General features: G+C 43.0%; 1 protein-coding gene across 2 annotated transcripts; it reads left to right on the top strand.

The window, feature by feature from the left end:
• Nucleotides 1–42,478: 42,478 nt before the first annotated feature.
• Nucleotides 42,479–124,045, top strand: CD44 (CD44 molecule (IN blood group); the record flags this gene model as incomplete). Of its 2 annotated transcripts, XM_084246210.1 has the most annotated exons (9): nucleotides 42,479–42,548; nucleotides 78,039–78,204; nucleotides 81,671–81,804; nucleotides 86,040–86,111; nucleotides 88,523–88,756; nucleotides 112,164–112,229; nucleotides 115,177–115,248; nucleotides 117,874–117,952; nucleotides 123,841–124,045. In XM_084246210.1, the coding sequence occupies 9 exons, from the start codon at nucleotides 42,479–42,481 to the stop codon at nucleotides 124,043–124,045; spliced, it is 1,098 nt and encodes a 365-aa protein (XP_084102336.1). The 2 variants fall into 2 exon arrangements, with proteins under 2 accessions (XP_084102336.1, XP_084102337.1); XM_084246211.1 differs by lacking the exon at nucleotides 112,164–112,229.
• Between the last annotated feature and the right edge of the window lie 20,134 nt (nucleotides 124,046–144,179).

Below are 144,179 nucleotides of genomic sequence, written 5' to 3'. Positions count from 1 at the left end.
GAAGGAGACTGGATAGGGAAGCAGGAGGACATCCTCTCGCTCTTGCTCTCTGGGCTTCAGCTTCCTTTATTTTTGTATAATGAATTATTTATATATATTTTACATCACTGTTCCTTTTTTTTTTTTTTTTTTACGATGCTTGCTTTCTTTTCTCAGTGTAGTCCCCATAGAATTTCCACCACCAATTCCCCTGTGTACCATCACCACGGTCCCTTGTGCTCCTCCCTCCCTCATATTGATCCCTGTCCCTCCCCCTCCCTTGCAGAATGTCTCTGATTTATAGTTGTTTGTTTATTTTTGTTTTGTTGTGTTGTTTTTTTTTTTAATTATTTTTTTCCTGATCCCTTATTTGGTTTCCCTACATTCCTCCTATAAGAGAGACATGGATGGGGCCTCCCTGGTGGCGCAGCGGTTGAGCGCTGGGTTGCAAAGCTGCCCGCGGTCTCTGCGGTGCCGGTTCGATCCCCGGCTGCTCCCCGGCCACCGGAGGAGGGTCCCACATGGCGCGCAGACCTCTCCTGCCGCCCGCTGCTCCCCTCAGCAGTGTACTTCGGTCCTTCTGCCTGCTCTGCTCCCCGCTCTGGCTCTGGTGAATTCTCTCACCCTCCCACGCTTCTGACTGTACCCAGTACATGTATAAACAAATAAACAAACAAATAAATAAACAAATAAATAAAAATACGTGCCTCTTTAAAAAAAATTAAAAAAAAAAGAGACATGGATGGAGCTAGAAGGGATTATGCTCAGTGAAATAAGTCAGAAGGAAAAAGAAAAATATCAGTTTCCTTTACCTCTCAGAAAACAAGAAAACAGAACATCTGTCCTTCATGTGATGGAGCAGGAAAGCAGAGGGTTTGATGGAGCCGCCAGCCTCTGCTGCCTTCCACCTGTGTATTCTTGGGGAGGCCCATATTTTTTCTGTGCAGCCTCAAATTCCACATCTGTAAAATGGGGCCCATCATCAGGTATGCTTTCTTTTTTTTTTTTTTATTTTTTTTTTTTATTTTTTTTTTTTATTTTTTTTTTTATTTTTTTTTTTTTATAGAGGCATGCTTTATTTATTTGTTTGCTGGTTTGTTTGTTTGTTTTGTTTATACATGCACTGGGTACAGTCAGAAGCGCGGGAGGGTGAGAGAATTCACCAGAGCCAGAGCGGGGAGCAGAGCAGGCAGAAGGACCGAAGTACACTGCTGAGGGGAGCAGCGGGTGGCAGGAGAGGTCTGCGTGCCATGTGGGACCCTCCTCCGGTGGCCGGGGAGCAGCCGGGGATCGAACCGGCCACGGGCAGCTTCGCAACCCAGCGCTCAACCGCTGCGCCACCGGGGAGGCCCAGTCTCAGCTTTCTTAAGATGGGCAATCATGTGTGCAAATATGTATTTTGCTTAGTGTTTCTTTCTCTGCACCTTCTTTTTTCTTTGTCCCGCCTCCTTCCTAGCTCGATTTTCTCCCCCTTTTCCCCCTGCCTATACTTTAGGCCAAAGATTTTCAAATGCTTCCACCAAAATGCACCCAAACTAAATAGAATAGAAAGGATCTTACCTAAAGTGTTCAATACAGTGTGCAGTTTATTTGGCATCTCAAGTTTATTTCTGAGATTCCTATGACTCTCACATTTGGTTCCAGAATATCTCACGGGCATCAGTTACAGTTCATGGTTCCTGTTGAAAACAACAGAACTCGGGCAGAACAGGAATTTAGTGCAACTGTGGATTTTTGTAGGACAGCCAGAGTCAAGAATCCACATAACAGGAAACACCCCTGAGTCACCCCTTCAGATCTGCCCCTTCAGATCTGCCCCTATAGATCCTTAGCCTTGAACACGAGCATCACAGCTTGCCCCAGATGGCCTTGGGGACTGGCTACAGACACCCCGCACTGCCCCATATGGAAAGCAGAGCCTCTTCTACAGTGATGCCCAAACTTGGATTCCTCAAGGCAAGACCCCCTTGCTGGTGTGGCTCCCTGCCAAGCTGAAGTCTCTTGCATGAGCATGTCTGCGTGGTACAGCCTAACACATAGCTACAGCCTAGGGGACCCCCATTCAAAGGAAAATGGAAGAGGGGATCCGGCAGGACTCACAATGTACTCCTTTGCCCCAGTGAAGGAGAGACTTTCAGTCTATACTAAGTGGTCATCAACAGACTTCATCTGTACATTACATACTTCAACATTATTATTATTTTTTTAACTATCATCCTGCATGTTCTCAAAATGTGCGCTCTGGTTTTGTTGCCCAAGTTGGCCTTTCATAGTCTGTGTAATCCCCAGAGGACATGACTCCAGTTGGAAAAGTCAGAGCCTTAAGCTCCCCTCCCACGCCAGAGGCATTCCCAGCCTCTTGTGGTATCCCTAAGGCTAAAGAGGTAGGCCGTCACCCTCAGAAATAAAGTACATTTTCTTCTCCTAGAAGCGGAAGCACATTCGAGATGCCAGTTATGTCATGTCATATTGGGTCAATGGAGCCAACACCCATAAACGGTGCAAGAGTTACCAGTCCCGCTGTGAGAATCATCAACTCAGGTTTCCATGGAGGTTGCTTCCCACGGCTTCCTTCCACCCTTCCCCATGCAGGCTTGGAATCTATGCAGCGAGGGTACCCCAAGCCCCCTCAGCAAGCCTCACGTTCACAGTAAAGCATCAAGTCCCTCCCAAGATGGTTCCCGATTCCTCGTGGGGAAGGGCCAGCACTCTTGCAACTTTGGCTTTTCTTACGTGTCCTGATGTTTCATCTTCGGTAGCAGAAGTCCCCAAGGCCATAGTTGAATCTTTGAGAGAAACAAAGCATGATTCAAATTTCCCAGTGGCTAAAGGTGGCAGGGGTGGCGTCAGGGAGGTTAAGATCACTGCAAAGTGCAGGCTGACTCTGTCCTCATGGCATGACCCTGTCATCGTTTGGAACCATTTTCTCTCACAAGCCCTCTCTGGGAATGCTGGTCTCTCTGACACCACTGGCCAGCATTCAAACATGTATATGCAGAATGAGAGATATTTTTCCAGTGGCCGCTAGAAATAGAACCCAGGCAAGAGATCTAAAATTGGAAAGTACAATTCATAGTGGTTTCCCCCCCTAAAAATAGAAAGAGAACTTTGCGAGAGGCAGGATGTAGGGCCCTATCCCAGAGGAAGAGGGAGGCTGTCCCAGCAGGGGCAACAACAGGGACATAATCTCCTGAGACCCTGCCACCCTGCTTGGGGAGGACCTGCCTTCTGCGATGTGATTTCAGGACACTGAGCCTTGGCTTCCTGCTGTTCAGCCCTTCCACATGGAAGGTGTGCACCGTCCACTCTCCTTGTCCTGCCCCAACCAGAGTGCCAGGTTGCCCAAGTTGGCCTTGGGGCACAGGTGTGGAGTCATTCATACGAAGCGTCCTCACTTCAAGAACTAATGCCTTGGGAGAGGAAGTGGACAGAGGCTGACAGAGGCGTGGGTGTCCTTACTGAACGGACAAGCATGTGGGCGTGCACACTCTCATAGGGATTTGAAATGTGACACCGGCTTCCTTAAAGCTCAACAGGCAAGGTGGCAAAAATGTGATGCAGTTGACAGTGATCAATCATGCTTCACTGGTCTCACCTGCTCTTTGATACTTCAACTCTTCTCAGAATGTACTTAAGGATGTCTGAACTTTCTTGGGAGTATATCAAGAGCCTTATCATTTCCATTTGGCGTCTGCACTGCCCTCTTATCCACCGCCTGTGGAGTTCTTTGTCCGTGGTTCCTCAGCCAATGGCCATGAGAGAACATTAAGGCCCGAAGAGGCCAAAGTGAGCTGAGAAACACCTGGAAACTTTGCTGCTTGGGTTCTTCTCATAGCTTGTCTCTCCCCAGAACTCTTCCGGGGTCTCCTGTGGTGATGTCACCCTCTTGGAACCAGAATCATCCTGCCCTTCCCACAACAGTGCGTTGTTGTCAGGCTGAGCTTCTCTGTTGACATCCTCTCCTCAACTCCTCAGGGTCCCAGCCCCAGCACTGCTGTGAACTTGTGGAATGATCTTGGGCTAAGTGTTTGCAAGGATTTATCTGTAAAATATGGGCGAGACGCTAGCGGGTCTCAGATGGCCTCTTCTCTCCCAGGATGGCATAACCATTGGTGACACAGTGCCTTATCAGTCAGGAGATATTAAGCACCTCCGTGTGCCAAGCGCTAGCCAGGTGGTCTGTAAACAAAGACATGCTATTGTTTTTTCTCTCGCTGACAAAAACCAGGCTCTCTGGTTATCACTCAGTTTAAAGCCCTCCAGTGGCTTTCCATCACACTTAGAAAAAGTCCAGACTTGGCATCCCACCTCGGTGACATCACCTCATGCTCCTCACACTCATGTTTAATACACTCCAGATGCTCCAGCCTTCGTTCTGTGCCTGGAATATGCTGTGCTCCTTCAACCAGGGCCTTTTCTTATTGTCCTACCTGGAGTGCTCTTCTCCCAGACCATCCATAACTGGCCCTTCCTCATCATCAGGTTCCCTTTCTGAATTCCCTCCTTACTCCCCACAGTGTGTCCTATCCCTGGCTTGGAAGACTATGGCCCACAAGTCAAATGTGTTTATACCTACTTATTTACACATCGCCTGTGGCAGCAGAAGTTAATACTGTGTATGAGTAGTAGCAACAAGAGTCTGTATAGCCCACAAGTCTGAAAATGTATACCCTCTATATTTGCCAAATTCTGCCTGTCCCATAGCATCTTTTGTTCATTTCACCTATCAGGGAATTGATGAACAAATCTGCTTCCTTGTTCTTTGTTTTTCTCCTTCCATTAGAATGATGTGGCCATGCAAGTTGAGGAATTCTTCTGCCTTGATCTGGATGCTTTCACTAGTTCTTAACATAGTGTCTGTCATAGAACCAATAAATGATAGTAGCCTAATGGAATACTACTCAATCATAAAAAAGAATGAAAACTTACCTTTTGTGACAACATGGATAGACCTTGAGGATATTATGCAAGGTGAAATAAAAAACACAGAGGGAAATACACTGTATCTCTACATGTGGAATCTAAAACTAAACTAAACTAAAGTAGCCTAAAACGATAGAGACAGAAACCATTTTAGTGTTTATCAGAGTGATAGAGGGTTGGGAAATCGACAAAATGGGCGAAGGGGCTAGAGAGGTAAAAACTGCCAGCTACTAAATAATTCAGTCAAGGAGATGTAATGTGCACCATGGGGAGGATAATCATCAGTATGGTATGCAAACTGAAAAGCTTCCAAGAATAAGTGGTAAAAAGACTTAATATGATGATCATTTTGCCGTGGACACAAGTATTGAATCGTTGTTACACAGCTGAAACTAAAGTGATGTTTTGTGTCAATTAAAAAAAAATAAGAATAGTAATGTCTATTTCCTTTTGCTCTGCTGCAGCAACAACAGAGTTTGGCACAAATCCTAACATAAACCCCATCACTTCCATGGTCACTATCACATCCTCGTGACCAACCATCAGGCTTTTCTGTTTCTGCCCCCTTCATTTTGTCTTCTTGTGATTCTCTGACACTCCTAGCTGCCTGTGGCTTTCACCCTGCATAATTTTTAAGATTTTGTTCTTAGTCCTGCCTAGTTAAAGAAGAAAAAGCAGTGAAAGACCAAGTGTATTGATGAGTTCACATGGTATCCTGACACCAATGAGAAGTGAATGGCTACTACTTATAGGCTACTACCTATAGGGGTGACCTTAAAATATAGTGGTGCTAAGAAATATTCTGAGTGGGTAGAATTTTGACAGCTCAAGGACTTGAAAGAGCAGGATTGGAAGATTCATGAGAAGGGTATCTGGGGACATGCATGTGGATTGATCTCTAGGAATGGGTATAAAGTGGTGAAGATACTGCTTTCCTATGTTTATACTCACCAAGTCCACTTACTGTAAATGATGTTCCAATGAATCAGACGCATAAGATAATCTGTCTGAAGGATGTTAACTTTTCTTCTAGATGACCCAGTGCTTGTTCCATGTAAAAAGTGGTCATGACACAGGGGGAGGTAGCATACATGTCTGTCTCCTTACTAAGCTGATCCAGCTGTCACATTTCTAAGATCATTCTGCCAAGAAAATAAGTCACTATAAGCCCTATATGTGGCACAATTTCCCCAAGGGACCAGTCAGTCACTTGGTAGCAAGCTGATCAACTTGAATCCCCTTTATTAAGGAGAAGATAAGGTTTTGTCTTCATAGGAAAAGATGCCCATTTCATTAATAGAATTTGACTTATTTATCCTCAGTGTCTTTGCCAGTACTATCTTTTGGGGATGTAAAGATCTTTCTTTATTACAATGGTGTTCTATATAACATGGGTTCCAAACAAGGAAATAATTAGATAACAACATAAGTATATAGGCATGGAGTGCAGAACTACAGAAGTCACTGATGTTTCCATATGACCTATATCCAGAAGGAGCTGGCTGGATATATTAACAATCTATTTTTGCAAGAAAAATTATCCCCTAACTTACCATCTTAGGACAGCACATCTTATCTCCCAGTTTTGATAGGGCAGGATTATGGGCAAGACTTCATTGGGTAACTCCAACGTAGGGTCTCTTGCAAAACTATAAGCAAGATATTGGCCAGAACTGTAGTTACCTCTAGAATAGACTAGGGGAGGATTGGCTCACTCACATGGCTGTTGGCAGGTTTCAGGTCTTGACTGGCTTATTGACTGGAGATATTAATTTCTTGCCATCTGGTCCTCCCCAGAGAACACCTCACGACAGAGCAGCTGGATTACATCAAAGGAAGCAAACAAGAAAGCAAGATAGAAGCCAGAATCTTTCTGTAACCTAATCATATAGTGGCATGCCGTCAATTTTGCTTTATTCTATTCATTAGAAGCAAGTCACTAGGTCCAGGCCACATTCAGGGGAGGGGAATGCATATGAGCATGAATCCCTGGAAACAGAGGTCATTAGCAGCCATCTCAGAAACCACCAGTCATGCTGGAAGAAGAGTAAGATAGCCAGCTGAAGCCTCAGTTATGGTTCTACCTGGCAGGAAACATCCTTGAGGTTAGTGTGGTGTCCCATAGTTTGTAGGATATGAGTAACAGCCAATGTGTGGTGCCATTTCCCCATCTGGAGAATGCACAGTTCTGGACTACTAGGGATTGAGTTAGAAGTGTCCTGTGACTGTCACAAGAAATAACCTACTTGGAAGAATTTTACCTGCTTTCCCTGTAACCTTGACTTAATAGGTATGGAGATCCTAGCATGCAATAATAGAATGCTTCTCCCCAGGACTGCAGTTATGGTTCCAATTAATTGTAAGTTGAATCTGCTGTTGGCCATTATGAGGGCCTCATATAGCTGAACTGAAAGAGGAGACAGTTGCCATATTAGTAAGAGAAAATTGGGGTGCTGCTACTCAGTGGGGGTGAGAAGAACTATAACTGGAACTTGGGTGAATCCAAATATCAAAGACCAAGACCTTTTAGTACACTTCACCCTTTAGCCCTAATCATTGGCTTCCAAATAAGGAGAGTAATACCCAGGGCTCAGATCTTACCGCAATGAAGGTTTGGATCACAACAGGTAAAGAACCCCATCTAATGAAAGTGCTGGCAGAGGACGTGGGAAGCATAGAAAGGCGTGTAGAAGAAGGAAACTGGTTATCACCTTGGGTCTATGTTTATGTATATTATTGGAGTTTGTAGATGCTATATTTTATGATAATTTTGGCTTTGCCTCTGGGTCCCCCCACTGCATAGTAAGAAAAGCTCTGGCAGTGATTAAAGTTTTAGATTTCAGGTGACAGTGGGACAGAAATCATCACCCTGAAATGGGACAATAGTTGAAGGGCTTTGAAGATGCTGAGGAACAGAAGGGATGGACTGAGAGGTGCAGTTCCTATTCCTCTCCTAATCTACTCTCTCCTTTCTCCAAGATACCTTTTTCTTTCCCTGAGGCCAATTTTTAGACAGTACATCAACCATATTTTCTCTCTTTTGTTTCCCAAGAGGCCCTGTAAGGCCATTGCAGAGTGAAAGAAGACAAGTGCAGAGATTTATCCCTGTAGTCACCTCCATGTCAAGTTGCAGATTGGCAGTGCTTGTATTTTTTGTGAAAAGTTGGCTTTCTGGGTCTTAGTTTGAGTTTACTTGAAAGCAGCACCTGAGAAAAGAAACTCTGTGTTGATAGTTCACAAGGAAGTTGATCCCAGGAATCAAATCAGTCCTAAAGAATGTTCATCAATAATCTGATTATTGTCATGGGCAACCAGGGATCATTCTCTTTTGATGATTTCCATGGAGACTGATGAGTTTGGTCATTTATCCATTGACTCCTATTTACTAACAATTGAAGTTGCCCCTGGAAACACCAACTCCATGAATTTCTGCATTTCACCTATGCTGTCAAAGTGGCCTTTAGGCTTTGGAGAAAATGCCTAAAGCAGAGAAATTCCGTGTGTAATCCTCCTGTGCCCTTGCTGTGGGACTCTGGCAAAATGCTTGCAACTATTCATTACATGATGCTAAAATCAGACAGATTGAGGGATTATCGTGGGCAATGTCACCAGCACCTTCTCACTCTCTTATAACTAAACAACCCCATATCTGCTTTATTCCCTTTCCCCTTCAGACCTAGTCAGCATAACAACTTCCTGCCCTTGCTAGTCCCAGGATGCTTCATTATCCTGTGTTTGTTTCCACTAAGGAGGCTTACACTTTTCTAAATAACCCCTCCGTAAACCCTTTTCAATCATCCTTTTGAGTAGCCATTAATATTTGTGCCAAACTGTAACAGATAAAATGAATGAATCTCCAGAAGGGAACATATAAAGAGCTAAAATCCAGACAGCTAGTCTAGACAAGGCTCATGTTTCTGTAGTCACCCATCATGCACGAATTAGCTCCCTGCTGAAATATTCAGAGCCACAGAATCAATTTCTGATTCTTCAAAATCTAGAGACTTTAAGAAAACACTTTTTCATGCCAAGGAAACACAAGCTTTATTTCAGAGCTAGCATGAATATTTTATTATTTCAAAAATTTTCTGTATGACAAGAGCAGAATTTTTAAAGGAAATTTAATTGTCCAATGTTCAATTTCCTGAAAGTAGCAAAATGGACAGCTATCATTCTGCTGGACTGCCCAGCAGCTAGACCATTTTGTTGTTTGGGGAATTTCTTACTTTGGTGAAAGAAAGAGACTGTTTCCTGGGCTCTTTGCTACAGGTGCATTTGTATGTGACCTAGTTTCCACCAATCAGACATGTCCATACCAGGCAGTCCCCAGAGAGGGCTAGCGAGGCAGAGAGACAGACAGACGTCCTCATAGCAAAGATGGCGTCAGCAGGAGTTGCTTCATCCATTTCCTCAGTGCAGCATTGGAGGTCGAAGCCACATATGTGATGCCCTGGGACATGATTCATGAATCATCCTTGACTGGATAGATTTACAGTCCTGGTTTGTTGGCAGTTTTATGAGCTAATCAATGCCTCCATCATTAGATGTCTTTTGATAAATATCCCCCATCCATTCTTTTTGCTATAACGACTGAATTAGCTTCTGTGTCTTTTAAAATAAGTACTCTTACGTAAGAAAGAAGTTTTCATGATAGCCTTTTAAGGGTATATAGTATTATTAAAATTAATTTTTAAAATTAGTATTGGAACTAAGAAGAGTCAAATAAATATTAGGAGCTGTGCCAAATGCAAAGTTGTCAGATGTGCTACATTTAAAAAGATTTATTGCTCTGTGAGGCATTCATATCATATGTCTATGTATGTTTACATGTGTGTAGTATATATATGTCAGTATATCAAATATATTTCAAATATCAGTATGAAATTATGGGTTAGTGATATTTGTGTGAAAGAATACTGTAGACTATGGGAGATGTTCCACTGAGCACTAAATTGTGAGATTTTCCCAGTGTTGGGGAGAAAGAAGAGCTCCAGGTGATAAGGAGTCAAGAAGATGGTAATGGTTGGGTTGTGAACTTCCCTACTTCATCATTTATTTTGTCCCTTCTTGTGATGCCAAATCTGATTGTTCTACTTTCCTTAAAAATCCAGTGTGTGGGTGTTGATATTTTAGGTCATTCCTCTACTAAGACACTCCTACTCCATCTTACTGAGCTGTGCTGCTCCTAATCACAGATATCTGAAAGTCCTTCTCACTTCTGGAAATATCTCTTTACTAAAGGGCAAAAATAGGGAGAGGTCTTCATGGCCATATCCATTCAAGGTACTCAATAAATATTTGCTTCAATGTGCCAGTTCAAACTCAAGTATGAAATTCTTCCTTGGTCAAATATTCTTGCCTCCTCCTGTTTCTATAGAGTGTCTTGGTTGGATTGCATAACTAAGCAAACACAATCTGAAGCCACTGAAAATCAGAGTAAGAAGAATTATTTATTGTGTATAAACACCTGTGTATTTTCATTTCCAATTCAATTATACTTTTAATTATTGAGTAACTAGCATTCTCTGAGTATGATGCTGGCGATTGTTAATGAGAATTTTAGGACAGGACCAGTGGTTTGCAAAGTGTGAACCAATAGCATCAGTTTCATTAGGGCATTTATTAGAAATGAAATATCTCTGACTGTACCCCAGACCCACCAAATCAAAAACTCTGGTGGTGAAGTCGGGATATCCATGTTGAAACATGTGCCTCATGTGTTCTCATGTACGACAAGTGTGTGAATCCTTGCTTGAAACAACGGGTCTTAATTCTGGATGCCTGTTAGAATTGCTTGGGACACTGGAAATAGCAAAGACTGGATCCCCCACCAACCAATTGAATCACAGCTTTTGGGGTGAGGTCCAAGCACTGGAATATATCAAAGTTCCCAGTTACTTTTGTTGAGCAGCCAAGGTTGAGAACCATTGATCTAAACACTTAGATTCATGAATAGTATGGGGTAGTCATGAATGTAAACAGCGCTAATACAAAGTATTTTAGAATAGAGATGCTAAAAAAAGTGCTATGAATTAGTAATGCCAGCTGCTATAACAGAAAAATGTCCAAAGCTCTGGTTTGGGACCACAAAATTCACTGCCTGTTCTTGTAACTGCCCAGTGCAGATCTACAGGTTTGTGCAACCTGAGGCCATTCAAGAAGGCCAAGCTCCTTCCATCTTGTGACTCTGTCCACACTAAAGTTCCTGGAGTCCTCTCCATTCAGCTGGTGGGTGAGAAAAGATAGGCCCTCAGGTCATGTGATTCTGTCAAACGTCACAGTGTAAGGTGTGAATCCAGAAAAAAAAGGAGTAAAGGTTTTAGTATGTAGTCCTGCTATATTATGTATGATTTTCTACAAGTGATTATTAACAAACATCTTTAACAAATGAACTCCAAGTTCATTGGAAATAGATGAATTTTGCATTCTCATTTCTAACAAATGGGCTTCCCATGCTTTGCTAAATGAAGGCAAATAAATTATATATTTGGATATTCAAGTTGGTAGAGGAAAAGTATGAAAATTTTAGGGACATAGTGAAAACAGGAAAGAGGAGGAGATGTAATCTTCTGGAAGTCATGGAGAAAGTAATTTTTACAAGTCAAAATAAATAGCTGAGATGTTCAAGATAGGAAAACTGCCTGTGTCCACCACATGTCTGTGAATGTTTCCATTTATATATATATATATATATATATATATACTTCTGTGTATTCAGTCAAGATTTCTGTGTGCTATGGGATGTGCAAGAGGTATGATAATACTTGACTTCAGCATATGCTAGAGGGTTTGCATGAGTTGCTTTCTGGGCCATGCACTAGGAAGTTGAGGGCAGCCATGATGGACTATGAGTGGTTAAGAAAAGGCAGCAGTTCTATGGGAGGCTGGAGGAATTATTTTCCAAGCTCATGCACCATGAGTACATGAGTACATAAGACAAATGTACATAAGGTTTTGAGTACATAAGACAAATCATTTGAAGAGCTGAGTTTTTCAAAGATTTGACAACAGAAGTTTCAGAATTGATCAGAGATGATGGTCACTAGATCTAAGATGGACTTATTGTGTCTCCTACAACCGAAATGCAAAGGGTTTTTTAATTCATTGATTCAGTGAAAGCCTGTAGAGAAGCTAATGTTTGCCAGAAACATTCATACTCTGGGGATACAGTATCTATCAACACAGAATGTGCAGGTTATTCCTTCCCTGAGCTTGCAGCCTGGTGGGGACTGTGTATGTGTAACTGACTCTTACAGTTACACATAAGTCCTTTGTAGGGTTTCAGTGGATATTCAAGATGGCACTGACCTGGTACCTGGAGAAAAGAGTGTATTGGTTATAATTGTGTTTTTCTACAAATAGCAGACTCCAAATCCCACCTTAACCATTGGCAGGCATAGGGGTTAAGGGAATGGTAATATTAACCACTCAAAATTTCATATTCCCAAAAGTCGGTGGTCTAGCATTATCAGCAGCTCAAGGACACCATCAAGGCCTTTGTTCAGTCATTCTTAGCATATGGATTTTCCCCTCATGGTTGCAAAATGGCTCTTAAAGTTCCTGGCATCAATTCTGCATTCCAGGCACTGAGAACAGGAAGAGCTGATGACAAAAGGCCAGATGTACCTCTCGGAGGTTTTCCAGAATCTTAATCCGACACCTTATCTTTTTGACGCAAACTGTATCCATGGTTACATCCAAAGCAGGGGTGGTAAAAATATAGCTATAGGCTCTAAATTTTACCAATTGACACTAAATTGGACTTCTGTTCATCAGGAAGATGCCAAAATGGCTACTGGGGAGGTCATTACAACTCCTGTCCCAGGGTCGGGGTGAATGGAGTTGTGAATACTGCATTTCTGGGCACCTTGTTTTTGCCCCAGTCCTGCCTCCAAGTTCTTGACCAAGCCTCACTCCAACATTGCAGGTGATCACAAAGCTGGGGCACCTAAGAGCAACCAAAAGACACCTGAAAATCCTTCCCTTCACTCCCACCGTTATAGGTAGAATCACCTTCAATCATACTAGGGAAGTGTGCTTGATGTTTGGGGCGCAACAATGAGCCAGTTACACAGACATCACCATTAGCGAAACAGTCACATAACACAACCATTTCCTGTTAAAGCAGTTTTTCAGCTCCTGCTAATGCCTCCCAGTAAACAGTAAGGGAAAGTAGCCTCTGATCTCATTACATAGATAAGGGAACAGAAGTCCAGATGGTTGAAATCTGCCCAGGACCACATTGCTGGTTAAGGGCAAAGACTATTCTAGGATGCAGGGCTTCTGCTTCAAACCAGTGCTCTCTCCTCCCCAGACCCATGTCCTGCCCCCACTGTGGGTACTGTTGGTTGACTGTGCTGGCAGGACTGAGCTGAGAGCCTCCCAAGAAAGAAGACAGCTGGGCTGGCAGGCTCTGGCGCAGCCAGAGCTCTTATCCATAGCAGAGCTGACAAGTCCCTGTTGCCCTGTTCTCACTCAAGACTTGAAGAGGAAACAGGGCTGGTTTTCCCCAGTCAGAAGCTTCAGGAAGGAGCTCCTGCCTTGGCCTGCAAGGTTAACACCTCCCTGGACAGTTCTCTTTCTTCCCCCATCAGGCTCCACTGCAGCACAATGATTTGGCTCAAGGTGGAGCCCCTCTGAACCACCCTTGGGAAGGAGAGATCCTGGCCTCACACCCCACCCCCAGCACTTTCACTTTACCTTCATTCCTCCAGACTGTGGCTTTCCCAGGGTTTCCCCTTCCTGCCCAGTCTGGCAGCCATGGCCTTAGTGTTAGATGCCAAGAGGAATTTTCATGCTTCCCCCAAGGGCCAATGACTAAGCATCAAGCCAGTTCTGCATGGAGGCTCATAAAGGGGACATGTGACAAGTATGCAGTGCTCTTCGCACTCCTGCCAAACCTAGTACTCAGGTCATCTTCCCTCCCTTGGCCTCCTCCACTGCCACATACATGCTACACTTGGAGGAGCTCTCCCCAAGGCCCAGGTCTCAAAGTGGTCAGCCCCTTTGAGTGTGTATGTACACATACCCATTTACATGCCTTCCTCCTCATTCCTCTTAACTATGAGAACCTTGCATTCAACATCCTAAACTAGTATCTGGCACTTAGTAGGCCCTCACCACATATTGGGTAAATCATGGTACAGTACATTATCAAAGCATGTGGGAAAAGTTTTGTAATATTCTTGAGGTAACTTAAGTTGAGGTAGTAGCTGAGAGGAAGAGAAATAATAATGGTCCATGTGTGTTGCACACTTTATACATGCCAGGCACTGTAATAGGCTCTTGACATATATTATCTCATTGAATCCTCACAACAACCCTACAAAGCATAGGTACCGAAAGGTTAAATAACTTGCTTGAGGTCCCATAGCTAAGAAGTAGTGGAGGAATTTCAATTGCAGAATTCACACTGTTAACTTTACCACATATGCTGCATCTTTAGTGCCGGCTCCCCGCCCTTCCTGCCACACAGGAAGGAGCATGCGCAAAACATCCTCACATGGGTTGATTAGACAAAAAGGCAAGACACTGCCTGCCCCGACTCTTAACACTCAACCCTTGCCCAAATGCAAATGTGGAGTGAGAGGTGGAAAGAAGCTCTGAAGATTGGCGAGAAGCAGGGCTGGGAAAGACATCTCTAGAAAAGGTGCCCCGTCCTCCAGCTGGGAGGATCCAGAAGAGTGGGCCCACACCCTTGGCTGAGGAACGTGCGCTGCTTCTTGTGGATATGCCCAAGTTGGGGTGAGGAGCAGGAGCTGGGCAGAGACCCAAAGCCCAGGTGGGGAATTTGCCTCCAGCTTCCCGACCACCTGAGGAGAATGGTGACTCCTATTTATCAGTCAGGGGTTGCCTGAGAACAGGGCCCGATAAGATGGTGCTATGGAAGCCAGCTGGGTTCTCTGTTGGTTCTCTTCCACTCTGAGAACAGAGAGATAGAAATCATCCAGGTAGAGCTTGTCATCAGCCCCAGAGGTTTCCTTTTCATTCAGGGGCTGCTATAGCCTTCAAAAGGCCACCATTCATGAGAGATCTGGAAATGTCCTCCTCTTCTCTTCGTTCAAGGCAAAGAGGTCACATACTGCAGGACTTGACAGGTCGCTGAAAGAATCTGGATTCCTTATTTCAGCTGGATCTCGCACTCTGTCTGTGAGGAGTGCAGGACCAAGAAGGCAGCTATGGAACACCCAAGTGATAGGGCCGTTGGAAGCCCATTTCTCATGGCCACAGAACCTTGGCCAACACCCTGTTGTTGCGTCTGTCTTTGCCTTGAGAGTGGTGATGATGATAACTACCTTATAGGACTGCGGCGATTAAATAAGAGATAGATATGATTGGAACAGTGGCATGTGGCGAGTCGTACATAAACATTAGCTCTACCATTGTCCCTTTCTATAGGTGAGGGAAACTGAGGCTCTCTGAGAGGTGTAGTGACTTTCTCCAGGTCACACAACCAGTTGGTGGCTGAACGAAGATCCAGTCAGTTTCTGTCACTTGATTTCCCTACATTGGACCTGATGATCCACAAACAGCGATTCTCCTTGTTTCCCCCACCTCCCAACTTTCCTCTGGACAGGACAGAAAGGCATCTGGTGGAGAGGATCAAAAAGAAGCTGATAAGAAGGTTGAGTAATGTCAGTTACCAGCCTGCCATTCACAACATGGATGAGCTGGAAGGGGTCATGCTAAGTGGAATAAGTCAGAAAGAAAAAGAAAATTATCTGATGGTCTCATTATGCGGGAATATAGGGAAACTGAACAAAGGGTCAGGAGGAGGAAAAACCATAAATCTGAGGCATACAGCAGGGGTGGGGGAGGGAGAGGAGTAAAAATTAGGGAGAAAAGAACGCAAGGGACTATGGTGACAGTTCGTGGATGATGTGGTGGGATAATTATGGGGACTACATTGAGCGGGGAAATCCAATACTGTACAAAAGTGAACAACGATGTAGAAAATTTAAAAAAAATAAATAAAAACCCATTCTAACATTCAGGTCAGGGATCAGCAGACTTTATTCTGTTGAGGGCCAGATAGTAACTATTTTAATCTTATGGTCCGTCGTTTTGTTGCAACTACTCAACTCTGACCTTGTAGCACAGAAGCAGCCATAGGGGATATGTAAATAAACGGGCATGGGTGTTTCCAGTGAAACTTTATATATGGACACTGACATTTGAATTCCGTATGATTTTCATGCATTGTGAAATTCTTTCTAGAATTCCTCAAACATTTAAAAATGTGAAAGTCATTCTTAGCTCAAGGGCGCTCCATAAAAAAGCAACACACCATGTATCTGAGGGCGGTAGCTAGCTGTGAATCCTCTCTGCTCCTTGGAAAGTTATTTTGTACTTGGGGAAACGGAAGCAGGGACGGAGAGGTTGGGAGGCTCCCATAATCCATTCTGGAACACAGAGGGTAGGAAATCATAGGCTGTTGGTCCCTCTGCTCTGCACTTCTGCCTCATGACGCCCTAAAACCTGGCTGCCCAGGCTCCTTTTGCACTGTCACCATTGAAGATGTTCCAACCTTAGGTGGAACTGTCCTCATGGAGGTGCCTCTTCTTCAAAGAGGAGTGGCATTTCTTGTCTTGCCCTTTGGGGAAGCAGCACCAATCAGTGGACGTTCAGTGCACGAGCCTCCAGGAAGTTCTCAGCCTGGTCACCGGGCAACCCCTAGTCCTGACTTGGCTTGTGACATGGGGTAACATTTCAGTCCACACAAACCCTGTCTGAGCTCTCTGCCCAAGCCCCCCATTTCACAGACTGTAGTCAGCAGGAAGGTTGGGAGTTCCACCTGACAGGTAGCACTCCTGAGATATTCCAGAAAGGTGGATGTCCCAGCATCATATTTGGCAAGTGGCAGTAAAATGTGGATGAGACGATCATGTCTGAAAGATGAAACCACAAGTTTTCCTGGAGGGTGTGGCCCAGGAGTGGGGGACTTCCCAAGAGGGTGATTGGGCCTTTCTCCCACTCTTCCTGCCTCTTCCCACATCAGCCCTCTGCTGGCATCTGCCTCAGACTGCTTGACACATGCTCAGCTGAGCGGGCTGTGAGGCTGGGGTCTGGCCCTTCTTCCCTGGGGCACACAGAGACCCAGGAGTGCCCCCACTGCTGTTCCCAGGCTGGGCAGAGCCCAGCGGGGGCCGCCTGGCCTCCAGTCTGAGCTTGTTCAGGCTTCCCCCAGAGGAAAACACCTGCCTTGTGCAATGGGTATTTCTGTTCTGGGAGCTTTGGCAGGCCAAGTCCAATGAGAGCAGGTGACAGGGACGCTGGTGCTTGTCTATCTATTCTGTATCCTTTTAAAATGGTTGTTATAAAAATAAGGCTCCTCCAATTTAGAAAATTGGAGGAAAATTTAGAAAATATGGATAAGACAAAAAAGGAAACAAATAAAACCACCTATAATCCTGTCTCCCAGAAGCTTGTTATATTTTTCCCTTTCCTTCCATCTTCTCTCTCTCTCTCTTTCTCTCTCTCTATCTCTCTCTGTGTGTGTGTGTGTGTGTGTGTGCATGTGTGACATCCTTGCTAAATTCTGCTTGGGGAATCTATTTCTTCTCCATTTCGCACAGTAGGGTCAGCACATACATTTTTGCCATCTTATTTTTGGAAAGTCCTCTTTCAAAGGTGCATGACCGTGAGTTTTCATCCTAACTGAATCCCTGGCTCCAACCCTCTTTCAGGTAAGAGTGCCGGGCAGGTGGCTGTGTGGTTCTGAGTGTGGAAAGGCCCCAGCCTGGCTATATCAGCAAGAACTTCCCAACCCCTCCCTGAAGCCTGGGGCCTTCTTACACTAGTCACTTCATCCCCCTGGGCCTCAGTTTCTTTATCTATGAAACAGGATGGTTGGATTAAGGGCTTCGCCAGCTCTGATGTTCCATGACTAAACACTTGTCAACTCTTTGGATTCCAGCAGCCTCTGGGAAATGTTTGCTGCTGAGGGGAAGTTGCTTCTCCACAGTGAGTAAGCTGGGGTGTGGCTTACGAGTGACAGAACTGGGGGGCTGCTCTGGAAGATCTGAAATCCCCTCTGGGGTCAAAAGTGCTCTGTGCTTGGGTCCCAGGCTACCCCAGGGGCACTGGGTTCTCTCCACCTTCCTGCTCCCCACCAGGGCGGAGAAGGAAGCAGCTGGGCCTGTGCCAGTGCTGAGCTCACCACTCCTCGGCTTCTTGGTATTAATTGCAGGAGCCAGAAGCCAACAGCTGCTGGTTACACTCTGAAGTGCAAACCACGTGAAAGTGTGGCCTGGGCCAGAGTTGGAGCCAGAGCTAGGACCTCACTGCAGCAGCACTGCTGGGTCTGGGGAAGGCCGAGGGGCAGCTTTCCTGGGTGGGCAGGCCTTGTCCACCTCTGTCCTCTCCCTGTCTACAGCAGCAGCTGCCTTCTATTGATCTAGTTTGAAGAGACCCTGTTGTGAAAGTTGGAGGCCAAGATAGCTGCTATGTGGAAGCTTGGAGGGGCCAGGAAGAGCATGAAATGGAAGCAGCAGTATTCCTCTCCCTGAGGCTGGGACTGTTTACCTTCCACATTCTGCTGTAGAAATAATAATATAACAGCAATGATCCTGGTAACATGGTTACCAAGTAATAAGTGTTTGCTGTATGCTAGGCAATGAGCCAAACGTTGTACTTGCTTCATCGTCTTCAGGCCTCATTAGACAACTCCCGAGAGTAGGTCCAGCTATTATTATCCCCATTTTACAGATGAGGACATTGAAGTTCAGAGGTTAAGCAATTTGCCCCGGGCGTCTCAGTTAACGACTTGCAGGGCTGCAGTTAGAGTCAGGGCTGTCTGACCCTGAGCTCGTTCTCTTAACCACCCTGCCCTTCACCTCCTGGTTGGTCAGGATGCTCCTACTGAGACAGCAGTTTTGTTTTTTTTTTTTCCCATAAACTGGGATTCCCAGAGATTATCAATTCCAGGCACCTATGTGCCAGGTCTCGTACACAACTGCAAGACTTCACTTCAACCTAGACGTTGATGATTTTATCGATGAGATGGGGATATCCGGTGGTTTTAGGATGCATTTCTCTTTGTCTGGATGTCCTGGGAAGGGAACATGTTTCAGAACTATGCCTATGACATTTTGGATCCCACCTCTATCACTTCTTTGCTGGGTGACTCTGGGCAAGTCTTTTATCTTCTCTGTGCCTCAGGTTTCTTGTCTATAAAATAGAGAAAATGTTACTCATTTTTATATGTTGACTTTTAAGTATTAAAGAGAATATATAAAAAGTATGGTCACACAGTAGGTCTTGGGGAATCTATTTCTGCATTTTTTTTTAAGATCCATTCATTTATGCATACAAGAACTAGGATACAGGCCAGAGGCATGGGGGTGGTGAGAGGATTCACCAGAGACAGAGTGGGGAACAGAACAGGCAGATGGACCGAAACATTGCTGAGGGGTGCAGTGGGCGAGACAGGAGAGGTCTGCTGTGCCATGTGGGTTGCTCCCTGGCCTGCCAGCGTTCAAACTCATGCTGCAGAGGCTGCGGACAGCCTCATAGGTTGCATCTCAACCTCTTGTGCCACCAGGGGACTAAAAGAACTGGGTCCTGAGTCAGCCAGCCTGGATTTACCTACTTAGCAGTTACATGAATCTGTGTGCAGTTTCCTCCACAGCAAAATAGGGATAATAATAGGATTATTGTAAGTAGTAAATAAATGTATGTGTATATATATATATATATATATGCACACACATATGTAAACACACTCATACACACACATATATATCACAGCAACAAATATTTACACAACATCTACTATGTGTTTGACAGACATTAACTGCTCAAAGTGCTAGTTTTTATTACTTCATCACTATTAATTATTTTATAATTACAACCACTATTTGTCATGCATCTGCTATATGGATTCAAAATCACCTCCCTGGCTCTCCTAGATGACTATATTTCTGTTCTGGGTGCTATCGGTTTATGTTATCCAAATTCAAACTTCTGAGTCATTTGAAGTAGCTCTTTCCCTATCGGCAATCATCCTGATGGTCCTGTCTGGGATGTCTCTTCTTTTCTCCATTCCCACTGGCATCAGATGTTATCAGTTGTTTATACCTGATATGAACAAGTATAACAGCTCCTTTCGGGGCGGCCATTTGGATAGGAGACAAAGGGGAAGACACGTAGCAGTGTGGTTCTTCTGCAGCCGCTCTCCTCTGCTTGGTAGATTCTGATCACAACATCCAAGTAATTATGCCTTCAACTCAGTTCCTGTTTATTCCCCTGCAGAGAGAGAGTTGATAGTTTCCCATGCCTTTTATTTCACATACAGTTTCTTGATGTTGAGATTTAAACTTTCCGTACTTGGATCCAAACCTACTTCAGGCTCATTGCCACTGACTCTCTACCTTGCTTTTTGCTGAGGTGATTACGTTACGCCACTCACGCAGTCCCTCAACATCCCTTGATTTGAGCAGGAATGAGAAACTGGAAGCTGATTTGCATCAGTGGGGTCCAAGGAGAGGTTTGCTCAGGGCTTCTGGGAAATAGCAACTATTTTTTCTCTTCTCTTTTCAATATGAATGATCTAATCCCTGGGTGCAGCTGGCAGCCATGTCATGACCATGAGGGAGCAGAGGAAAACCGGGCAGCACTGTTGCAGAGCAGAGGAAAACTGAGAGGAAAACCAAGGAACGACCAGGACACCCTGATCCAACTGCACGAGAGAGTTCCTGCTCTGGCTCCTTTGGTGTGTCAGATACTTTTCCTTATTGCCTAAGCCTCTTTGACACATACTTTCATTACTTGTAGCTCAAAGATTTTAACTGATACACCCACCTTTCCAGATCTATCTCCAACCACACAGACTAACTTGCCTGTTCTGAAATTTGCCCACACCTTCCCACCATTGTGCCTCTGTTCATTCTTGTCTTTACTTGAAATCCTCTCCCCAAACTACTTGTTAAGGTCTTTTGCACTCTCCAAAGTCCAGATTCAAATGAACCATTCCTCTCATAAATCTCTCAATAGAACTCTGCTCCTTCCTGAATCTCCACGATGCTTTGCATCTGCCCAGGAGCACTAAAGCTTTAAGCTTCCAAGTGTTCCTTTGCCTCCCTTATCAAATTGCATATTTTGTGGAAACTGTATCCTTTTTCTCATCTTTGAGTCCCTTAGTCTGGAACAAGCTATGTTTAGTAGATGTTTGTTACACTGAGATGTGGATTTCAATGCAAATGATAACCAAAACTCCAATGATGATAAGAAAAATAGTTAATTTTCCTTAAGACAGAGAGGGGTAAGATCTCCATGGGTTGGCGTAGTGATGGGAGACTTTGGTCTTGACATATGCCCCAGTGGATGGGTAGAATTTGAAATTCATCCATGGAGAGGGGCCAGAAGGTGCAAGCGCTCTGTTTCTCAGTTCCTCTAGCCACTGCAGTATGTTAGAGAAGTTCTCTGCAAATGTTGGGAAATGCAGTCCCACTTAATTAAACTCTGTAGGTGAAAGAGGGGAAAAGTAGATCTTTTTCAAGTGGAAATGATGTCTTCATTTTTTCTCTGATTGTAAGATAAATAGGAGTGGCAGTTGGGGATGGACTAGGAGATGGTTTTCTGTAAGCGCAGCCATGTACGGGTGGGGAATGTGGGGACAGGAAGGGGGTGTTTCACTATCACCATTGTTCCTCTTGGTAGCTCCTTGCTTCAGGGGACTTAAATATTCTAGGTTGTTATATAGAGGGGCTGTCCACATAAGATACTCTGACAGATACACTGGCATGTGGGTAACAGCTATCTCATTTCCTTCACAGTCTCATTAGACTGCACTTCTTGGACCGCTCCCACCCATGTGCTGCCATGTGCCTGGCTCTTATCAGTGGAGGGTGGTCCCCAGGAAAAGGGGAGGTTCCATGTTCCCTGCCCTACCCAAGGGAGGGTGGAGCTGAGCAGAGAGAGAAGTGAGAGAGGACACTGAAGAGGGAAGGAAGCAGGAGGCAGAGCCAGAAAGAGACCCGGAGGAGGCCCATGGAGTAGAGAGACATGTGAAGAAACTGAGCTTGCTTCTTTCTTTTTTTTTTTTTTAAAGATTTATTTTTATTTATTTATACAAGCACTGGGTATAGTCAGAAGCACGGGAGGGTGAGAGAATTCACCAGAGCCAGAGGGCAGAGCAGAGCAGGCAGACTGACGAGGTACACTGCTGAGGGTAGCAGCCGGCGGCAGGAGAGGTCTTGCGCCATGTGGGACCCTCACCCAGTGGCCGGGAGAAGCAGGGGATCGAACCGGCGCTGCAGAGGCTGTGGGCAGCTTCGCAACCCAGCGCTCAACCGCTGCGCCACCGGGGAGGCCCTGAGCTTGCTTCTTGGTCTGGACTGGTTGGAACAGAAGTGGTCAAGAGACCTGTGGGGAGGTTAACAATGGCAGCTTTTATCTTAATTTTAATTTTGCTCTTTTCCTCCCAGACTTGTCTGGCTATTTCTGACCCTTTTCTATGGGTCCCCACTGGAAGACCTCTGCTTTAAACCTGTGGTGGCTTTCAGGTCTTGCTTTAATCCAACCCTGTTTACCCACGAGGGATGGGTAACTTTGGGTTCTTAATTTAAAAACTATATTCTTTGTGCAATTCTTTTTTGTATTGCACACTAATTGTATTAAAGTTCCTTTCTATTAAAAGTCTATATGTTTGTCTCAATATGGCAAATGGCAAAATCTACTTAGAGCAGGCAGGTTTGGGGGTTATAGGGTATCCCTCTCCCTGCTCTGTAACAGATTGGCCCCTAAAATGACCCCATGTGGCTTTCCTGTCTCTCTTTCTCTCTCTCATCTGCCTCTCTCTCCTCTTCCTTCCCACCCCCCTTTCTGGCACACATCTAGCTGAATGCAGAGGAAGAAACTGGGGGGAACTTAGAACATGACAAAGCCAACAGATGGTAGAAAGCTGAAGCGCTGCTTGGAGGAGAAAGGCCCAGCGAACAGCGCAAACAAGAACATTTGCTCTGATGCTTGTGTTAGAAAGAAATAACCATTGTGTTATACCACAAAATGTTGAGATTGCCCACCCTGCCTATTCTGTCTGATAAAAATAGAGCTTAGCTAAATCTTGAGGCTTACGTAGATTAGCAAGTGACAGTGAAGAGGGCCTTACCTGATGGCCAGGAGAAGGAGAGCTCATTGAAGTCCTGAACATTGGGAAATTTCAGAGTTCATTCTGGCAGGGCCAGGTTTTGCTCAGTTTCCTCAAGTTGGTTGCAAATGGTACTTCTTGGACAGAGGGTGGGAAGTCTCTGGATGCTGACTCTATTCCTTTTATGGCATTCCACCTGGTCCTTTTATTTGATGGCCCTTCCTTCATATCCCATGGACCTCCTCCTTAATAATGCTCCTCTATTTTTTTTTAAAACTTTATTTTGTCAGCTGTTTTTTTTTTAAAGATCTATTTACTTATGCATACAAGAACTGGGGTTCAGGCCAGAGATGTGGGGGGTGAGAGGATTCCCCAGAGACAGAGTGGGGAACAGAGCAGGTAGATAGATGGAAATACACAGCTGAGGAGAGCAGCAGGTGAGTTAGGAGAGGTGACCATGTGGCTCACCTCCCTGGCTGGGGATCGAACTTGTGCTGCAGTGTCTGCAGATAGCTTCATAGGCTGTGTCTTAAGACCTTGCACCACCAGGGAGGCCCCAATGCTCCTCTATTTTTCCGCCCACTTCTGTCTTTAATTTGGGGAGATATTGCCAAACACCATCCATAAAAAGTTCATTTAAAGTAACTCATTTAAAGAAATAGAACAATTATTGATGAAATTCATATGGAATCACAAAAAACCCCGAATAGCCAAAGCTCTCCTGAAAAAAAAAGAAGGGAATGGAGGCATCACACTCCCAGACTTCAAACTATACTACAAAGCCATAATCATCAAAACTGCATGGTATTGGAACAAGAACAGACATACAGACCAATGGAATCGAATAGAAAATCCAGAAATAAACCCACAGATTTATGGTCAACTAATCTTTGACAAAGGAGAAAAGACTATGCATTGGAGCAAAGAAAGTTTGTTCAATAAATGGTGCTGGGAAAACTGGGTCGCTACATGCAAAAGAATGAAGCTTGACCACTACCTCACACCATACACAAAAATCAACTCAAAATGGATTAAAGAACTAGACATAAGACCTGAAACCATAAAATATATAGAAGGAAATATAGGCGAAACACTACGTGATTTGCACATCAAAGACATCTTTACAGACACATCACCCAAAGCAGTGATAGTGAAGGCAAAGATAAACAGCTGGGACTACATCAAATTAAAGAGCTTTTGCACAGCAAAAGAGACAATAACAAAAACAAAGAGAAACCCCACCAACTGGGAGAACATTTTTGCACCCAACACTAATGATAAAGGACTGATCACAAAAATCTGCAAAGAGCTGATGAGACTCAACAACAACAAAGAAAAGAATCCAGTCAAAAAATGGGCAGAAGAGCTAAAAAGAAACTTCTCTGAAGAGGAAATGCAAATGGCCAACAGGCATATGAAAAAATGTTCAACATCACTTGTCATCAGGGAAATGCAAATCAAAACTACCATGAGATACCATCTTACAGCAGTGAGAATGGCACATATTAAAAAAACTAGCAACAACAAATGTTGGCGAGGGTGTGGAGAAAAAGGAACTCTTCTGCACTGTTGGTGGGAGTGCAAACTGGTCCAACCACTGTGGAAAGCTGTGTGGAGATTTCTGGACCTACTAAACATAGAGCTTCCATGTGATCCAGCAATTCCACTCCTAGGTATTTACCCAAAGGACACAGAAACATCAATTCCAAACAACACCTGCACCCCTATGTTTATAGCAGCACTGTTTACAATAGCTAAGCTTTGGAAACAACCCAAATGCCCAAAAAATAGATGACTGGATCAAGAAGATGTGGTACATATATACCATGGAATATTACTCAGCATTCAAAAAAGATAAACACATGCAATTTGCAGCAACATGGATGGCGCTGGAAGGGATCATGCTCAGCGAAATAAGCCAAAAAGAAAAAGAAAAATACCGGATGGTCTCACTCATAGCAGGAATCTAGAAAACTTAAATAAGGGACCAGGAAAATGAATAACTATAAGAAAGTGAAAATCAAAATCAACAAAAAACTATGAACCAGAGACACTTTTAGGGGGGCGGGGGTGGGAGGGGAGGGATTGGGGTCAGAATGGGGGGGCTGCAATTGTATGGGGAATATAACAATAAAATTTATAAAAAAAAAAAAAAAAAAAAAAGTGAAGTAGGAAAAAAAAAAAAAAAAGAAAAAGAAAAATACCGGATGGTCTCACTCATAGCAGGAATCTAGAAAACTTAAATAAGGGACCAGGAAAATGAATAACTATAAGAAAGTGAAAATCAAAATCAACATAAAACTATGAACCAGAGACACTTTTAGGGGGGCGGGGGCGGGAGGGGAGGGATTGGGGTCAGAATGGGGGGGCTGCAATTGTATGGGGAATATAACAATAAAATTTATTAAAAAAAAAAAGCAACATTGTTATAGAACAGCAGAAAAAAAAATGAAAATAGCTCATGAGGCTATTTGATGGGTTCAAAAATAAAGATCTTTAATAAGAAAAAAAAAAAAATAAAGTAACTCATTTAAAGTTCCATCAATTGTTCATGGAGTGGTGGCGAGTGCCTACTTCTCTTCTTGTTATCGAACATGGCACATTATCAAATGTTAATTTTTAATCTGCTTTAATTAAAAATTTTATTATGATAAAAATGCATAAGAAATTTTACCATTCTGTTTTGGCACTGAGCACAATTCCATCACTGTACACCAATCTCCAGATCAGTTCCATTTGCAAAGCTCTTTATGCACAAATCAGCCACTTACTATTTCCCTCTCCCTTTAGCTCCTGACAACCACCATTCTACTCTCTGTTGCCATGAATTTGACTGCACCAGACACATACATTCCATCATAAAATATTTGTCCTTTTTGTAATCAGCTTATTTCATGTTATAGCATGAATGTCATCCATGTGTCAGATTTCCTTTCTAATTTTGAAGGCTAAATAATGTTCTATTGTATGAATATACCATGTTGTATTCATGCATCCATCCATGGATGCCTGGTTACTTCTACCTTTTAGCTATAGTGAACATGAACATAGCTGTGCAAATATCTCTTCAAGGTCCCTCTTTCTTTTTTTTTCTAAAGATTTATTTATTTATTTATTTATTTATGCAAGCACTGGGTACAGTCAGAAGTGGGGGAGGGTGAGAGAATTCAGCAGAGCCAGAGCAGAGAGCAGAACAGGCAGACTGATGAAGTACACTGCTGAGAGGAGCAGCAGGCGGCAGGAGAGGTCTGTATGCCATGTGGGACCCTCACCCAGTGGCCAGGGATTGAACCGGCCCTGCAGAGGCTGCGGGTACCTTCACAACCCAGCACTCAACCGCTGTGCTACTGGGGAGGCCCAAGGTCCCTCTTTCAATTATTTTGTCTGAATACACAGAAATGGGATTTCTGGATCATAAGGTAATTCTAGTTTCAGTTGTTTTAGGAACCACCATACTATAAAATGATGGCTGCATTATTTCACCTTCTCCTCGACAGTGCCTCAAGGTTATAGTATCTTGACATCCTCACCAGCATTTTGTAGAGCAAACATCCTAATAGGTGTGAGGTGATATCTCACATCCAGAAAGATTAGTGATAGTGAGCACCTTTGCATGTTTGTTGATTTAATCTGCTCTACTTTTTTCTTTAAAGATTTATTTATTTATGCATACAAGAGCTGGGGTACAGGCCAGAGGTGTGGGGAGTGAGAGGATTCACCAGAGGCAGAGTGGGGAACAGAACAGGCAGATCTATTGAAATACACTGCTGAGGGGAGCAGTGTACGAGACAGGAAAGGTCTGCTGCGCCATGTGGGTAGCTCCATGGCTGGCCGGGGGATCGAAATTGTGCTGCAGAGGCTGCTGACAGCTTCTTAGGTTGCGTCTTAACCCCTTGTGCCACCAGGGAGGCACCAATCTGCTTTACTTTTATATTTATAGTTTTCCATTGTATTTAGAAGTCAAAGAGGAACTCTCATCCCAATAATGAGATGTTTTCTAGTCTCAGGAGGACTAGCTCAACTTTGCAAACACCTACTTTAGTTTGGATTGAGTTACGCCTTGGTGGAAGGAGGCTAAGGTCATGTTCTCATCATCATATTCATCAGGTGCAAGGCCTACACAGCACTTTGCAGTTTACATGTGTTTATCTCACTTGCTCATCACAGCAGCTTGCAAAGTTCAGAAGGCAGATGAGGAAATTGAGGTTCAAAGATGAGAACATGAGATCGAAGGAGGCTGGTTCTTTCAAATTCTAACCACTGAGCAAATGCCTAGTGGTTCACAACAGGCATACAGATGCCTACCTGACATCCGTTCTACCCCTTTCCTTTGTCACAGTCCCTGGTGTGAGGGGTAACCACGCTATATATTCATAACGAAGACTAAGTCTCAGACAAAAATGGTTCCATCCCCTTGTCAAAGCAAAAAGGTTTTTTTAATTAAAAAAAAAGAAGGTAATATGGAGACAATATGGTCCCTCTTCTTTACCTGGATGACTGACTCATGGGTGGGCTGTCTTAGGACCACAAATGGGACCAGCCTTAAGGCAGTATTAGTTACCTGTGGCTATTTAGCATATTCTTTTCTTCCAGGTTTTTCAAAAATAAAGCTGATATCTTTATGTCCATCTATCTGACTACTACATTTATTTCTTATTTGGTTGGAAGGCAAATGGAATTATTCAATGGACCCCTAAACCTTAACTTAAACCACAAAATCAAACTTAAGTAACATATATAACATGGACTTCACTATAAATACTGTTGCCCCATGTCATTCTATTTCCTCCACGATGGAGGGAGGCTGTTTTAACATGTGCGATATGATTTCAAGTGTAGTTTGCAAAATTAACAGGGCAGGTCCATCTTTTAGAGAGCCTTCAAAGAGGTCAGGTAAGGACTGAGATGGAATAAAGTCTCAGGTTCAGTACAGACAGATTTGTGCAGGGAGCAGTGGCGTGGGTGAAGGTAGCGTCCAGAAGAGGTCCTAAAATAATTTAGTGTGCTGGATTATTACAGACCACACAGCATTTGCCTCCAGAAAATATTTTGGGTTTCAGTCACTTTGTGGGCAAGCCAGAAGGCTTAGTCTAAAGAAACAGAAAAATAGTATTAGTGTTAGTAATAGGTATAGCAGCTGTAGTACTAGTAACAGCTAAGATACATGGAACTTATTTTATTTGATTCTCTTAATCAGTTCAATCCTCACAGCAATCAGCCCTATGGAAGAAATATTTGATTAGCCTTCTTTTCCATTTGAGGAAGCTGAGGCCTAGAGAAATGTAGTGTTTTCAAGGTCACATGGCTAGCAAGTGCCAAATGCAGGTCTTTTTTAAAATTTTTTAAAAATTTTAACATTTATCTTTTTTTTTACATTTTTTTTAGACAATATTTGCTTCTCCCCACCCCCTCAGATTGAGTCCCCATAGAATTTCCTTCCCAGGACACCCGTGCACCATCACCACAGTCCCCTGTGCTCCTCCCTCCCTCCCTCTGATCCCTCTCCCTCCTCCTCCCCTGCAGCATGTCTCTGGTTTACAATTGTCTGTTTTTGCTTTGTTGTGGTTTGTACTGTAATTATTATTTTTTTCACTGATGTCCTATTTGGTTCCCCTATATTCCTGTTATAAGTGAAACCATCCAATATTTTTCTTTTTCCTTCTGGCTTATTTCACTGAGCATAATTCCTTCTAGCTCCATCAACGTTGCTGTGAATGGCATGTGTTTATCTTTTTGATTGCTGAGTAATATTCCATGGTGTATATGTACCACATCTTCTTGATCCAGTCATCTATTTTTGGGCATTTGGGTTTTTTCCAGTTTTTACCTATTGTAAATAGTGCTGCCATAAACATAGGGGTACAGGTGTTCTTTTGAATCACTGTTTTTGTGTCCTTTGGGTAGATCCTAGTAGTGGAATTGCTGGATCGTATGGTAGCTCCATTTTTAGTACATTGAGGAACCTCTAAACAGCTTTTCACAGTGGTTGGACCAGTTTGCACTGCCATCAGCAATGCAGGAGAGTTCCTTTTTCACCACATCCTTGCCAACATTTGTTGCTGCTTGTTTTTTTGATATGTGCTATTCTTACTGGTGTAAGGTGGTATCTTAGTGTGGTTTTGATTTGCATTTCCCTGATGATATCCTGCTCTGAATGTTAACTCCATGCGGCAATCAAATGGATACATTTTCTGAGGAAGTAATTCAATGGAAGCAAAAAAGTTATGTACGTTAAAAACTTCCACTGCGACCAAAGGAAGCAGCTTAAATAAACATATATTTGTATGATGTAATGTAAAAATATACATATATTTATATGATGTAAGCAGCTTAAATATACATATATTTATATGATGTAATACAAAGTATATATTCAATATATACTTATATGCAACTTAAATATGCATGTATTTAAACACACATATATTTCAATATTTTAATATATCATGCAGCATACAACCAATGGAATGGCAGACAGAATTTTAAAATAGTAATTTTAAATAATGATTCATGTACAGGAAAATGAAGACTACGATGACAATGCTCCGCGTGTGTTCATCCCCATGGCAACAGCGTAAACAAGTCTGCCTATGTGTGATCCTAAACTGAAGGCAATTGGCCAAAACAGAAATAACTTTTAACAGCAAGTGGGATCTAAGTGAAAGTTTTTTCTTTTTACCAACAGTATTTTCAATGGGGCAGCGGCACTCCCTACCGTGTCTATGAAAGTGGGGGATCTGCACGGGGTGCTGGAGAAGAATCCCGAGTTCATGCACCAGCCAGCTCACTCGTGGGAGGGGGGCCCTGGGTATATTCAGGGCAGCTTAGTGCACATCAGCTTCCCTCTGACCTGCAAAGAGCAGTAGCTTGACCCCCAGAAGGCTGTGGTCAGATTCTGCTCTTCTGACACCAGGTCTCTTTTCATTCCCCGCAGATGCTGAAGCCACGAGGCAGGCTCCTGGGTCATCGTGCAGGGAAGGGAGACTTGGGTCCTGACTCCAAAGAGCTTCCACCCAGACGCCCCACAGAGCAGGAGGTTTTCTGAAACTTGCACAAGGTGCTGGTGACTTCACTGAGCCATGGGCGAAGAAGCTCATAGGGCAGGACAGGGGAGGAGGAGAAGACAGAGACACCTTCAGCTTTTCTAGAGGAAACAAGATGCAAATGAGTAAAGGGCAGGAAAGAGAAACAAATGGTGAGGTTGGGGAAGGCAAGAGATTTTCTCGGATAATGAAGACAGAAAATCACAATATACTGAGCCATTTCCTCTGTGCTGAGGTCCTCATTGCCTCGGGATGAATGGAGACTTTTGCATGGGACCAGCTTCCCTCTTGGCTGTGCAACTGTGGGCAAGTCACTTAACCTCTTTGATCCTCTGAATCTTTGTCTTGGCTGTAGCTTTTCTTATACCTAATTAAGTGAGAGGCCCTGAGGCCATCATTCTCCCAGTGCCTGTTCCATAACATAAAAGTATGTTAAATGGTATATCTTATTGTCCTCTATTTCTCTCCCCGTGGAGATGGGCTCTCAGTAGCCCCTTAGACAGCAAAGTATGTCCTGTGCCCTCCATGTCCACCCCTGGGATGACTCCTTATCTTTCTGTCTTCCTCCCCAACAAGGGACCAGACAAGGCTGTCACTGCTTTCCTGAGGGAACAAAGAGGTGTGAGGCGGGGGTGTCCCGAGGGCAGCACACCAGAGCCTTCCTTCTGCGCTGAGGGTGAGTTTCCAGATTGTGTGTGATGTGTATGGAAACACTTGAGGCCTGAAGCAGGGGTTGACACTCTGTGGGTGGGGAAAGAGAAAGGGACTAACCCAGGCCAAGAAGGTAGCAGGTGGGCCCACCCAAGATGGGGGGTGGGATGGGGCGAGTAAGGTGTATGCATGTGGAGGTGGGAGGGAAGCCAGTCAAGAGATAAGAATGAAGGGCGGGCCTCCCTGGTGGCAAGGGGTTAAGACGAAACCTATGAAGCTGTCTGCAACCGCTACCCACATGGAGCAGAAGACCTCTCCTGACTCACCCGCTGCTCTCCTCAGCAGTGTATTTCAGTCAGTCTGCCTGTTCTGTTTCCCGCTCTGTCTCTGGTGAATCCTCTCACCCCCCACCCCCACCCCACACATACCTCTGGCCTACACCCCAGTTCTTATATGCATAAATAAATAAATCTTTAAGAAAAGAAAAGAATGAAGGGAAGTGGGAGAGGCTGAGCAATGAATATGTGAGGAGGCAGGTGAAAGAAGAAAAGGAGGAAGGAAGACCCCGAGGGAAAGGGATGTTCAGAGAAGTTCGAAAGAATGGGGATGAGAAAATGCCCCTGAGAACTTGATGGAATTCCCGCTGTCCTTTGGCATCTTGCAGACATCATCCACTATGCCCAGCACTGGTGCATTGAGGGTGCGATGCTGTGTGGGCAGGCACTGGTCACTGCCTGTGGGGTGGTTTCTTCATGGGATGAGGCCATGGAAATGCCACTGTTGGTTGATTTGACTGTGGAGATACATGCCTCTCCGGTACTAGGGGTCCCTCTCACCCCTGATACTAGGTCAGGACAAACTAAATATTCCATCCTTGAACAAGGGTGAGCAGCCTTCAACAGTGCCAGCCCTTATTGGCACAGGCCCACCTGCATTGGGAGAGAGGACAGTGGTTTCTTCTGAGGCCAGTTCAGGTACAGTTGGTTTTCCTTCAGTGTGCAGCATTCTCATGCCTAGGCTCACATCCACCATCCTAAACCAGACTGGTTGGCAGGAATGACCTTCTAGACTCTTTGACCCAGAAGCTAACCACATGGCTTAAATATTCCAGATGGTAGATGCTGGAGCTCAGCTGCCTGGCAGAAGAGAGGCTGATAGGATCTTTTTCTAAGGGCCATCCATGGTGGCCCTGCTCCCTGCTGCCCAGGCTTTGTCACCTTCCTCTGCATCACATTTCAGAGGCTGCCTGACAAGGTCACTTACAGCTCTTGCAAGACTGGGTCTGATCCCCCTCTAACCTCATTTTCCACAGGACTGGGATGAGGCTGCATAGGACTTCCTTCCCAGTTCTTCTGTAGACAGAGTGGGTTCACCCCAATATGGTAGAGACTTGCCCTCAGGACCAAGGTGTTCCCTGGAGATGATGTCATTGCCACTCAGCCTCTCTGTGTGTGTCTGTGTGTCTGTCTATGCATGTACACACACATACACACACACACCCCCCTGAATATAGACCAGCTATGTTTCCTTCATCTTAGTATGTTTTTAAAGATTGTTCTTTAATACAAAAATAATTTATATATGTTATAATGTATATAAAAGCCTAGTGGAGAAAAATTTAAAGCACTAATAATGTAATAATAGTACAGTGGTTATATTAAGGAATCCTTATCTTTTAGAGATACAGTTTGAAATCTTTACAGATAAAATCATTTGATGTCCGGAAGTTATTTCAAAATAATCCGGTGATAAGGAAGAAAGTATGACGTGAAGATTAAAAAAAAACTCAATTTGAGCCAGTAATGGTTGTAGCCGGGTGTTGAGTATGTGAGAATTGATTACATTTTTTTCACTACCTGCATTTCTTTGTTTATGGTTGAAATTTTCCATAATTAAAAGTTTTTTTTTAAAGAGGTTTTCATTTTCCTTTTATGCCATATTGTATCTTTCTATTAAATCTACATTCTGGGCCTCCCCGGTGGCGCAGCGGTTGAGCAGCCTCTGCGGCAACGGTTCGATCCCCGGCTGCTCCCCGGCCACCGGAGGAGGGTCCCGCATGGTGCGCAGACCTCTCCTGCCGCGCCCGCTGCTCCCCTCAGCAGTGTACTTCCGTCCTTCTGTAACAGGGTGGTCCCCAGGAAAGGGGGAGGTTCCCTGCCCCACCCAAGGGAGGGTGGAGCTGAGCAGGAAGAGGAGAAGCAGCAGAAGAGACTGAGGAAGGAAGCAGGATGGAGCCAGGAGACCTGGAGGAGGCGCGTGGAGCCTAGAGACACGTGAAGAAACTGTGCTTGTCTTTTGGTCGTGGACTGGGTAACACAGATGTGGGTGAGACCCATGGGGAGGTGACAATGGCAGCTTTTATCTTGATGTTGATTTTGCTCTTTTCCTTCTGGGCTTGTCTGGTTGTTTCTGACCCTTTTCTGTGGGTCCCCACTGGAAGATGCTTTAGACTTGTGGCAGGCTTTGGGGCCTTGCTCTGGGCCAATCCCATTTGGATGGACTTTTACCCACAAGGGGACGGGTAACTCTGGATGCTTCATTTAGAAACTAGACTCTTTGCCTTACCTGTATTGTTTCCTAGTTTTATTAAATTTCCTTCCCATTAAAGTCTCCTATGTTTTGTGTTGATGCGGCGGATGGCAGAACCCATCTAGAATAGGCAGGTTTGCGGGGTTTGGGCTGCCCCTCTCCCTGTCCTATAACAGATTGTTTCCTAGTTTCATTAAAGTTCCTTCCCATTAAAGTCTCATATGTTTTGTGTTGATGTGGCGGATGGCAGAACCCATTTAGAATAGGCAGGTTTGCGGGGATTGGGCTGCCCCTCTCCCTGTCCTATAACACTTCTGCCTGTTCTGCTCCCCGCTCTGGCTCTGGTGAATTCTCTCACCCTCCCACGCTTCTGACTGTGCCCAGTGCTTGTATAAACAAAACAAAACAAACAGACAAAAAAAAAAAAAAATGCCTCTATTAAAAAAAAAATCTACATTCATCATTTGGGAAAAAAAAATCATCAGTGATCCTATCTTCCTCCAGTTTTCCTTTTATACAGAGATATACAAAGAAAAATTATACTCTGTTGGGGTTTGCAGCAATGTCTTGAAAAAAGAACTTATTTGGTCAATATTAACATTTTATACACTGTATTTCGTGGATTTCAAAATTATGTTCTAGACTAATTTATTGACAAATTTCTTTAAAAAGAAGATGTGTGTGGCCCAACAATTTTGGGGAAAGCTGCATACAATGACCCCCTCTCAGAAACTTAAAATGTGTAGGATTCCCTGATTATGCACTGCTGAGAAGAGGGACTGCAAGGGCGTGTGCGCCCCCGAGGCACAGAGTCTTGATAGATAGGGCCTGCCACTTGCAAACACTCAACAAGTGATTTCTGGGGACAAAATAAGGAAACATTTGCAGCAAGGAGAACTGTTACCCTATATTTAATCTAATAGTTTTCCCAAACATCATTGTTAAAGCAAACCTTTTATTGAGGAGCACCCTGATATTAACATCCCTTCAAGTTAGTATTTTGGGCAATGTTCTCCAATATTTTATAAATAATATTAAAACTAGTCTCCCAAGGTCCTAGTGAATTGGCAGAGAAAGACACAGGTTTATCATTTAAGACTGCATGGACCATTTCCTTGCCTATAAACTGTGTCTAAGATCCCAGATGGCTGAACTTGGGAAACTGCTCTACTCTGTACCTTAAGAGGCGACATTATTAAAGTATTGAAAATACTTTATTTTCACAAAAATTATATAAAATTTTAAATGAAGAGCCTAGGCTTTTAAAAAGGTGAGCAAATTGTTCAAGTTTACACAGCAAATTAAAAAATTCTCTTTGGCGTCATATAAGATTGCAACCAAAATGATATAAACTGAAGAGAGATAATTGCAGAGAATCTGCTCAGAACGGTAGATAGAAGTAAGGCAGGGGACAGGAGGGTTTAATGGGCATGGATGCTGAGGACTGAGCTAGAAGGTGACCATCTAACAATACTACCCATCAAGTCTCACTTAAGTAGCCCTTTTCTGTTGACCCTTCTGAACTATATGTTGCTCTCACTCCTGTTTGAACTCCCTTATTATTTACTGTTACTCATTCAGTTCATTATAAACTGCCCTGGAAGATTATGGACTGTCTTTAAAGTTGACTTGGGTGCTAAATTTTTACTGTTCGCTTACATTTGGTTATTCTTTATCTTAATGCAGATGGGGGAATTAGTACTCTCCAACTCAGCTAAAATTAGATGGGGTCATGTGACTAGCCAATAGACTGTAAGCAGAATGGCAAGCATTATTTCTGAGCCAAAGCATTTAATCACTGGTGTGAAGTCCTCTTTTCCTTAAGTAGCAATCGTGTTAAAATAGAGGTCCCATAAAATTAAAACACCAAGAACCACTAAGCTACTGTGTGGAAAACAACTGCATGAAGAACTGCGTGGCTCCACAGCTGACTTAGCATGGCAAGAAGCCACTTGGGTGATGTGTCAAACCATGGAGATTTGGTGACAGTGTCACTGCAGCGTAACTCAAACCATCTTAACAAAAACAACTAAATATTCCATCCCCGAGCACAAGTGGGAAATTTTGATCATTAGTTATTATTTCCCCACCCTGCATATATGATATATATTATTAACTTATCACTGAATGTGATAGGTAACGCATTAAGCTGTAAGGTCTCAACATTTTTCTCTCACGTGATCTAAACAGTCACTATTAATTAATCATAGCTGGCAAATGAAGGTAACCCACCAAAATCATTCTCGTGAAATCAGCATGAAATCCGAACATGTTACCATGACTCACAAGACCACACAAGAACTGGGCCTTACCCTCCTCTACAATGTCATTTCCTAGTACCCACTTTCTCATTCACTCTACTCCAGACTGATTTTCTGTTCCTCAAATGCACCAACAATGTCCTCATCTCAAACCTTTAATTTTTCTATACTCTCTTTTTGTCCATATTTTTTCAAGTTTGGCTCAAATGTAACATCTTCTGACAGACCTTCCTTCCTGCACTTTCCACCTCTACATCAATGAAAATAAAACATTAACCTGTCTTGTTTTGCTGTTCTCCTAGTACTTGGAGTAATGTCTGGTGTATAGAGATGCTTGATAGGTATTTCTTGAGCTAATGGAAGCAAGCCCTCTACCCAACCTGATGTAGCCCATCATCATTTTGAAGAGAAAGGACAGGTCCAGTTCATTGTAGCTTTCCCTCAGTGCCTATCCATGTGCATACAATAGGTGTCCCTTAAATTTCTGACTGAGGGTAAGAAGACTTTTATTTCCCTTCATTCCATGATGTATTTATATCTGTGCCTTTTGCCCTTCTTCCACTTTTCACATGAGCTGTCAAGGTAGCTTTTATTTCCTTTCTCCATTCCCCTCTCTCACCATATCCTCTCTCAGTGGAGTTCCTTTCTTGTCCCTTTCTCACCCCCAAAATGCCTTCTAAAGCAGCAGTCTGCTTTATAGTCGAACAGTAGCATTCAGCAATGCAATGTGTTTGGCCTGGTGTCACATCCAAGTTCAGCATCTATTTCCTTTCTACAAGAGTTGATATTAAATCCCATCTGGACTTGGCTGGAGCCTTATGCCTATAAGTTGGAACCCAGAAGTTTTACCCTTTGGGTGTTTTGAAGAGAAGCAGCTATTACCATTTGCCAGTTGAAAGGCTTTGCCTTTGAAATAGACAATGAGACATGTTCAGGCAGAAAAGGCTTTCTGGAGTAAGACTGGGAAGACAGGACTCAGAAGACCTGCCACTCATTTGGATTGCACACAACTGTGGGCAAATCATCAAGATGTCTAGCTTCTGTAACAGTGAAGGAGAAATAATTGCGTTCTTTGGGTATAATTGGACTATAAGGGCAGGGTTATAGGTGAGATGAGAGAAAAAAACATGGGACTTAAATCAGAAGACCTGAGGTTTAGAGCCAGAAGTCCTGAATGCAAGACCCAATAGTAAACACATTTCTCATCCATTTGCGCCTCCATTTACTCTTTCATGAAATAAAGCAAGACTTCCTATATCGAGCAAGTCTTTTTGGTTAACAGAAACCAAAGGGAAATGAAAATTGTTTATTAAAGGATAGCATAGAAATTTCCTCACAGAAGTCAAGGGCAAGAATGCAATCTGGTGTGTCAAAAATGGTCTGAAACAAGGAAGCTGGAAAATGTCAGAACTCGTGTTAATGCACTATCTGAATTTCGTCTTATTCTTCCTTCTCCTGCTTCTCCAGCCACATGAGGTATATTGCTATCCTACACTTTCCAAATTTGTCTCACAGGTTCAATGTCATATCAATCTCAAATTTCTAGAATAGAGATTCTGATTGACTCAAATTGTAGCGGGAATCTAGTGTTAGGTCCTATCAGTCATGGGCATAGAAGGTAGAGTGTTACAGAGTAAAATTATGGCAATATCCAGAAGAAGGAACTATATAACTTGTGGGTTGTGCTAGCAATCCAGAAAATGTCTTGTGAGGCGTCACACTCCTACATTCTCAGGTGTTATAAACAGAATGGTGTTCATTTCTAGGCAGAACATACAAATATCTCAAAAATGATACACACTGATACTATAAGAGCATAGTCATCTGAAAATTTTCTAATAAGTAATCAAGGTCTAGTCAATGCATTCAAAGTTGCCTTATTCTAAGAGTCTAGTTTTTATTTTTATTTTAAAGATTTATTTATATATAAAGGAACCGGGGTACAGGCCAGATGCGCAGGAGGGTGAGAGGATTTACCAGAGACAGAGCAGGGAACAAAACAGGCAGACTGAGAAAATACACTGCTGGGGGGAGCAGCAGGCGAGACAGGAGAGGTCTGCTGTGCCATGTGGGATTCTCACCAGCTGGCCGGGATCAAACACGCGCTGCAGAGGCTGTGGACAGCTTCACAACACGGCGTTCAACCACCTGCGCCACCAGGAAGACCCTGAGTCTAATTTTTAGTGAGCAGCGACAATCAACCTTTTTACCCACTGTGGTGGTGATGATGTTGGTGGTGGTAGTGATGACAATGGGGATGGTAGTGATAGCAGCAGTGCTGGAGTGGTAATGACTAACTCTGACAGGATCAGGAACATTTAAATTTTGCTCGGCACATACGAATTACATAGTGAATCAGTAGAGAACAAACAATTTTCAGACAACCCCAAGGATATTAGTCACCCTTTATAAACCAACCCTGGCCATGAACAACACAGCTCATGCTGTACTGTTCATTTATGGAGAGCCCTTAAAACTCCCTAATAGATATTTAGCTAATGATTTGCATGAATTGGAGAAGAGATGAAGAAATGAAAATTTTTAGCTGTAACATGTATTGAAAGGAATACAATTGCATTTATCGTAAATAATAGTGCTACTCTCTCTTTTGTCTTCCTAACAATTGACTAGCTTCTCTTCCTTTATTTCCTCCCTTTGTACATAAAGCCTCACAAAATTCATCCAAATTTCATCTTCAAAAGTTCACATTTCTAAAACAGTTATTGTCAGACTGTGGGATTTCGTCCTACAGGCATACTATTTTAACATCCAAAGATTTGTCGAAAGCCCACTTGAAACTGACCTGGGCATTGGAACATTCTAGAGAGCTCTTATCCAAGGGTATTTCCAGGGCACAGCAGCCACACTGACGACTTTGTTTGCCATCATTTGGAAGCCCACAGGCTCAGCTCTGTAATCGCACTTGGTGAGCTGGAGACTAATTAGTCATTCAACGTTATTAACTTATCATGAAGATTGCTTTCCAAATGACCGGTTTACTTAGACTTCACTGACAATTATTTCACAAGACACTGTGAGAGTGAGCTAAGAATGGATTTTTGGGAGTTAATGTGGAGCTGGAATGGCACTTTTCCTTTACCTTGCCAGAGGTCTCCTACTCCAGGAAGCAGCCCTGGGCAGGGAGGGAAGCTTTCCCTTTAAAAGAGTTCAATGGCCCACTGTGTTTATAATCCTCAAATCCCGTGATTCAGTCCCAGGTCTTTTGGTCTTGCTCCACACTCCTGCTCACATTTGGTTTAGATTTGACTTTTCTTTGCTTACGAGGGAAAAGTGTTATGACTAGTCAGAAGCCAGCAGGTCCCAATATTTTAGAATAAAAAATAAACAAGCCCTCGTCTCTGACAGAGTGAACCACATCTTGGATCCCATGGGTCTTCTGAAAGTAGTCAGCCAGATAGGACACTTGAGCTTGCTTTTGTCTAGAAAGTGTCAAGTTGTCTAGATGTTTCTATCTATGGGTTCATGTGATTCCTGAAGGCTTCCTAAATTGTGGGGGAGGAAAAAAGAACAACAGCCATTCCTGCACTGATGTAATGCTGGTTTATGAGGCCTGGTGCATATGCTAGACACGGGGAATTGTTGGGCACTGGAGCTGAATGTGTCCTCTTGATGAAGTCATAAAGGCCCTGTCCTTAGGTGACTTAAGGTTGATTGGTCATTAAGTCCCACCATGAGGCAGGCAGCCATGGAGAAGGTCTTGGTGCCTTACTATAAACTCTGAAAACTGTCTTGTTAACCTCTTTTGTGTGGATGGGCTAACCAAAACGCTTAGAGGTCAAGTGACCTAAGTAATAGGAGGAGAGCCTTGGATTTTCTCAGCCAAAGCTGCTGAGTGCATCATGGAGGCTTTCCAAACAGTGTGATCTCACGTCAGCCCAGACCAAGTCAAGCTTTCTTTTTCAGTTTCCCACATTTCATGGTTTGATTTTGAAGGTACTGGGTGCAATTATACAACAGATACCAAACATCTACAATTCATAATTTTAAGAATTTAACTTTTATAGAAGCTCAAAGAAGAGCATGAGAAAGTCTCTGTGAGACCAGCGGTGTGGGTGGAGGTGATTGGAGTAGAACGTGGGCCAGATAAGAGCATAAAGGTGATCCAGGAATTCCCAATGTCCGGCCGTGACTCAGTAAGACACCGGGTCAGTTATCTGAGATGAGTCATTTGCGGCAGAGGGGCAAGCACCCTCAACCCCTCACTGAACTATCGAGAAGCAGGCAACCAAAATACCCCCCCCCCAATAATCCTAATTATAATCCTTAGAATTTGCATACCTCTCTATAGTTTACAAAGTACTTTCATAGTCTTTTCTTTTGCCAATTGTTTTACTGAACAAATGCAGAAGGGACTCAAGATGACTTAATCTAGTGGTTTTTACAGATTTTTAAAAAGTAAAATCTTTAGTCAAAATTAGATCCTGTGGTACTTTTGTAGATAAAATGAATCCAAGTGGAACCTCTGTGGGGGAAATGGAGGTAAGCTAGAAGGAGACCATGCATTCTTTTTTTTTTTTTTTTTTTTAAATATTTATTTATTTATTTATACAAGCACTGGGTACAGTCAGAAGCACGGGAGGGTAAGAGAATTCACCAGAGCCAGAGCGGGGAGCAGAGCAGGCAGAAGGACCAAAGCACACTGCTGAGGGGAGCAGCGGGCGGCAGGAGAGGTCTGTGCGCCATGTGGGACCCTCCTCCGGTGGCCGGGGAGCAGCCGGGGATCGAACTGGCGCCGCAGAGGCTGCGGGCAGCTTCGCAACCCAGCGCTCAACCGCTGCGCCACTGGGGAGGCCCGAGACCATGCATTCTTAAGCCTTTGCTTTGATCCCTGCTTCTAAGAACACTCCAAGGAGCCTCCAATTTCCAGGACACACAGTTAAGACAAACATTGTTTCTAGTCAATACCTATTTGCTTCACTCCCATCCTCCAACAATGGAAAGCTGAAAGCTGTGGAGATGACAGGAAGTGTCTGACTGCTTGCCCAGCGTGCTTTTTACCGAAGCACCAGGACTGGTTTCTAGGCAGGTGGCTAAAGCTTGAAGATCTGCTTGGGAGCCAGTTTACTACCAGTTTTTAGTGTCCTCTTGGTCACACACGGAAGCAGGGTCAGCTCAGCTACTTCTACGATATTTTTAGTGTACCTGCTCTTCAGGTAGGGACTCAGAAGCAGTGTTTTCATTTCAGAGGGGAAACTCCTAGAATCATGGGACGCTGGCCATTGAGAGATTGAGGAGCAGGTCCCTGAACATTGCAAATGCAAGAGCAGCATCCTGTATTAAGCAAGTGCTCTCTGATCAAAACCACATGTGACTCACTAGTGGTTGGTATGTGCAGAATGCTGTGTCCCCCTCCCCAATTCACATGTTGACATGTTACTCCAGCGGGATGTTGAGAGGCTGGGCCTTTGGGAGGCAACTAGGTCATGAGGGTGGAGCCCTCATGAATGGAATTAGTGTCTTTATAAGAAGGACACTCAAGAAAACTTGCTTCTCTTCTCCCACCCCCTCAATGGAGGAGAGAAGACAGACATCTGCCAGTCAGGAAGAGAATCCACACCAGGGCCCTACCATGATGGCAACTTGATCTCAGACTGCCCTGTCTCCTGAACCATGAGAAATACCTTTCTATTGTTTTAGTCGCCCAGCCTGTGGTGTTCTGGTATAGTAGCCTAAACTAAGGCAGTGAAGATGGTTGCCCAATTTTGTGACCCTTCATAGATAAGCGTATAAATGCAAACAAGAAAGAAAGGATGAGCGTGTGGGTAGATGAAAGAATGGATAAAATGATGAATGGAAATGGACATGTGGATAAGGGATGGATAGATGACGAATGGATATGCTGAGTATAGATATGCAGGTGAATGGATGGAGATGACCAGGGGTGGATGACTGTGGGTTTAGGAAAAGATGTGAAAAATATGGAAAGATGGATGAGAAGCTATATGGGAGGGTGACTGGAGAATATGTGGCTGGTTGGTAGGATAGATGAAAGGATGTGTGGCTGGGTGAATGGGTGGACAGGAGGATGGGTGCATAATGGCTGGAGAATGGGTAGATGTTTGAGTCCTGGAAAGAAATACAGAAAGACGAGTAGACAGATGAATGGGTAGATGGAAGGATGTTTGGAAGGATGAAGGAGAGTGTGGCTGAGGACATGGATCAAAGAGTGGGTGGGTCTAGGCGAAAGCCTGGGATGGCACCTGAATTAATGGAGCCAAATCCCACCCCCACCTTCTTGCCTCCATGGCTGGCCATCAATTAGCTTTCTCTCAGCAGTCCTGATAAGAAGCAAATAACCACCTTAACAATGTGAACTTGGGTTCTCTTTCCAAGGAAGAATAAGCTCTTCCTCTCTACCCAGAGAAGTATGACAACACTCCAGTCTCCCTCCACCCTCCTTGGGCAGGGAATCACCACCATCCATAGCAGGACCTTCCACAGCCACAGCCCCAGACCTCTCCCAGTATCCGGCTACCTGCAACCTAGAGAGACCAGTACCCCAGCCAGACTCAGACACTTAAGGAAAATCAGAGGCCAGAGGCTGAGCCCAACCACCCAGAGGAGGTTTCAGCACAGGGTCATTCTCCCCGAGTTCGCCCTCCCAGCCAGCAAGGCGCCCCCCACCTCACCCCACCTCACCCCCCAACCCCTCTCAGGCCCCGGGGCAACCCTGATTTACATTCTAGAGAACCGGGCGGGGCGGGCGTGGAGGGGCCCGCGCCGAGGCTTGCTGGTACCGCTTTAAACCTCTGCAGCCTGCTTAGTCACAGCCCCTCGCTTGGGTGTGTCTTTCGCTCGCTCCCTCCCTCTTAGGTCACTGTTTGAGCCCTCGAATAAAAACTGGAGCCAACTTCCTAGGCGGCCTCATTGCCGGACCCCAGCCTCTGACAGGTTCGGTCCGCCCTCCTGGCCCCGTCCTCCACCAGCCCCCCCAACCCAGCGCACCCCGACTCTCCCGCTGCACTCGCTGCCCGCAGGACACCATGGGCAAGTTTTGGTGGCGCGCAGCCTGGGGAATCTGTCTCTTGCAGCTGAGCCTGGCGCAGCAGATCGGTGAGTGCCCGCTGGGCAGCGGGAGGAACAGAGGCGGCACAGACTCTGGCGCGCGCGGGCAACTTTGGCCCCGGGGACCTTCTCCAAAGGGCCGCCCGCGGGTTGGATTTGGTTAAGGAGAACGGGGCTCGGCTTTGCGCTAAGCTATTGGAGAGTTTGACTGGGAAGCCTTGTGTTGTTGAGAAGAAAGGAGAAAGACAGAAGAAAGTTTTGTGGTCAGGCTGCCAGCAGGCAGTTGGGCACGGTCCTAGAGGCGATAACCCGGCAAGAAGTAACTGTCCTCATGGAGTCCAGGGCGCACGCGGCGGAGTCAGCGTTAACAGGCTCCTGTGCGCAAGGGCGCTGGAAGGCGGGCTGGGCTGTGGCTGTGCAAGGCAGAGCCGCGTGGCCGGGGCAGGGAAGAGGCTGCAGGTGTCCACGGAGGTGGGCACAGCTGCCTATGTGAGAGCTGGAGCCAGTGTGCTTCCCAAGAAGCCATCCTGGGTCCTCTCGCTGCTCCTGATTCCCAAGTTCTTATAGTTGGCTCCGTCACTGACTACCTTAGTGCCTGTGGGAATTTGAGCCAGCTCTGCGGCCAGGTTCTGGGTTTCCACGAGGTGCCAGCCCTGGGCAGGGACTGTGGGTAGTTCCATAATGACTGGGCCAGCTGCTCAATCCTTGCAACCTCCTGCTGCTGCCAATCAGTTAGGGGAAATCCAGACAGAAATGTGGCTCAGGTTCCCTGCCTGGCAGCCTCAGGGCAGGAAGGGAGTCCTGGCAACAGGGTGGCATCAGGGACCCTGGACCTGGAGGTGCCAGTATCCCTTCCAGACGGGGTCTGTGCTTGGTGACTGTGGAGGTGGGTGGTGGTTGCCTGTGGGGTGTCTGGCAAGGCTGATCTCCAAGCGTTCTTTCCTTTTCTTTGTCTATATATGTACAGATAATTACATGGCCGATTACCTTATCACTCACAAAATAAATTTTACTTTTAAGGAGTGCCAGCTGGGTCATTAAGGCAGCTCAGCCTATGGTTAATTCCACTCAGCAAGTATTTACTAAACCCGGTTCTGGGGGTACCAAGAAAGTAAATGCCACAGACCCACTGGGGTACTTTAGATGGGGCAGAGGGGGGAGGTAGGGTTTAGATTTCTGAAACAAATAACAGTAAGAATAGTTGGCACAATAGCACTGACTCCCCCAGACAGCACAGTTTTACTGGGCCAATCACTATCCTAGAGGAAAGCACAATTCTTCACATGTGTTATTTTATGTGACCCTCACAATGGCCCGGTGTGATGCAGACTGCTGTGAGCCCTGTGTTACAGGAAGGAAACTGAGGCTCAGAGAGGTTAAGTGACTTGTAGGTGTTCACACAGCAGGAAATGTTGGTGCTGGATGGGCACCCAGGCCCATTAGCCTGTACTTAGTCAGAAAGAGGGCTGGTGGTGGTTGACGACTTAGAGGTGGCTTCCACAGAGAGCAAGATGGAGCTCCAACCAGCCCTGGAAAGCCGATGAGCAGAATGGGAGAGAAAGGAAAACTTGGATTCAGAGAGGATTCTGGGTCTGGCCTCTGAGCAGAGGAGCCCCAGAGGCATCCCCCTGGCATCTAGGGAAGTTTATTTGTAAGTTAACTTCCTGTCATGTATTCTGCTTTGTTCTGAGGATTCTCACTTCAGCCTCCTTCCACACCTTCTCCCCTATTCTTTTAAAGATCCCCACCCCCAAATATTTGGCATGTCCTGACTTTTGAGATTCTCCCAGTGACCAGCAGGCTCACTCCTGCCCTGCAAGTCCGTGGGCCTACTGGGCAGCGTCACTGGAGGAAGCACAGAAAAATGCCAGTAGCAATAACTGCCTGGGCCCTGGCTTTCATGTGCTTGTAAAGTTGTTTGGAAGGAACTGAGACTTGGAAAGGAGGCATGACTTAACAGAGGACTTGGGCTGGGCAGGCGGGGAAGGATATGGAAGGAGACAGGCCGGGGAAGGAAAGGAGCTGGTGTTGCCCCATTCTGGAGAGTGGTGGATTCCAGAAGACAGTGAGGAAACTTGGAAAGAGACATGGTTTGGGGAACTGAAAGATCCAATCTTCTTATAGGAAAGAAAAAAAGAAAAAACAAGAGAGAGAGAAATGACCAAATGTACTTAAACAATATTGGACTCAGAAGCTCTGAATTGAACAATAGTTACTTTGAATGACGTGTCATGTCGGGGAGGAAGAAAGTGGCCCAGAGTAGAAAGTAGATGGGATGAGCTCTCGGGGCAGACATTTCTAACTTTCCCTCTTCCTTTCCACTGGGGACCAGAATCATGGCCAGGGAATTTTGACTCTGGTGTTGAGAAAGAGGTGTCTGAGGCATCTAGGGCTTGGGGGTAGTACATCTTTTGGCATCCTTCTGCTCCCTCTGAACATTAGACTCCCCTCTTCCTCCGTGAAGAAGCAAGGAAGCAAAGCTCTGTTGTTTGCTGAGGTTTGCATCAATTAATTCAGTTATTCTCCAGATACACATTGGGCATCTACTTCCTACAAAGGCACAATGCCAAGTAGGTGTGCTTCAGCTTGGCAGCCAGGATAAAACTTCCATAGTTTCCAAAATGCTCATATAGGAAGGGTGCTGGGCAGTGTGAAATTCTTAGTTTATGACAGTTCTTCTCCATTCATTCAATAAATATTTCTTGACTCACTGTCATAGAATCAGAGATGGGGATCATTGAAAAAAACCCCTTCTTTTTCCCAAAGAGGAAATAGACTCTGAATGAGAGAGTGACTTCCCCTCTCTTGGACACAGTGTTAAGGGCTGGGCGCTTTGTCTCCCTCAGGTCTCTGCAATACATCCCACCCTCCAGGACTGCACGAAGCCCCTCCCCTCCCCCTGCAGTGAGCAGGGAGGGTGTGGTCTATCAGCTTAACAACACTTGTTTCATGCCTAAACAGTATCTTCAAGAAATTTTGTATTTTACTCCACAATCTACCCAATTTGAGTTAAACATAAGAATGAGTTATATTCTTACCATAATACAAAGATGTTGATTCAGAAAAAGGATAATGTCTTGGGGCTTTCAGGTCCCCCTGCAGCATTGTTTGATCCCTCACTGTTGGAGCACCCGGTTTTAAAAGCCTGATATTTTGCAATGGCATCTTCTGCCTCTGTGCTCCTAAATCCCCAGGAATTTTGCCATTTACTGAGCTCTGCCAGTCTGAGAGCTTTCAGCTAGGTGCTTAGCACAGGCTGTCTTACGTGGTCCTCGCCCCAGCCTTAAACACATTCAGTATTTGTAACTTCATATCCCAAAGAAATTGAGACTTAGGGAGATGGTATGACTTGCCTAAGGCCACACATACTAAGTAGTGGAGTTGGGGTCCTTTATAGTTTAACATCCCCCTGTGTAGACGCCAGTGCTTGTGCTCCTTTGACACTTTGCCTGTGGAAGACTTCGGAGATGGTATGTGAAGTCTGTGTCTGCTGTGAGTGGCTCCTCCACCCCCAACCAACCCCATGCCCTGGACTCTTGGCTGCCCTGTCTTGCCCTGGCCTGTCTCTCCCCAGGTTTGGCCACAGCTATCAAGACATGCCAACCTAGTTATTTGTTACTAAAATAAGTCCATTCCCTTATCAGAGTCCAGCTGCCCTTCTAGACATGCTCTCATTTGCAAGCTTGGAAAAAAGGGAGAGGCTTTTCTTGTCTAAGAGACAAGTTAGGGCAATGCCCTCTGCCTGGAAATTAAGAGGCCCGCAGGGGACTCTCACGCTGACCTGCAAGCAGTTTGGATGCATTGACCCAGAAAGCCCCCTTATCCCTGAGCGCGTTAGAAACCCTCAGGGATCAGCGGGTTGTCTGCTCCAGGGAGGGAATCCTCATGAGGGTCTTTGACTTTGTGTACAAAGTCCAGGATCTTTAACCAAATGCCACTGAGGCACTCTAGGTGACATGTAGCCACCTAAGTGAGACTTCAGCTTAGTCTGCAAGTCAGATAGTTGAAGACTGGAGTCCCTTGAGCCAGTGGAGGTGGTGGGAGGTAAACTGGGTTGCCCACCAATCCATCCTGGCTGGGGCTGGGGCTGGGCCTGGGGCCGAGGCACTAGTGTTTCCACAGCACCTCTGTTTTAGCTGACCCCACCCAGAGCCTGAAAGGGAAGTGGCTCTTGTGAAAGAATGAGTTGAAGCAGGTGGCAGATGCTACCAGGCACAGCCTAGTTTTCAAAGGGGATCTTTTCTGTCTCAGAGAGAAATTCTGGGGTTTGCACACTGAAGAGCTGATGACTCAATTTCCTTTTGTGTCCTGGCTTGAATAGGAGGCACAAAAGTGTTCTCTAGAATTACCAGGGCAGGCTAGTGCCTCCCAATTCAAAACTGAACTCTGCTTTTTACTTATTTAGCAAGTAGATATTTTTCTTAAAAAGTTGCATTGCCCCAAAGGCAGTCAACGAGGGCTTTGGAAGCCAGCCCCATTAATCAGAAGAAGGAAGGGTGCTTTCTTGTTTGTGTGATAGGATCTGACTTGACATGCCTATGGTGATTATACATTCCAGATTTTCTGGGAGAATCAGGATGTGAAATAGGCATATATTCTACCAATTTTTGAGTATTATATGTGATAACTAAATGTTTATAGATTTTTCTACAATAAATGCATGGCTTCATGTGATGAGAAGTCAAAAACTTTGCCAGGCTTCTTGTGGGAATAAATTCACCTTGTTATAACTCCTTAGTCAGTCTCATGTCTGATTAAATTGATGTTTGACTCAGAAGATGTGTTTGGGAGAGAAATAATCTTCCATTACTCTTCACTTATTGATCACCCCATGTGAAATGCCAGGAAAAATCACGTGGGATACATGTTTCTGGAAACATGAAGCCAGATACGTCATGGGCATGCTGGACAGTCATCTGCATCCTCAGGGTGTCTTCTGTGTTGGGTGCCACAGGAGAATTAAATGTTTGAGATGAGGGCATCACATCCAGAACCTTATGATTCTGCGTGCCTCACGCCTGCAAGTGAGTGGCAGCTGACCTGCTTAGACCGTGAAGTTGGTGGCATCACCAAGCCAAAGCACACATGGATTGCTGGAGGCATCCATGAAGGGGAGGCGGTGGCTATGCAGGCAAGATAGGGTTTCAATATATGGAGAATTTGGAAGGAGATAATAGGGAGTGCAGATTTCTGTTGCCTGCTATTCATTACCCATTCCTGAATGAGCTAATTAGCCAGCCAATATAGTTGACAGCATCTATCCTGCCTTTTGAGGTCCCCGAAAAGGCTACCCCTGTCAGGAAAGTGCTCAGGGTCTGGTAGAGTTTCCTGGAGAATGGTTGAAGGTGTATCTCTGACTTCCACATGCTGGAATCTGGTAGCACAACCCCCATCCAGTGTGACAACAAAAAAGGAGGTGAGAATTAAGGTGATCCCTGGCTGGCAATCCCTGGTGTAAGAGGAAGGCGGCCATCCAAGTAGCCTCACCTCTGATAAGGTGCTATCCACTCCCCCATAGCTACCCTGTGAGCTAGCCTGGATTTAACTAGCTGCACAGTAAAATTGTGCAGGGAGGCCTTTTGATCTTCTGGGGCCAAGACTGTTACTGTCTTTTCTACTCCTCAAAAGGGGAAAACCCCAAACCTTATATAAATCTTCCCTTATCTGTTCCCTGCAGTGCTGTAGGAGCCCCTGACATTAGAGATGATATCGTGTTCATTTACGTGGTCCCAGATTCCAGTGCTGGCCCTAGGTGTTACAGTAATTGTTGCACTGAAATGAATGTCTAGATTATAGAAATGACTCTGTCCGGTGTGCATGGAAGCGTGCTAAGCAGTGGCCTAGGAGGCCCCTATGCTTGTGTCACTGACTCTATCAGTGGTGATGCGGTCTCACCGAGGACAGGCCTTGGCTGGCCAATTGGCCACCACAGCACTCATGTTTGCTCTGCCCAAACAGGGAGGTCACCTATTTGTGGCTTGAGTGGCTGCTTTCTGTGGCTTGGGACCTCTGCTTAAGGACAGCGTTATTAGATTCTTGGCCCAAGAAGGGAGCGGATTCAGTTAGCATGAGCCTCCAAATTTAAGCCTCGACATAAAATACTCCCTTATAGCCGCCTGCTTGGAGGTCTGGTTATTTTGGATATGCTGATCTGGGTTGGGGGAGAGATCTACACTCTTTCAACCCCTCTCCTACTTCTGGAAAGTGGCAGCAGCTGGAAGGGAAGCAAGCAGAAGCATTTCGCGGAGGATTCTCACCAACACTGTGGGTGACCACGAGTGATTAAAATCCCCAGAGAAGACTGACTTCTAATGTGGGCCTCGTTGGCCCTGGCAGGCTGTGCCTCCCTCCGCGGAGCCTGCCATGTCTGGATCTGCCCATAATGGTGCAGGTCCTGCCGACCTCTGGGTCATCTGCCCAGTGAGACAAGGGGTCTAACACAGAATGAGGGATGGTGTTGTGGGGGAGGAAAATCTCACAAAGCCTGATCTCCCTGAGTCTGAGGTGCTCTGGCTGCCTGGGTGTGGCTTCCTGAGGCAAATGTCCCTCCTAAATGCAAGTGTGGGCAGACAGGTCCAGTGGGTGGAGAGGGCTGAGTCACCAGAGAGGTGATTTGCAAAACTCAGGCCCCAAAATCCTTCTTTGAGAACACAAGTTAATTGCAAAACTGTAGGGGGGAGAAAGAGTATCGTGTAGTCCACTAATTTCGAGCATTTGCTGTGGTTTCAGCTCTACTCTCCATGGTGTCTGAAGGTTCATCTTTCTGCCCCTACAACCTCTCTTGAGAGATTGAGCTCTTTTGCCTTTTGTTTCTTTGCAAGTACTTGTATGTTTTTGAGAGGTCATCAGCACCATTTGTAATAATGGCTGTATTTATAGAGTGCCTTTGTTTTCTCTCTACTAACTTGTCTAATCCAACACCAGCCTTTCGAAGGAGGGCAGTTATTATCCCTCTTTCATGAGAAAACTGAGGCATAGAGAATTTCAGTAACTTATTCAAGGTCCTAGGGCTGGTGAGTGATGGAGGTTACCATCAGCTCACCTGTCTGGCTACAAGGCTTGTGTCCTTAGCCACCAAGTCATTGTTCTTTTTTGGTATGTTAAGATGACAGGGCATCCCAGAAACTCAGTGATGATACCTGGTCATACTCCGGTTGTTTTCATAAAATTCTTTTAGGGATCAATTTCACAGAGGTCATTAACATCCCAGAGCTGGTTTTGTCTTCCCATTTTATACATGATGTCAGAGGAGGGGGCTGGAATGACAAATATGAAGGAGAAAGAAATGGTGTGGAAACTTTCCTATTCAAACTCTGAGTGACTCATTTGTTCCGATTCTTGTATAGAAGTTGTTCCCTGTGATAGGAAGTTGGGGAAGGGGCAGGACAGAAAATGATGGTGGATTAAGTGGTTTGTTCATTATCCCTTCATTACTTGCCATCTAGAGGAAAGATAACGTCCGCTGATTGAAATTTCTCTGTCATCAAGGGCTAGCACTTTGAGTCAGGATAGGACAGAGCTGGGAAATGAAGGGAGCAAAAAGCAGCAAAATTTTGTCCCCAGCTTAGGGTTCTTGGTGCCAGCACCTTCTCTCTAACAGATAGAACCAATGAGGAAGGCAGGGAACCTCAGAGAGAGGAGGCTGTAGGGAGTCAGGCTCTGCTGATCCACTGTACAAGGAATTGGTCCTTCCCAATGTCTGTCCGTCCATCCCTCTGGGCCTCTCTGACTGGCTTTAACTTTCCCTTATTGTTTACTACCTGTCTGATCCCTGCTAGTTCTTCCCAACCCTAGCCCCAACCAGATGGCCAGGCTTCTGTTTGGTCCAGCGAGGTGACCATTGTATGGTTGGTGGGGGAGGTGGGGAGCATTTCCTCTGGGTGTCCTTTGCTGGGAAACAAGTCGCCCAGGAAGGGAGGAGACAAAGTCCCCTGGGATGTCTGACTCAATCTGTGGGAAGGGACTTGGGCCGCTGGTCTGGGGCATAGATTCATCACAGATTCCCTATCTGTTTCCATTTAAGTGCACCTCTTTGCACTTGAGCGAATCTGCAGCACCTTCTAGAAGAACCCATCCAGGCTGCATCTTTTTCTACTTCCTCTCCCAAAGAAAACCTCCCAAAGTAAAAAAGCGATAACCATAAGACCTGCTCGCCATTGTGCAGGTTGAGGGGGCATGGGTAGAGGGTTTATTTCTTTGAAATGGTTTAAAAATCTTCCATATGAAAGACCACCTCTGCTAAGCCAGATGTTTAGTGTGGAATGTTTAGTTTAGTAATGGGAATGAGGTTTGGCTTTGGAGGTGGGTCCTAGAGAAGGAGAAAAGGCTGTGGCACAAGACAGGTTTGAGGTCAATACCTTTCTTTGCTGCTGAAGGACAGATTGAGCTTGGGTGGTTACTCATGAAGAATCTAGAACACTGTTTGTGTCTTTCTTGAGGTTTGACGTGTGAGACAAGGCAGGGGAAGTTTAGACCTCTTAAGTTTTGTCCAGTAGAATCTGGTCTCAAGAATAAACTTTGCTGAAGAAACGATTCCATGCAGCCAGTACCTGGTCTCTTGTTTTGGGCTTGGAAGCGTATTTTTATCCAGGCCCCTGGTTTCAGCCTTTGCCCACTCCAAAGTATTAAATGAGTATTATGATATGCCAGCAACAAATGTTGCCCTTGCTGCGTGTGTCCACTCTGAGAGTCCAGCAGAGCTAAGCACCCTCTTACAGACTGAAAGGATGGGATGTCACCGGGCGAGCTCCACTGCTACCCGGGCCTTGCAGAGTCACATTTCCCTGCAAGGAGTGGGCAAGGGATCGGGGCCTCAATTGTGCTGGTTATAGGATGCGGACAAGAATTTGGAGAGAATAGTGACGCTACCAAAGAAATCTTTCCAGAATATGTCTTTGCAGTGGCTCCTGTGTGGTAGGGCTAGCTGCCTTCCCAGTGTCTCTCCGTCCATCCCTCTGGGCTTCCCTGACTGGCTTTTACTTTCCCTTACTGTTTACTAGTTGCCTGATCCTTGGTAGTTCATAAAAAACCCACAAGCATATCTCCAACTGAAAATAAGTTCAAGGATGCCGCTGAGTGTTTATGGCCCTCTGTCTCTTTTAGTGGTGAACATATAAGCTCTTTAGGGAAAAACCCTTGCTCTTAGCATATTTTATATAACCATAGCCACAGCTGTCAGCATGGGGCCCAACAGCAAATGCTCAACAAATATTTGGCTAATTGAATGAATGAATGAGAAAAAATTTCTAGATTTGTGTTCAATGTCATCTCTACCATTTACCTTTTGTGATTGTTATGGGTTTTAGATAGTTCTTTGTCATCCTTTTGTTGTTATTAACAATTTTTTCTAATGCCTCTTGCAGTGATCCTCAGATATCATTGAATTTGCTTTTTTTTTCTGTGTTTCCTCCAATCTGATTGTGTCTTTCTTGAGGTTTGACATGTGAGACAAGGCAGGGGAAGTTTAGACCTCTTAAGTTTTGTCCACTAGAATCTGGTCTCAAGAATAAAGAATTCCAAGCCTCCAAATCATGTTCTTAATAATATTCAAAGAAAAAAGGATGCCTTTTTGTTTTACTCTGTCAAAACGGGGCATGGGTGGAGGGTTTATTTCTTTGAAATGGTTAAAAATCTTTCATATGAAAGACCACCTCTGCTAAGCCAGATGTTTAGTGTGGTGTAATGGGAATGAGGTTTGGCTTTGGGGGTGGGTCATGTAGAAAGAGAAAAGGCTGTGGCACAGGACAGGTTTGAAGTCGATACCTCTCTTTGCTGCTGAAGGGCAGCTTGAGCTTGGGTGGTTACTCATGAAGAATCTAGAACACTGTTTAGCACATAACTAAATTGTCTAAAGTAAACTTTGCTTTAGTTCTGTTCTGAAACACTAAAGTGTTGAAAGCAAACTTCTGTTTTCAGAACAGAATTGACTACTGTTTTAGTTTCTCTTTATTACTGTTTCACTATGTGAGGCTAAGCAAGTCATTTCACCTGCATGGGTTACAGTCTTGTTGATCTGTAAAGTCCTTTCCAGGCCTCTTGTCTTAGAACTCATTCTGCTGGCCCATTAACACCTAAGTCTCATAAAATTTATGGAAAGAATAAGATGCTAAAATGTGGTACCCCTTTCTTCTACTTCCCCCACCACCCTCCAAAAATGATGCCTTGTTTGTATTAAATGTTAGAGGCAAACTATTTATCCATGTCAGAAACAAATGCCTGGGCACAGTTACCCTCTAAACTCCACTGGGCAAGAATGACTTCTAAGGACAAGGTGCTTTGCTACGTGAACTCCTGAGACTCTTCTCATGCATTTGGGGATGGGCAGATGAAGAAGCTCAGCCCAGAGAAGTTAGCAACGTGTCTCAGTCTTATGGCTAAAACTGCCAATAGCCAGGGCTGGGATTACCTGTGTGTCCTGAATGCGATGTTGTTTACTTTAAACTGTACTTAATGAAACATTGCTTCCAAAGGCCAAAAAAGTTAACTCTCTAAGAAGAAGATAAAAGATCATGTCCTTCACTCCAAAGTTCTGTGAGCACCTTGGATTTGTCAGTTTCCCTCAAGGGAATTTGGCAACATGGAGGTGCAAACTGAACCATAATATTTAGTCAAAGCAGTGCTTTGGGGATGAGCTCTGGTATCCTGTGGAAGATAACTAGGGTGGCCATGGGAATCTCAAATAAAGAAAGGAAAGGAAATGAAAGCAAATGAACTGATAGATAGGAAAGATATATATATATATATATATATATATAATAGCTATATTAGCTAACATATAGCTAATATAGCTTATATATATATATACACACACACACACACACATATACATTAGATAGCTAATAGACAGACAAACAGGCACAAAAACCAAGATTCATTGAGACGGTGTGTTGCTGCTTCTACTTAAAACCTTCCAGTCTCTTAGCAAGATTTTTTTTCCCCCCATGAAATCAGAGAAGCTCTGGCTCAGGTGAAAAAAAAATAAAGTCTTCAAAACTGCTTTACTTGTTGGCTTTTCAAAGTAGGTCATAGACTATCTCCTGTTGGGGTTCTGATTGTCTATCAGTCACCAGAAGGTCTTACACAGACACAGTCCATCTGGGGTACACCCACTTCATACCTGGAATCTGTTGCCAGAAGTTGAAACAAAATACTGGATGGGTTCAGTTCTTATATCATGTGCAATGCTCTCAGTTATTCCTGGATTTTGTCCAGCCATTTGTGTCTGCAGCCAAACCCATAGACAGCAGTCTAGAAGTGAGAACCTGTGACCCGCTGAGCTCAGCATTTCTCCCTCGTATTCACAGGAGGACTGTGGCATGAGTCTTCCCTTACTGGTTGCCTCTGTTTTCCCGGCTATAAAATGCCAATAAACACAATTCCATGCATTCAAGTGTTGTGTGATTGGCACTCTGGAAAGAAGGGAAGGAAAGAAAAGATTTAGTTTTAGTCCTCAGAGACAGAGTTCATCTGTTCAGGAATAGAGTCACCTTATAGTTGATGGCAGAAAGGTTAAACAGATGGGAGAAATAGAAACATTTATATACATCATCAAGTGCCAAAAGATTAGGAAAAGCAGAAATCTTGGTGAGTGGCAATTGTGTGGAGCAACTTCATGGAAGGAATGGAATTTGACAATGGAATTTTGAAAGTGGAAAGAGACAGTGAGACAGAGACAGAGAGACAGAGAGAGGAGAGAGGAGAGTAACCCAGGGAGTAGAAAACAGGAGCTGAAAGTTTTCAGGTATGCCTCATCTGGTTCAGGGAGAGCCCCACCTGTCTGAGCAAGAGTCCATGTTGAAAAGGGGCCTCCCCTGGTTGCGCAGGCAGTTGAGCGCTGCGCTGTGAAGCTGTCTGCAGCATCTGCAGTGCCGGTTCGATCCCAGCCGGTGAGGGTCCTACATGGTGTGGCAGACCTCTCCTGTCTCACCCACTGCTCCCCTCAGCAGTGTATTTCTTCAGTCTGCCTGTTCTGTTCCCCGCTCTGTCTCTGGTGAATCCTCTCACCCTCCACTCATCTGGCCTGTACCCTGGTTCTTGTATAAATAAATAAATACATCTTAAAAAAAAAAAAGGGTCCATATTGAAAAGCAGTGTGGAATGGAGTTTCACAGATTGTAGGTGATCAAGTAGCAGATTGCAGGTGATCAAGTAGCTTCTGCAAGATCCAGTTCTTCTGCCCCAGAAACTCAGAACTTCTTAGGACACCTTCTTCAGACAGTGCTGGGGAGTTTAGAAGCAGGCAAGCTATGGTTGAGATAGATTTTGACAACTTTTGTTTTAAATTAATTTATTTTTAACTAAGGTAATATTGGGGTACCCCATCAAGTATTACCACCATAGTGCACTCATCATTAACTCACTCATATTCCACCACCATAGACCACTGTGCTGCTTTCTCTCCTCTTTGTTCTTTTCCTTCCTTTACCTCTCCCCACCTTGGTGCTTCAGTTCCATAGTCCATAGCTTCAAGGATTAGTTTTTCAGCTTGCTTCATCTGACCAGTAGTTTAGTTACCTTCTATTCCACATATTAGTGATACCGTCCTGTATTTATCTTTCTCCTTCTGACTTATTTCACTTAGTATTATCCTTTCAAGTGCCATCCACATTGCCCCAAATGGCATATGTTTATCTTTTTGATTGCTGAGTGGTATTCCATTGTGTGTATCTACACCACATTTTCTTGATTCAGTCACAGGTTGTGGGTCACTTTAAATTGTTTCCATAATTTAGCTCTAGTAAATAGCCCTGCAAATAAGACTCTGATAACTTTGTCTTAGTTGGGGAATTTCGATTTAAGAGAATGCCAAACAAACCCTAGGGTAACAATGTTAAACAGATTTTGGCACCTGTAATATTTCCCATTGATTATGTGAGGCTGCCCGGAGGGCTGTGCTAAATAGCCATACCTTGGCTTTACTACAAAGATTGCTGTGATCCATTAGTGATGTCTGCCATGGATCACATGGAGATTCTCACAGTAGAGCAGCAGGCTTTTCTATGTAACTCCAGGAGTTTAGCCACTAGAATCTAGTTGTACTGTCGACTCCATAAATGCAGTCTCTTACCCAGAATTCAGGCATTCCAGTCTTCTCTTATGATTCATTCCCACTCTGTTTTCTCATCACCTCAAGTAAATTTATATGCAGGGATCCAGGAATCTCTTATGTTTGTACAAGGGCCAGACTTCCTGGCAAAGGGCCTCTTCTCCACATCAGCTTCTCCATCTGCAAACTGAGAAGACAAAAATGATGCCTCACCCATGGAGGTGATAGGAGGAATAACTAGCTAATGTGGGTAAAGCCTTTGAAGATGAAAGGATTGCATGTACATGTTAATTACAACTTTTATCAGCCCTGGAGCCTCTGCATTCTCAGCTGCCACTTGTGCCTCCCCAATGCAAACAGCAGAAGCATTCCACAGGTCTTGCTCCTAGCATCTAAACAAGGAGGCTGGTTTCTGAGCTCCAGTTGGCTAGCCACCTCTGGGCGGCTCAAGTTTCCCTCTCCTCATCCCCAAAGGAAACTGCAAGCTCACTACCTGGGGAGGTAAGATAAGATAGAACCAAGGTATAAACAAAAGGCTCCATCTAGAGTCTACAAGAAATAGCCCCCTGGGTGAGATTAGGACACTCTGCTCTAATTCCCACCCTGTCAAAGCCTAATTGTGTGACCTTGAGCTATTGGCTTTATCTGTCTAATGCTTCAATGCACTGTGTGAACCATCTGGGAATAATAATCCCTCTGCCTTCCCTAGACCTCTCCACCTTTACCTGCTGGTGTGAAAGTGTTTTGTGCTGTTAGGCAGAAGCACGTGATGTAGAACTACAAGGTCCTATTATTACCTGGGGTAACTTCCACCTTTATCTCTGTCTCCTGTTGCTGGTTGACCCCAATCATTGAAACTGTATTCTTCGGAATGCTCAGCGATCAGCTAAGAGCTGCCATCCCCTCCTGGCAGCCCTTATCTAAGAGGACCTGGTATGTGTTCCAGCTTCTGGGTAGTGCCCGTTTCCTGAGGTGTGTGCAAGCATTCCCACTGGCAGGGGCCTTGGTGCCCTCCAAATGGATCCCCAATGCCTTTGCTGGGGTAATTCTGTACACTAGTAGAGACAGAGATGGAAGGTTTTCAAATGCTTCCTAGAGTGAGGCTGGGCTGGCCCCTTATAGTTGCATCAGAATATGGATCCAAAGAGGGAGAGGTGAAAGGGAGAAAAGGACTCTAATGGAGAAGTTATCATGGGGCTGGAGAGAAAATGTCAAAGAAGATGGCATGAAGAATGAGGGAAAGTGCTAGAATCATCCTGCCCACTTATCCAAGGTCATGCAACTAGTTAAACCTCAAACCCTGGTCTTCTGACTCTCAGTCCAGTGCCCTTTCCACGGCCCTCTATGCCATGATAGAGGGAAGGGTGCCAAACAAGAGGACTTGGGCCACCCAGGCACAAAGACTGAGGAACAAAGAGAGGAAGGTGGCACAATGGGAAGCTGTGAGGGTGTTTACTCTCCACCGGAGCCTTCATTATACTGAGTCTGGTTTCCTGTGCACTATCTTGTACGTCCATATTTGGCATTCATTCTTTTCTCATATCAAATAGAGTCTTTTTTTTCCACTGAACTTACTTAACTTTTTTAATGTTTCCATAAAGTCATCAGTAATTTTTGCAAAAGTAACACTCCAGAAGATATTTTATCCTGATATTTAAGTTACAGGAAGGAATATATAGAACTTGCTAATAAGGAAAACGTCAAAATCATTTTTCTAAAGCAATACTTTGGAAATTTCTCGGAAATTTCTCTGATGTGGTGGTGGGAGATTTATGGGAGCTACACCTGAGGGGAGACATCAAATACTGTACAAAAATGAACAACAATGTAAGAAAATTAAAAAGTTTTTTAAACAAGAAACCATTTCCAAAAAGAAATGGTATTATATGGTATTACAGAGTGGGTAACAGGTATACATAGCACTCTTAGAGAAAAATGAGAATATCATGAAAAAGATCCCTTTAAAATGCTCTAATTTCAGCCTGTCTCAAGTTACTTTTGTTTATTTATTTTTGCTAAAAGAATAATTTTCATTTTGATCTTTTTCCCAAACATAATGAACATTTGGGAACCAGAAAGCCCAGTACAACCTGGCCTGGCTTTTTGGTCAGCCTCTGTAATTCTGTAAGTTGAGTCAACAATCAGTGGTTTTCAAATGACCCATTTATTCACTCAGCACATATATTCTGAATGTCCCCCCAGGCCCTGGGGGGACAGCTTAAAACAAGAGAGGCACAGTTTCTGTCTAGTGGGACTTTCAGGTTATCTGCAAATACAGAAAAAAACTAATTACGCTGTCATTTAATTACATTTCTGGTAAGAGCTGCGAAGAAGCACAGGGTGTCTGAGATCATGTGACACAGACACATCATCTGACCTAAAGCATAAGGAAGGCTTCAGAAAATGTATAAGGTGAATAGCAGTAACTATGTTTGTGGGACCCCCACAGTTCCTGGGAACCCTATTTGTTGGACTTTCCAACCTTACCAGCTTTCAGGACTGCTTTTTACCTTTGCTGGAAGAAGTGACTCTCATTCCATGGAATGGCCACACTGAACCATCATTGTCAAAAAGAACCATGACCACAGCACTTGACTTAGACCAATCATGATCCACCCACTGGAGCTGCGAGTTGGGTCTCATCTCTCCTGAAGCACAAGTTCAGGATTTTGAACAACATCACAAATCACTTAGACCCTTGTTGCACAGGTAGCAGTGTCTGTTTACAATGAGTAAGGCTCCAAAGGGTGTCCACCCACCTGGGAGAATTGTGGTTTGAGATACTACATAGTCTAAAGAAAAAAGGTAAAACTAAGTTCTTGTGTTCTTAAGCCACACCCTCAACCTTTCCCTGCGAATACACACCTCATGGATAGAGTTCACATGGGGGACACAGTACAGTTTGAAGCTTAAATGGTCTGTGACTTATTCTCAATCTTAATAGTTATGACTTTATTCTTTCCCTTCCCCAGCAAGAGCATATCAGGGAATCGCTTAAACCTGTTATCATTTATAAGAAATAATCTATCTTTTGCACACTTGAGCACTTTATTATTAGAAATTCATTACTTGCAACCCATCTCAGCGCTGCTGGAGCTGCACCAGGCTTGAGGACCACTCCTTTGCAGTCATCCATTAGAAAGGAATTACAACAACCTTGGATGAGTCTCTCTTCCTGTAAATTACCTGATGATGACCCCCGGGGGTGATAACCGGCTTCTCCTTTTTAAAACTACACTCCTAGAGTGTTTTAATGTGTGTGAAGTGTTTTCAGTTCCATTATCTGATCCAGCCTTCATATTAACTTTGTGGTTAGCGTTACCCTCCTGCATTGAAGAGAAGTTTAATGACTTTCCCAAGGTCACATAGCAGTTAGTACAGATTCAGGATTTGAACCCTAGTTTTCCATTCCCAGAGCTGATGCCCTTGTCATCCCTCTATGTTGGCACCTGCTGGACCTGATTTACTTTCAAGGAATCTGAAATTACTATTGAATTTTATATTAGTAATTGACCTTCCATAAGCAGGAAAATCCCTTCCTAATTATTTCTTTGAGTCCAAAACTAAAGGGTCCAACATCTTAACATGTAAACAACCCCAGAGATGAACAAGAGGTCTTCATGCATTTGATTCATGAATCTAGTAACAGAAATGTGAGCATGGGGGGAACTTCAGCATTTTAGAACATTTATTTTCTTACTCCTTTCTGTCATCTAAATACCAATAAAGGATTTATGATGACTATATTTATGATGATGAAGAGAAATCTGAGGGATGTTTAATGTGGGCCTTACTTATATAGGATCACATCTGAGGATGCTCCTTTTCAACATCTGAGGATGAAAGAACTTGAGGAAATGGATTCTAGTAAACAAAATAATTTGTGGCTTATTTTGATGGTGAATTTCCTGGCCATAAGGTTTGCTGAGCATTATACTGGTCTGTTCGTTTCCCATCCATCCTTCAGTTCTCAGTTGCAATGGCCTTTACTCAGAGGGCTATACCCTGAGGGACAGCAAAGCCCTTCGGAAGGAGAGGCTTCCTTTTATACTAAGCTCTCTGCACTCTTACTTCTGTTACAGTATTTTTTGTGTGCTGTTGTTGACTTATGAATGTCTGTCTTCTCTGGGCCATAATCTCCATTGAGACAGTGAGCTTACCTGGCCCTGATGCCTAGTACAGGGCACAGGGCACTGAATGAAATCTTGCTGAATGAATGTAGTTGGAGTTGGGATTTTCTTTTCTAAATACCTGTATCTACTTAAATGTTGGGGTCATTTTAATGGAAGTGTGGCTTACTGCGGTGGACTCAGGCAGTGAACTCCAAATTCCACTCTAAGAAAAGACTCTGTCTGTCTGTCTGTCTGTCTGTCTCTCTCTCTCTCTCTATCTCTATCTCCATTTTCATCATCCCCATTATCTTCCTATTGGAATAAGAAGCAAGTACTTAAAATGCAAAGGAGGTTTAGGAAGCAGACAACATCTTCTCTCACTCTCTCCTTCCTCTTTATGGTTTCACATCACCCCAATTTCTAGTTCCCCTTCCCTGACTGGCATCATCTAAGAATCAGTCTCTGCAGTTTGCGGCAAAGTCCCCAAGTAGAAGCTACATACTGGAAGTGAGTGACCACTCAGGATGGATGTGAAAGACAAGGGGAAAACATTTTCCTTTTAGGGATAGGGAAGATGCGCTAAGGTTTGGGAAGCGGGCCTTGGATACTCTAGACTTTTTCTTGCTGGGCATAGTGGGAGGGGCTCTGGGACATGTCTGAGGCACCTCTCTCTCCTTTCAAACAAGCATCTTCAGATAATCCCCAGGCTCCTTTAAGAACTCTTTCTCAGGGTATAGGAGAGGTGCCTATCATTTGTTTGAGCTTCCTGTTCTTGATTTTGTTTGGAAGGCTAAAGTCAACAGCCACTTATGTTTTTTGCATTGTTTGCATTGTTTAAAACTTTGGGAAATTCATTTGATTTCTTCTCCAAATGAGCTTCCCAGCCCCCCTGGAAGACATCCAGAAGCTAGCCTCACTTCCAATAGTTAGCAGGGAATGTTGTCTCTCAAAGTCAGGTTTCCCAGCTTCTTCTAAAGGCTGCACTTGAGACTGTTTACTCCAGCTGATGGTTCAGTCTCTGGGCCAAGCACAGGCTGTCAGAAATGCCCAAGAGAGGATTGGAGTCTAGTGTCCTGGGCGCTCAGAAAGCAGTGCGGGTCCTGGAATTATACCTGGTGTCCAGTCCTGCCTCTCATTAGGTGGCCTAAAGCAATTTACTTACTTCTGTGAACCTCAGCATATACATCTTTAAAACAGAGGAGTGATACCAACTGTATGTAGGTCTGTGTAAGGGTTTATGTGATCATGTGCATGAAGCCCTTGACAGAATAACTGGCATGGAGTAAGCATTCAACAGTGATCATGTGACCACATTTATTATTAGGCCTGGGATCCTTCCTTTCATCATTCAGCCCTGACTTTGTTCCTGCAGCACTTGTAATGTTTCCAGCTGCCTTTGGAAGATTTTCATTCCATTTCTGGGCAAAACATTAGTCGATGTGCTCTCATTTAATTTGGGGGGGTAGGGAGGGCACACCAGAGTGCAGACACCCATGCGTGCTTACTGGAACGACTTGCTGAGCAGATAAAGCAGCAAGGGATGTTCCAGAAACCTTGGTTATTGCAGCACTTGGTGAAAGCGAATGGGGAAATACGCTGCAAGTCCTGTCTTTACTTGTACAAGAAGAGTCAATCCCGCAGGCTGCTTGTCTCAGCAGGATCAGCCTCTGCCTACCGTTGGGACTGGTAATTGGTGGTGGGGCCGGAGAAGGAGATGATATTTTCCTCCCTTTCGGGTAGAAGTGTGTCTTTACACTGTTCTGTCCCCTAGAGTTCCCTGGCCTCAGAGTATAGAAGGGACCCTTGGAGCAGTTTAGTGCAGTAACTTCCTTCTCTGGAAATTCTGGAGTTTCCCAGAGCCACTTCCTCCCCTGACACCCAAGCTTAGAATTTCCTGATTGTAGATGGGGCATTAGTTTCTCAGTGCAGAAAGCACCCACCCGTTAATCTTTGGGGTGTTCAATTCTCTCATCTCCAAAAATACCTTTAATTGCCTTTATCTAGTTAGTTCTGCTCTCCTCTAAAGAAAGGAAGATCTCGCCACTCCCAGCCACACCTCAGAAGTGAGTAAAGCTTTTGTGCCTTTTAATAGCACTGTTTGCATTGGTGTCAGGTTTTCATTTTCTTTTAATTTCATGATAGAGTAGCTGTGGACTGTTCAGGCTGAACCAAAGATTCTCAAAGCACAAATGATTCTTCATGGTGTCAATACACAGTACATTGGAACCATTGGAACTACGCATTCCCCTTGGCATTGGGAGCACTGGGGCCAATCTTTCAAGGTTTATCTCCCTGTGGGAGAAGGACAAAGACTGGCATTTTCTAAGCACCTGTTATGAACCAGCCTCAGTGCTGCTGCTTTATTGTATGTTTATTATTTAACTCCCATACATTTCTCTTTGAGGTACACAGCAAATACCCATTGACTAAACGAATGACTGAATTTCATGAGAGCCTTTTATAGGCTGAGAAACTGAGGCTCATAAAATTAAGGTGAGGTAACTTGCCAAGGATGGCTCAACTCTTCTACAGGGAGGCTGGAAATCAATTTGGAACTCCGCTCCCTCTTTTAGCCTCACACCACCCGTTCCCATTCAGCTTTATGAAGTTAATCCTATTCTTCTGTCCCCAGAACCTGAAGCCTTGCAAATTCAAGGTTTCTAAGAATCTGGATTTTTGAAAATGAAGGCCTTGAGATAATTTAGAACTACTGGCCTTGAGATAATTTAGAACTCTTCACAAAAAGAGATGGTGGGAACTTCCCTCTCCCAGCTCTTTGCAAGAGTACTGGGTCCTCCAAAACCGCCAAAGATCAAGGAACCAGCTCAGGGTGGGGTCTGGCCTCCTAATTACTCTGGGAGGTGCTGTTTAACAGTGCCTCCCTTGAGAATTTTCTCCCCACTAAAGAATGGTTTGAATTGGCCTACGATGCCAAAATTTATTGCAGGGAGCTCTGGGCTGTTTGTAGTAGTTTAGGAGGAGACTCTCTAAGGAAATCAACAATTCTGCCGTTTTCCTCTTAAATTGAAACCATTCACTCCCTCCAACTTCGATGGAGCAGGTTCTAGTCTGTGTGTTGGACAGTGTTTACTGTAATCTGAGAGCAGGATGCTGGTAACTCTCTCCTCCTTGTTTTGTCTGTTGTTCCTTCTTGCTGGCCAATCCACCCTGCTGACACATTCATCACACCCTGACCTTGATTCCAGAGGGAAATGCCACAACCCTGCAGGGAACCACTAGGTTTCTGGGTGTGCTAGAAACATGGACTTCTTCTTGAGCCAGAGGGCAGGGTTGGCTGGGGGCTTAGAGGTCATCAAATCTAACTTTTTCCTTGTCTGATAAAGAAACAGGCCCAGAGAGGCAAAGTGACTTTTCCAGGTACTAAGAAGTCTGGCACCAGACCCAGGCCGCTGGACTCTTAGCTAAATATTTTTTGCACAAAACCAAAGAATCATAAAAAAAATTCATAAAAAGATGAATAAAGTATGGTCCCTAGGGAACTTACTTTGATTATATGGTTTAGTGTCAATTGAAACAGTTTCCTTTCTGGAATGCTGTTTCTCTCACCATCTGTCTGTCTGTCTATCTATCTATCTATCTATCTATCTATCTATCTATCTATCTATCTATCTATCTATCTACCTACCTATCCTTTCTGGAATGCTGTTTCTCTCACCATCTGTCTGACTATCTACTATCTATCTATCTATCTATCTATCTATCTATCTATCTATCTATCTACTATCTACCATCTATCTATCTATCTATCCATCCATCCATCTTATATAGAATCAGAGCCCTCGTATCTGCATAATTAGGATCCTAGCTAGAGGTCTTGAGTGGCCATTACCAAGATACAGTGAGTGACTGACTAGTTAATCAAGAATTAAGCCAGAGTAAGAGGCACTTTATATTTTAGTTGGCAGACATATACTTAATCATTGAGATGGTTGGCTAATGCTTTTCGAGTACCAGGCACTTTGCTAAGTGTCAGGCACTTTGCTGAGTATTTCTGGTGCATTTCCTCATTTCATCCTTCAAAGCGCCCCAGGAGGTAGGCATAACTTGCTCTTCACTAATGAAGCTTAAAGGTTAAGAAAACATGGCATACCTAGCGTTCCACAGGGGTCCAGGCCAGGACTTGGGCCCTTGTCTTTGAGATAGGAAAGATTATGAGCATGACCCCTACACCAGCTTCCAGAACCTTGGGGCTAAATTGTTTCAGTCACCACTTACAGTAAAATGAAAGATGCTGTAGATGCTGGGTGCCCAGCAAATTCTTGTAAGACCTCAGGGGGTGTGTGACAGACACATTGAGGCTGCAGTCTCCCAGGCTGTTCTCAATCAGCTCGATTTGCCTCCTTGAAAAGTTTAGACCGAGACCCAGAAGGGGCAGACTTAGCCTGTTGCCACCAACTCTGTATCCACCTTTTCACCCAAACGGAACCCTTACCCCAAAAGCCAGGTCATTCAGTGGCCACATTTTTTGGCTTCCAAATCTCCCCTGTCCATCCTATCAAGTCCAAATTCCAGAGGCACCTCCTCATGGACCTTGGAGTCAAAGATGAATTCCAAATTGGATTTAATCTGTATGTGTGGGTACCTATTGCAGGTAACTGATCTCACCCCAAGCCCCATAATAAATAAATAAATAATGCAAGGAAGTTCATAGAAGAGTGAGTGTTGGACAACCCGGAGTGCCTCCCAAAGCACCCTCATCTTTCCCTACAATAGCTCCCCCTTTTATTTTAGGTGTAACACTGCCAGTATCTGAAATCTGAAATTGCTTTATTTCTATATTAATAATTTCCAATATAGTCAGTTGCCCCACACTAGAAGGTAAGTTTGTGTTTATCTCCCCAGGACTGTTGCTTCTCAGTCTGGCACTAGCCCCCAGGTCCTGAGACTCTTATCTTGATGCTGTTCCACTAAACCAAAGAAACATCTCTTGGGGGCCAGACTATATATCAGATATGGGGGATACATAAATTAGGAAAACTTCAAAGATATAAGACCTTGCATCTTTCTTCAGGACTCACATCACATCTCACACATAACATCTGTATTTTTCTAGAAGGTGCTCTGGACTGATGCCTTGCACCATGTTCTAGAGGGACCACGGGGATTTAGGAGGTGCAGATCTCATAAGCAAAGGCCCAGGTGTCCCGCCCCCGGTGTGTCTAAGCACTCCTGCAATGACCCTGTGAAGGAAATTTGGGCTCCACCAGCGCTGGCTCTTGCCCTGTTCCACGGCCATTTATGTGAAGGAAAATTAAGACCTTATTTTCTATGACAACTTCACAGAAAGGTCATCTGTAACTTCCTCTACTACCGAGCCTTCTGGACCTTTGCACAGGCCATGTTCCTACAAAGCAGGAAGTGCTATTTGGCCCACTCTGCCTGAACATGAAATGTTAAAGATTTTAGTCCAAATCCTGTGGCTTGTGTTGGATTTAAAAACTTGTCAGAAATGATTTCTCTGGAGCCTGGCATTTGAGATTGGCATCAGTTGCAACAGATGAGATTTCACAGATTGAAAGTTCAGGAAGAGGTGTGAGTGACACGCTATTAGCTCACAGGGCAGTTGGCATAGTACTGATCCTGGAAATCTTTTGGCTCAGGTTTTAAAATATCCCCACAACCCAGCCTCTCCCTCTGTAGAGCTTCTGTTTGGAATGTTTGTGTTACTCTTAAGAGCATCTGAAGAATGGATAGGGGTAGGGATATGCAAGAAGGCCTTGCCCCTTGTACACACATGTGCACACACACGTACACAAACTCGCATACGCCAACGTCTTCACTCTAGTGTCTGATAAAGGACAGAGACTGAATTTTTAAGTCCGATGATTTCTAAGCCAAATTCAGACTCAGTGGCAGTCTAGACGTGAGCTTAGTCACTTGCAGGTTACAAATGAACTATAAAGGGATACTTCTGCAGCTCCTCACTTAGCTATTGTTGAAAAAGAAAAGGGGTAACCTAAAGACATGATTCTTGTTTTGTCTCAGTCTACTTGCAAGTCAGGATTGTAGGTGAATTGTAAATTTACTACTACTGCAAGCAAGTCCCAAGGATTAAGAATGACCTTTTCTTATAAGCTACAACAAACTCATGGCTGTTCCTAGGAAGGCTTGTATGCTCACTCGCTTGCATTTGGATAAAATTTTTTGACTAACAGGGAAAGAGGCCACTGGGGATTGCAAAGCACCTGGTGCCCATAAGAGGGTGACTGGCACTGTCCCTCCTATGAACTGACGGAGTGGTGTGGGGGAGAAGTTAGGAACCGTCAATCTTAGGGGTGACCATACCAGACCAGCTATCATGAAACAGGAGAGGTAGTGATCTGTCTGCTGTCACACCATGGAGAAATGTAACACAGTCTTCAGGCTTTTCCTCTCACTGTGGTCTTGAGATGCTCCAGAGCACTGGCTCTTAGATCCCACTGCAGAAGGGAGGAGCGAAGGTAGCCAGCTGCCATCTACCAGTTCTATTTGCAAGCAACTAGCAATGTTAACCAGTGGACTCAAGCTATCTGGCAAGAGGCATTATTTTGCAACTCCTGGAATCTCCTAAACTTAAGCAGTAGGAGAAGCATGTCTATGTTATGGACTAAGCAAGAAAGCATAAGGCTGCCTGACTATCAGTGTGACCTTGGATAGATTTCTTAATCCCTCTAAATCTCACTTTTCTTATCTGTAAAAGGATTTGATGCAAATAATAGCACTTATACAACTGTTGTGGGGAATACATAAGGTATTCAGTGTGGAGCACCTAGCTCAGAATACTGCACATAGTAGGTGCTTATATGAGTGTTGCTGTTGCTGAAGACCTCAATAAGGAGCTCAGCAGTATCTTATGCGGGGGCTTGAGCACCCCAACCACACCCCATCCCTAGTGTGCTTGCACTTCAGGCTTTGGTGTGAAATTCTGCGTGCTACCTGAAGAAAGGTGTGACTTTGTTAAACTGATTCTTGGCTAACTTGTGTCAGAGGCCAAGCATCATACCAGGGCTTGGCTCCTGATTCTGCCTCTTCACAATGGGATGTTGGGTTGATCGTGTGCCAAACCTCACTTAGTTCATCTGCAAAATGAGAATGATCACATGGTCTAACTGCTGTTGTGGACCTAGACAGCTGTCCAAATCAAATAACAGCTCCATCAATTCCAGCATTTTTCTTTCTCACTTGAGAAGATGTTAAATGAGAGAGGCAAGAGAAATTAAATCACAGTTGGACATACCATGGAGCATGTGGTGACACTGGGCTCCATGAGACTTTACGTCCCTCCATCCGTATGACTGGAAGCATGTCCACCTTTGCTCAGATTCTGATTTGATACATCCTTTCAAACTCACAGCCACCCAGCCCCCATCCCAGGAGATCAGGATTAGAAATTCAAGCCCTGCTATCTCCTCTCTACATGTTGAATTAGGGACAATCTTGAATGGAAAGCTTAAATTGCAAAGCATTTTTATTCTCGAGACTAAAATACAAAAATAATAAGATAAAATGTGTATCGCCCAAAGGGCGTTTCTATGCAATCTATTTCATTGGGCTGTTGTCTTTCAGCTGCAGAGCCCTGTGCTAATTACTTAGCTCTTTGACCCTGTTTCCACAACTGTCATGTGGGGTGACTGACCCTCTTAGGGCTCCAGATGCCCTGGGGTCTCTGGAGACTTGCAGACCTTGCTAGGGTCCCTACAGTGATTGACCACTACTGCAGTGGTTTCAGGTGTTCCACTGAGCCGTCCAGAGCACTAGGAGGGTGTCAGGACCATTGGCGTGGGGTGGGGACTGGACAGAAGTGAGCAACAGGTAGATTGTGGGTCTGGGGTCAACCCATCCACCCTTTCTCCAGTTCCCATGAGACAGCTCTGCTTTTATCCAACTCAAATATTGTAGCTCTGGGGGCTGGGCTGTGGGGTGGGGGAAGAAAAGTCTGAAAGCCATCACTCTTCTGAATGCTGCCACTTTTCCTCTTTGTTGACAACCTAAGTTGGAAAGGGCAGCACCCCTGGATAATGGTAAAATCAGAGAGCCTTGAGTTTCATTCAAACGCTGTAAGACTGATTTTCTTATTCTCTTGGCCCTTCATTTCTTCACCTGTAAAATGGGTCCACTGCCCTGCTTGTGGGCCTCACAGAGCTGCTTTGAACGTAGAAATGCCTCGTCATTGCGGAAGGAAGCCTCCTACTGCAAGAGCACCGCTGCTTGCTTTCCATGGCGTCATGTTCGCCAGGGTTTGGAGCCCAAATGTGTCTTATTTAATATTGAATTTTTGAGAAGCTTTCAGAGATTTTAATTTGCCCCAGGTATGCATATCCACCTCCCCAAGCTCACTCAAGCTCTAAGTATTTCCAAACTCATTATCTCATCCGGGGACTTGGGAACGCTGGGTGAGCACTGAGGAGCTAGAGGAAAGTTATTCAAGGTCTCACTACTTATAATTAACAGGACTAAGATGGAACCAGTTCCTCCTGCCCCAGATGACCTACCAACCACCCACAATGCAGATGTTACCTGAGGGTGACAGGCTCGGCCACCCTCAACTCTCACCAGTGCTCCCTTCAAAGCAATGGCAGCCAGTTCCTTAAAGAGAGGACAACAGGCTTGCACAAAAGCTGCTTAGCTATTACTGCAACTACCCCAGAAAAAAAATCTAGTTACAAAACAAAGAGGAACCCTCAGAAAAAAAAATCTAGTTACAAAACAGAGGAACCCTCCTTTTTTTTTTTTTTTCCTTTTTCTCTGTCTTAACAGGAAAAACCACATGTGGGCTCTTACGATGATTTTTTCATTTCACTGACCACATCCTGGGTTTGTGCTAGTCAATCTGCTAAGCAGATCTCATCCAAAATGGGGAAAACAAAGGTTGCAAAGACAGAGTCAGAGCATTTCCTGATTGAGCACCATGGCAACACACAGGTGTAAACAATGTTGTTTCTCTTCCTGGAACTCACTCACCAAAGACCACTTGACCTTACAGAACTGGGTGCTGAGGTGATAGTTCTGGGACGTGCTCTCTTTGGCCAGAAAGATTCCTTGGAGCCCAGGACAGAAAGTGGTGTTTTAAATAGACTCTCCTCACTCTGTCCCCTCTACTGGTTCCTGTCATCCTTGGGAAGGCAGGGATAGATCCCTCTTCAGAGTCTGTGAACACAACCCCAGAGTTTCATTTATTTTAATTTGTCCCAGGTGTACATATCGAACTCCCAAGCCCAAGCAAGAACCCCTCAAGTTCCAAGTATTTCCTAACTCCATAGTTTGATTGGGCATTGGTGGCATAGTGGTGAGCATAGCTGCCTTCCAGAGCTTGATTGGGTCAATCATTCGGTGGCTTTGACTAAAGGGCCAACTTGTGGCTGAGAGAACTCTGCATTCTCCTGTGACAGAGTGGATTTGATGGGCCCCTGTAGATTCAGCATTGGCCGCCATGACAGTCTCTATGCTTCATGGATAAAGTCTAAGAGGTTAGGGGGTATAGCCAAAAGCCAGAAAGTTAGGGTTCATCTCCTAGGTGCCAAGAGATGAATAACTCAGTTGAAAGAAACCCAGGACACATTCAGGAGGAAATTCTCTGGGTATGATGGTGGATGACTGTTTTCTCTGCTCATTAAGCCCTCACCAGCCTCCAGGGCACTTCTGGGAGAGATTGAGTCACTTAGGACTCCTGGTCTGCACTGGGCAGCCAAAGGCAATTCGGCCACTGAATGTGATTTTGGCCTCATTCATAAGTAGATGCTGAACAATAGACCCTTTCACCAGGCGCCCATCACATGGGTATCAGGGGATGGGGGCGGTGACGTGGGGCAGCAGGAAGGCTGCCAGCTTTCTGGGTGGCAGCAGGGGCTATAACTGCTAGGAAGACTCCCAGATGGAAACTTCTGGACTTTGAAGACATCAAACAATCCAACAAATGAATTAAAGAATGACTTCTCACGTCCGGTTAAGCTGGCAGATTATGGCTTTATTGGAAACGGCTTGCTCAGGCTGCCGTAAAAGACAGTTCAGTAGCAGGAATGTGGACTAGGAACCAGAAATCTAGCATGATGGACCCCGGAGGTCCTGCTTTCATCTTAACTGACGGAGACCATGCTCAGTCATTCTGCACTTTTATTTTCTCTTATGTTGCAAGAGAATTTGGTTAGAAGTTGTCTGTTGTTCATCCTAGCTTTAAATACTGATGATCCAGTTAAGAGTGATTTTTTTTTTAAGATTTATTTATGCATACAAGAGCTGGGGTACAAGCCAGAGGTGTGGTGGGTGAGAGGATTCACCAGAGAGAGTGGGGAGCAGAACAGACAGACCGAAGTACACTGCTGAGGGGAGAAGTGGGCGAGACAGGAGAGGTCTGCTGCACCCTGTGGGTAGCTCTTTGGCTTGCTGGGGATGGAACTCAAGCTGAAGAGGCTGCAGATAGCTTCACAGTGCTGTGCCACCAGAGAGGCCCAGCAATAGTGTTTTTTTAAAAAACAAAAAATTGACCATTTCTTTCCCTACCTCTGATCAGAATCAGAATGCATTTGGATGGGTTTGTGAGTTGTGTAATCTTTTTTGGTCATGAGCTCAGCAAGTCAGAAGACAGAATCCTTATGGGTTTTTTTGAATGATTTTTTTTTAAGATTTATTTATTTATAAAAGAATTGGGGTACAGGTCAGAGGCGCGGGAAGGTGAGAGAATTCACCAGAGAGAGCGGGGAGCAGAGCAGGCAGACGGACTGAAGACACTGCTGAGGGGAGCAGCAGGCGCGACAGGAGAGGTCTACCACGCCATATGGGTTTCTCCCTGGCCAGCAGGGAACCCACACTGCAGAGGCTGCGGACAGCGTCACAGTGCAGCGCTCAACCCGCTGTGCCACTGGCGAGGTCCCCAGAATCCTTGTTTTCATGAAAAAACACTATAAAAATGAAACGTGGAGAGCTTGCCGATGGTTTTGGTTGCCACTGTCCAAGAGGGTTGCGCATAATGACTCTCAGCAACTTGATGGACTAGGACAGAATACTCCTGGAGTACCATGCTCTGTTGGCCTGGCATCTTAGCTTGGTCTGTCGAGATTTCCCAGCTGGGCAGACATCTCAAAATGTCGCAAGGACAACCATGACCTGACCTTCTAGCCCTGGGCCAATTGAGCTCCTCTCATCATTGACCCTGCCCGACTGCCCAGCTCTAAAGGACAGACAAGGTGTGAGAGCTGCCTCTGGGGCTGGATTCTCCATTGCAAAGAGATCATGGGAAAGAAAGCACAGGTAGACTCAGAGTAGTCAGTCCCTGTTGGGGAGATCCAATGAATTGACAAACCTCAGATCTTCCTTCCAGTGAGCATGTGGATTTCCATTAGTGAGATTTTTCCCTGGTAAACCTTACCAAGGAAGCTCTTAGGGAAAGGGCCCTGCCCTTTCAAGCATTATGTTCTCAATCCAGGGACCTCTGTTCTTAAAATAATATTCAAACGCTCAAGTTCTTCTCTCGAGAGCTGCCTTTAAAGACTCACCTCTCCACACTGTAAAGGCCACAGGGAGAGTAAGTGGGCTTCCTGCCCAGCTATGGGGCTTCCTTTAACTCTCATAATCAGTCAGCCTGCCCAGCCTGAAACCCAGCCCACTGGCTACCTACCAGCTTAGCTGACTCATGTTTTATCAATGAATCAGTTACCTCCTCTGCAAAGTGGGGGTAATTAAAGTGTCATGCATAGGATTCTTGGGAGAAATCAGTGAATTCTTAGATGCAAAATGATGAAAACCTCATGTGGCCCAGACCAGGCACTTGGTGAGCGCTGGCAGCTGTTACGGTGGCCGTGGGAATACAAGCCATTGAGTCACAGGAGCAGACCTTATTCCCATCTTCAAGGGAAAGCCACTTCCCCAGACACAAATAGCCTACACTGGCAGCAAGTCAGTAGAAGACATCTCATTCTGCTTGAGGAGATGACAGTAGGGACCAGGCACAGCTGGGTGGCCCTTGTTAGAAAGTCAGTACATTTTGGGCATCTGGAGAAGTCTGGTTTTGAGAACTGAGAGTCTCCAGACACAGTATGATTGTACACTGGTTTTCACTGGGGCACACGATGGCTGTCATCCTCTCTCAGAAATGGCCCTGGGACCGGGGATGAAAAGGCCATGGCTATCAGTGGATTCAGACCAATGAAGTCAGTTCTACAGCTGTAGAAGGTGGTCTCTGAAACTCTTGCTTTCAGGGAAAGCAGCAAAGTTTCCTAAAACAAATGGTTTGGGGTGAAGACATTTTAGGTGTCCACTAGGGAATTCTCACCAAAGATCAGTGGTGATTCTTTCGACATGATGTGGGGGGTGGATCTGAGGGGGTGCTCTTTTTGCACCTCCCAAGTCTGCTTCTCCTTTAATGGGGGGAAGGGAGAGAAAGAGAATATTCACTTATTCATTCATTTATGCATCTGTTTGTTCAACATATGCCTGCTCTGTGTGGTACTGTGCTGGGTACTGGGGAGTGGTGGGGAAAGAGATACAGTCCCTGTCATGAAATCCATAGGACATTCCAAAAGTACAGAATCATGGGATTTCTGGTTACTGAATAAGCCTTGGAAATAGCAATTTCTTGAATTTCTTTATGTTTGTGTCATAGGCTTTTTGTATGTTGTTGCCACCAGAACACTCACACATCCATGCACACACACACGCATGCACAAACAATCTTGTATATAATTTCACTGGTCTATGGGCCTCTGAAGACTAACTCATGCATTCCAGGCTGAAAACCTCTAGCCACTAGCTTTATCAATAGCCAGCTGTGTGAGCTGACACTACTTCCCTCCACTGCCCACTCACAACTCACAAATTGGCCCCCTCTTCACTACTTTGGGAAGAAGGAAGAAGTGGTAATGGCAATCTGAGTGCAGTTGCACAGTGTTCCACTTTCAGCAGATGTTGTTGTGATTTTCTTCCACTTTGAAAATGACTGGGGCAAACTGACAAGCTATTCATCTCAGACTACAATCTGGACAAGGTTTTCAAATGTGATGGGAGTAAGACTTTCTTAGGGGGATCTGTTTTCCTTAAGCTGAGGATTAGTGGAAAATACAGGTGAGATGAATGGTGTTATGGGTCAGCCATGTCTTATCCAAGTAATGATGAATGGACCAGCCACCTGCATCATGGACAGCACAGCATAGAGAATGGTACTGTCCTGCCCAGATGACTTTAGACAAGTTACTTACCCTCTTTGTGCTTCCCTTTCTTGTTTCTAAAATAGGTTTGGCAATAGTGTCTATATCATAGCATTTTGGGAAGAATTAAATTATCTGAAAAATATAAGCTACCTAGGGAGAATGAAACACCCATTGACTCTTATTAAATGTTTGACATAACTCATCTCATGTAACAGTCCCATAAACCTGATAGGTTGGCATTGTCATCCCATCAAGGAGAGGTTGAGTGTGACACAGGTCAAGGAACTAACTAGCATTTAACCTGGGGCAAGTGGCAAGATCAGGACTGAACCCAGACAAGCTGAACTACCAAGCTTCACATGAGGTTGGTGCCAAAGAGCAGTTAGACAATATGAACCCCCTCTTGCAGAGTGCCTTGTTCTAGTCCTCCGAACAGGTCGCTGCTAGACGTCTTCCTGTGTGGGCGATGAGATTCTTGGGTATTGAGCCCCGAGACCACACTCTCCTCTTGCAATCCCATAGTCACTTGCAGTCTAAAGGTCCGAATGGCATTTCCTCTTTCAGGAAAGTTCCTCCCTGAATTTAAAATAGTTAATGTTGCACATTGAGTCTCTCCAAGGGAGGGAGAGGGACTGTTTATTTATTACATGATACAGAAGATTTATTGGAGACCAGAGGGCTCAACGGAAGACATTCTTGATTTATTTCCAGTTGGAAAGGCTTGTTTGAGAGATGCAATCGGCCTTTTAATATTAGTCTCTTGAGTCACAGCAGATCTGAATCATAGAGGTCTCTGTTTCTCAGGAGAGACGCACAAACCCCTACCTCTCTGAAGGGGTTTGCAGCATGACTAGGGCCATTACCATGGACACTGGAACCCTATTCAGTGGTGTGTGGTCCATGGTTACTCCTCCTTAAGCCTTGGGAATACTCCCAGCTCTGCACTGGGGAGGTCAGAGGTCATAAAAACTTAACATGAATGAGGCTTAGGAGGATGTGCCGAGTGGTTAAACCTCTGGACTCTGTGTCCCATTGAATCCTCGTTCCACCAATGCCAATTCTATGACCCTAGGTATGTTTTCACCCCCCTCTGCACCTCAGTTTCCCTATCTGGACAGTGGGGATTGTATAATGTGACCTACTTTGAGCTCATGCCTGTGACATGCTTAAAAATATGTCTGACTTCCTGTGCTCTGCTCTCAACGACACCATGCAATATGCCATTATTGCTGCTGGTAGTAACAATACCCTTTGGAGTAATAATTGGGGTTTGCTGTAATGTTAGGGAGGCCTGTTGGGAAGCCCTCTTGAGTTATCAGGACCCAATGATACAAAACCCTGAAGGCTTGGTCCCTTTGGAGGCAAGCAGGACCCAGAGGGGAAGGACAATGAATGTTCCTGGGGATAAGGGAGTGGACAAGAAGTTCTGGCACCATCCTTGTGATGCCTGGATGGCTAACTGCCACTAGGGTCAGGAGTTGCACCTGTATGCTGAGATTAAAGTGGATGGAAGTTGGAGAACTTTCACTTTGCATAGAATTTCTTCATTCGTTGGGCAACCCTTAGCTGCTATTTCCTCTGCTGGGCCCTTGAAAGCTTCTAGGAAGCTGAAGATTGATGTTATCTATTTCTTCCCTTCTGGGCTGACACAGGACACACACCACACACTCACTCTCACGCGATGCATTGTGTGTGGTCTATTCAGTCACCTGGGTGCCTACACGTGGAACTTGGAAGGGGAGGTTGGGGGGGTATTCAGAAGCCTCAGCCTGAGTCGGCTCCTTTTGCATTTGCATATTCTGTGTGCCAGGTGGCAAACTAGAATTAATTTTAATAAGATAGAAACTTCCAGTCAGCTCCATACCAAGCTTTATTTTTAACCTGAGAGTGACAGTCACCACCTGGCTAGGCACTGACAGGCCGCTGGCCTCCCTAGGCATCTACTAAAGTCTCCCCATCAGCCTCACATCCAAGAAGCTGATTGGGAGGCTCTGTGTTTCCTCTGTATGCCCCATGAGGAGCGCTCCCGGAAGGGCTGTCTCCCGGAGTGACAGGTTCCTTTTGCTAAGATTGGCCAACCAAAGTCAAAGCTGAATCTCAGTAAAATTGAATAGTATTTCAAAAGGGCGTTGCGCATTTCTGAACTCTGAGTTCCCTTGTTCATCAGCCAGTGTTGCAAGAGTGGCTTAAGAGGAACACTGTTAGACCCCAAAAGGAATTAACTGCACAGGAACACATTGTCTTCATTTCACCTAGTTCTGATACTGGCGATACTAGCAAAAGAAAAGCAGTTGATATTGGCTTACGTATTTCAAAGCTGTTTCTGTTACAGCTGTTTCTGTTATATACCCCGATATAAAATGGGGGTGCCTGACTGTGTGTCCTCACCTGCGTGCTTAAAGGGGACTTATTAATGCTAAACTGCAGACATACACAAAAGGTTGATGAAAGGCTTATTTACAAGGGAAGGGGAAAATGAATAACTCAGGGAGAAAAAGAGGGAGATAAGTTCATAAATGCGTCCTACCCGTTCCGCTGACCTGGAATCCCAATGATCCGGTGAGCTGGCAAAAAAACCTAGCATGCCTTGTGGCCAAGCCCCACATGCACACACATGACCAGTTAAATACTCAAAACGAGAGCCTAGTTGCTTTACTCCACCCTCAGGTCCTCGCAACCTTCCCTTTAGTGATCCTGGGATTTGTAGTTCCCAGTGGCGTGGGGATGGAGTCCACAAAACCTCTATGGAGTTTGCTCAGGACATCCTTTCCTCCTAACATTTCTTCTCCTGTGACTTTTTAGAGTCAAGAGATTTCATGCTGGACTTGAACAGTTCTCTTACCGTCTCATTTTACGTTTATCACACACTTTTTCTAGTGGTTGGAACCCACTTCCGCTGAGAAAGATGAAAGCAGCTGCTGCCCATACTATTCAATAAAACTGACCCTGTCTTTGTCTTCATTCAGTAGTTGTTTAGGTGCGCCTCTCCCCTTTAGAGTGAAGCCTGGCTCTAAAGTTATGGAAGGATTGTGGGGCACACAGCCAAGGGGTTTGGAGCATGAGTTTGGGTGTGAGACAACCTGAGATGAAATACCTGCTTTGCCACTTAATAACTGGGTGACTTTGGGAAGTCGTTTAATTTTTCTGAGCTTTAGTTTTTTCACCTAGAAATATATACATACTTACATAAAACTTACCTCTCAAGGTTCTTGGCAGATAAGGCAACATAGAATCCCAAAAGTTAGCAACAGCCCTCCCTCCCTCCATTGTTATCAGCTCAGAAATGTAAATCAAAGCATCAGGGATTCTGGAAGGAGACTACAGCTCCAGGCTCACTGCCTCTGGCAATCCCTTCCTCTGTGTCTTGACTTTCTCACTGTAAATAAGCAGCATCTTCTTGGATACCTGTGGCGCTGCCCAAGTGAGGGATAGTCTGGGTTAAAACCAGTTTTGTCTGGGGCCTCCCTGGTGGCACAGGGATTAAACTCAGCTGGTTGCATGAGTTTGATCCCAGGGAGCTACCCCACATAGCATAACAGACCTCTCCAGTCTCACCTGCTGCTCCCCTCAGCAGTATATTTCAGTGGATCTGCCTGTTCTGCTCCCCATTTTGTCTCTGGTGAATCCTCTCACCCCCTGCACCTCTGGCCTATACCCCAGTTCTGGTATGCATAAATAAGTAAAAATAAATCTAAAAAAAAAAAAAAAAGTTCTGTCTGCATCCAGACTTGGCTCATAACTTCGTAACTTACAGCATGGGTCCCCGCCTGGCACTTGGGTCCCTGTGTGCCCAAGGCAGCCAGAGTAAATGTCAGTTTACTTCCTGTGATGGCTGTCTCTGAGGCTCAAGGAAGCACTAGGGAGGATTCATGCTTCAGCAGTACAGTTCCAATGACTTAACCTTTCTGAGTTGGAATTTACTCCAGTGCAACCTGGGGATAATACAGTCCCAGAAGAGTAATAAGTTTTCAGTTGAGATTGCTACATAGGACCAGGTAGAACAAGATAATTTTTCAGCCGCTTATTGAGATTTCAGATTAATGTCTGCAAATCCCACTGAAGTGTTTACATGAAACCATTCTGTAACCAGTTGCTAGCAGTTATGTTACAGGACAGGGAGAGTTAGACCATTAACTTGGGGGTACAAACAAGTCAATATGGTAAAAGTATGCTCTGGAGGGAATTTCAATGAGTTATTTATTCATTCAGCGAGACTGCAAGCACCTATTCTTTTTCAGTCACTGTGCAAGTGCTGGAGAAACATCTGGGAACAAACAGAACTTACATCACAGAAAAGGAGATGGAGAATAACTGAATGTACAAATAAATCAATAAGTTGCTGTGAAAACCCAAAAGCAGGTTGAGATGAGGAAGAGGGTTGGACAAGAGTGTTCAGATAAAGACCCCATTATGAGGTGATATGAAGTTGAAAGGCATGAATGTGAGGATCTAAGGACAGAACATTCCAGAGAGAGGAGAAGACAGATATAAATGTTCCAAGGTGGGAAAGAACTCAGAATATACAAAGGAATTAAAAGAGAGCTTTGTTCCTGGAGCAGTATAAGCTATTTAAAGTTTAGAGAAGGAGACAGGAGCCAGATCAGGTAGGTCTTATCTGCCATGATAAGGAAATTTATTCTGGGTGCAACTAGAAACCCTGGAAGTTACAAGAGGGGAGAAACATCACATGATTGCAGGAAAATGCTCACAATATAAGATTAAGTGGGGAAAAAAACTCCCAAATCTTTAACTGTGTATTTGGTACCAAATCTAAAACTGTATATTTGGTAAGCATATGTGTGTACTTCTACACATGCATTGTATGTACGTATATTTACATATATATGCATGTACATATTCAGAAAAAAAAACCCTGAAGAAAGATACAGCAAAATGATAAAATGTGTCCTCTAATTTTCTTAGAGGTAGAGTTTTTCCTTCAGTACTTCCTCCAATTTTGTCAGTTTCCCACAATTTGTATTACTATAATAATCAGAATAAATCATATGCTTTTAAAAGACTTTGTTGTGGAGCGATCAATGGAGAGGATGTAGAAGGATGCTCATTTACCCTGCCTAATCTCGGATTTGAGCTTAAAGTGCTTTGAAATACTGATGAGACTAGGAGGCAGTCTCTGGCCAATAGAAATGTTCTTCACCTTTTAATGAGTCAACTCTAAAAATTTTCATTCTTACTGAAAGATTTATGCAAACGGATCTAACAGTTCTGTTTCTTTCCACAGATTTGAATGTCACCTGCCGATTTGCGGGTGTATTCCACGTGGAGAAAAATGGTCGCTACAGCATCTCGAGGACGGAGGCTGCTGACCTCTGCAAGGCTTTCAATACCACCCTGCCCACCATGGCCCAGATGCAGAATGCCCTAGAAGCTGGGTTTGAGACTTGCAGGTAAGAAACAGCAAGGCCCACTGTGGAAAGCTGGCAGCCTGGGCCCAGGGGGCGGGCTCCAAGCTGGGCAGGCTCTTCCCGCAGATGAATGGCTGACTGCCTGCAGGGCCTGCCCCACCCATTCATTTGGCCAAGTCAATCTGGAACCTGCATGACAACTGGAATTGAAAGGCAGCTGAAGACACCTTTGTGAATCATATAGAGGTTGCTTTGGAGGAGGCCATTAAGGGTCATGGGTTGGAATCCTCTTGCCTAAAGTGCTTCCACAGCTTTCTCCAGGCTTTGAAGAAGCATGCAATATCATTGTCGAAACCACAAGAAAATGTAAACCAAATAACAGTGTTCAAAATAAATATGTGCCTGGTAGAGTCTTGGCCTTGCAGACTTGGCTCAAAGCAAATTTTCAAGCTCCTCCCCCTCCAGGTTTCTCTCTAAAAAGTTTGAGAGGGTAAATAAAAGGGTGTGACAGTTATTAAAATACGTTATTCCAAGTGATTGGGAAGTGATTGGAGAGGGCCCCTGGTGAGGCCTGCCAGGGGTCACCGCAGGCCCTTCCGTTCCATGTTAATCACAGCAGACAATGGATTTTTTTTTATTCCGATGGTCATGTGGCAAGTGGTGCAGACTAAGCAAGCAGTGGTGATGACCACGACCACGGTGAAGTGTTTCCATTTTTTTTTTTTTTCCACTAGAAGAGTCTGGGCAATCTGAACAAGCAAGTTTCCACTGCACCTGATCTCCTCCCTGGTGCTTTTTCAATGCAGTCTCATTAGGTAACGAGTTTCCCACATACAAACACACACCTATAAACATGCAAACACAGACTGCCTTTTAAAGTCAAGTGGCAGAACTCTTTATGGAAACCATTAAATGGAAGTTAAATAATGTGCCCCCACCCATGGTTATAGAGTAAGGCACCCACATGAAGAGCATAGCCGAGACTTTCCTGCTGAAAAAGAAAAGGAAACTCTTCACTCTCAAGTCACGCCATCTGATATGGTAGCTGCTGGCCCCATGTGGCCACTTACACTTAACTCATATGAAGATTAAAACTTGGTTCTTCCGGGCCTCCAAGGTGGCCTAAGGGTTAAGTCTCAACGGTATCACCACTATGGCCTGAGTTCATTCCCCAGCCAGGGCGCTAACCCACATATGGGGCACCAGACCTCTCCTGTCTCGCCCGCTGCTCCCCTCAGCAGTGTATTTCAGTCAGTCTGCCTGTTCTGCTCCCCACTCTGTCTCTGGTGAATCCTCTCACCCTCCCGCACGTCTGGCCTGTACCCCCATTCTTGTATGCATGAATAAATAAATCTCTAAAAGAAAAAGAGCAGGAAGGGAGATAGCTCTGGTACCTTTGAGTCAGGCTGTGGCTGTGAGGATGGCAGGCCAGTTAACAGAGTCATTTATTCTAGTCCCAGGGCTAATTGTTTCAATATGACCCTGACTAGGCCTCTAGCCTAAGAAAGTCCATTTACGAAGGTGAATTTTGATTGTGAAATAAGTACAAGGCATACTTACAAAATGAAGAAATTTCTCAGATGTTGAAAACGAGGCAAGTTTTTATTACTTCACCAGCCAATCAGCGAGTGTATAGATGCTGGGCAGCTTGACTCCCTTGCCTGCATCCTCAGACTGCACCATGGGTTGATTATATTATCCCACTTTATGGATGAAGAAATTGAGGCTTATTCTCATTCTGCAGTTGGCCTGGACCAATCATCTGAAGAGGGAGGAGTCAGGATTCTGGCCCTGCTTCATGTGAGCCCAGGATGAGATAACAGTAACCCAGTCCTTCCAAGAGTGAAAGGGAAGCCTGTTGCATGGATTTGCTGAGTCACTTCTTCCCTCCCTGTGGACAGCCATACACACATATATTTTACACATGTTTTAAATATCCCCAGCTCTCACACAGTGTCATGTATGAAGCCACAAACACTCAGGAAGAACCAGCAAAGGGCATGGATTCTAGAATGTCAGTGTTATATATCGAAGGTGATGGAAGTGCTGTGAGGAGTAGGTTCACCCAGGAGCATTGTTATTTTAAAAAGAAGAAAAGCAGAACAGTTCCAAAGAAATCTACTGTCCCACCCATCACTGGCATTAAGTGTTGCCAAACTCATTTGCTTAACTTCACTCAGGTAACTGTGAATCAAGCATCTGCCATAGGACAGATGCCCAAGACTCAGCCACCAGCATAAAACCTTAGCAGCTACTCGCTTCTGTCTGCCCTGCCCTGATTAGTGGCAATTCTCATATATGTGGAAACTTATTACCGTTTAATTGCATCCCTCCCCCCGACACCCTAAAGATTCTTTGGAGGAACCAGTCTGTCCGTTCATATGAGAATTAGTCATGAGGGTACAGTTGCAACACCGGCATAATGAGCTCTATGTGCTTAAAAATTTTGAACTCATAGCCATTTCCCTGGATCTTCTGGGTGATGCATCATGTGCTGTTGCCCCGGGAAAGAAAGATTAAAAGGCTCTGTGCTGAGCATTTCAGCCAGCACTGCATTTTCAAAAACCTGCTGCATTTGGCTTCTCCCTTGCTGGGGTGCTGGCCTCCCCTTGCCACCACCTCTTCCCTTGCAATTGGTATTTTCTCAGCCCATCTCATTTCTGGAGGCATTGTTTATTTGGGAGCAATTGTGTGGCAAGTATTTAGCCACCAAGATGCTGATAGAAGAGGTTGGGGCTGTCATGTCTGAGATGGTCTCTGGTTCTCACATGTGCCCAGAAACAGCTTGGTGAGCACAGTAGGGCTTTAGTGCTTCTCTCTCTGGCTGAGCTGCTTCTGGAAAATTCCTGGGGTATTGCTGTTACTGACTTCCTTGCCCTTCCTCTCATGTTAATGATAATCAATTTGCTTCTACTGGCCATGGAATGATGCCTGGGATGCTCGTTGGGGTGAAATGTGCTGTGTGTCAGGTTTTAGGTTTGGAGTAAGGAAGTCTGGAGAGAGGAAATATAGGAAGGGAAGGGTTAGGGAAGGGTAGAAGAGAGAGAAGAAGGCAGACTGATATCTTGGATTGAAACATCTAGTCCTCTCTGATGGACTAAGTCAATCAGGTCATTTTGGATATTTTCTGGAATGTATGAAAATACTTAAGAGCCGGAGTGGATCTCCCATCATTCTCTCTTCCCTGACTCTGCTTCCCTCTGCTTGCTGCAGCTGACTTGATACCCCAGATGTTACTGGAGAGTTACTGTTTCTTTCCTGAATCTCTTCTTTAAGAAAAGTTCCTCATAGAGCTCTAACTAAAATCACCTGGTCTCAGTCAGCCATGTTGATCCCTTTTCCTCTCCCTCTGCTGTTATTTTTGGAGTTCACAGCCTCCGTTGCAACTTCTCACACCCCTCGGGGTAAATGGAATGAAGCATGGCCCCTGGGAAATGTCATTGGGTGGGAGATTGTGAAATCCCCTTCACTGCCTTACAGGTGAATAACTCTGGCTTTGCTTTTGCAGGTACGGATTCATAGAAGGGCATGTGGTGATTCCTCGGATCCACCCCAACTCCATCTGTGCTGCCAACAACACAGGGGTGTACATCCTCACGTCCAACACCTCCCAGTATGACACCTATTGCTTCAATGCCTCAGGTGGGTTCTAGATGACTGCCTTTGCATTTTGGTTTCCTTTGGACAGGGAAGACTCTGGCAGTGAGACCGATAGCTATTCAGCCTTGGCTAAAGTGGGGGTTCAAAGAACAGAGGCTCACTGAATATCACTACAGCAGAGAAAAGATTCCTGTCTCCAGGTGTTTATTTGTCATCCTGGAGAGACCACCAATAAATGATAAATATGAAATAGTGCATATGAAGTCAGAGAGTGAGAAGTGGGATAAGAAAGAAAGCAGAGCAAGAGGCTACAGCATGTTAGGAACTCTTCATCTGGGAAGGTAGGCAGGAAAATGTCTCCAAGGAGGCTCATTTATGACAGTCCTGAGTGAAGTGGGAGAGATAGCCAGGACAGATTGGGCAGGTGGAGCCAAGCCAGGTCTGGGTAGCAGTGTGCTGCTCCCAGAACAGCAGAGAATCTGGTGGGTGCGGGGCAGTGCTAAAGCCTGGTAGAACCCCAGAGGGGGAATGGTAATGAATAAAGGCAAAGGGGTCAGCAGGGGTCAGACTGCATAGGGTCTTGAAGGCCATGGAAGAGAGTTGAGATTTTATTCTCAGTGGATGGGTTGCATTGGCATCAGTGGATGCCATTGCAGGATTTTAAATAGGTGATGACATTAATCTAATAGCATTGGAAGACAAGGCAAACGACTTGGAGTATGTACTAAAGGTTGGCGTTGAAGGGAGAAGGCTGGGAGGATATATGGTAGGTCTTTGACCTTCCTTAGTGTCTTTACCCAATTATTGAGAGCCTGACAATTAGACAATAAGAAAGCCAAGCTCAGGGGTGCATGCTGTGCTGATGGCCGGGCCTCTTCCCTGTCTAAGGGCCTTACTTCCAAACATTAACTTAGAAACTCATGTTTACAAGTCTCGTTCAGGCCCCAGCAAGATTGAAGAATTCCAGGCATCATGAATCTTCAGGGTCTTTTGAGATAGGTCAAAGCCATAAAAGTCAAAGTTTTGAATGCCAACAATCAGATAAATGTCTTTCTTCTCAAATTGGGCCTTCTGTTCCCCCTAAAGGTTTGAGATTGTGTGAAGGAAAAGACATATCACAAATTAAACTCGACATCTCTTCTTGAACTGTCAGTTGCATTAAGGATGGGAAGTGGATGTTAAATTAGCTGAGAAGTGATTTAAGATACTCTATGAGATAAACTCAGCTAAGATTCTACAATGACTTACAGCATTTTTTATATGACAGATATTATATGAGATAGTGGAATATGCAAAATGCATGCATTTTTCACTAAAGTAGAGACATCAGAGGAATTGTGAGACTACATCAGTAGCTTTAGACTACACTGCCCCCTCCACACACACTCACCACCATCCCGCTGTTGTATGTATGAACAGTATAGATTGAGTGGGAATCAAGAGGAGAAAATGAAAGTTTTGGAAAGAGAAAGTATCAGGGTTGATTAGTTGGGAAGTGTAAAACCAGTAGATTATGTCAAATATATTCAGATCACTCAACCTATGGAGAGACACAAAATAAGGAGGAGAAAATCATAAAACGGTTAATTCACCCTGGCATATGAGGAAGGAAGCCCCTCTCAGAATCTAGCCAATCCTTGGGGTCAAGAAAGTCTCACTAAGCCAGACCCCCACATTGCCTTGCTCGCTGAATGGAATGAAAGGCTGTTCAGTACGGTCCCCTCGCCTCACATGGGAATTGAATGTGAACTGCACATTTGGGTCACCATCGTCTTAGCATGCTGCCAGATTTGATGTTCTTTATAAAAGCGTAGGCAAATTGGAGCATGAAAGGGGTCCATTTGAACAAAGGCTCTGCTCATTTACAAAACCATCTTATTGGTTTTGACGTGATGCCCCGTTATGGCAACTCTGCTCCTGGAAATTCCTGGTGCACTACCGTTATCTGCAGTTATGTTTGAATTTGGAGGCGTTTGTTCAAACCCTAGCACAAAGAAGCCATAATCCAAGGCCTGATTCTGGGTCTGTGCAATGTAGGAACATCAGAAGCATCTCACTGTTTCTGGTGGTGTTCCCAAATAAACAGGATTGTTACCCTAAAAGACCTCCCAGCTTGGCTATATGCGTTGATTTTCAAATGAAAGAATTGTTGAGAAAGAACTATTTAAACTGCAAAACTGAAAGAAATATTAATTATTATTGTCCTCCCATGCTTTGCAAATTTCTTAAAAGATGGGACAAGAACATGTTTATCTTTTTTTCCCCCTTTTTAATTACATGATTGATCTGGTGTATGAGTAACTGCTTAAAAGGAAAACATAGACTGATATATCTGTAACTGCCTTGAATTGCTTGTTGCTGCATTCAGGGATTATCTAAATGCTTCTTGACCTGTTTATCTATGCAGACCACTTTGGGGGTTAACATCTCAGGTATGCTAACTGGAAAACTCAACCCTTGGGAAATTAGATTGATCCTTTTTTCCTTTTCCATTCATCAAACAAGATTTATTGAACATCTCTCTTTCTCCATCCCATATAATGTTCTAATCAACACAGATAAGGTTACTACTCATCTTACAGAGCTCACATATTTCTGTGGAGGTGGGTGGATAGTAGACAGCACGGGTTTGGACATGAGCCATGAACAACCATCAAGTGAAATGAACAAGATAATTGTAGATAGTGGTGAACTTGAAGAAGAAAGGAGAGCAGGATAACATGTAATGGTGTGGGATGTGGGGGAGAGTGAGAATCTGGTTTAGAATTAAAAAATGAGAAATGGTTTTTCCAAGGAGATGACTCTTTTTGAAGAGTTTCTGAGAAATCTTCTAATCAGTCTTTGCAAGAGTGGTTTTTCCTAAAACTTGCTTTATGTCCAGTTGAATATATGAATTTATTAGTTAATTTCTCTATGAAGGCAAATAAATAGGCAGATAGGGAACTTAGACTTTATTGGTGCAGAAAGATGCCCCTAGAATTGGGAAGCAAGCAAACCTATTTTGTTCAATGTGTGGTTTTGTCCAATTTGTTGAGTAATTAGTGATTTATACTAGAACGTGTAAAATACTTGGGATAACCGCCTTCCTTGTGATAGTAGCCTGCCTCCATTCATCCATCCATTTTCTACCCATCCATTTATCACCCCTTGCTTCCAAGAAGCAACTCTAGAGAAACCAACCCAACAAGATAAATTGCCATTTTACAGTAAAGTGTGTGCACATGCGCACGCGCGCTCGCGCGCACATACACACACACACACACACTATAAAAGCTGTAATGTACCCATGGATTCAACTTTCCCTTAACAATAAAGTCAGTTAAAACTCTCTGGGATTTTAGTGTTCAACACAAGGTCTGTTTACTAAACAGAGCATCTGAGCACAAATGGAACAGCTCGTGGAGAAATCTGGAGAGATCGTGTAGTCTTCTTTTAGGACCGAAGGAATGTGGGCAGGGTGGAGCTTTCAGGTCCTGTTTTATGAGGTTTTAGAGTGTGCTGTTCACAGACATCTGTGTGTGATCAGGCAGGCCCAAACTAAGGCAAAAATCTTCATTCCTGAAGAAGGGGGCAAAGTACAAGATAGATGGAGGACAAGATAAAAAGAAAAGTCAGAGATACATTAAAACAAGAGACATTCTGGGCACCTAAGCCAAAAGTAGTCTCAAAAACTACATATTAAGAAGCAGTCTAGAATAGGCACTTAAGGAGATTGGCTAAATTAATAAAGTAATACATTAATGAAAATATTAAAGATACAGTTGTTTTTAAATATTTCTAACAAATTCTTTGTTTATTTTAATCTTCAGATTATCATGCAGTTCATGTGGATAAATATTTTATATGTCTGCTGTGTTTTTCCATTATTTCTGTAGGTTATTGTGATTATACATGATTTTCTCATTATAGTGCATATGTTTTCATTGAAAAATATTTTCATATTGATTTTATGGCTTAAAAATAACATTTCATGTATGCTCACAAGAAAGGACTGTGTCCATTTTGTTCACCATTGTACAGAATATATTTATTTGTTAACAAATAAGTTTTCTGGGTTGGTATGGGAACAAGTAAACTTCCAGATATTTATGAAATGAAAATGGAAAATGCATTACAAAGACCAGATAATTCCTTAAAGGGTAGCCAAGTTTCAGAAAAAGAAAATTATTTGCATGGAATTAGCTAAAATAAAACTCCATCATAATTAACAGAACCAGGAATAGATTTAACTTATGTGTTTTGGTGTCCTCAAGATGTTTTCTTTTTCTCCACAATAGCTGCCGAAATGAAAGAAGACTGTGCCTCGATCACAGACCTGCCCAATTCCTTCGAAGGTCCAGTCTCCATAAGTACGTATCTGTTCTTTACTTGGCTGAGTTTCCCCATCTTTGGGAAAGGGATCAGGTGCATTTTCTATGAGATGCAGCTGGCTAGAACAGTTTTCATTTTCCTAAGTTTAGAGACATTGGTGATAATTCAATATCTCTTCCCTTTTCCTGCTATGACTTCAATCTACTCTCTGGTTTACCCCAAAACTCAAGTCCAGTCATTTGAAAATCTCTGTCATGTTTTTTTTTGTGGCATATTTATACATACAACATTATCATCTGCTTGATAGTTTTCATTTAGTTAACTCATTCTTTTCTATTTAAAAGAGATTTTTTTTTAAAGAATTGCAAATGGAAAACCAGAATGCCTTGCATAAGTAGAAATAAATGTTTAAAATACTTGTGTGGGAAAATGAAATAATTTTCTTAAATTCTAACTATTATAGACTCTGAGCCTGAGCCATGGGTTGTCTTATAGAAGGGGATTATATATGTTGGGAGTAGGAGTATTTTGACCCTTCAGATTTTCTATTTGATTTAACTAAAGTATTGAAAGGTAATTATAAAGGGTATAAACTTCCCAATCTGTTTCAGCTCTATTTATACCATGTTCACCTAAAATCATCTTGATTATCTTCAGCTGTTGATGTTCAACACTGTAGGAAACAATATTTCAGAGATGCCAACCCACTAATTAATAGTCAATTATTAATCATTGCCTGTCAGCCTCATTTCTTTGAGGAGCAGCAGAGTGTTGAGGAGGCTTGGGGGCAGAAGTGACAGGGAAGCGAGACTCTTCCTGGATCACACAAATCAAGCTCCAGATTATCCTCCACTTGTGTAAAGAACTGCCCCAGCCTGTGCCTTGCAAAAGACAGAGGATGTCGGCTATGTGAGACATGCTGTCCCTCTCAGGTGTGGTTTGAAATTCTATTTCCTTTCCACAAATGAGATCTTAGAGGAATGACTTATTCTTTCCAAGCCTTAGTGTTCTCATCTGTATAATAGAATAACACAGGAGAATTGCCATGAAAATTAGAAAGAAAATATATCTAAAGACTGCCTGGCTCATTACTAGATGCTCAATTAATTACCCATTTTCTTAGTCCCCAGGGAGCGCTTTCAAAATCAGTGTGTGTGTGTGTGTGTGTGTTCCCTTATCTGCCTCTGCAAAGATTATCAGGTTGATTAAGACTTTGGAATGTTTTTAAGTTTATGTTTTATTAATACTTCCACTTGGGCAAGCAAAATAGGTAAGTGCAAAAAAGGAATCTTTATCCCTACCAATGTAATACAGCAGAAAATAATTTCAGCCAAAGGCACCTTGTGGAGTGAGTAGCCAAGACTTGAAGGCAGTGAATATTCTTACTTTTTCTCCCTCTGTCATTTCCTGTTTAAGGCAAAGATTTTGACCTTTCTATATACCCATGTTGGTTAATTCTAAGTTTGAATTTCACAGAAAATAGAAGCAGCTCTGTCAATATTTAAGCATGATGATTCCTAGCCAGCAGTAAGAATTTGCTGAAACTGACAGAATCTGCTCTTTACAAAGAAAATCGAATTCTTGCTGTATTTGCTGATACATCTTCTCTGCTAAGGCTAATTACTGCTTTATCTTCTCCTTCAAATCTTTTTGGCAGTAGATGCAATTGACAGCAATCAATGTTGCATGTACTTCCAAAGGGAGAGCAGGGACCAGGTAGGAGAACATTATTTCTAAGCACCTATTGTGTGTGTTGAATACTGTTCTCAGTACTTCACAACATATAGAATGCTCATAACAAAAGCTAATGGTAGCCCCCCATTTTACAAATGATGAAACTGAATTTCAGAGAGTTCCCTTGTTGAGAGCCACAGGAAACCAGAATCCAACAAGGGGGCTGCCAAACACATCCTCTTTCCAGGATGTGCAGGTGGCTGCAGCTGCTTCACTTTCTTTCTTTTTTTTTTTTTTTAAGATTTATTTATTTATTTATACAAGCACTGGGTACAGTCAGAAGCGCGGGAGGGTGAGAGAATTCACCAGAGCCAGAGCGGGGAGCAGAGCAGGCAGAAGGACCGAAGGACACTGCTGAGGGGAGCAGCGGGCAGCAGGAGAGGTCTGCACGCCATGTGGGACCCTCCTCCGGTGGCCGGGGAGCAGCCGGGGATCGAACAGGTGCTGCAGAGGCTGCGGGCAGCTTTGCAACCCAGCGCTCAACCACTGCGCCACCGGGGAGGCCCTGCTTCACTTTCTTAGGGCATCAGCTGTTCCATGCCCAACCCCCCCCCACCCCAACCACACACACTAGATTGGTAGTCAGGTATTTTTTTTTCTAAATCACAAAGAAAATAACTTTGAAGTCACAGTCTTCCATCATAATCCACAGCCTTTTCCTACACTCAGAAAGTGTCAGCTGCCCCATTCTGAAAGAGCCTTCTTTCTCTTACAGCAATTGTGAACCGTGATGGCACCCGCTACACCAAGAAAGGCGAATATAGAACGAACCCTAATGACATCAACCCCAGCAGTGCCCCTGAGGAGGACATGAGCAGTGGCTCCTCCAGTGAAAGAAGCACTTCGGGAGGTTACATCTTCAACACGCACCTGCCAACCACTGCTCACCCAATCTATGACCAAGAGGACTACGGAGTGTCCGAGAGCCCGGAGGGCAGCCCTGTCACCAGTAAGGAGAAGGCGTCACTCTGCTTTCCAATCCCACTGATTTGCTGAAATGTCTCTGATCTTTCTGAATGACAGGCACTCGTGTGTCCATTGTCTACTGTCGAGAAGTTGGTGACCCCGCTTGGGGAGGGGTCATGGCGGTTGTCAGTGACCTGTACACGCTGACTTCTATAACTTATGTTCTTTTCCATTGACAAATCTTTTTCTTACCTTGGGATAAGAAATGCTATATTGAAGCTTTTTTAAAAATTCTTAAATTCTTTTATATTGCGGTAGCATTGGTTGACAACACTGCGTGTGTTTTAGAGGTATAGGATTACCTCCTTCAGGTGTATGTTACCACACCCCACCGATAAGGCACCCATGTCTTTTGCCATAGTCCACTGTGCCCATCTCCCCTCTGTGTCCCCCCTCGCCCTCTGGTAGCCTCAATTCAAACTCCTCTTGTGCGCTTGTCACTAGGCGGTAGTGACAATCCAAGCCTGATACAGAAGCTATGTTCTGTTGCCTTCTTGCCAGAGTCTACCAACGGATGGGATTGTTTTCATAAAGTTGGAATCACTGTGTCTGGTTACCATTCCATCAACCCCTTTCCCAGTTAACTTTATATTTTTATGTTTTAACCTGATTTATACTCACGTTATTGATTGCACTGTGTTTGGTCATAGTCATCAACCATTGATTTACTAAATCATTCCTTTGTTTTTGGTCTATGGAAACATAGCTGAAGAGGTTATCTGCTCAAATTCAGTCTGCTTAGATGTTTTCTATAGCAGCCTGAGGGGAAGGCTCTTAGTACTTGCCTGGTTTGTGTGGGTAATTCATTACTTTGGGGCTGTAAGAGTGGAAATATGTAAACATGGCATTGGATTTCTTTGGGGGTTTTAGTCCCTTGTGCTTTACTTGCAATGGGAAGTGTTTACATCTCCCTCTTAGCTTCTTCTCTTCCTCCTCTTTGCTTCCCCACTATGGTTTGTTTTAAAACTGGTTTCTGGATTGACTGCCTGCTTTCTGGGGATCATTTAAATGCAAACAGGGCATCTGCTGGAGGGCTTTCCTGCCTTTCCTCACAAGGCCTGCATTTCCCCTTTCCTGGCTGTGGCTCTCAAAAAGTGGGACTCTGAGCTCGAAGAGTGTGCAGAAGAGTGTGGCAGAAATCTACCGGCTCGTGAATGCTCAAGGTGGACACCTTTCTATCCCTTTTCACTCAGAAGCCAGGGCAACCTCCCGAGCACTGTGATTTAGCTCAAAAGTGTTTTCTGTGAGTGCCTTGCTGAGGGTGTGGCACAAATAGATTTGGGGTTCTGTTCAGTTTCTGCAGATTCTTTGAAGCATTTCCAAAAGCAGAAGTTTCAAACTGCTTTCCCACATTCCTAACGGCCTTGAGACTGTCAGCTCATAATTGTGGTCCCAAGGACAACCCTTCTTAAGAGAACCTTCTGCAAACCCGGCAGGCAGCGCTACAGGCTACTTGCTCCTCTGGGGTTCCCTGTCTTTTATAAGTAACCACGTTGAAGTTGCTTCTCATCAGGCCAGGCCATTTTATCAGGCAGAACCAACATAATTAGTAGTCTTAGCAGGAAGCAGATCAGGTCAATGCCAAAGTACCATTTGCCACCAAAGAAGAAAATCCTGACAAAATGTATCACGTGGAATGTTGAAGCTGACATTCAAGTTGCCAATAACCTATATAAAATAGTACTTTACATGTGCTGTAGGAAGATTATGAGCACTTTTAATGAACATTCATAGTTCATTTTTTAAGCACTGTGTCTTTCCTGATTAAGTTAGTCGGCAAACATATTTTGAGGACCTAGTGTATCCCAAGCCTATGGTGATCGATGATGTTATTAATCACCATCAGATGTGATGTCAAAGAGAAGTAAGATAGTTCTTCATTCAAACTATGCTTCAGGTTTTCTCAGTGCTGAACTTAGGACTAACTCAGAGTTAGTGCTACCTTCATGGAGCCTAGATAGTGTTCAGAAATCAAGGAAAAAGAATGCTAGGAGACTCGGTAGAAAGATGGTTCAGGATTTGGGTTGAGAAACAAGTAATGCTTTCGTCTTTTCAGAGCACTTTGCTAATTTTCTTTTAGTAGTTTAGGGAGAGAGAGATTCATTTTTTCTACTAGAGTGCATCCAGGGAAGATGAATTTGAGAGTCTTGAAATGTTATTGTGTGCAATAAACCAACAGAACCTTCAAGCAATCCAATTCCTACAAAGAAGTGTGTCAAAGCAAGCAATTAGGTGGAAACTTGAAGTATAAGACACACTAGAAAAAGTTAGCCTGATAAGTTCCTGAATAGATTGTGTTTTCTAAGTCCAGTGAGGAGATTCCCAAAACCTTATGACTGTTGGACCGAGAATGGGAATTAGTGATTACACATTCTCCCTAATGCCTGCAGGAGACCAGAGGTCAAGAGGGAAGCTGGCTGATTGTCGGGCAGCACAAGTCCTTGGCTTGGCTGGCTCATCCCCTCCTAGAGGGTCTTTAGTGGGTGGCAATAGGGAAAGTCAATAAGAACAACCATCCGGGAAGTTTTTGACTTCAGCAGGCGTGTTTTGTTTTTTTTTTTGTTTTTTTAATAAATGTTATTTTTGGAAGAACCATCCTGGAGGCATGTCATCACCCTCTTTTCAATGGTGATCTGGACTTCATTGGAATCTAGAAACCTAAACTAATTCAGGAAACAGACTCCTGCCTTGGAGTTCTCTATTTCCTTGTCTTCTGGGTGTCAAATAATTTTTTGGATGGTCTGGCATGGCTGACTTGGGTGGGGAAAACTGGAAACTCTGTTGGCGTAGCAGTTGCTTTTTCATATGACAACTCTCAAGAAGACAGAAATAATGCCCATTTCTGTCTTGCTCTCATATACTTACTGCTTGTTGGTTTCTTCCTGGCTTCTTATAGGATGAGGGCAGTGGAAACTCTTTATCTTTAATGAAGTTTCTGAGCTGAGAATGGGGTGTCTGAATTTTCCAGGGAGATGCTAAAGTTTATCTGACAGCATCATTGGTGAAATGGCTTTCTTTCTACTCTCTCTTCTGAGCAAATATAGCCTCTTGGCACAGAACACAGTGTGCAGGGTGTTGATGTTTGGTGGACAGAGATGGAGTTTTTAATCTGGAGTTCCTGGACTTCCAGTAGATTCAGTGACAGGCCACAAGGTGTTCAAGAACCACCTGAGATAAATTTTGAGAAAGTATACCTGCAAGATTGCTTTCTTGAGGAGAAAAGTCGTCACTTCTATTGGGTGTGGTTTTTGAAGATTTCAACTGCTTGAGATGTTTATCCTCATGATCTTTTCATTGTTCATCTACAGGGAATCATTCTGGACTTAAGTCCAACTTGAGAGTCAAATGAGAGATTTCAAGTTGTAAAATATTACTGATTATCCTTCCTTTAATTTGAACAGAGTCCAAAATCTAACTTGGGCAGTTTTATTTCTTTTCTGGGAACTCATTCAGAATTATAATCAAAAGTGACAGAAAGCGTTAGGTGGATGCTTGAGGAAGCTTTATCTAATTTCAACACTTTGAACACACATTCTTTGCAAAGTTCCACTCAAGTGTAAAGCTTGACTTGAGGTTAATGATTGCGGGTTGAGCTTTGAAATGCCTGTTGTCATCACACTATCACTTAACAATAATAGACCAGAAACATACAAGCAACAGCTCTAAAAATACTCCATAAATAAATGAATGAAAGCAACTTTCAAAAATGCTGTGGCTAAGATCTTTAGTTCATGACTCTCCAGTAAATATAAAATCTTTTTCCAACATGGATTATTAAATGGCTGCTTGATTTTGCTGTGAGCCTGCATTCTACTAGCACACAGAGGATCAGTAAACTAGTCTTTCTTTCAATCCATATTTGAGGACTTCTCTGTGCCAGATGCTACACAGAACATGAGCAGCGCTGAATTACTGCGCATTTGCATTTCTGATTCTGTCTTATGATTCTCAGAGACTGGAAAGATAAAACCAGGTCTTGATTTTTATCCCTAATCTTCATTCTATTATGGACACAGGCTGACTATACAGACGGGACTGGGAATAGAGGTTTTGTGGCAAGAATTCACTAAATGATGTTTTCATAATTGATCCAGTTACTTCAGCTGTGTACTCAAATAGCCATGCAGCAGCTCAGGAACAAAATAATTGGATATGGTCCTGGTTGGGTAATTCACAGCCAAAGACTCAGGATCGAACAACAGCAGCAACGACAGGTAAACTGTTACGTCTTTTGCTTATCTGTTGTCCTGAATGACAGGTCTCTCAGTGTTAAAGGAAACAGTATCCATTATCATGATGGGGAATTTTCCTCCCACTGCTCCTTCACCCTCCTTTGTGACCACAAGGTGTGAGACCTTTTCATTTATCTGAAAGGCCTGTGGATCGAGGACATTTTAAATATCCTATTTGTTTCCTTCTGGAGATATGCTCATAGAATCAGAATGATTTTTCTCTTCAGAAGCTTTGGAGATTCATTCAAAATGTGCATTCTAGAAAGACGTCAATTAGAAAATCCATACTCCCTGCTGATCTAATTACCAGTCAGTAATAGTAGGAAGGAAAGACTACTTTATGGATGGAAACTATAGGCCCTGGGCCCTGGACACCTGTTTGGATATTTGAAACTTCCACATAATATGTAGGAATTGATTTGTTGCTTTACATCAGAATCTAGGGCTCTAACAAGCTCCCTGGATGTTTGACTATTTACTCTAAATTATTGCAAAGCATTTTGACATGAGAGATTTTGTGGGAAAGGATTCAAAGTCTGTTACGAAGGTAGACTACAATTATATTTTCATTTAGGAGCTTTTGTTGATGGAGGAAATGTCCGCAATTCAAAATAATTAGGCATTCTTTTTCTAGAAGGAGAGTAATAAAATTGGTTCTTTACATTTGTTTAACTCATAAGACATTTACTAAAATATTAGTAACTAATAGAATAAGCTATTTTTATTTCAACAAATACTAGCATAATGAAACTAGTGCTGATGTTATGTTATGCTTGCATAACATAGTGATTAATGGGCTGATGTGTGTGTATGTGTGTGTGTGTGAAAGAGGGGGGTGAGATTGCAAGATAAATATACTATTTTTAAAAAGCATATTGTGACAATCATTATGAAGCACGTCTTACCATTGCTTCATCTTGGGTCACTTCTGGGCTTTCTTGATAGCTGAAGAAAGCAATCTAGGTCAGCTTTCTTTCACATTTGGTGACTTAAACTTGGTTTCAGCATCCCTGTTTGAATTTTTTCTGGTTTTTCATCTACTCTTATCTAATATTCTTCTGATACATTGCATGGTTGCAGAAATGGCAGTCTTTGGAAGTTTCCAAATCAGAACTCTTGCTTCTGTTCTTATTGATGAGATCATTGGGTCACTTCATCTCTGTCTTTCCTGACTGAATACTGTATTTTCAAGAACTGGGACTCAAAATATTCTGTTCTGCTTTGCAAAGTTGGTGTTTATATGAAAAGTGACCATGGACAAGGTTACTAGAGGATTTGGACTCTGCATGGAGGAAAGTAGAAAGGCATTTTTTTTTTTTTTTTCAAAATTCATCTGTCATTCTTCCCTGTCTTTAAGAGTGCTGGGGTTATAAGTCTTAGACTGCTGGCAGAAATATCATTTCCTAAATTCTTGGACAATGATATTGGTTGGTCAATACAGACTGTATAACAGATGAAGTACTACTAATCTGAAGAGCTGGGTTTTAAAATAGACTCTCAGATTTGAAGAGGATCTTAAATGGTCTAGTTCAGTCAATAGCTCTAATCATTTAATCCCCTGTACAAGTTTCCTGCTAAGTGACCTTCTGATGGTAGTGAGCATAATTCTCTATGAAGAAGCTCATTGTTGGTTAGTTCAGATTACTGCCTTCTGAATCCAACATTTGGAAGAATATCCATTTCCCAAAATTCTGAGCACAGGTCTTAGCTTGACCTTTTGAGGGTGCAGATAAAATTATAATCCCTTTTACACTATAGTTTTTCAAAATTCAAATATAGTTCTCATGTTTCTCTTGAGAATTTTGTTATATAGCTTATCTGCCCTCAGACAAGTGAGATCTGTGCAGCACAATTTTTTCATCTCTAAGATGACAAGCATGAACCAGATGGTATTTAAGGTCCTTAAATCTCTGACATTCTATGAACTCCAATCTGGGCCATGGAAAGAAATGGGACTTCTGTGCTTTTTTCTTTTCTTTTTACCGTCTAACTCAAGTATAGATGATTGTCTTGAATAGCAAAAGAGTAAGAGCATACATGATGCTATTCTTTAGGAACTGATAATTAATTTTTCAATGATCAATTCAATTGTAGTTACAACAGCTTTGATGAGCACTAGTGACACAACTCCCAAAACAGCAACCAGGAAACAAGAAGCACATGATTGGTTTTCATGGTGGTTTCAACCATCAGAGACTAAGAATCATCCTCACCCAACAACAAAAATGGCTGGTAATGAGTTATGATTATCTCATGTCATATGTTTTTTGACAATCTTCCATAATTCTCATTGATTTATGGGATATTGTCAAAGTCTAAAGTCTTTCTGGTTTCATAAATTATTTCTTTGATGACTTTAGAAAGATCATAAGTTCTGAGATACTCAACATTGTAGCATTAAATAATCAGATTTCTTCTTTCTACACTTTGGAATTAATAGAGCATGGAGGAGGCTAATAAGGAGGAGGAACCAGGTCTTTCTTGATGAGCAAACAAAATTTTGACTTTGAAAGCTATTCTACAATGACTAAAACATAAAAAGTTCTTGACTTTTCATAAATAGCAAATAAAATAAGGTAATTAAAGCTAACAAAATATTTTAAAAAAATCATCATCAATGAAACTATTTTGGGATTAAACATTTATAGTATAAAAAGACAAATAGTCATTCCAAAAAATAATCTGGAGCTCATTCAAAATATTGGAAACCTGTTTTCAGTAGAGACATCTCTTACTGTAACCACTAAGGAAGGTAGAAAATAAAAGGTTTGTATATCCTTTTCTGTAAGTGTATCTAAAAAAAAGTGAGGATTTCTCAAAATGCCAGCTACCGTACACTTTAGTGACCCCTTTGTTTGATTAATAAAAGCTCTCTTTTAATTGATTAATTTCTTTGTTCTCTGCTAAACCATTACTGGGAACTGCAGTGAAGTTTTCATGTGCTCTCAGAGCTACGGTGATTTGGTGCTAGAGAAGATCAAAAAATGATTTAGCAAATTGTGAATACAATTATGGGAGTTTAGAAATAAATAAATATGTGTTTAGATTCCAATGTTTTTGTGAAGATGATTTGACAAAGCAAATAGGCACATATGAAATCTTCCCTTTGTATTCTTGCCATCTTATCTTTAATGGCATATGCTTAATAGGTTAACAACAAATGTCTTTGGAAGGAAGGGGGAATTCCGTTCATTGGCCTCTTTTCCTTTTACGGAGTTATGTCCATATTTATTCTTTTAACTTCCTTTAGAAAACAGTCAATTGTAAAAATCATAACCAATTGCTTTTAGGCCTATATATTAGCTTCAGGAAAAAAAGAATTTGGGGAATACAATCCAAACCTCTTTACTTTATTCTTGCAATCTTGGGAACTCCATTATACATTCTGTGCCTGACTTTCTTCCTTTATCAAATGGATTGCACAACATCCAGTTCATCCACTAACATGAGTCACCACAACAGGTACGGATTCAAATATCATCTCAGCAGGCTGGGAGCCAACTGAAGAAAATGAAGATGAAAGAGACAAACACCCCAGTTATTCTGGATCAGGCATTGATGATGATGAAGATTTTATCTCCAGCACCAGTAAGAATAACCAATTACAGTAGAACCATTCATGCAAGTTTACCTTCTGAGTGATGCCCAATAGTGTCTATCTAGGGAAATCTAATCTGAAATATGAGCATGACCTTATCATCATATCTTACTTGTACCTTGATGAGATTATGAAGGAAGAAATAGAATTTTTTGAATGGAAGCAAAACACGTTTGGAGAAGAAATGGGAAAGATATATTTCATAAAATTCCCAATGCCTCATGATATTTATTTCTTTTTTTTTTTTAAATAGGGACTGCTACTATGAAGTCTCTTTTAATTATTAAGCCTTGTCAGAGGTGGCCTAGTAAAACATTACAATAAATATTGTGTACCTACTCTGCTAGGTGTTTGAAACACAAATATGAAATATAAAAAAAAATACCATAGAATTCTTGCTTTCAAGGATCTCATGGTCTATTGAAGCAATAAAGTTGCAGAATGTGATTGGAAGGGTATTAATTAAATTTGTAGATGATCCCAAATTGAGGCTTAGAATGTTCTAGAAAGGCTTAAGTTGAGAACAAGAATTCAACAATTGTCATAGTTAATCAAAAGCTAGTTGAGATCAAGATAATTAATCCAGAGTTTTAACAAACAAGATAGACAAAAATAAAACAGAAAGATACAGAAGAGAAGGACAAATGTCAGCTGAACTTTAACAACATATTGCCAACTATTAAAGCAAATGTTGAAAACATTGCATTATAGTGTGACAATTATAAAACTTTTTGAGAATAAGGATGGAAATTGAGCTGAAATAGCCTTTAAAATGCAAAGGTTGGTGTCATAGTCTATCTTCATGGCTATTTCTCACATATTCCTATAATGACCTAAGATGTTGCTAAACAGAGACAAGAATCCTAGACTTGGCTCCATCATAATTCTGTTTTTCCTTGCAGATGATGTGTATTTGGGGTACTGCATGAGTCCTCTCTGGTTACTAAAGTTCTGTTTGTCCTATTAAAACCTGAGAGTTTCATCCCCAAATGGCAGTACCCAGAGAGAGAGAAGTCCAAAAAATAGCTCACATGTTGGAGGCATCTCAGTATATGACACTGATATAACCAAGACTTGAGATGAATAGGATGCTTTATATCTCAGTTTTTAAATGGGTATAGTTCTTAATTTGGACAACTCTGCAGAGCTTAATCAGTTAAAGAAAGGAAACTCTAATAACTTCAGAATGACAACCAAGTAACCCAATCACTGGAGCTATACTATTACACTGTCTTTTGGGTTCAGGATATGGCCCCATCAATAAAGACGTGTTCCTTAGTACTTGAGAAACTCTCTTGGGTGACAAATCAATCAGAGAATAATTTATATGATTAAACTCCAAGAAAACACTTCCCTTGGCATTTTTCATCTCTGTGACCACTTTCCAACTTCGTCCATTTTTCTGCTTGGGGCCCATGCGTGTCATTCAGTAGGATCTGTCTTCCGTAAGGGTATGATGTTACCTTTCCATGCTTATTGAAAATATGGCTCATAATATTTCTGTGAAAAGGAGCTGTGAGTACTACAGTTCTGAATGGAATTTTGTATTATTTGGGTATCAAAATAAAGTTTGAAAGAATTAGGATGGATTTATAAATGACCTTTCTACTAAAGATACTGAATCTGAATTTGTCATGATCCTTTTGCCTTTTGGACCTTTTCCACTCTCCCTTCTGTTTTGAGTGACCACATCAGGGTGCTGGTGGATGTATATCTCATCTTTTTTTTTCGGTGAGCTGCTGTGATGGTGGTTGGTTACCTATGGTGTTTTTCTACTGAATGTATATACCTTGTTTTTCTTTAATTGGCTATGAATGGCTTGCTTGTGAAATGCTTTGTATTTGATGAGAATACCATAGGTATTTGATAAATCTGCAAAATGTATAGCTAAATCATATAACCATTCTGCATAGATATTCGACCTTAGACTCACCTAGAGAAAAGCTATGGCTGCTCAGCGTGTTTCTTTCCCACCAAAACTACTAAAGGCATAAAGTGATCATCGTGGTATAACTTTCAGGTCTTTACCTCTTCAGCCTGTGGATCTACATGTAGCACACATGCCAGTGACACAGAGTCCTTGGGCTTTTCAGTGCCAAGGGCCATTACAACTGCATGGATGAGCAAAATTCTGACATTTTTGGTTATCCTCGGTGGAGGGCTGGCGTTTTTAAACTGTCCTTCCTCCTGCTGCAGTTCTTTGCCTGTTTCTCCAGAAGATCTCATGTTCTGACCTCAACTATGCTATGACAGAGTTTAAAGGACACTGAGATACTTAAGAATATGGCTGAATCAAGCTGAAGTCTCTCTCTACTTTCCCTCCATTTCCACTCAATCATCTATACAAGCTGATATACATGATTCACGATATAGACTACAGAAGGGGGAAATGTGCAAAACAAGTGGTGAAGGCTCAAGAAGTAACGTTATCTTAACTACTTCAATCATCATTATCACAGTTTCAACGACAACACCAGTTCCTATGCACCCAGGTGAGAACATGGATTGGACTGTATGGAGACCAGCCTCTGTGGATCCAGAACTATTACCTCAGACAACCACAAGCATGAATGGTAATGGGTTATGCATATTTAATGAAAGATTTTTTTTCTCAAAGTCTATGATGCTGCCTAGGCCAATCATCAGTACACAGTGGGAAGTTTAGTTACTGTCTCATCGCAAATTCTTAGTGAGCTTTTATGAGGATACTCAATTTGACTTGGGAGTCATTTATATACTGTACCAGGTGGGAACAACATATTTTATGTTGCCTCATTGTAAAGATGAATATCTTGCAATATGGTTTTAGTAGAATAAAGGATAATCATTAAGAAATGTCATGCCCATTAGAGATTGGTGCCCAGAGCATTAAATAGCCTGTCCCTTAATGGGAGAACAGAACAATCAAAGGTCAGTTGCTAAAAAGTCATAGTGTATATAACCATCATCATGACAGATGTGGACAAAAGTGGCACCAGTGCTTATGGGGAAAACTGGACCCAGGACCCTCACCCTCCTCTCATTCACCATGAACATCAGAAGGAAGAGGAGACCCAACATTCTACAAGCACAAGTAAGAAGGATGGTGTCAGAGGTGCTGGTGTAGACGAGTTCATTCCAGCGAATAGGGAAGACTTTTCTTAAACACTGATCACATCTATATTCACACAGTGATTTCTTTTATCCCCAGAGAATAAAAAAAATTGCCAAATATGTGCACAATTTTTTAGAAATTGGAAGAAAGATGTTAACTTGTCAAGTTGTCCCAAATGCCAAAATGTTGAAAAGTTACAATGCTTTTAAAAATCTGAGACAGAATTTTTATGTCAAATATTCCTAATGATTTTATTTGGGTGATTTGTGTGTTTATGGATGTATGAAAAGTGTTTTCTTTGGGTGCTTAGCAGTGGGATCTGGAAAGAAAACTTGACAGGTGCAATGATTTTGGAATCTATCCTTTTGATAAAGATCTTTGAAGACTCCAGTTTCTTTTTCACATTCTGGTCCGTGCTGCATTGTGGAAAGGCATCCGTTAGGTTCTTTGGGGGAAAGTTCATAACTTAGATGGCCTGTATTTGAATTCTGTGACTCTTCTTTGTCTTTAAGCCTGAGGTAACTTGGGGAAGGCTTTGATGCTATTATTCCTACTTACGTGCAAACACCTCAGGTTTTCTAACTTTAGGAACAACAGGTGGACTGTGAGGGTAGAATTAAAAAGTAAGAAGTGTATTTACTCTTCTTTATCATGTTTGGGATTTAAAAAAATAAGCTTTAATTTTGGGTAATAGCTTGTAGCATTTTATAAACTATGATTTAACTCTCATTCTCATAACCTTGGATACTCCTAAAAGGAAAAGATAAACACAGACACAGACACACACACACACAACCACACACACATGCACACACACACATGTCAAATGGAGAAGCCAAAGGATTTGGGAATCCCTGGTTTGAGGGATGTCTTCAGACATCAGCTAGGACATAGGTTAACAGGTCCTGAGATTGATACTGAATGTGTTCAACAGGGATTCACTTCATTACTTACCCCAATAGGTTTCATATACCATGAAAATGATGGGTTGAGTTAATAGAGGAATTTTCTGATAGAAGGAAATAAGAGGCAGAAGTCTATTGAGAATGGGATTCTGTAACAGTTCCCGTTGGGTCTTAATAGCATAGCTTAGAAATTATTTAAGACAGTTTATATTTAAAAAGCAGAAAGCTACTTAAGAGGCTTGGAATTAATGAGCATGTTGTCAAAAGATGTTCTGGGTGGGGCATCAGTGCTGGAGGGGAATTGAAAAGTGCACTTAACAAAGCAGGAAAGCAGCAACAGCTCCCAGCTCCAGCAATTCTTACAAAACACAAAGAGAATCTCATTGACTTCTGCACTTTATCGAGAGAAAAACAATTTCCAAAAGAAAATCAACCTTCATATTTTACAATGAATATTCCAAACCATGCTAACCCATATGTTGAAAACAACACAAGGATTATTGTGTTTTTAAAGATAGTGTTAGAGGGCCTCCCCGGTGGCGCAGCGGTTGAGCGCTGGGTTGCGAAGCTGCCCGCGGCCTCTGCAGCGCCGGTTCGATCCCCGGCTGCTCCCCGGCCACCTGAGGAGGGTCCCACATGGCGCAGACCTCTCCTGCCGCCCGCTGCTCCCCTCAGCAGTGTCCTTCGGTCCTTCTGCCTGCTCTGCTCCTCGCTCTGGCTCTGGTGAATTCTCTCACCCTCCCGCGCTTCTGACTGTACCCAGTGCATGTATAAACAAGCAAACAAACAAACAAATAAATAAATAAAACATGCCTCTATAAAAAAAAATTAAAAAAAAAAAAGTTCTTAAAAAAAAAATAAAGATAGTGTTAGAAGGAGGATGGAGTAGTGTGTGTGTGTGTGTGTTCACGTGTGTGCACACATGCATGTTTCTTCTTTTCTTTTCCCCTTTTTTTAATGAAACTGCAGTAGATAGTCTTATGCTTGGGTTAACTTTTCTTTTCATTTTTTGTAATTATACTTTGTGGTTCTTCTAACTTCATTATTTGTCAGGAGGTAGCAATTTAGTCAGTGAGAGGCAATATTTAGGATTTAGATTTTTTTCTCCTCCCTCTGGACAACCCGTTAACCCCAAGAATGTTTTGCCAAGGCAAAGATAAAATAGGGATAATAAGTTTTACTTTAAAAATATTTTTGCAATTATCAAATTACACTTATCAATTTTCTAAAACAATGAATTACAATCAATTCTAAGAGAGAAATATGCTTTGGCTTGACAAGTTTAAAGACTCATTTCTTGATTAACTAAAAGTTTGCTGTTAGTTGTTATAGAAGAAAATGTCAGAGGCTTAATGATTTTTCCCAAAGACATCCTGATAGATTTTTTTACTCCATTCATTTTGTCCTTTTTAAAACTGAAATATTGCAGCCAGTCTCTTTGCAATTATACTGTAACACTAGTATTGTTTTTATAATGCAAAACAGTGGCTAGAATAGTTTGTCTTTCACTGAGTTAATTTTATGGAAAAGCAATTTTGTCAATTTTATTTACTTAATTTTTAAGATTAATTTATTTATGCATAGGAGAACTGGGGTATAGGCCAGAGATGAGGGCAGGGGGTGGTGAGAGGATTCACCAGAGACAGTAGGGAACTGAATAGGAGGACTGACTGAAATACACTGCTAAGAGGAGCAACGGGTAAGACAGGAGAGGTCTGCTGTGCCACGTTAGCTCCCTGGACAGGGATCAAACTCACACAGTGTTATATAGTGTGATAGAGCTTAGACTTAACCCCTATGCTACCAGGGAGGCCAAATTTTATCAATTTTAGATACCACATACATGTTCCCTCTTACTGTACTAGTGGAGTAGAGTCCCTTTCATTGCCAATATCTTTCATGCTGGACAGACACTGCTGGTACATTTCCAGTGCACATGGTTGTGGAGTGTGGTCATGTGAGCCCATCTCTACTGGGCTCATCTTGTCATCTATTGTTATGTAATCTATCCCTCTCCCCCATAAATCACTGGAGCAAAGAGGTGGACTCATAGGGTGTATGATGTCATAGGCTATAGAAAAATAATGCTGGGAATTCATAAACCATGGTCTAGTCCTACCTCTGTACCAATCAGGCTATCTGATTCTGAGCAAATCAAAACTTCTTTGGGGCCCCATTTTTTCTTCTGAAAAAATGAATGGTTTGGATCATTTACTTTCCAATATCCCTTTCAGAAAATCAATGCTTTCCTTTTCTACCTTTTGTCCCACATGTAAATGTCGTTAAGGTGGAAATATATGGTTTGGTGAGGAAATTGAACAATAACAGCTCACAATTCACATTCTTGTCACAGCCCAGGCAACTCCTAGTAGCACAATAGAAGAAACGGCTACCCAGAAAGAGCAGTGGTTTGGGACTGCATGGCATGGGGAGTATCCTCAAGTGCCAAAAGAAGATTCTGACTCAGCAGCAGGGACACCCAGTAATGGATGGGTTAACAAAGAAAATTCGGTGGAAACTTTCTCTTGGGTTAAATGTTGGATATTGAAATGACTGAATGGAAAGACATTGAGGGAATCATAAGATGTCATAAGATGTTCAGGTTCCTTAATAGATTATAATGCAGTCAATGAATAATAAATCACCTGAACAAGAATGCATATAAAAGCACATGAAAGAGAGCCAAAGAATTAAGTCCTTAAGTATGTCACTTTCAGAGTTAGTTTTGAGCATACCTGAGTGAGATTGTAGTAGAGGGTCTAATCTAAAAAACTCCATTTGTTTTGTAAAGGAATCTACTTTGTGATATGGACCCTACCTTTATAGCATGTGGTTCTCTATGAACTTGTTCAGAACCCCTGTGTTTAAAGAAATGGAGTCAGATACTTGGAGAAAAAAAAACTGTCTGGTGTCATTTCACCCTTTTATCATGTCTGCTTGGTGGTTTCTTCTTGGATATAGAATGGCTTTTAGATTTGCAAGAAAGACACCTTTTTTGTTCTTGAATTGTGGAATTTTGGAAATTGGACTCACGTCTACTTTGTGTCAGATAACGTGACTCTTCAAGTTCCTATGTATGATTCTTTTCTCTGTGTGAGAGAAACATTGAAATACATCTTGTATTGAAAATGAATGCAAGTTTCATATTCTCACTTGGTACCAGAGAGAAATATTCCCATGTATCTGTTTGTACTATGAAACATAATGCAAAATGTCCTTTTAGTGTGTGGCAACGTCAGAATGCATTTCTGGAAGAGCAGTGAATTCAGTGACTGGTTATTTGGTGTGGTTGTTGCTAAGGGACTACTACTGTAATTTTTTCTACCTATACTTTTCCATTGACTCAGAAAAAAGTGATAGGATGTGCTGCATTCTTATATGTCTTCCATTGCCACAAATTCTATTGTTTGAAAGCAAAGTTTCTAATGGATTCCATTCTTGCCTTTGAGGTGAATGATGTTTACTTTCACATTTATCTCTTGGGAAGCTGTTACCTGATTACTTCTCTAAGTCATTACCAGCTAATGTGCATTTCACTGGGATGTGGTTGTCTCAGAATGACTTCAAGTGCTTGGACTTGTATACTTCCTTCTCTAGGGGATGTGGAAGCAAGGCATGGGTCAAGAAACTACTTCTCCTTCACCTTTACTTGACATCTATAATTCATCCTCTATCCATTGGAGAAGTCATTAATGCTTTCATGTCCTCCAGTACACATACTGATTGCTAAGAAAATGAGTGTGAGTGGATCTATACTTGCTAACACAATCTGCATTTATGCAACTTTCTGGCCTTCTCAGAAGATAGTTTCATTGTCTTTTCTAGAAAATAAAGTCTTTTTTAATAAGTCAGTGTATTCCTGGCCAAATGTTGATTAACACTTTGACAATTGCTTGAACTGCGTCATCACAGCAACCTCAGCCCATGAAAGCCATCCAAGTCAAAGGATGACAACGCAGAGTCAAGAGGACAGTTCCTGGAATAATTTCTTCAACTCAGTCTCACATCCAATGGGAGAAGGTCATCAAACACAAGGGAATATGGGTAATAGCCTCTGAGCTTTTAAAAATTATATATTATGCTTTTGAAAGCTATCAAATAGCTATTCTTTAGAAATAAGTCCTTGGTTTTAGACCAGTCTACTTTCCTATGAAAACTGAAGTCCCTTCTTAGAAGTCATGTGTACATTCATGTGAATATGAAATTGTACACCAAGAGAGAGGAATTTGGCAGGATGGATAAAGAAGAATTAATCCTAAGATGATGAAAGTGGAAATTATTTTCTCTAAAGGAGAAATCTCAAGATTTCTTTTCCATTTACTTTTAAGAGGAGGGTTTTTATAAGGGTGAAGTGGTATATTCAGTAACTATTTCCATTATAATGATTATTTCCATTATAGGCCCCCAAATAAAACTTGCTTTGGTAGGGAAATCTTAGAGGATAAAAATTAATAAGTAGTCATTGCAAAAAAAAACAAAAACAAAAAAGCACAAAACCTTGTTATTTACTTTTGCCACATTTAGAGATATGCCCAGTGACTTAAGGTTTAGGTCACTCTTGGTCCTAAGTGAATGTTTGTGAATTTAATGAGTAGACAACTTTTATAAGAATGAAATCCCTGTTTTCTTAAATATATTTACCTATAAGCAATTTAAAAACAATTAAATGAGAGGAAGAGAGAGAAAGATGTTAATTGTAGTTCTAAAAGATTGGAAGATTGTGATTTTGACCAATTTTCCATTCAAAAGGAATTCTTCCTTTATCAAAATTGATAGATAGTAGATAGATAGATAGATAGATAGATAGATAGATAGATAGATAGATAGATAGATAGACAGATAGATAAATTATCATATGGATTACAACTTCCAAGGGTATGCAAAGCACAAATCTTACTGAAATTACTAAGAGTACAATGACAATGTCTCTAGTATTGAATTGAACAAAGGTATATCCAAAGTGAGTCCAATAGTTTTTATATTTTCATTTCCTTGGAATTAATAGTACATCTCCAGCCTGATGAATAGAAAGAGAGTCCATTAGATTGATGAACAACATGTCAAGGACATGAAATTTGGGATAAGAAAATCAGCCACATTTTGTTCTACAAGATCTTGATTATCTTTTCTGTTTGTGTGTAAAGAATTCAGTGTAGATGTGGGTACCCAATATTCCAGTATTTTCTCCTGGAGTCATCTGGAACTCATTAAATCTCTCCAGAGGCATCAACGTGGGGTGAACTTTAAATCAGAGGGTTAGCAATAGTGATGGTGTTTATATTTGCCCTCTACTTAACCCAGTGCTTATTATTTCAGCAAAATCAATTTGTGAGCATTATTAGAAACATTGATAAATATTTTAGGGAAATTTCTGTACCACTTATTGTACATACTAAATTGCAAATTAATTGTGTTTATGGGAAGAAAGATTCATTGACATCTACTGTTTATTTCTTGCCTGTGGATACTCCTTGTAGCCTCCATCTAGGTCCTGTTTGATGATAATTTCATTTTTTATGTGCACATTCACTTTGTGAAGTGAAAGAGGACTAAATGAGGGAAGAGAGCTGTAAAAAAGTTCTTTTGCAAGTAAGGGGATATGAAAAAATGGTGCCTGAAACTGTATACTGAGTCTTTTCTCCACGTGTCAGATTGCATGTATGTCCATAAGAAAAACAGTGCGTTTGAAATGGAACAAGTCACACATGAGTCTGTTTCTGTCTCTGCAAGACTTGGGAAGCCTACCATGTGCTCATTTAGAGTTTATCTAGACTCAGCAAAAATAAACAAAATCATAGCTTAAATGAAAGCCAGTTATTTCTTATGATACTCCTTTGAAGAAACAGTCATATATTCTAATTCTAAAGACATGAATTAGTCTATACTTCCTTATTTCTTGTACAGGGTTGAATATAAAAATAATTTGACTGTAGACCATAGACCACCCTCAGATAGTGGTTTAGCAAATCAAGTAATAACGATGATTTAATTCCTTCAGATATGGACACCAGTGATAGTACAACACTTCCACCTTCTGAAGATCAAAATACAGGTTGGGTGGAAGACTTGGAGAGGCCAGGACCCTTTTCAATCACAACTCGTAAGGACAATGACAATCAGCCCCTTATTGATCTGTATTCTGTATTCCTGCCTTAGTTCTTGCTCACATTGGCTCAGATATAGAGCTTGGTGGTGGATGGATGCAATTGCTATGTGGCTTAGCTCAGCCCAGAGCATAAAAGCTGTTTCATTGTATATATTTTCTTGATGGGGTTCTTTAAACCTGATTTTGCCTTCACTCTTGTTGCTTTCCAGATTCACTGACTTTATGTTAAGAAAATAACCAGCTAGGGTGTGGGACTCCATTTAAGTTGATTTTCCTTCACTAAGTGGTTAGTCAGTGAAACACAAGACCACAGTCAGGACAATGGTTTCTTTATGTTTTAACTGCCCATCTCCTTTGATTCCCAATTTTCCTGCGTTCAAGACAGATAGGATTGTTTTAATAGTTGTCAAAGGTATTTTTGGACCAGATAATCATAGATAGTAGAAAAATCACATAAACCTACAGAAGAGAGGAAGATACTGTTTTTGACAATTGACAAAGATGACAGGGCCCAGGAAACAAAGAGCAGCTTTTGCTAATATCTCATACTATCACTGAGGATCTGGTTGAAGCAATGCCAAAATTCTAGAAGCCTTAAATTCCATACCATATACAAGGTTATCCGGAGATCAGCCTAAAGTCATTCATAGTTTCTTTGACAGAATATGAAAGAAATCTAGAATTAAGAGGGCCTCATTGCTCTGCTCATGTGAGCCTTTTTAGGCCAACGGAAAAATAAGCAAGCATGTGCTTATCATCAACAATGTAAACAGCACAGTGTTAAGCCTGAAAGGAGATGCAGATAAGCATAAGAATCCTTCCTGCCAAAGGAGGGTCTTGTATTTCCATGTTATGCCTCTGTTGACTGTTATTCTGATGTGGGTTTGGATCTTGGTGGATGTCTCTCTCCTGGATATAATGTTTACTTGGTGGTGGTCTTGGCTTAAGAGTGAGCTTAATGAAGTGCTTGCACCTGTAACTCAGAGGTCAGTGCCTTTCTTAGAAGAATACAAAAGAAATTAACTCAAAACAGTTAACATGATTTCAGATATGGGCAACAGTTCAAGCTCATATTGATAATGTCAATGGGAGCACTGTGTTTGCCCAGGCAAGCGTTTCTTGGCTTTTCAGTGCAGTGATGAGAATCCCATCCACAGATAAGAAAGAAAACTTGATAAAAGAGTAAAAGTCAACCTCCATTTAATCTTCCTTAGGCAGTACTTTAGTATTTCCTTTTATAATTCTGCTATGAGTTACTTGAGCAGGTGCTTCTAGATCAACTTCTTCCTTTTTTGTGATTACAATACTACCTGCACTCATGGGGTTTGTTTTCTCTACAGTCACACTTCTTGACCTGTATAATAAGGGGCTCTTGATAGTTGGTAGAAACACTGGAATTCAAGCACTCTTTTTTCCATATCTCTGTGTTGAGTGATTGGAAGCAATGCTAGTATTGGGCCAGGATGATCCAGAGTGGATAATTTCGGCCCAGGCTTCACCATGGCATTTTACCTTTGTTGGTTATACTAAAAAGCAAAGGATTTTAGGAAATAAATAAACACAAAATAGAAAATCTGTTGTGTATTTCTATCAATCAGAGGAAAATGGCATGCGTAAACCTTGGTATTCCAATGCCTCGATCAATTTGGCATTAAAATAGCTGGACCCTTCCTGTTGGCAGATAATAAGATTTGTTTCATGACTTAAATTAATGCTGACTTTATCCCTCATTGAAACAGAACAGAGTCATATGCAGAGTTTCTCTACATTACAAGGAGACTTGGAAGAAGATAATGACCATCCAATGACTTCTACTCCAACATCTAGCAGTAAGGATTATAATCCCCAGTTGGTTTCAGCTATTCATAAACCAACAAATAATCGGTGTTTTTGCAGTGTCTTTGGTGGTGGTACATTAATTGACTGCTGTTCTGTTATTACTTTTGATCATAAGGTGTGGCTGGTGATGGTCCTCTGATTTTTCTGCTTTGAAGGCCTCTTTGAAATCATTGTACATTAAGTGCAAACTTCATTTCTGAAAGGTTGGTTTCCTTAAACTGTCAGTGACTTGATTAAAAAATAACAGGTCACCTATATATGATTTATAATTGATGTAAAGATTTGGACTATCAAGGTATCACTTTCTATTTCCCTTGCATTAATGATATTTTACCATTTATTCTCTGGACAATAAATCCATGGTGCTGGTGACTAAGCAATGTCCTTCTGGCAAAAAGAAAGTAATCAAAGTCTCAGGTCTTTAAAATTTGTGTTTGCTATTCCAGTTGCAGGCAGCATAATTCAATTAAGTGATTTATTTCCTCAACTGCATTAATGGTGGATCTAATTGAGTAAGAGCTCAAATTATCTAGTACCTGAGTTGACTTCAAGGTCACAGTTATAGTGGCAATCAATCTTGCTTTAATAATCCAGACAGATGTTGAACAAATGCATCACCTGGGTACTAGGATCGCCAAATTTTCTGTGGTTGAGTGATGTCCAGGTGTCAATTATAAAATTGACTCTGTTCAATAATGTAACAAACTTCACTCTTTGGCTCTGTGTTCATCCATAATACATGAAAAGCTTTTGTAGCAATTGCATGTTCTAAAGACAAGCACATGACTGCTGGTGGTCTTATGAATGTGGGTTTACCATGACTGCACTTCTACAGATAGAAATGATGGCACAGTTGAAGGAAATGGCGGAAGTCATCCTGAAGACTCAACTACTTCAGTGGAAGGTTCTACTTCTCATTCCTCAGACACAAAAGATATCAGGACCCACATCCCAGTGACTCCTCTTTATACTGGGGCCCCTGGAGTTACTGAAGTTACTGTTGTTGGAGATTCCAATTTTAATGTTGATCGTTCCTTACCAGGTAATTTGGACAATTGTTATCTGATTTGCTTTCTCCATTGAGAGAAACAACAAATATTTTGATATTACAGAGGGAATTTTCTGCATAGGCTATGATTAGACTGACTTACCACATGGGAATGTCTTTCATCACTTGTGTTCATTCCAGGTTAAGTAAACTTGTATTTATTTCAGATAAAAAGTGTTTTCATGTCCCATTGTCATTTCATTTATTTTTGTGACTTGGTTGTTATGGTAGAATTTCTTTCTTTGTCTTTTCCTGATATTGTGATATATTAAGTTGAACCACATGAAATCATTATTATTGTAGGTCAAATAGTTAAATACTGTAATTTCATTTGATTCAACTAATATATGCTGCCTTTTCAGTAAGCTTTTATCTAACATGTGAATAATTTCCAGAGAATGAGATCTGTGCTCTGAAATTACTATCTTTTATTGGTGATGGATTGGTGAATTTTGCTTTTGGTGAAGGACTGTGGATACACCTCTTCTTTTTGTGATGTACATTTCAAACTATGTGTTCATCTGTTACTTAAGCAAACGCACCATTTCTTGCGTTGTGATGGCAAACAGATGACTGAGCATGACTTACTCAATTAAGTTTGACGTGGACCTCGAATGAGAATGGGAGTACCTCTCAAATAAGCAGTCTTCTCTACTTCTGTTTTTCTTTGTTCTTCTTTTGCATTGAGAAACTAACTTTGAAGAAATGGGAACTGGAAAAATACCCACTCTGCCAAAAAAACTAAAATTTGATTTTCCCCTCCTAGTGTTTGCTACTCAGGTGCTCATTACCCAGCCACTGAGGCATATTAAAGATTAATGATTTCAAGTATATAAATATATATGTAGTAACAGAGAACCATCTATTCCCCCGAAAAAAAGGGGAGGAAATCTTCTAAGAAAGCAATATATAAAACAGAACACAGCTGTGTTGCTCTGGATGAGCAGAGTGGGAAAACCCTGAAGTCTTTCCTCTGAGATGCTCATTCCTAGTGCGTCAAGGAAAATCAATTTTAGACCATATGAAACTTGGCATTATTGGCGAGGCAAATGTTCTTACACCATTTGGCTCTTCATTTAGTATGGTTCTGCCCTAAATTACTAAACATTCCAAGTAGCATTGTCTTTATTCTTCTGGAGAAAGAGTACCGCCTGGTTTCCTTTGGCAAAATAAGACCTATTATGCAATTTAATGAATTTAAATGTAAATGACAATTTTAATTATTTCATTATTCTAGAAGGATTACATAGCCTGTCAGTAAATAAAATATTTTCTACAAAGTTCATATTCACTTACTCTGATTCCTTCTACATTCCATGGTGGTACAGATAGATTTCCCATAGTTCTCCATGGATTGAGTGATCAGTAAATCATCCCACTCTTATTCTTGGTTTTCTTCCAAACTACTCTGATAAGACTCATTTCCTCCTATACATTTTCCCCAGTCCTTCTTATGCTTAACATAATAGTGGAAACATTTGGAATTGTGGTGCTGGTGGTGGTGATGGTGGCAGTGATGGTGGTGGTGGTGATGTGTTTTAGCTGAAAAGTGCTATTTTCAATTATTCTAACCATAAACCAAGGAGTAAAGCAATCTATCTCCTCTATGCAATAACAAGAGAGAATACAGGTCACCTACCTCCATCTTTTCCAATCAAGGAAGAACACGCTGATCAGATTATTGTGTAATTTTTTATAGGTTCCTATATAATGGGTGACTGACCATTTTGTGAAACTATCATCCTATGATTTTTTTTTCAAAGATTCCTATGTGGTTCTGGAAAATGTTGGGGAGGAGGGAGAAGAGTGGAGTTTCTATGTGCTTAATCCAAGACTTGACCTGTGGATCCAGATTTTAACAATTCAAGAGTATGTCTAAATCTAAAGCTTCCAGTGACAGACTTTTGAGAAGATGGGATTATATTAATTTTTGGTGTTGAAAATACTGATTCAATTTTTGAAAATACTATTATTTCAATTGTATTATAATAACCAAGTACACATTATTCACACATTAGTTGTCATCTCTGCATTTCTTTTTCACTTATTTTTACTCTTTATTTCTAAATAAGCAGTTGACTTTTCTCTTTGAATCTTTATATAATTCCATCCCAACCTTCTTTATGGCACATCAAAACATGTTTCTATTACTCTGCCTTGGAGAGATCTCTTTAAATATCCCATGCCTTAAGCCACAGCATACACCTATTCCCAATGATCACATGTGCCATTATCCAAAGCATATATTCCTTATTTCAAAGATAAAGTAACAAGTCCCAACCTCAGATTTGTAAAGACATTGCAACATTTTTGTTATAGTGTTACAGTTACTGGATTTCTACCAAAGCCACACTTCTTGTGGTCTGTGCTGTCCCAGTTTCCTAACTTGAATTAAAGCTCTAGCCCACTATCAATGGATTTATCAATGAACAGTAATTAATACTGTGGACCCATTCAAGGCTCCTTGACCATCATTTTTTGATTACCTTTAAAAGCCTGAATGAAAACACAACCAGGAGAAAACACTGGAATATGGAGTACTGAACCTGTCCTGATTTCTCTTTACAGAAGACCAGGACTCAGTCTTTGAACCCAGCGGGGATTCCCATACCACCCATGGATCAGAGTCAGCTGGTGAGTTAGAGTTGCCTTAGTCATTGACTGTTACCACCACCAAACCTGCTGTTTATTAATGAAGTATGAATCAGAGTGTTTTGAAGTTTCAAACTTAGCATGCATCACAATCAATGAGAGGCCTTATAAATCACACTTCTGGATCCCATCCTTCATGCTTCTGACTCAGTAGATCTGACTGGGGTGGGGCCTGTGATTTTGTATTTCTTATACATTCCCTGTGATGCTGTGTACTCTAGGAACTATTGCTTTGGAGAAAATTCTTCTCTCTGAAAAGATCAGGAAGAATTCGAGCAGGATCTCAATTTGACATTGCACTACACCAGAGTGACTAAGAACATGGATTTTAGAGTAAGAACAGTCTGGATTTAATCCCAGCTTTTGCACATACTAACAGGGGAAGTTGCTTAAACATCTGTGACTCAATTTTCTAAGCAATAAAATTGGGATAATGATCATCATCACAGGGCATTGTTTTAAAGACAAAGCATTTAGCATAACCCCAAGCACATGACATAATGATAGCATTTATTGAGAAAGTATTTTGTGCTGTTGGCTTTGTTCTAAACACTTTCAGGTATTAGGTTAGGACCTTGTGAAACTGATGTTTTTATAGGTCCTCAAATATTACCAGTTTCATATGGTTTATCTGTCATTAGCTTTTTTTTTTTTTTTTTTTTTTTTTGCACAGAAGAACTGGTGTGTAGGCCAGAGGTACAAGGGGTAAAAGCATTCACCAGAGACAGAGTGGGGAGCAGAACAGACAGATTGACTGAAATACACTGCTGAGGGGAGCAGTGGGCGAGACAGGAGAGGTCTGCTGCGCCATGTGGGTTAGGTCCCTGGGGGGATCGAACTCAGGTTATAGCAGTGATAGTGCTGAGACTTAACCCCTAGGCCATCAGGGGGGGCCCTGTTATTTATTAATTTCTGATCATCCTACAAATCCTGTAATCTACCTAAGTGTTTTTATTATTCCCATATTACAGAGGAGGAAACCAGCACTCAGAGGTAGTATCTGGCTGAGCTGGCATGACTAGTGGGATGAGCATTGGAGCTGGGTCTCACATGGCCTCTCAGAAATGTAGTCCAGAGAAAGTTCTTCAGATTGACCATAACTTCTGCCATGCATTTTATTAAATGGATTCCTGTTTACTGTGACTCAGATCATACCTAGAACATGACTCCAAGCAGCAAAATTTTGATGCGGCAGGCTTACTTGTGACCACTAACACCGGGGTGACTGAAAGGTTCTGCCAATGCTATCTTACCGTGGTCTCTCCCAGCACCACCAGCACAGGGCCCCATGTAAACCAGGGCATCCATTTGAACTGGTGTTCTCTCCCATCAGACCTACATCAGGGCTAGCGTCGCTCTATGCTCACTCACATAGAGCAAATGTGAAAATGGCTATTTATACAGTGACTTAAGTGATACCCTTTTATGGAAGGGCATGCAGATGCAGAGACTCATTAGAAACGCCTCTGAAGCAAAGACCAAAGCCCCCAGGTAACCTGGGGACCTTAAGCGGGAGCTTTAGCCTTTCCTTATTAGTAAAACAGAGACCAGGACACCTACCTCTCAGCTACCTCTTAGAGTTCTTAGGAAGAAAAGGAGATATCAGGAATATGAAAGTATTTTGGAAATGAAAGGGACTTGTTATTAAAAGGCATGCTTACTAAAACCAAGAAACCTTAGCTAAACCACTCCTGCTCCTCAGACCACGCAGCAGGCACATCATCTACTTACTGGTTAGAAATGCAGAATCCCCAGCCACCCCAAACCTACTGACCCAACATCTGCATTTTCACCAGATTTCCCCCACCCACTAGGTGGTTTCATTAGAGTTCAAGAAGGACTATCCTAGGCAGTTTTCCCCACAGTGGCCGCCAGTTGAATTATCTCTGTGCATACATCTCTGGTTGGAGCTCATCTCTCAACTGGAGTGTCAGGTATCCCTCATTGCAGAACTTGCTCTGCTGGCCAGTCCAACCCCGGCTGGAGTTGCAGATCTCCAGGGTGCAAGGCGATACCTGCTGTATCTTGTCCACCCTCTGTGGTATTTTTACTTAAAGTGAGAATCAGGTGGGCGGGAGTGGTCTCTTTTGTTTGACTCTCGTGCAGGTGTCTATTGTTCAAACAGGAGGTTTCATCTTGCTGTGCACACACCCAGATCTTTCCTTGCTGGGAGTGCTTTTTATGAAAATCAAAATAAAGAGATTAAGATCCATTAATGGTCTCCCTTTCAAATATCAAAGGCAGCTGTGAGTCAGAGAAGACCAGTGAGAGTAACTGTATCTCTTAGCTGGTTTTAAAGGCCAAAGATCTCCTGTTTAAATGGCCAATAGCACATAACTCATGGAGGTGAAAACCTGTTAGTGACCAAGGATTCTGGGAGCCAGAGAAAGTAGTTGGGATTCTTTGTGAGGTTTCTAAAGCAAAAGACCACTGTCAAAATGTGGTGGAGTAAGCTGAAATAGCCAAACGTCTGGTAAGAATTTACTTTGCTTCTTTTTGGGATCAACAAACATCAGATTACTTAAGTGGAACCCTTCTATCCAAAATAGCCATGGTAAGCAAGACTTCAGCATCCACCATGCACAGGCTGAAGGCTGAAGGCTGACTCTTGGAGGAAGGCTTTTCATTTAAGGCTTGGCAGTCTTTATCCTCCGATTAGCCAGACAGACTTCTTTTCTTTTTCTTTTTTCTTCCTTGGAGACATTCAGGATTCTGCAGTGAGTTTCCATTTCATAGGAGAAAAAAATCTCATGTTAGTAGGAAATTTTCAAATATCATGTCTTTCATGTAACATGTTATAAAGGTCTCTGGCTTAAATCTATAAGTAGGTTCTCAGTGATACAGAGGTAGGAGCTGTCCCTGTCTTATGTCCTGTAAGCAACTGTATGTGTTCCAGACTTTAGTTGAGATATGTTGTTTTTCTCCTTAGGACACTCAAGTGGAAGTCGAGATGGTGGGCTAAACACGACCTCTGGTCCTATGAGGAGGCCTCAAATTCCAGGTGAGTTTCAAGCTGTGATGCAAAAAACAAACAAAAAACCAGGAGGCTAAAAGCAAGTCTCTCTGAAAGTTCCAGAAAGAAAGAATAGACTAATTCCCCTGAATGTCCAACTTTTGGACATGATTGCTGCTTTTTGTAAGCAAAGAATGAAGATAGCACTTGCCCTCTTCATAAGAAAATATGGAACATTCTTGTTTTCCTAGGTTTATTGATTGGTTAAGTTCATATTGAAACCTATCCCTGGCCTGTCCCCTAAAAGTGCCTTCTTAGTTACTACAGCTTCCTTCCCAAATGATCAATCACCCAGGAATTTCCACATCATACCCAGGTTCTTCCTCTCCCAAGCCCCTTTCTTTTGGGGGTGGGGGTATTGCATGCAATTTTCCTCTCACATCACAGTGAGAAGATGCCAGGATCATGTGTGTCAGAGAAAAAACATTCTTTTTCTCAAGCAACAGCCCTTACTGACCCAGAGAGAAGAGACTTCAGGGTGTGTTGCATAGACAGCAAGGGTGTGGGGACTCTTTGCTCTTCAGAGCATCAAGATTTAAGGAATTTGAGGCAAATTCTTTATTTGACTTGGGCTCAAAATTGAGCATGTGTAAGCAGGAGTGGGTGGGATGTTACAAAAATAAGAAGGGCTTTCCTAGGGTTCTAAATTATCCTTTTGATCCACCTCTCTTCAGAGCTCTCCAAACTGAATCCTCCTCAGGGGAAGGGAGCAATGTCTGTGAGTCCTGCCCCTGGCCTCTGCCTGGGCACTGCTGAGCTGATCGAGTGTAAAGAGGGCATAGCTGCCAGGATGAGTGGGCTGCAATTGGCTGTAAGCAAGAGGCAGAATTCTTCCCAGCTCAGTAAGCGCAACTGTGGCCATCTCAGAACCAGAGAGCAGGGGATATGACAGAAATGGCACCTCCTATGTGCCTCCCCACCTCCTGACTCTACCTCCCTCCTCAAGCTCACCTAACCAGGTAGAGATAAGGCAAAGGCAATGCAGAAACAGAAGTCAGAGGACAGTCAAGTCTCCCAAAGAATTGACCATGACTGACCTCCTCCAGCTAGTGAACCCCAGGAAACGCTAATCCTCCATTTCTGCATATTGTAGTGAAGGCGCTAAGATTTTTACCTTCTGTGCATGGAATATCAAAAAATTACTCTTGAAATTTGCCCAAGATTCATAGCTAATGAGTACAGGTTCTTTAACTTTTTCTAGACTATATTAGATTTTAAAGGATTAAGTGCCTAAGAATTTTGTTTTAAAAAATTTTTAAAAAGGAGAAAGAAAAGCATGACTTCCTATCTTGCTTGCTGCTCAAGTTCTAGTTCATGGCACGGCATACAGCCTACTGGGCAAAGGAATTTATTTTTTTTTTTTTTGTCAATTTATTTGTATCCTGTTAGAGCTTGATTTTAAAATGTGTTATAACATGTGATTAGTTCACAAGTTGTATGTAACTATCAGTGATACTTTAGACGGTACAGCTAAACAGGAGGAAATAGAAGTCATCCAGAAATACCAAGTTCACCATTTTCATGAGTCCTTCCTGTCATTTCTCAATGTAACTTATATACAAAAAAATGAAATTATAGCCTAGGTTCTGCCAAACTGGTTGGCCACAGCAGTCACTGCTATTAACTATTTTTTCCCTGCATTTTAGTACATAATACAATGATTACGCCCTAATTTCTTCAACCAATCCCTTACTCTTGGATAGTAGGTTGTTCCCAACTTTTACATTTGTAAGTAACATAGTAATGAATACCACTGTAGCTAATTCTGAGATTCCCTGTACATTCTTGCTGTATAACTGCTGGGTCAAAAGCATGTACAGGGCCTCCCCAGTGGCGCAGCGGTTGAGCGCTGGGTTGGGAAGCTGCCCGCAGCCTCTGCAGCGCTGGTTCATTCCCCGGCTGCTCCCTGGCCATTGGAGGAGGGTCCCCTATGGTGCGCAGACCTCTCCTGCCGCCTGCTGCTCCCTTCAGCCGTGTACTTCGGTCCTTCTGCCTGTTCTGCTCCCCGCTCTGGCTCTGGTGAATTCTCTCACTCTCCTGTGATTCTGACTGTACCAGTGCTTGTATAAATAAATAAATCTTAAAAAAAAAAAAGCATGTACATTTTGAAGGTTTGTGACAAATTTTCAAATGACCCCACTCATGGGTGTGTACAAATGTATCCCTCCATGGAGTATCCTTTGCCCCACTCACTAGTATGCAGTCTCCAATTGTGTTGACTATTAAAATGTAAGATGGATGTTCTCACATAGGAAAGGAATGTTCTTTTCTAGGGAAGCATAAATTTCCTTCTATTTAATAATATTGCACCAAAGGCATCTACAGGTTCCAACAGATCATTCTATACTTCTTTGCTGGGTTATATACTTCTTTGTTTCTCCTGGGGAAGTGGAGTTTTGGAAATCCTGACTGATGATAAGAGATTAAAACAAGAGGCCTGTTGGACAAACACCTATAGCAAAATCGCTCATCCAGCATTAGCTGCCTGTTGGCTGGACATACCCGAAGTGCTGACTGGTTCTTGTTTGGATTAAGTCAATTAATAAGTGCATTTTTGTTTTTACTAAGCATATTTCCCAAGCTCACACATGTCTTTCGGTTCACTCACACCAGAATGGCTGATCATCTTGGCATCCCTTTTGGCCCTGGCTTTGATTCTTGCAGTTTGCATCGCTGTCAACAGTCGAAGAAGGTAAGGGGCTATTCCAAGCCTTTGATTGTGAAAGGTCATCACTTGCTCTTAGGTTCTATGTCCTTGTGTCCCCTGGAAACATCAGCCTCTGCACCCTGGTGCTTGTTACAAATGCAGACTCTTAATTCCTGCCCCAGATCTCCTTTATCAAAGCCTGGGTTTTGACAAGATTTCAGAGATCCATGTGCAAGATGCAATTTAAAAAACCCTGGGATATTCTTTAGAGAAAGAGACACACTGATGATTTGGGCCACTAAATTTAAATAGTTGAATCTTTTGTGGGTTTTAATTTGGTGGAGAGGTAAATCCATAGACTCTGATCAAAACTATAAAATATCTCACCAGGAAGACATAAAGTCATGTATTCACTATTGAATCATCAGACAAAATATATGTATTTATATATAAAGACCCAGGGATTGGTCATCCACTTTAGTTTGACTGAGGCCCCTGGAACATTCTAGAACCGTTCCCTATAGCAGGTTTGTGTGTTCATGTGCTCTTTGTTTTTTGTAATGACACTATTTTTTATTGTCTGGAAACTTCAGTTAAAAAAAGGAAAAGCCTCGGGACTCCCCTGGTGGCGCAGCGGTTAAGCGCTGGGTTGCGAGGCTGCCCGCAGCCTCTGCAGCTCCAGTTCGATCCCTGGCCACCAGCGAGGGTCCCACACAAAAAAAAAAAAAAAAAAAAACCCAAAGCCTCCTGACGATGAGGTCTATGAAACGACGAAGAAATTTCCTTGGGAGATTCTGAATAAAGATAGTTAATTCCTAGACCTGGCAATTGGGCTGTTTTCAAATCTCAAAGGCCTCTCTGCCTCCCTACCTCAACCCAGGCCTATTATTTTGGGAGTTATTTAAATGGCATGTGTACCTAGTACAGCAGTGACCAGGCTCCAGAAATAGTGCTAATTAAAGTGAAATTAAGGAAACAGTAATTGTAGCAACAGAAGAAATGGATGTTAATAGCGGCACCCCGAAAGTTGAGTCTATATTTCCTATCTAAGTCACTTAAAGTTTCCTTCTCCAAGTATATGAATAGGCATATTCAACCTTTTTTTAAAAGTCCCTTATGATTTCTTCTTCTGAGGTAAAAGAATTGTATTTCCAAGCAGAGCCACCTTTGATGATTCACTGGATTATCTAACAGGCTAGAAAATGCTCCTCAGTTTGGGAGAAAACTGTAAAATCTTTCTTGTTGGCTTTTGGCAAGCAACAGACAGCTAATTCCCTCGCCTTGTGCAATCCATGCAGTATCTCTAATTCTTTAATTATCTGAGGAAATTGAAAGTGTTGCTTTCCACTGGCACAAGTTAATAAAACTACTATATTAAGCCAGATAGCTATGTTGCTATCTATATCTTTGAGGGCATAATAATAAAAAAAAGATTAGTCATGATAGTCAATTGTATAAGGTGTGAAAACTAGAAAAGAAAATCTGGAAGACCTCCTAGAAGCGCCTATGACTAAATGGGAAGTTGTTTTTTTTTTTGGCTGAATTTAAATAATGTGACTTGAGGGAGCTCCTACAAAATCTTTACGCTTTTTCCCTCTGCCTCCTTTTTTTCTCTGGGATGATTTTGGCTCAATTAAAAATGAATTTCCTGTTGTTTGAAATTAGTCCCTTTGTTCCAGGCACTAGAATGCACTCCTTCTGCTCACATACACAGGCCATAAGCTTCGCACATGTCACCATAGAAACGTTGGCCAGGGATGCTGTTGACAGGCTCTCAGAGAAGCATCTCAGCTGTCTGTCTCTGAGGGCAGTGTGAATGTGGACAGAGCTGGTTAGCTCACTCATCACGCCGCATCATGCCAGCAGCAAGAGGGGCCTTGCTGCCCACCCCCTCATCCCACCAATTAGCAGTCACCCTAGCAACAGGAAAACTGGGGCCACTCAGGATCCAGCAAAGCAAGAAAGTGGCAGCTTGGACACCCTAAATTGCTGTGTCCTGATTTGAGAATCGAAAACAGACTTGTCATATAGCTTGAGGGTGGTTAACAGCATAGGCCCCTACCTGTGCCCTGTGTTTCTCAAGCCTCCAGCCCATTCCTAATCCTCTTAAGAGGCCGGGGCTTTTTTGCTTCAAATGTTATGTTCTAGAGAGATTCAGAAGTTTGTTTTCACCAGATAAAGTTAGTTTGAAAATACAAACCTACAATTATTCAGGAAACATTTTTTGAGTTGTTCCACTGGCCATCAGCAGTGGTGAGGAAGAAAGGAACATTGTAAATAGAAAGGGGGCCATCTTTTCCTGGAAGAATCCTGAGGTTCAGTGGCATAATTGACCTGCTGGATTTGAGACAGCTAAAAGTTATTGAGAACATACTCTGGGTCATACACTGTTATATGGATTCTGGTTAAGCAAATAAAGTGGCAACACATTAGTTGCTCAAATTGAGGTCCAAGGGCTGACCAGGGACTTCCATTATGAAGTGATCTGAGTGGCATCATCTTAAAGATGTTGCTTTAGGAGTCCTATTATTTCTTTAGCTTTTCCAAGATCTGTCCTTTACATCCACTTTTCCTTGCTATTCTTCGTGGAACCAGAGTCTTGATTTGCAGATTTCCACTGGAAAACGTACTTTATTCACTTTTCCTAAGAGCAAACAATAATTTTAAGATTCACAGCTGGGTTGGTAGATGTTGGATGAGGTCCAAGAGAAGAAGTTTGGTACTTATCCCTTAAATAATCTGCTGATTTATGTGAAGAAGACAGAAAGGCCTGAGAACATTGCCAGAAAGGTTTTAGTAAACAGGAATGATTGAAGAATGTTTCTATGATGCTTATGCAGAAAAGGTTTTTACAAGCTTTCACTGGAAGCCCCAGTGTGCAGTCATCATCCTCTGCTTGATGTGTCCTTTCTATGAAGCTCCAGGATTTAGACATGGGTTCCTTCCCTGATGCTGCAGATTAGCCCACTGTAATTTGTATTTATTTCATATAGACATCATTCTGCCTTCTAGAACAGAGATTTGCAGTGGAAATATTTCCACCTGCTCTGTTAATATATAACCACTAACTCTTTGTGGCATCTGAGCACCCAAAATGTGGCTAGTTTGATTTAAGAAGTGAATTTTTTAATTTATTTCATTTTGCTAGGTTAAATTTAAATAACTGCCTGCTATTATCCTATTGGATGATACAGAGACATCCAATAGAAGAGACATAAGTTACAAAATTACCCCACAAAAGTCTTTCAAGATAAATTCCTCTATGCCTTCAATATATGTTAGTTATCTGGTTTCTAAACCTCAGCCAGCCTGCCCACCCTTTCCTGGGAAGGTCACTGTGTGCTCAGTCAAAGCCTGAGATTTAAGGGGAGAGAAGGTGAAGCAAGATACAGCGTTCTGATCTTCAGACTCAGAAAATCTAAGTTGTAGATACTATATAGGTCCTGCAGTAACTAGTGCTATAGCTCCAGGCAGTACCCTTGACTGACTGGGCTTGGTATTCGGGCTATACATAAAAAAATCAGGCTGAATGACCTCTAAAGCCCCTTCAGCACTAATGTTCCTTTTAAAATTCCTGTAATTATAAATAATGAAAAAATTAGAACGTATCTTTTAAAAGTACTTACTAAGTTCCTGGAGCACCAAATGCTGAACTGAGTTATTCATGACTGTCATTCTCCCCTCCTGGAAGAACTCAGATAATCTAGACACATAACTCCAGAGGGAGATAGAGCCAGAACAGAACCTGAGCACCATATTCCTGTTCAAATGTTACCCGCTTTCCAAATCATCTTCCTTTAGATGATAACATTAGTCCCCACCCCCAACCCTAGGTGCAAATATTTTCAAATGCTTATAAATCGCTTTCTTGCAGTAGTTCATTCAACTTCTCAAGTACCCATTAGGTGGCCAAAGGGAATTACTTTAATGTGACACCTTTGTTTCAAAGAACATCTGAGACACCATCTAAGAATTTGAAATAATACAAAAAATATCCCATCCCACCTTCAGCTTCTTAAGTTCTCTTCATAGTAAATATAACAAGGTAGGGGGAGGCAACCAGAAGAAACAAGCAAAACCCATTTCACATGGTTCATGTTATATTAGTTACAGCTGGCATTTCTTTACCGTTTCCTATGTTCCAGATTCTGGGCTAAGGGCTTATCCAAGTCCTTGGTTTCCTCATCATAGTTGTAAGAGCAACAAATAATAATTACAGACTCATGTATCCAGTGCCAGGCTCTGTTTTTCAAGGGCTTTCCACATCCTGTGAAGCTGGCACATGTGTAGCCTGCTGTTACAGATGAAAACTAAGGCTCAGAGATGTTACAGGAGTTATCCCAGGTGACACAGCACTAAGCACTCAAAACCAAACCGTTTGAGCTCCTGCTCACATTTGTGTGGACTGCATCCATATCTGCAGCCCTGTGATCTGCTGCACAATTCAAGCATCCTGCCCTCCAAACCTCATCAAGCACCATGCAAGAGGAGACAGGATCTACCTCCTGTTGGGGAGGTATAATTTTTATTTCCCCAAACAAGAGATTAAAGTTTATGGTCTTGGCAGTCATAAAGGAAATAGCCCATGATCATGAATAGAGGCTTTGTCTCTATACCTCTAAATATCCAGGGCAAAGTGAACACTTCCCCACTTCAAGATGTTTCCAAATCTCCAGATGGTTAGCAGCATTAACAGGTTGGGCAGATCCCAGGCTTCTGGTCATAAAGGTCTAGATTTGAATATTGACTGAGTGTGTCTTGACTCTGTCCATTTTCAAGAAATTTATTGAATCTTTCTGGATCTCAATTTCTCTGCTGAATAAGGGGAATAACAGCTGCTGTAAAGTGCTATTGTAAGGATTGCTTGAAATTAGCATGTGATGTGCTTAGCATTCAGGAGGTATTCACTAAATTTCTTCCCATGTCCCCTCTGTCCCACCCTACTCATGGTTGTGCGACTTGTTACCTTTGCTTATGTCAAGTGTAATCTGACTTCTAGATGTGTAGCAGTAATTGTGTTACAGGAAAGAAGAAGATTGTGTCAGGTTGAGTGGAGTGAGACGATGTTATCAAACACTGTGACGCAGCGTCTAGATGAAGGTCATGCTCTTCCATGGAAGAGATGGAAGATCTTCCGCATTTGAACCTTAAATTATGTTACTAGGAAACCTTAAAATAACAGTGTAAGATTTGGATATGTCTTAGTTAAACTTCCTCTATCCAGGGTTATATGGAAAATAACCCATATTAGGGAAAAACCAATATGGCTTGTACTTCTAGAAAAATGTTTCATTCTTCCCAGCACATGCAGTCATAATCCCAACATATATGATCATAATCTCACCAGGACAAAAAACTGTTGACTGGGAGAGGAAGTAATGGGACTTTCTTAAATACTTGCATCAGAAGGATTTACAATCATCATGGTGATGTTTTATCCAAGTCTTCAGAAACTTCTCAAGTGCTTAAAAACTGTTTCCATTGTATAGTAAAGTAGGATTAGACTTGGGAGTCAGGCACACCCGGGAATTAAATCCTGATCATTTTACTGATTTGCTGAGAACCAGGGTTTCTTCACTGGTAACAAGGGGACGATACTGACACTGCCTTCAGTTGAGAACACTGATTCTCACACTTGAGTGTGCCTCAGATGACCCTTTAGGGTTTGTTCTGCTACAGATCTTGGCCTCCCCTTCTAGAGTTCTCTTATTTGGTACTTCTGCATTGGGGTTGGGAATTTGTATTCTAACAAGTTTACCAGTGATGCTTTTGCTGTTGATAAGTACTGACTGCTAAGAGTCAGTATTATGAAACCTATCAAGGCCATCATAAGCCCTACTGATGATGATAAAGATGGTGGTGGTGGTAGTGATGATGATGATGGCAACAACGATGACCAATGATGGTTCTTTGTGCCCCTTTCTCAATTTTAGGTGTGGGCAGAAGAAAAAGCTGGTGATCAACAATGGCAATGGAGCTGTGGAAGCTAGAAAGCCAAGTGGACTCAATGGAGAGGCCAGCAAGTCTCAGGAGATGGTGCACTTGGTGAACAAGGAGCCGACAGACACCCCAGACCAGATTATGACAGCTGATGAGACACGGAACCTGCAGAATGTGGACATGAAGATTGGGGTGTAACACCTTCTCTATGACCTTGGAAATAATCAACAGTCAGAGACAACCATTACAGGGAGTTGGGACCCTTCACAGATGCAATGTGCTACTGATTGTTCTAGGGAATCTTTTTTTAGCATAACATTTTCTACTCCTTTTTGTTTTTTAAAGTCAAGTTGAATTGTAAAAACAGCATTGCTTTCTGAAATGAGGGTCCAATTAATAATTGGCAAGAATTTAATGGCTCCATTTCCCACCTAGAAGCCTCTCACCTCCTGGGTGTGCTGTGGGTGGCCTCTAGCAAAAGTGGAGGATATGTTCCCATTCCCGACCACCAGCCTTCCCTCCATCCACCTCCCAGGTAATAGCTACATGGTAAGGTCATTCCCCAGGGCCACAAATGGTCTCTGGAGAAAATTTGAATAGGTCCATATTGCCCCTCCAGTTGCCCAGTCCCTGGGCATTGCTTTCCAGGGGCACAGGAATCGAGTGTACAGGCTACACATCCCCTTCTCCAGGCCCCCTGGAAATTTTTCAGATGCTTCTGGGAGATACCCAAAGGGTAAAGCTATTTATCTGTAGTAAGCTATTTATCTGTATTTTGAAATATTGAACCCTGGAGGTCCTTTGATATGTATGGCTTTTTTTTTTTTTTACTTTATCAGAGGCATAAAGGGTATCAACCACCAATTCACAATAAACATCTGTACTTCTTCCATCTTAATCCTTTGTGCTGTGATCTTTCATTTTCTTACCAACAAGAACTGGGTTCCAACAGCTCATCAGGCAATTCTGTGAATGGTCCCCCTTAAAAGTCTTCTCAGAGCCCCCACTCAAGCAACTCTCAAAGAAGATGGAGGAAGATACCATTATTTTATTTTGAGACTCTGAAGGCTTCCTGTCACATCCTAGACGTAGAATTGTAAGAGGAAGTGCTTTTATGTTTAAGTGGCCACCTGTTCTTTCTCCTGAAGCACTGAAAAAGTTACATTATGTTTGCCTAGTCTCCAGCTTGTGGGTTCTTATTGCATAGACCCTGATCCAATAATGATATCTAAAAACAAAATGAAAGTACCTTTTGGCAACTTGTAATAAAAAGAAAAGCCCGTGGAAATGAGAGTATAGCCAGTGCCAACTGATTGGCACATTTTCACAAGAAGGGAGGGAACAGGGGACATCCTGTTTGAGTATTTTTATGGCAGTATTTATACATTAACAAGTCAACTGTCCCTCATACAGTTGTTATGCGGGGTAAGTTTAATGCCTGTGGAACCTCTCTAAAGGTTATATGATTTCCCACCACTGGGATCTTATCACCAGATAAGCAGGTTTATGGTCAAATAAGAGAATAATGGCTTTATTCCCCATTGGCAAGTCCTTTGCGGTCTTTATTTGTAAGTTCAGAAGGTCCCATTGGAACATGCAAAGGTTACTTGTAATAGAAGGGATGGAATCTATAAATTAAGGCCTCCTGTAAAAGTGGGAACTCAACTTTAGTTCCCACAAAAGGTCATCTGTTGCCTAAACTGATATGCCTAACTGGCAGCGTTTCTCAGAGAGGAAAAAAAAAAGCAGAAAGAAAAAGTTCCCACACAAATCAGGGCTGAACTTATACAAAGAGGTGATTCAGAAGGATGTATTTAAGGGAGAGAAAGTGCCCACTTTCCACACTAAATCCCCATCTTTGCTCTCCCCTATCCACCCTTATGCCTTCTTCCCCATCATGACCTTTGAAAACTTCCTTTCTTGTCTTCTGTGAAAATCACTGGCTAGTTCCATATCCAGCTGTCTGGTTTTATTTTTATTATGAAGTTGAGAGAAAATAAAATGGACATCAGGTCACTCACTCAATTTTACATGCACTAATATCAGTGTGTCTCTGCTGAGCAAGGGCTTTCTTGGGTCAGTGGCAAACCCTGACAGCTCACAAATGCAGCAAGTCATTTGGGATCAGGTTGATGGGCAACACCCATCTCTATGTGTCCCCAGACTCTTTGGGGTCACGGATACAAATTTCACAACAAGGAACAATTTTCTACCCCTGCTAGGCACTCCCAACAAATAGGGTGAGATAAGAAATTGTTTTCAATTTTATTTTGGATTAAATATGCTCCCACCGGGTCTCCCTGGTGGCACAAGGGGTTAAGCACAGCACTGTGAAGCTGTCCGCAGTTCTGTAGCACAAGTTTGATCCCTGGCCAGGGAGGTGACCCACATGGCGCAGCAGACCTCCCCTGTCTTGCCCACTGCTCAGTAGTGTATATCAGTCAGTCTGCCTATTCTGCGCCCTACTCTGTCACTGGTGAATCCTCTCACCTCCCACACCTCTAGCCTGTATCCCAGTTCTTGTATGCATAAATAAATAAATCTTTTAAAATATATGCTCCTACATTTTATTATCATTTCAGTCCTCCTCTTGATACACCTCTGTGTTCTCACGATAGGGATGGAGAGGTCTAGTGTTTATATCCCTTCCTTTCCTACCCTGCACCTATTTATTGCCCTAGAAGTTCACCTCTGGTATCGTAATCTGGCTAAGTCATGATGCCAAATCTTGTTGACAAACATAATGGAGCAAATTTTAATCATTTTGCAAAACAACCCAAGAGTTTCAGGTGTAATTTTTTTCTATATTTGTAAATCTTTTGTGTCTCCTGAGGGCTTCATTTAACTTAGTACTGGGTGAAAATAAAATGGGACAAAAGTCACCTTCATAGCAATGTATTTCAGATTCTAGTCGAACAGAGTGGTTTCTTCCAGCAGAATCTCTCATCTGAGAATCTCAAATGAGACCATGATACAAAATATTAATTTCATAGCCACATTTATTGAATGCTGGTACAACAGAGGAGTAGGAGAAAGGAAACCTCTGATTTCCCTAGAAAAAAGTACTTAAGAATTATAAAAACATGACCCATTCAACTTTAGGTCATAGGTATACCTTTTTGTGACTTATTCATATTGAGTTTTCAAAGAATTGTTCACCATTCATGCCTGTATATGAACTATTATGTGTTGATTTTTTTCACAGCACAACCTGTGATTTTTGTACCTTTATTGATGAACCAATAATAAGGAGAAAAGCATAATATGCACATTGCTCTCTTGAAAGCACTTTTTGGATCATATTATAAGGCTAATAAGGGAAATGATCTCAGGTGCCTCTGATTTAAGGAGGAAGGCAGGTTGGGAGAAGCCAAGCTGTGGCTTTTGGCCATCTGGTAACTTCAAAGTCTCAGGTTAAAGGTTTCTGGAGTGGCTGAAGCGTCACACTCATTTTATTTTTCCTTAAAAAAATTACATGGGTTTCTGTCCTTTGAGAGTCTTGTTTTAGAGAGCTTGATTTTTCCATAGGAAATGTGTGGTTCACATGAGTCAAACTAATGAGATGAAGTATGAGTTTGTTAAAAGCTGAGAGATGAACATACTTACCTCCATACCCTCATGAGAGCCTCTGAAAAGACAAAAGAGAGCTTTCAAGAAGACATAAGACAATGGAGTCAAGATGTAACAGGGTGGTCCCCAGGAAAAGGGGAGGTCCCAGGTTCCCTGCTCCATCCAAGGGAAGGTGGATCTAAGGAGAGGAGAAGAAGCTGGAGAGGATATTGGAGAAGGAAGGAAGCAGGATGGAGAGCCAGAAGGAGACCTGGAGGAGGCACATGGAGCAGAGAGACATGTGAAAAAACTGTGCTTGCTTCTTGGTCCTGGACTGGTTGAAATAGATGTGGTGAGAGACCCATGGGGAGTTTAACAATGGCGGTTTTTGTCTTGATTTTGGTTTTGCTCTTTTCCTCCCAAATTTGTCTGACTGTTTCTCACCCTTTTCTATGGGGACTTGCCAGAAGGTGCTTTAGACTTATAGCAGGCTTTCAGACCTTGCTTTGTGCTAATCCCATTTGGGTGGACTTTTACACACGAGGGGATGGGTAACTTTGGGTGCTTGATTTAGAAACTATATTCTTTGTTTTTTCTGTATTGCTCACTAATTGTAATAAAGCCCCTTTCCATTAAAGGTCTTATATGTGTTTTGTTTTGATGCGGCAAATGGCAGAACCTATTTAGAGCAGGCAGGTTTGGGAGTTTTGGGGCACCCCACTCCCTGCCCTGTAACAAAGAGAATGGAAAAAAGAGAAGCAAGTGACAAAAATGTGAAGCTGGCAAGTGGCAGTTAATTGGTAACTGACTGAGCAAAACTGACTCCTAAGCCAGTGGTGGGGAAAGTTGAGGAGCAACTAGATGCATGTAGCAGGAGCCCCAGAAAGCTCAGGAGTTGGCTGCATTAGCTAGTTGTGGATGCGGTTAGAGAAGGCAAGGCTAAAATTAGGAGGCTAGGTTTAAAGTCTATTTAAGCAATAGGACTCCAGGTCTTCTTCCCTACTCTAAGGGAAGGAGCTGTGTGACTGTTCTTATCCAATCCCCCCAAAAATCCAGAAGCTTATTCCCTGGACAGAACAAAATAGACCATCTTAACCAAGGGACAAGAGACCCCCAATGTTGACATTGGAAACACCGTGTCAAGAAGTGCATGCATGAGACCAGATATGAGGAATGTAGAGACTGCTTAGTCTTCTCTCCCAACTTGGTGTCCAGAATACCAACAGCCATACATATGCCCTCCAGAAAAAAGTTCAGTCTTTCCATGGAATCAGAAAACCTGAGAGAAAACCCTAAAGATACTAATGTAATAGCTTCCAAGGAAATGGCCCAGAAAAACAATATACAGCACAGATCACAACTCCTCCTGCCCCACCAGGCACTGAATACTCTTGGCAAGCTTTCTCTGACTCACCTTACACATGAGAATTGGAGATAATTCAAGAGAAGAAAACTTTTTTTTTTTTAATAGAGGCATGTTTTATTTATTTATTTGTTTGTTTGTTTTGTTTATGCATGCACTGGGTACAGTCAGAAGCATGGGAGGGTGAGAGAATTCACCAGAGCCAGAGCGGGGAGCAGAGCAGGCAGAAGGACCGAAGTACACTGCTGAGGGGAGCAGTCGGCGGCAGGAGAGGTCTGCGCGCCATGTGGGACCCTCCTCCGGTGGTCGGGGAGCAGCTGGGGATCGAACCGGCACCGCAGAGGCCGCGGGCAGCTTTGCAACCCAGCGCTCAACCGCTGCGCCACCAGGGAGGCCCAAGAGAAGAAAACTTTTAAAAGAGAAAAAAAATCATTAACAATCACAGTAAGACAAAAGGAGATAGTGTATCTTAAAACAAAAATACCATGCCAGTGTTAAAATGAACATTCCAGAGAAACCTCAGAAAAGGGCTCTCAAAATTCAAACACCAAAGGACGAACTAAAAATTAAACACAAGAGAAGGTTTGGGAAATAAAGAGGAAGAAATATTTTAGAAAATGAAACAAAAGCAAACCATGGAAATTGGGAAGAAAAGATTAAAAAAAGAAAAGAATCCAGTCTAGGAAATCTAGCAAGCAAGCAGGAGGAGTTATAAACAAAGAAAAAAGAAAAAAATGAAGAGGAAGAAACCATGGAAGAAATAAATCAAGAAAAGGTCCCAGAATTAAAGGTGATTATCTAGACTAGAGGAACCAAGGGAGCACTTTGCACATGAAAAGTGCTTAAAAATCTGGGCCTCCCCTGGTAGCACAGCTGGTTGAGCGCTGTGCTGTGAAGCTGCCTGCAGCCTCTGCAGCGCCCGTTTGATCCCAGCTTGCCGGCGAGGGTCCCACATGGTGCGGCAGACCTCTCCTATCTCCCCTGCTGCTCCCCTCAGCAGTGTACTTCGTCAGTCTGCCTGTTCTGTTCCCCGCTCTGTCTCTGGTGAATCCTCTCACCCTCCCGCACATCTGGCCTGTACCCCTGTTCTTGTATAAATAAATAAATCTTTAAAAAAAAGTGTTTAAAAATCCATATCTTAAAAATACTTAAGAGTCAGGGCAGAGATCATCCCACACGCTTCTAGAGAGGAAAAATTGATATACAGAGGATCAAGACTCAGACTAGAATTAGACATCTCAACAGTCGCAACAAAAGCCAGAGACTGAAACAGTGCCTGCAAAATTCTGAAATGTCTTCAAACCAGCATTCTAATTTAGTTAAGCCATTAAGAGCAAGGGTAGGGTGAAGACTTTTCAGATCTGTGTTGCCTCCTAACCTCTGGGCAACTCCCAAAGGATTTATTTCATCAAAACAAGGGAGTTGCCAACAAAAGAGAAGGCATGAGATGCATAAAATAGTCATGGGAATTTCTAACATGATGATAAAGGAGGAGCCTGCGATGACAGGCTAAGGTCTCAGAAACAATGAGGCCAAACTGGAGGACTGACTAACAGATGAAACAATACATGGCTTAGCTCCATTGGCCTTTAATTAAAAAGATTATTCTTGGTTATATGAGTTAACTATTGATGCATTAAAAATCGCTCAAACACTTAGCAGCTTAGCACAACAGACATGTATTATTTCTTATGAGTTGACCCATTGATTGGGTGCTTCTGCTGAATTGGGCGGGACTCACAGGAGCATGACTGGATTTATGCAGGTGTCTGCTATGATGGTTGGGACAAGTGGAGTCTCTTTCTATATGTCCCTCACATGCCCCCAGCTGCTTTGTCCAGAGTTTCAAGTGACAGATGCCCCCAGGGCTTAGTTCCAGATAGACCCAAAACCGGCACTCAGTTGCCCTAAAGCATAACAGTCATCAGAGCAGCCCAGATATAAAGGAAGGGAAATAGGTTCTACTTCTTTGTAAGAGAAGCTGCAAAGTCATATTACAATAGGTGTGACTACAAGGAGGGCATTGTGTGACACTGATCAGGGCCGTTAGTAGAATCAGCCTATGACAGATGTGTTGAAAGATTCTTGTGCTCAGGGCACCTCTCATATTTATGTTTAAGATGCACACACCATTTTGGCCAACTTGGCAATAGCGTTAATTTAGAAAACCGTAAGCAGCTTCATAAATGCCATGTTTATTGGCAAAGGAAGGAGCAGGAGCCTGTGTAAATATATGTTCCGGAAATCACTTGGTACAGCAGAGAGTGCATGAACTTTGGACTGAGACAAACCTGCGTTTTAGTGCTGACTCTATTGCTTAACTGGGCAACTCTGCTCACTCATCTTAAATTCTTTGAGTCTTAATTTTCTCTTCTGTAAAAGAAAGGTAATCAAATTTGCATGGGGCCACTATGGGGAGTAAATGAGATAAGGACATGGCAGTGCCTGGCATATATCAGGTGCTCAAAAATATTGATTCTTACCTGAATTCATCTGAATTATCCCCTATAAGCCCACAGTAGGTACTTCTTACATTACTATCCCTTCTAATTTCCCAAACTATTAAGTGTGTGATACTTTAAACCTAGGGTGCCTGGAGTCAGGATATTTTAACCTCTAAGTTTCCTCGTGATGGAAGCACTTTGATTTGAACAGAAAGAACTTTTGTTTTCAAAGCAAGGCTTTGGCACAAGCAGCCCAGGTAGTGAACTAACTGGCATCACCTGATGAACGCTTGGCCCTCTATGCTGTGGTTGCAGATTAATCCAAGATGGGGCTCCACCCATGGCTTTGATCACGACCTCCAGGAAGTTGTCTCACCCCCTCTGCTGCTCCACTCTCTCACCATACCAATCTGCTTGTCCACCTTTCACGGAAGCAGGTCTTACTCTGCCATTTCATAACATGGCCCGTGAGCCTATCCCTTCACTACAGAGCATGCCCTCAGGATTTTGCACTGCATCTCCAGCACACAATGGAAGGTCCAGCTCAGCCAACAGCCTCTACAGTTACTGCTGACTTAGCTCTTACAGATACCTGGGTTTGCACACATCTTTGAGTCTTCCCTCTCACCCCTCCCATGAAAAAGTCCTGTCCCATTTTCAAAATGGGAGGCACTTAAGGGTGTGGAGAAGTTAATGATGGTCCCAAAGGACACAAGTAGAAAGTGAAGAGCCTGGAAGGGAACTCAGCTCTGTGCAAAGTCTCTGACTTGGCTTTACTGCCCATTGTCAAGTTTGGTATACTGGTCGCTGAAGTGAAGAGATCATCTCTGTTCGCTGCAAACCAAGCCAGTGTGACAGCACCAAACACAGCTTCAAGAAACCACAGGAAGAGTGTGGGGTTGAGTTAATAAAGATGCAATCACCATTACACGATTTGGATGACAGAATTAATTTAGGAGACTTCAACGTCCTGATGGGTGCCATGTTTATTGGAAGGGGAAGGAATGGACTGTGTGCAAATCTTCTTTTTGCCACGATGCCTGGGTATACGTTTGGGTTCGGGGAGAAAGACTGGCTGAGCCACACTTGTTTCCCAATCCCCAGTACCCCAGCCTCCAGCCCCATTCCTGGCTTGCGCTGACATCTGGTCGTCAACACCATGTTTGCCAGTCAGGATTTACCATAACCCGCCTCCTCCATTCCACCCCGCTCAGGCTTCCAGACTGCTTGTCTCATCCTGTGATGACTACTGTTTTCCAGAAGTTTAGTCCAAACCACTTCCTTCTTTCTCCCTAAAGAGAAAAAGTAAGAGCCTCAGGAAAGGCCCTAAAGCTTAGTTAAAAAAAGGGTGGCCTTTAAAATAAGATTGAGTTTAAATCCAATCCCTGCCACTTACTCCCCACATTACCTCACACCAGCTAATTAATAGTTCTGTGCCTCAATTTCTCCACCTGCCAAATGGGAATTGGAATTGCCACTGCTGGGGTAATCAGCTAATGTGTATAAAATACATGTAAACAGGTTTCCTGCTCTCTTACTGTCTTCAAGGTTGTTTTTTCCTTTTCCTTGTGTGGCATATCTAACAGGGACCTATATAGACTATGAACCATCATGTAGGGGAAGTCAGAGCTATCCTAAGAATTTCTGAGCCCTTCTAAGAGTTGGGATCCTGAAATCCCTCCCACCTGAGATTCTCACAAAACCATGAGAAATGAGAAGAGGCGCCCTCCTGTTTCCTGGAGGAGGGTGAAATATGCAGGCTTATTGTTGCCAATGCCTTTCATACAAAGGTATGGCCAGAGCCAAGCTTCAGGGCGGTTCTTAGACAGAGGGAGAGAGGAAGGGGTTGGAATTCCAGGGGCAAGGCTCCAGAGATCCTTGCTCTGCACCTCAGCACATTATCCTGCACAGGAGGTGCAGGACAGGTTTCCAGCACTAAGGGCAATTCAAAACTTCAGGTGAGGTGACTGGATTCAGGAAGAGCTTTGCTTTTTATTTCCTCCTGGATTCTTTAAGTCACATTAAGAAATGAAGAAAGAAGTGTCAAGCTTGAAGAAGGACAACAATAGAATTCGGGGACTGCAAAGAAGAGTAAGACTTGAACAGTTGTTCTGAAAGAAATAAAGTACCTGTTAGTACCTGTTTGGTAAGGGCCTCCCTTGCCTACAGATCATGAGAGAGATAGAGATCATAAGAGGTAGAGAGAAACCCCCAAAACCTCCCGACAGGGACCACATCTCTCCTGTAATTCTCAGTGAGGTTTGCTGGCTGCACCTGCCACACTTGAAGTTACTGTCACTGGGCCTGGGGTACATATCTTTGAAGGACAAGATCTATCCTGGGCTGCCAAAGCATTGCCAATGTTGGGCCTTGTCCTAAGACAGCACTAGACTGTGGCTTCTCTCAATAGGCAAAGACTATCGGATACCCTGTTCTAGATAATTTTGTTCTTTGACAAAATTTCTCCTATGACAAAATTATGAACCTCAAATATAAGGTAACCGAGAAAATTCCTATGTGTTCATCTGGCAGGCCAAGGATGATATCAGTGGGAATTTTCCCATCTAAGTTGATGTTCCTTCTGAAACCCTCTTGTACTCCTTCTTGGCTCTGTTGAGCATGTGCCCCCTAGCGGATGCTGGGGAACATGCCCGGTCCAGGTGGAAATGAAATTCTGCCCTCTGACTCCAGCCCTTGAATGCTCAAAGTAAAACTAGAAAGAAGAGGGTGAAGATAGGTGTCCTTGCCCTAAAGGCTTACAGTGGACTGGACAGCTAAACTGGGTTGCCTATATGATGGGCCAAAGGGTCAGTGTACAGTTCATGTTTCATGTTTTGTTTTTAAACAATATCTTGTGTTTTGAATTAATTCGGTGCCATCTAATCATAATACTGCACACCTACTAGGTGCTGGGCACTGTTCTATGTCCCACAGCCTTGTCTGACAAGTGCAGGGGGTTGAGGGGGTGAGAGAGGCAGGGAGGTGTCATCAAGTGTTTTTTATTACCAGGCTGCAGGGTAAGGTAAAAAGTATCAGGCTTTTCTGCCCTCCCGCCATTAGGATAGATGAGGGAACCCTGTGGTCCTGAACGCATGCCTGATGGCGGGCACCTGAAGTGGGTTCACCTGGGCTGAGAGACTGAGTTTTTAAGGGCAGGACACCAGCAGAAGCCGAGAGAGAAGCCAAGAACGAATGGAAGCAAGAGAGCAGAGAAGCAGAGAGAACATGAGAGAAGGCCACAGAGCCCAGATAGAGTGAGGATTTGCTGGGGGATGGGAGGCCTTCCATATGCCTGGTAAATCTAAATAAAAGAGCTGCAAAAGCCACTGAGGACTCTGACTCCTCCTTCACCCGGTCTGCTGGGTCAGAAACCCTACACTGTGGCCCAGTCCTGCCCCTACAATTGGCGTAAGTCGGCAAGATTGATCCATGCAGATGGGTATGGAGCCTCCGAAGACCTGGAGGGACTGAGGAGTAGCAGACTGCTTGCCTGTGACAACACTGGATGTACCATGGCGACACAGGAGATGGACAAGGTCTGGAAGCTGCAGGACCTCAGCTGGAGGAGATGCCCGAGAGGACCAGCCAACGACCCCCGAGGCAGCAAGAATCATCGGGAAAGAGAGGACCATGATTTAGAGCTCGCCAGTGCTGATGGCAGGGAGAGGCCTAATGGACTTGGACTGATGGACTGACAATCCTGCCAGAAGGTGGAGGACCTTTGGCAAGTTAAGTTTTTGGGACTCTGGGGGAGGATGCTATTGTTTGTACACCCCAGGAGATGGGAATCTGGGGGTGGCCAGTAGGCCTTGATGGCCAAAAGCAGCCTGTGTATGCCCAGCAGCCAGGCGGAGGAGAAAAGCCAACTGAGAAGGCAAAAGCTGGTGCTAAGTTGAGAAGCCCTGAGCTGCTGTTAAGCAGCCTGAGTGTGCTGGAGACCAGTGAGTCTCTTAAAATCACCTGTGGGTGATGCCCTGCTCATTCTTGAGTGAGGGTGAGGAGCTGAGGAACCCGTCCTTGGGAGACGGGTGGGGAAATTGGCTTGGGATGGAGCCCAAGCCGAAGAAGGGACCCAAGAGAGGCCACATGTGGAGTTTGGATCCCCGACCCATGTGCTTGTGCAGTGGGTTGGCCTGAGTGCGGGGGTCTGCATGTTGCTTTCGTGGCTATGAAGGCCGAGTGTTGGAGCGACCACAGACAGAAACCCTGAGGGTTGGCGAGTACACCCAACAGAATAGAATCGCCAGTCCCAGAGTGAGTGCATCCTGGGGGTGGATGCAGTGTGTGGCTTGTAGCCGAGACTACAGCCAGAGAAGGCCAGGAAGCCTGACGGCTCCTGGTGTGTGACAGTAGATGCCATGAGTGGTTCCCCTCCCTCATACGAGCAGTGCCTTCGGCAGCAGATTTGGTGGCTCATCTGCTGTGCCAATAATTGTCCTTTGCCACTAGGTTGGTGCCCTGCCTGAAATTATTTGTGTTCTGTTGTATTTTATGTATTCTGTTGTTCTATTATGATGTATATTACTTGTTTTTGCAGGCCATGGCTGCAGTGCTCTATTGCCAACAGAAACATATAGACTGGCAGAAAACCCTGAGAGGGTGGATTGTCGAGTAAGGTAAAAAGTATCAGGCTTTTCTGCCCTCCCGCCATTAGGATAGATGAGGGAACCCTGTGGTCCTGAATGCTTGCCTGATGGCAGGCACCTGGAGTGGGTACACCTGGGCCGAGAGACTGAGTTTATAAGGGCGTCATCGCAGGGATGCCAGCGGAAGCTGAGAGAAGAGACACCCAGAAAACGCCAGAAAGCCCAGACAGAGTGAGGATTTGCTGGGGGCTGGGAGGATTGCCAGCCTCCCTACCCCCCAGCACCCCTGCCTGCCGTATGCCTGGTAAATCCCAATAAAAGACCTGCAAAAGCCACTGAGGACTGACTCTTCCTTTACCCAGTCTGCTGGATCAGAAAACCTGCTCTGTGGCCCAGTCCTGCCCCTACACAGGCACTGCTTTAAACACGCTACATGTATTAACTCCATTAAGTTATTCAACCTCTCCATAGTTAAACAGACAATAGAAAAAAGAACACAGCTTATAGGATTACCAGAATTAAAATCTTGAACATCTCAGGAGAATGCCTGACAGAGCATACATGAGAAAATTAAAATAAGATTCAATACCCATGCGAGATAAAATACTTTATTATTTTTGTTTTACAGATGGGGAAACTAAGGCACAGGAATTACTTGGCTAGTAAGTGGTAGAGCCAGGGGGACAGTGTGCTCACCCCAGAGGTAGGCCTCTCCTTGTCACCCCTAAGCCATCCAGCTTCTGCTTGGACATACTGATCCTTTTAACAAGAATGAGTCTCATTACAGCTCCTAAAGAGGGCTGGCGTCAGCACTGATGACTGTTAAGTGAGTTTCACAATCATCTGGGACTCTAAAGCAGTTTATGCCTATTAGTTGGTTCTAAATGCAGCACATATGACTTGTCTGTTTGGCGTTTTGGGGAAAATTCAATTTCATACAAAATGTTGGCTTTTGATTTTGGTTTAGAATTATGTTTTTGGGTGAATGGATTTTCACAAAGCATCTAGGACTGCTTAAAAAAGAGGTGGGATTATTTACTGTCACTATCTTTCCCTAAAAAGAATTTAAAATTATTTAATTAAAATATATTAATAATATAAAATTAATGGTCTCAGTTTCTATAGAAAGGTTAACCATCAAACATGTTTTCTGAAAAAATCGTTTATTTCCAGAAGTTTAATGGTAGAAATTTTTTTGTTTTTTAAGACTTTATTTTTGTATAGAAGAACTGGGGTGTAAGCCAGAGGTGCCCAAGGGGCGAGAGGATTCAGCAGAGACAAAATGGGGACCAGAGAAGGTGGATTTAGTGAAATACGCACAGGAGAGGTCTGCTGTGTCATATGTGGGTTAGCTCCCTGACCGGGAATCAAACTCAGGTCGCTACGGTGGGCTGTCAGGGTGATAATGCTGAGATTTAACCCCTAGGCCACCAGGGCGGCCCTCATGGTAGAAATGTTTTCTGTTCCAAAAAAGTATCCTCTAAGTTTACTAACTTATTGCTAAATACGTTCAATTTCAAACAATATTAGGGTGAGTTTTCCTCTGTAGGGAAAGGTAAAAGTATCAGGCTTTTCTGCCCTCCCGCCATTAGGATAGATGAGGAAACCCTGTGGGCCTGAACGCATGCCTGATGGCGGGCACCTGAAGTGGGTACACCTGGGCTAAGAGACTGAGTTTATAAGAGCGGCGTCACAGGGGCGCCAGCAGAAGCCGAGAAAGAAGCTGAAAGAGTAAGAAAGCGAAAGGGCCAGAGAACCCAGATAGTGAAGCAAGTGAACCCAACCCAGCAAGTGAAGACTTGCTGGGGGCTGGGAGGCCTGCCAGCCTCCCGGCCCCCTGGCACCCCTACCTGCCAAGTACCTGGTAAATCTATATAAAAGACCTGCAAAAGCCACTGAGGGCTCCAGGACTCCTCCTTTACCAGGTCTGTTGGATCAGAAAACCTGCCCTGTGTCATTCCTGACCCTACACTCCTATCTCAGGGTTTAGAAATATGATTAGCACAAGATATTCTTTATTGGCAATTAATAGTAAGGTGTGTGATAAATTGCCTGAGAGCCAAGGGGGATGCAAGGCTCTCTTGGAATAATAATTTCAGGGCATTAGCTCCACTAGGAGCAGTGTCAAGAAGAGTGGAAGAAATGGTATCTATATTTATTTATTTATTTTTAAAAGATTTTATCTATTTATTTATACAAGCACTGGGTACAGTCAGAAGCACGGGAGGGTGAGAGAATTCAGCAGAGCCAGAGCGGGGAGCAGAACAGGCAGAAGGACTGAAGTACACTGCTGAGGGGAGCAGCGGGCGGCAGGAGAGGTCTGCACGCCGTGTGGGACCCTCCTCTGGTGGCCAGGGAGCAGCAGGGAATCGAACCAGCGCTGCAGAGCCTGCAGGCAGCTTCACAACCCAGCGCTCAACCGCTGCGCCACTGGGGAGGCCCTGGTATCTATATTTTAGGCCTACACAGGGGGTTTCTGAAAGAAATTAATCCTTGAGGTAGTGATATGCTTACTTTTAGGTAATCTAGGGAATCTCAGCCACAGTCCAGGTAGAAATCCCTCACCAAATTTTTCCTCCTACCCCTCTAGGTCCCAGAGACAAGTGCTCACCTCTCTGGAATCCAGAGGAGTCCACCATTCTCTCTGGAATGATAGTAACTTGAAAGAAGAGAAAAGCAATTGATGGTTCACAGGAAAGGCTGGGAAAATTAAGGAAAGCACTGGGAATCAAGAGGGATTTTGATGATTCCTGAGCTTCCGTCCTCCTTAACAGGTTGGTGGCTCACAACTCATAGCTGTGCCCCTTCTCTAGAGAATGGCCTTCTGCTAATGGGGGCTGCCTTAGCCCTCAGATGGTTCACCCCTCCCACAAGCAGCCCTCAGCTAATGACTGACAGCTGTGGTGCTGAAAGACCAGTCTCCCTCCCTCAAGGGAACAATCAAACTTGGATTTTCCTTTAGGTTATCTTCTTTTTTTTTTAAATTTTCTAGAGGCATGTCTTATTTATTTATTTATTATTTGTTTGTTTGTTTGGTTTATACATGCACTGGGTACAGTCAGAAGCGCGGGAGGGCGAGAGAATTCACCAGAGCCAGAGCAGGGAGCAGAGCAGGCAGAAGGACCGAAGTACACTGCTGAGGGGAGCAGCGGGCAGCAGGAGAGGTCTGCGCGCCATGTGGGACCCTCCTCCGGTGGCCGGGGAGCAGCCGGGAATCGAACCGGCGCCGCAGAGGCCGCGGGCAGCTTCGCAACCCAGCGCTCAACTGCTGCGCCACCGGGGAGGCCCCCTTTAGGTTATCTTCTTGCTCAATTCTTTCCCTTTTCTCTCCTGTGTCCTTCATGCCCTTAAAGGGTCTCCTGAAGAGTAATCCCTCAAAAACTCTTGGGAACTTGAATCTGGTCTCAGGTTTTATTTCTAAAGATCCCCACCAAAGAGAATCACCACTGGTAATCATGAGTAACAGACTGTGATCATGCCCTAAAGCTACTGAATATTGTAGAGAGGTGCCATTTTGATTGACTCAATCCCAATTTCTGGTCTTGAAACTATTAAGAGACAAAGTGAATGTTATTTGTGAAAGAAGAAAGGGTAAAAGAGAAAGGGATATGGGAAGGGAAAGTTCTGGGAATAGACCCAGCCAGGGAGTTCTGGAAGGCCCTGCTGGGTTGGGCACATTCCATAGAAATGGTCTTTCTCATGACATTTGTCTCTACCAGTACATGCAATGCTGTGAGCTGGGGACTCCCCAAGGGACTTCCTCTGTGAAGAAAAGAGTTGCTTCATTTCTGGAAGTCCTGTTTCCCATTGGAAGCACATCTCAGGCTGTTCAGGATCTTAACAAGAAACTACGGTGGGGTATCTGGAATATCAGATAGCCCAGGCTCATGATATCCAAGAGGCTTGTCCAAGAGTAAAGGCTGGGTCAAGTCAGACTGTATTTATCAACAAAACTCAGATTTGGGGAGACCAGCTGAACTCTGAGTTACATGCTGGTATCTGTAGGATATGATTGGAAAAGAGGCCAAACTAGGAAAGAGGAAGCATGGCTTCTTCCAGCTTAGTCACTAAGAAGTTTTATTTGATAATGCCAAGGATAATAGTGGTGATGATGATGATGGTGGTGGTGGTGGTGGTGGCGGCTATTGGTGGCTGAACTCTTGCCAAGTACCTTATAGATATTCTCTCATCAAATCCTGTATTTCATAGGCATACTTAGCCCATTGCACAGATGAGGAAAGTGAAGCTTAGTCAACAATCCAGTGGTTCTTGGCTAGGAGAGGAACAGAACCAGGGTTTTTACCCTTGGTTTGCCTCTGCGTTACCTCTAATTCATTTTACCCTTGGGTATCCATTTCCTGGTCAGCTGAATTTCAAAGATTCTCCTGTTAAGGTTTTTTCCTAGCCTTATAGCCTGGAATGATCTTTGTCCTCTTCTCCAAGATGGGAGCAATGTTGGGGTAGGGAGGGTAAGCAACTAGAGAACGGAGACTACAGTCTAGATGAAATTTTCACTCAGATGAAGGCAGTTTGGAAATTCTGTGGCCCCTCCCTCTGTGAACAGTGTGTTATCCAGGCCTGGAAAACATCTAAGAAATGACCGAAGCTGTTAGAAAATTCCAGGAGAGCCAGGTCATTGCAAGCAAAGGAGTGTCCCAGAGACTACTGTGGTTCTACATTTTGCCTTTTTACCCCTTAACGGGAGGCACTAGATTTTTCCAGACAATAGTTGGAAGGCTAAAATCCGATTATTCCAAATTACAAACAAAAACAAATTTCAGGATTTTACATATTCATGCTGACCTGAGGGGAACATTTCATTCATCTGCTATATGGAATTTTTTAGAGCTTTGAAGTTGCTGCTTTTCAGTGTGTCAGAGTAAAAACAGTATTTACATTGGATGCTCATTGTCTTCATAGTCTTTTTGGACCAGGGGCATGAATCCAATCAGCACTCCTGAATTTAAGCCCAACTCTGAGGCTTAATGACACAGAATATGGGAAGTGAATATGGCCTCTCACTGTCGCAGTGGGAGGACACATGAACTGAACCTAAAAAAAACAAAACAAAACACCAGGAATAAAAGTCTAAGATGGAAAACGTTGGCATTTTTGTCAGGGACTCTACAGTCTTCTATTCTTGCATGGCCCACGTCAGTTGTGTGGGCATCTCCACCCATGCCTTCCTGTCTGGGCTGAGAGGTGACAAGTGGGGAGAGGTCCTCATGGAGATTCACAAGAAGTGCCCACACCTCCTGCCAGTCATGGGTCTTTGATGTACAGAGTCCTGGTTTCCTGTTTACATCACAGTGCCTGGAAGAAGGGGTACCCAGAAGATTCAGTGCCCTGGGTGGCAGCCACACAGCCCTTCCTTTTAGAGACGTTGCCCTTTATGACTCTCTAATCCTCCATGGTGTGCAAGGAGGGTTACCTTTGTGTAGTTAAAGGGGCTATGGGTGCTTCCTGGGGAATCTGGGGAGACTTTCTGTAACTTTCTCTGTTGGCATCAAAGTAAGCAGCATGCTGAAGCCAGGGGCAGTTTCCTAGGCTGGTGCATTTTTGTGCCAAGAGATCAGACTTTGTAGGTCTTGTCCAGCTACCTTCATAGCTCTCCTGTAAGGCCCTCCCGGGTAAGCACGGGGAAAGAGGCCTCAGCTCTAAAGTCCCCTCCTTAAAGTACTCTGAGTTTGCCTGCATCAGTCATTGCCCTAGAGAGATACACTCAAACAATTAGCAGCATGTGGGTGATCCAGAACGGCCCCTGAGGGACTGAGGACAAACAGGTAGGTTTGGTCAGGAGGTTCCCAATCACATGCATGCACACACACTCACACGTGCACACACAGCTTTTTCAGTTGTATCTAGAAGTACATGTGTGACAGCCTCCTAGGCTACACACCCAGTAACATACAGATGATTCTTGACCTACAATGATTCAACTTACGATGGTATGAAAGTGATATGCATTCTGCAGGAATCATACTTCAAATTTTGAATTTTCATCTTTTTCCAGGCTGATGCCGTATGGTAGGCCGCTATCTCTGATGCTGGGCAGCGACTTGAGGTGCAGTCCCAGGCCAGCCATGCCTTCATTCACCACGGGAAACAACCAACCTCTACAGACTGTGTTTCACTCTCGGTACAGTTTTCAGTATGTGATGTGAGGTAGTCACACTTTATTATAAAGATGACTCTGTGTGACATGATCTTGTCTAATAGTAGGCAAATGTAAGTGTTCTTACATATAAGGTAGGCCAGGTGAGGCTGCGTTCAGTAGGAAAGGTGTATTTTGATTAAGGTATTTGCAACTCATCAAGGATGTATTGGGATGGAACCTCATCATAAATTGAGGAAGTTTTATTCAAGAATGTCATAGTGGGGTTATTTGACACAGAGAAATCACTGGAAATGAGGCCAATGGCAGGAAAATAACCAGAAATGTGGTGTGTTTCATATACAGCTGTAAAAAGAAACACCGCTGCTACTTGAAACAACACACATAAACAGAGAAACACAATGTTTAGTAGAAAAGAGGAATGTTCGAGAAATGCACAAGCAGGGTGATGCCCCTTTATAAGGCACAAAAATAAGCTAAACTTGTTTAGGCATAAATCCATGTGGAATAAAAATTTTTTAAAAGGAGAGGAATTAAAACCACAAAATTCCTAGTAGCAGTTTCCTCAGGCGGGTGAGGCAGAAGAATGGAGACAAAGGAGGAACATAGAGGTCAAGGGAAGTGGTGGGCGACACTGGTTTCTTCCCTGGGCAGTGGGTTGGTTGTCTTCTCTAGGTGTGGCATTATAACATTATAGCCTGGATCGAATATAACCTATATCTTATAGCTGGCGTTACATATGGTATTTTTTTTTGTAGGTATGAGATATTAAGTTACAAAAAAAGTAAAACTATCTGTAGTTATGACTTACCAAACTGACAGAATCAAATTTCAGAGTTCAAGAGTTTAGAATTATCTAATGCAACTCCTAATTTTATATAGTCTGAAATGACTTCCAAAGGGAAAAGGGGCTTGGGCTCATTTGTACAATTCTTTAGTGACTGAGTGAAGATTAAAACTCCTGCCTCTTAGCTCCTAGGCCGCAATTCCTTCTTCCATGATCACCCCCAAAATTCTTTTTCATAATCTCATCTGTCCCTCACCCCGACTCCCCCCAACACACAAACAACTGGTAAGTGAAAGCAACATTTAACTGACTTTAACAAAAACGATGAATCGGTAAATCACCTCTCTTCTAGGAGAAAAGGTACAAAATTAGAATATGGGGATCTTACTCCCTCCCGGAGCAAGCAAAGTCAAGTTTCTTTCTGCTTATCTCTTTTTTTTTTTAATAGAGGCATGTTTTATTTATTTGTTTTGTTTATACATGCACTGGGTACAGTCAGAAGCACGGGAGGGTGAGAGAATTCACCAGAGCCAGAGCGGGGAGCAGAGCAGGCAGAAGGACCGAAGTACACTGCTGAGGGGAGCAGCGGGCGGCAGGAGAGGTCTGCGCGCCATGTGGGACCCTCCTCCGGTGGCCGGGAAGCAGCCGGGGATCGAACTGGCGCTGCAGAGGCCGCGGGCAGCTTCGCAACCAGCGCTCAACAGCTGCGCCACCGGGGAGGCCCTCTTTCTGCTTATCTCCTTTGAAGAAGTGCTTGGGTAAGAACCCAGTGGTAGTTAAAATACTGAAGTGTTATGTTTGTCTCACCTCTGATTTGTGGCTCATTGTTATCTTAAAACAAAATGTCAGCCCAGAAATTTACTGATGAGTATATTTTATATAATTAAGATTGATGGCATTTTTTTTTCAAATTTTAAAATCACTTTTTTTTAAAGATTTGATTTCTGTGTTTTCTGTTTCATTAATCATTTTTTTTAAAAGATCTGATAGCATTTGAATCTGGATGTAATACAGAGCCTCCAATGGAAGAGGAAAGTATCTTTTTAAATCAAGTGTCCATTTTCACCACAATTTAAAGAAATTGCTGACATTCGCGAAGAGTTGTGATATTTCACATCTATTTATTTTACTCATTTAAGTTAACACATTTGAGTCCTTTCCTTCCCCAGAAGAAAGAGAACAATTCAACTCTATCAAGCCCTTCTATTTATTACGTGGGTGCTCTGGAGTGTGGCGTCTTCTCTGGACTTCCATTCTATCCCTGGTATGAGAATCTCATTATGCTTTGTGATCTGAGTTTGAAGACGCTACATTTTATTTCTACAACATGACTGTTGAATGTTTGCCACCTAATTCCACAGTAATGATTTTTTCAATGCTAGAGAAAAACTTGCTATGTTAGGCTTACTGAAAGATTCTGTCCTTTATGAATGATTGAAGGTCTTTTTATTTTTTTTTAATGAACTGATAGTCAGTTGAGCACCAGTT

This window comes from Talpa europaea (genome assembly GCF_964194135.1).
Source record: "Talpa europaea genome assembly, chromosome: 1".
In the NCBI taxonomy this organism is placed as follows: Eukaryota; Metazoa; Chordata; class Mammalia; order Eulipotyphla; family Talpidae; genus Talpa; species Talpa europaea.
Note: the sequence above shows the minus strand (reverse complement) of the source record. Positions and strands in the feature narration are given on the sequence as shown.